Source organism: Molothrus aeneus, chromosome 3 (genome assembly GCF_037042795.1).
Source record: "Molothrus aeneus isolate 106 chromosome 3, BPBGC_Maene_1.0, whole genome shotgun sequence".
Classification (NCBI taxonomy): Eukaryota; Metazoa; Chordata; class Aves; order Passeriformes; family Icteridae; genus Molothrus; species Molothrus aeneus.
This window is the reverse complement of record NC_089648.1, coordinates 25,044,053-25,188,231: the sequence shown is the minus strand read 5'-3', so window position 1 is coordinate 25,188,231 and position 144,179 is coordinate 25,044,053. Positions and strand designations below refer to the sequence as shown.

Sequence of the window (144,179 nt, the reverse complement as noted above, 5' to 3'; positions counted from 1 at the left end):
AGTTATTGGAACAGAGTAACAGGGCTTCTGCTTGTCCAGCAGAAACCAACTGAAGGATTTTAATGGGACCTGGTGTTTCTGCTGAAGGAAGTATGAATTCTGGCAGTTAGAGCAGCAGACCCATATTATTTACAGTGTCAATAATTACAGTGTAAGTCAGCAACACTGGTGGAGTTACAGCAATTCGCACCAGCTGAGATTCTGACCTATTAGAGCAGATTTATACAACAGCTTCCTCCTTGTGCCACAGATTTCAGGATTCCAGAGGCTGCAATATTGTTGGCCTATCTATGGGCAAGAAAAGTGAGGAAGAGAAATGCAACAAAAAAGTTGTCCTGGAGGTCAGTTCTTGGAAAGGAAGCAAACTTGCTTTCAAAAGGAAATCAAAGGCACAGACCATAAAATAGATCTCTTCCTCTGAACTCTCTAACTTGCTTTTGGTTTTTCTTCAAAGGCAAACAAAATGTTAATGTAAAAGCCAATGTGTCATTTTCTGGTTTGCTCTGGCTCTTGCACCACACCCTTCATTAGCAGGATCAGATGCTTACCCAGTAGCACTTTCAGGCAATGTACCATGTGTGGTTCCTGCTCTCTTTCTCTCCCTAAGAAGTTGCGCACAGATTTGTGTCAAACCCCCTTTTTTGATGTTTTATTATGTGTTTAGTAGAGAAGTGAGGTTGGGGGAGTTTCTTTTGCACTTGGAAGAGAATTTAAAGAGGTATGTGGGATTTTTCTGGTGTAACAAGCATTCCTTCCAGTCTTAGACCAGCTTTCAAAAGATCAGTTCCCCATCAATGGGTTAATTCTTCTGTGGCTTCCTTTCAATACTGTCCAAAACCTAACAAAAAGATGAAGATTCAGCTAAGGCCTAAGGTATTCAAGATGCATGAACTCAGAAGAAGAAAGTCATCAGAAAAATGTCAGCTTTACAGGTATGGGTGACCTAAAGGCTGGATCTGCAAGGTGATAGTCCCATAAGGATCATCTTCACTGAAACTGGTGACAGCAGTTAGGTAGGCAATAAATCCACAAAACATCTTGAGGACAATCTTGCCACACTTGTGTGTAAGTCCTCAACACCTATGAATCTGCAGATGGCTGCATTTCTGAAATGAATCTTCCCCTAGAAGGCCAGAAAGACCAACCCAGAAGGATCCAGATCATGTTGGCACTAAGCAGGCTGACCCTTAAGACTAATCACTATTTACCTTAGGTTGCTGTTCTCAATACTAACAGACCAAGAACTCAAATCCATTCTCAAGTGCATTGAATAAGAGAGGTTCTCAAATAACAGGCAAGAAGACATTTTTGGATTCAAGGTCTCAGATACACGAAGACAGTGAAAAGCTACCTCACTTATTGGATAGGGTACTTTTCAATGTGGTAAGAGTACAAACAAGAGGAGCAGTTCCAATCCAGATTTTCTCACCTTCCCCAAGTGACTCAGGCACCAGACTGTTTTCAAAATTCCCAGAATAATGTCCACTTTCTTATTCATTGATATTTCATATTTTAGACAGATTGGCGAAGCCTTCTCCAGAAGAAATTCAAATATCCCACCTATGAGTACTTTACAGATCATACCAAGAACAGTCTACTGGGAGTGAACATCGTTTTAGGCAAGAGATGTAATCTAGGTGTCATGTGCCTCAAGGAAATGTTTAAGTTTCCTTTTAGGAAGGAAATGGGGGCTTGTTGCTATCCCTTCACCCAGCCACATTCAGGAAATGAGGGTCATTATGGACACCTCCCACCAGGGGAGGTTCGGGTTTGAGCAATCTCACCTGACCTGGGAGCCTTCACACCACAGACATCCTTGGTAGGAGTTTCAGCTCTCCACCAGGCTGTTCCCTACTAAAAAGGGTAGCTTTTGTGAAACCTGGTGTAAGCACCTGACTCCACCCAGCAATTGTTGAGTAATTTTGGCTCCTAATAGAGAAAATGCCACTTCCTAAGTAGCAAGATGCCTAAGCATATGGTTGTATCATGCTGAGAAAAATGTTGTGATTGTCTTTTTCCAGTAAGAGCATTATTTCATACTCTTCATTGCACAAACTATAAAAGCTATTTTTAAAGTAGCAAAACCAAGCTTATATCACTGAGATCACCCCCAAGTCATTGTTTTTCAGTGATGGAAAGAAGAACCTCAAATAAAATGCTCACATTCATTCCCCAGCAATACAAAATATCTAAAAAGTTTAGGGGATTTTTTTGTAAATTTTATTCAGCATTTTCTAGATTTTTTCCTATTCCTTTCTCAATTATTTGTAACATTCTGCTTGGTACTCTGTAGCTGCTGAGCACTGATCTGACATTTTCACTGAGCTACCCACAAGAACAAAACCTACCAGATCTCTTTTTCAGTGATAATAGCTTATCTGTAGTTCATAACTGAGTGTGTGCAATTCGGGTTCCTTGCCCCATGCATATTACTTTGTCATTCATCAGCACTACTATTACAGCACAATCATCTCTCAACCCTACAATTCTGTCTCAACCCTACAAATTCTCAACCCTCATCTCTCAACCCTACAAACTCTGTCTCTGACAGAATTTCTTTTAATGTGTTGGAAAAAAAAAATTATTGCTCTTTTTTATTCCCTTTCTATGCTGTTCCTTACAATCTTTTTGGTCAGCTTTATTAAGAATTGATATTTGACTTTTTATGGTTTATGTCCCTTGCTATTATCTTCATTGCTTCCCATGAGCTCCACTGTTTGAAGGATTTCTTCTTATCCCAATTAGCTGCCCTTGCTATATTATACACTCATGCTGCCTTTTTGTGTGGTCCTTTAAGGATTGGTTTCTGAGGGTTTTTTTAGATATGTAATATACAATTACTCTGAAACTATAATAGTGTGTGTAAATATAGGATCTACAATTTTTTTCTTCTTTTAAATTCCATTTTAACAGGATTTCTCACTTTTATGTATTTCTCCCTTCTGAAAATAGAATTTTGGCTGTTCACTGCTCCAGGAATGTTGATTTCAAGTGCTTTATGGTCAGAAAGAATGATCCTTCATTTTGAAGGAGGCCCCAGGTATTGTTTAGGACTAAATCAAAAATTGCTTCTCCCTCCATGGGAGGGAGCCTGCTAGTTGCTGCAGAGAACAGTCATTTATGTTAACTAAAACTTTAGTCTTCTGCCAAGGACTTTGCTGAGTATTTATCATATATGGGTGTCTGAAGTGTTTCTGAAGGGTTTTTGAGGAAATGGTGCACACTAAGGCTCTGTGGAGCCACAGGGAGAGACCTCCATGACATAAAAGGCTTTCCTTTGTGCATTTCCCACTTGTTGACAAGACTGCTGCAGTGGCAAATATCCTTTCCCTTGGGTTTGGGTTGCTACCTCACCTCTCACTTGATTTCACTAAAATCAGCAATGGCTGAATTGACAACACTTTATTTTATGAGTCTCTGAAAGCAGAGGAAAGACCCAGTACTTTATTTTCAACTTGTCTTGTTAGTTTTGACCAACTCTCTAGACCTACACTGTGACTTTCAGCTCAGATGGATGGATGGATGGATGGATGGATGGATGGATGGATGGATGGATGGATGGATGGATGGATGGATGGAGAGGTGGATAGATGGACAACATGTGATATGTTTCACTCTGAGTAGTTTCTGCACCTCACTGAATCCTACCTATGGATTAACCCAGACTATTCTCAAATCCCCATGGCTTCAGAAGAATGCCTTGGAAGTTCTTGAGGTAAAGAACAGTGTTTCTCTATTACCTTAAATAAATTCTTTTTTTTTCTGAAAAATTTATTTTAATCAAAATCAAAAGCATAGCAGGTTGCTTTTCCTGTCATACTATTTTCATCCCAAATATATGTACTAATACTGGAGCCAGAGAGAAGAATGTTTGTATTGCTTGATGCAGAGCAGATATCACATAAATTAGTCTAAACAAAAGTCCAGTGATGACATATTACTTCTTTTACTTATTTGCACTAACAGCAGTTATTAATTTTAGATCTAAGCATAAAATATGCATATCCTTGGAGTCTGCTTTCTGCAGGCCCTTTATTTGATACACACAACCATTAAATTTAAAATTGTTCAGAAACTACTGCCAAATAGCAATCAAGCAGTTGAAAGAACATAGCATATCCAATCGGGTGTCTGCAGCAAAAAGGATGAATGTGTTCTCTGCTCTGATATGTGCTTGAACTGTGAGGGTACCAGCACTGTACAAATTCTCCTGTGTCCTATTTGAAAAAGGGCTTGGAAAATAAGTCTTGAAATCTGGTGTCCGGGGACTGTAAAAAGTCAGCCTGGTTGATCCAATAGTTCTCCATATGAGGCTTTGATCTTTCAATGCATAAAACCCACAGAGTGCTTCCTCATAGCATAAGAATTACTGAGGGAAAGGTACAAGGAAGAAAGAGGGAAGAGCAGCTCCTCTGAAGGGGTGGTGCTACCATCTGTGGTTACAGTGTGTGGTTACATGCTGCGGTCACAGCAGCAGAAAAATGCCATTTACCTTCACTCAGCCAGGAGACCAAGGCGTCATGGATGGAACTCCCAGTGTGTCACTATTTGTCCCAGAATCTCAGGGAATTTTGGAAAGTGGCCTCATGCTTAGCCTCCTTGGTAGGCCTGTAACCAGCGTGCACTTCCTCTCCTAGTTGTCAATGACTCATTACAAGTGCTGGCTGAAGCCTGGAAAATTAGCTGGACACAAGCTGTAGTAATGAAATATTGACACTGATTTAAGCATCTTGATGACTTGTATTTTGCACAGTTCTCTGGTACTGCCCTCTAGATGTAAAGTTAGTCACAGAGCTATTGTTTCCCACTTTTTTAACAATAATCTCAAAGCTGTGACAACCTTCAAAGACAAAACAGGTTAGTGTGATGCAGCAGAACACAAGCATGATTCTGGCTTGATGTAGGCAGCCTCTTCCAGGCTGGTCATGTAGCTCCCTGACTTCCTGTCTAAAATAACTTGAAGTATCTGCTGTCCTCAGTTGGCTCTGCTGATACAGTCACAGAGGCAGAAATGACTGCAGGGAGTGACTGCCCAGGCAGCCTTCTACTTCAGCATGAATCCTTGTGTGAGGAAGTGAATGAAGTGGAAATGGAAAGGGAGAAGTGCTGATGAAGAGCAGGAGTCTGATGTGCTTTACTGCTCCCCTGAATAACCAGTAGTTTAGAACTGTGAGCTCATGGTTGGAGACTGGTTTATTAGTAATAACTTTTAGCTCTAGGGCTGAAATGGTTGTCCTGCTTTGAAGCAGGATGTGCAGACATTTCTTTCAAAAACTGGGGCTTATCAATAATACTGTACACACAAAGACACCCTAAAGGACTGCATCTTCCAGCACAGGCATAATTTGGAAACAGCTAGATGGGCTCATTTTGGATTTATTTTCTCATGATCAGTCTATAATTGTTCACCACAATGTCTAGGGAATTTTAGAGACTTAAATTGTGCCAAAAGTATAGAGAACTACCTGAAAACTATTAAAACTTCGCATATAATAAGTAATATTTTTTCTACAGCACCATGGCTTTTGGAACTAGATGTGATGATAAAAAAAACCCAAATCCTGTAAATTTCAGTTTTAAATGTATCTAGGATTTATCCTGCCCTATTAAATGTCTAGATCAAGACCCACATTGTTGAAATTAATCACAACTGGATTGTGATTTAAAACTGAATTAATCATAGCAATCAAATATTATTTTGACTTATTATTTGTTTTAAAACACAAAGTAGCTTGTTACAATTAAAATGCTAATACTTTTCCATAGGTGTGTGTCAAAGTATGGATATTAGGTAGGTTTTAATGGTTTTCTTCTCAATTAGGTTTTTATTAAGGCTGGTACTCAGGTTTGGTGGCTGCATTCATTTCTCAGTCATGGTCTTCAGAGTCCAGAGAGAAATCAGTGCAGATAGAAGAGCTGAATCTGAAGTGACTTGCCTGTGCTTTTACTGCAGGTCTGTGCTGACTCTCAGGTCAGCATCCAGCTCTCAGCATCCCTTTGCTGATTTTGTGTGTGGTTTAAGAGGACTCTAACTTTGAATTGGACTCAGAGGTTCAGTTCTGCAGATCTGGGTGGAGAGCTCTGAACAAGAAAGGGGGTTTGGGGGCCAGTGGCAGCAGTCAGAAGACAACCCAAGCACCCTGAATTGCTTACTTCACACTGGGTGGGTAATACATGAGAAGAGCACCAACACAGACCTACCAGAGAAGTTTTTTTCATTTTCTTTATAAAAATAGAGCACATTTTCCAGCAACTTTTACACATCCCTCAGTGAGACATTGAGGGAGTCTGAGGACTAGATGAGCTCAGCAGCCACAGTGAAGACTCCCACTAATGTGGGCAAAGAACAGACCTGACACTCTGTGATTGTTACCCTCTGCATCAGCTTAAGGTCTGCAGCACCTTGAACCCAGTGTGGGGCGCAGCAATTTAAGCCTTTGCTGAGCTAAAAGTTGCCTGGGCTCTGCCAGAAGACCAAACTGTACTCTCCAGTGGCACAGCATCTCAGCCACGCTCAGTTCCAAAAATCAGCAACATAAAAGATATTTTACTTCAGAATGTTAAAAATGAAGAAATATATACCAATAATGGCCCACAGCTATAGAGAGAAGAGGTGGGAGAACCAAGATTTAGGTCAGTAAAATAAATACTCTTGCCATGACAGATTAATCTCATCCAAGTACTCTGCTCTTTCTTTCCTGGCTGTCTGTAACAGTGAGGAAAAATGCTGACAGGTCTGCCTCACAGACTTTGCAAGTCCCTTCCCTTCTGAACCACCTCAACAAAGGAAAAAGAGGGCATTTCCTCACCTAATTTTGAGTAGCAGGGGTTTTTCTGGCAGTAGTCATTGTTTCTTCAGTGGAAATGAATATGGGTTTGGGCACACCCCTGAAGGCATGGTTTTGATCCCTGTGAAGCTCACAGTGAGCCAGGAACAAGGAGCAATCACAAGATGGAGAACATGAGCATCAGAAGAGCAGAGCTGAGTCATTAGAGATCTGTCTTGAAATCAGTAGCCACTAAGGAGGTCTGAGTGTCCTCAGCTTCTGATTCACCCTTTGCAGGATTAGTCTTATAATATTTTTAATGGGTATCCATTCTATTGCAATGTATAGGAGTGCAGTGACCCTTAAATGTCAGCATCTAACATTACATTAATTTGCTCTCTTAATGAAACTAAAGAGGACTCAGAGAGTTTTGTGACCAAAGACTATTCACTAGAATTGCACCTTTCATTAACTGACTTTGGAAGGATGAAATGAAATTAACTTTTTGAAATATTTTGATATTGGATACACTGATTTTCTGAGCAGCAAATCCCTCTGGTTCAGACCTCAAATAAAGGCTTCTGATGATTAGGATATAAAACGAACTGTGAAATTTTATATGCATAATATCCCTTTCCTAGTGCAAATCAAATTTGCTGCCCTGCCAAGCAGTTTGATCCTACACAACACAGAAAAAGCTCACATTTAAAAGATGAAATATTAGTGGTTATAGAGAATGGCCTTCCAAGGCTGATCACCCATGTATAAAAATGAATAGATACAAAATTACAACTTATAATTGTCTCATTGTTTTCAAAAGGCTAAAGAAAAATCCTTCAGTGACTAGGGCATGTTAGAAAACAAGACTGACACACACCTTTCCTTCCTGGACTGACTTTTGAATATAAGCCCTGGCTAAACTGGATTTGGAGGTCCAAATCTTGAAAATCTACCAGTACAGCATGTCAGGTCATCTGTAACCTGAATGGGTCTCTGGGGTTTAAAATATGTCTCTGTTTCTAGAGATATTCAAGTGCTGCCTGTGGTACTTGAACACTTAAGGTCCCCAGGGCAATAACTTACACAAGAACATTTAGGAAGCTTATCAATTGTCCTGCAGTTCTGCTTTACTCTTCAATTACCTGCAAGGGAAAAAACCCCAAAGTATAATATGAAACCCCACTGACTGTGTTTGTTGATAATAAAAATAAAATCCACTTTACCACTTTGTAGGAGATGGACATAAACTGTTACAAAGCACACAATATATTAAATGCATCACCATGACAATCAGATAAAATTAGTGAGGACATTTGTGCCTAATTCTAAAGAAGAGACTGTTCATGTTAATGGACTGGAGAAAGTGTACAAGAACAGTTTATTCATGTAAAAATTAGCCCACAGATCTCTTCCAAGGACTGCAAGACCTGTTTTGACCTGGTGTGTTAAGTCCTGTTAACATATGCAAAGGTTATCCTGGGGAAGCTCGAAGGTACATATCTAAGTTTTCATAATTAAAAACTGCCTGAAATTTGATGCTAAGAGCAGCATAATTTAGGCATAAGAACATTATTTTAGTGGCAGGGACTGCTTAGGAAATGGGCAAAGAGAAGAACAAACTATCAAGAAATACAATTTTAAAACTTACACAAAATAAAATTTACATAAATAGGAATTAATTATTGTAATTTTTTTTTAAATGGGGGTTGGGGAAATTGCTATATGGCACTTGTTTTTATCAATGACCTCGCTTGCTTGACACATTACAAATAGGGTTTCAGCACAGCACAAGCATTTCCATTCCCACTGTACTCCTTCATGAGCAAACATTTCTTTCTTCAAATTTCAGTCAAACACCTCCAGAGTAAGTTCTTGTCATCAGTAAGAAGCTGCTTTGTCCTTGTTTCCCAAATGTTCAATCAATGCAAAAAGAATATACAAAATGCCTTCTTGCCATTGGTATTTCTGTGTAAGCATTTGAGGTGGATGGCATGAATGCCTCCTCAGTGGGGAATTGGTTGCTGCTTTACAAGCAGAAAGGAAGTCTTTGGAGTGAGTCCTTGCTCCATCTCTCTAATTAACTGTAAATCAGATTTGCTTGTCTTGATCTTCCTTTTCATTGTTGACTGTCTGGGGGTACTTTTTGAAAAGAGAAGCATGTGAGAAAATGTTTGTGTGGACCCTACATAAGTCTCCATAGCCCCATCACTGGGAACTGTGCTGATGCTGTGGCTCAAAGGGCAACATCTCAACAACTCGTAAAAACCAAGCCAGAGGTGTAGGACATGGCAAGGGATTCCACATCTCTTCGCCACACTCAGTACCCTCACCTGGCCTCTCTCTCAGGTGTCAGGAGCAATACACTGTGCAATGTGTTCACCAAATATAATGAAAATGGGTTGGCTGTATTTTGGTGAACAAGTTGATGTCTTTGTCCTAAGTCAGTGCATAGAACAAAAAGCCATGGGTCTGCAGCAATAACATCTATCCTACTTTACTTTTGCTGAGCAGAATAAATAAGAAAATTGTTGTCTGTAAATACATTTTTTCTCCTCTTTGTCCTCTGCGTTGTTTATAAACCTGCCATATTTACTTGACTGAAATTACCAGGTAAATAATTCTCAGCAGCATTTAAAACTTGGAATTTTCTGGGTAAACACTATTCTTGGAATCATCTTTCCAGTCAAAATACTGAGAATTAAGAATTCAGGAATTAATCTCTGCTAATATCTTTTAAAATTGCTTGAGGTAAGAAGCGTCTGTTGGCCTTCTTTTCTGACAACAAACAGTTTGAAAAGAATCATAGCAGATGTGTTTAAAAACGTGAACAAGTATTCATAGATTTTTTCCCCTGGAGCTATTGCCTTGTGCTGCTTCCTTAGATGGTGGCTAGTTCTTCTTCCTTATGGAGAAAAAGCACCAGGAACCTGCTGATTCTCTTTTCACAGTTCTTGGATATGTAATTTCACACATTGAGAAGAAAAATTGTGTGAAATGTTGTAACTGACATTGTCAGTCAGCAGGAAACCTGAAGAGAGATATCGAGATGGAGCTGTGAAAAGTGACAGTAGCAGAGCAGTGCATTTTTATGTGATGGATAGAGCTGTAGGGCGCAGGTCACTGCAGCTGGCAAGGGGCAATCTTTGTGTTACTGATATCCCCAGGGCTGCAAATGCCCCGTGCCACGCTCACAGAACTGACGGGCAATTTGCTAATGCTGTCGTCTGAAGGCAAGAAGGGACAGCATAACCATGAGGGCCAAAAAGCACCTCCAGGCTTATACAGATATGTTGTCCTTCTCATTGTTTGTTCCAGTAGCTTAGAGTGGATATTTCTGAAAATCAGCTTTTTCCTGCACAAATTTAAAAAGCCAAAATGAGATTTTAAATTGGACAGTTTTACTGCTGAAAACTAACACAGTGTATGTTAAATTGCCCATTTGATCAACAGCACTGCATGAATTTGAGATCTGTATGCTTTCTCAGGTATTTTACAAGTATTAGAAATAAATTGTTAAAAACTGGAAGTAGAGAGTACAGTCTCCAAAAGCCTTTTCTAATTTCAAGAGAAACCATCAGAGACTTTCCTTTGTTTCCCTTGCTATATAATAACTTTACAAGTCTCAAAACAGGAGATACATTTCCTAAATTTCCCTGATGAGCATGTGGCTCACAAAGCTGGCTTAAAAAATAAATAAAATAAGGTACAATAAAATAAGGTAAAATAAATCATACACTGAATTTAAAAATAATGTTCTACTGAAAGTTGAAATTATTTTATGGTATCATGCTTTTGTATTCTTTTTAAATCTTCTTTTCATGTTTGAGCATATTCTGGACATATTCCATTTTGTCACCTTTAGGATAATTGTTTTGGTTTTTTTCTTTTCCACATCACTTTTCATTATAGCATAAAATAGGAAATAATTTCATTTTAAATACATTTTCTCAAACAGAAAACTTTCATTTAATGTGCCATTTTCGTAGCATTTTCCTCTGCAGAGAATGTAGACATTTTCTGATTTGACATGAAGCTAAATTTGGAAACCTCAGAAACATTTGGAGAATGAAATCAATTGTCCTCCAGCCAGTTCTGCAGTCCAGGCTAGTTCAATTTGTTTCCACAAATGGCGATGCCAAGAGGTTTTTTGACCTCTTGCTCTGAAACTTTTGTTTCTATGTTGTATTTCAGCGTGTAACCCTGGCATTGCCCATTTCAATTTCTTCCCTACTTAATGACCATATTAGTATAGAATTAAGATAATAAGAATAATTGCTCCCTCTTTATGGCAATTCATGTGTTCATGAACAGTCATACACACAAGTGTTATTTTCCAAATCATTTCTCATTTTTGTTGTTCTCTTCTTGAGTTCTCCAATTAGTACGTATTTCTTTCTTAATGTGGTGTTCACAACAGCATGCAGCGTTCCAACAGAGGCTTATCAAGTGAAGTAGAGCAGAATAATTACCTCATTTCTTTTATGCGTGACATTCTTATTAATGTGACTCAATGCTGAGTATTTGCCTTGCTTTGCCACAGCGTTGCATTGTTGATTCATATTCAAATAACTAGTCACCACAAATCCTCACTGCTGCTCTGTAAGTCCATGTGCTAACACAGGCTAAACCTCAGCTGCCAATGGGAGCAGGCAGGAGCTGCTCTGTACAAAAAAAAAAAGGTATACATTTCCCCCACCTAGCCAGACTGCCAGCTTCTGTACCCATATGGGATTACTGCTTCCTCAGATTTACAGGATTTTAAGTGTATCCCATCTGTGAGTCATTTCAAAATGACACCTCAACACTGGTCACATCTCCCAAAAATGAAGATTTGCCTTTCCCCTCTGCAAACATGGTCTTCAGGAGATATAGAATGAAGCATTCAAATGATGGAAATTATCCTTGTCCCAGGGAAAATATTACCTGAGCCATTGTAACGAGACAGGTTCCTGTCATGAAGATTTAAGGGATCATTGGCATTACTGTTAGAGTCCTGTTTGGACTTTGTTCTTCATGTCTGCATTCTGGCATTGTCTTCTTGAACCTTAAACAGGTATTTTCTGTTCCTATGAGGACCACAGGACATAATTTTTTTCAAACACTGGCATGAAATTGCTAAAGTCTCCCAGGAGAGCTTGTGGCTCTCACTGCATTGTGAAGCATTGCCAGGAGAGTGAGCCTTCTCCTGCCTGAGAGGATGCAAAGCCTTTGTTTCCCAAAAATGTGCCACATGTAAGAAGCAGAGTCCCACTGACATCTTGATCCATGCACTGTTGTATTCCAAAATGAGCCTGGGCCTTAAGGTCAGAGAATGAAAATTTCTGTCTGCGTGGCTTCTGGCAGGTGGCATCAAATTCACCTGGCTGCCCTGGCTGACTCCTCAGCAAGGTGATTCTGCTGCTCACCCATGTAAACAAGTTCCTAATTTTTGCCCTAGAGGTTCAGGTTTAATTGCTTGGAAAGGACACAAACACAGAGAACTTGGGACTGTGCTTAGTTGACCCTCCCAGGAAGCAGGCTGCTTCCCTGGAATGGAGGTGGCAGACAGACACAAAGGTTTGTCGTGCAGATTTACCTCCAAGAAAGGACATGAGCCAAAATAATTGATCACATTGCTGTTCAGTTTCTCACCTCCTTCCTGGGTGGTTTTATACACAGAAGAGGCAGGGACTGCAATCACTGTAGTCACTGAATCCTTATCCGAGTAGGCCTGTCCTGCAGATGCAAACTGCAGGAATTTGGCCCGCATGGTTTGAAGCAGTCAGTTGAACTTGGGTCTCCTGCACCCCAGGTGAGAGCCCTGATAAGAAGACTGCCACTGTCTCTCTCCCACTGGTCTGATAAATTATTTTGATAAGAGTGAAGCAAAATAAACAGAACCCAAAGGCCTAGAGTGCAGAAATCCATGAAGGGAAGCTTCTCCCAAGCAGGCATCACAGGAGCATGGTCTCACACACTTCCAAAGAGACCTGTACAGACATCAAATATTCTTGTTCTGTTTGAACTCTTTTTCTCTCTGTTTCTTGCAAAAACAAACAAAACCTTTTTTTCCCCAAGGAAAATTACTGTTTTTTCCAATAATCTTTCTAAGAACCCCAGTGAGACGTGTAATTATGGAGTTATTATTAGTAATCAAAGATATTTTAAAGAAGTTCAAACTCTTCCTTCAAATAAGAATTGTATTAAGAATGGAATCTGGGTGCAGCATAGTAGATTTTGTTGTCTGGAGAATCCTAAAGAATTTCTGGTTTTCTCTGCATTACCTTAAAGAAATTATAATTGAAGTATTTACAGTACTGTCTGATCCCAGGAAATAAAACTTGGTGAAAATGCAAACTATTGCACCACAATATCTTTGTGTGGCAATTACATAAACAAGGATTTTCAAAAACAGCTGAAGAAATACAGGGGCAATGTCTTTCAAGTCATATTTTAAAATACTAAGTACTTTTTTTAAAATACTAAGTACTAAGATTCCTTTCAAAATTCTGGACATGAATTATTTTACATCTGCAAAGGTAACTGATTTATTAAGAAATATAGTATCAGTTAGACCCTCTGCTAACTCTGGATCCTTAAAGTCTCAGAATGCAGGGTACAATATTAAGAGAAATGCCTCAGATTCATATCAAAAGAATTTGAGTTGTTATGAATTTGGGTCAGTAGCCACAATGTTTTTTATTATAGGAAAGAAAAATGGCTGACACTGGTTAAATACATTAGAAAGTGAGCTTGGATTCCTCTGAGATCATGAATCCCAGTGGGAACTCTGTTGATCTAAAGATCACAAAGAGATAGGACCAGGTCACGTGCTGATGCAAATGAGCATAGTTTTCTTGACATCAGTGGACCTGCTGTGATTGATTCCAGATGAAGCGATGAGATGATTTGGGTGTGCTGTGCCCTCCTGAAAAGCTGTTGAGAGATGCAATGAGATCAGTGCTGGGCCAGCCTTGCCAGAGGCAAATACACAGCCAACAGTGTTCCCTTTAAACAGACATGGAAGGGAAAAGAGCAGCAGCTTCTCTCACTGTGTTGGTGGAGAGACAGGATCTGGTGAAAGGACAAAAAACAGCAGTGTGCTTAGTGCTTGGGAGTTTGGAAGGGAGGAAATAAAGGAGTGTTAAGTGACAGAGATAGAAAGAACACCCCAAATTATCTCAGAGATTGTAGGGCTCCACTGCGCTCACTATCTTCAGAAAACCTTTGCTTTTGCACACCTTTAGATGGTGTTTGAGATTTGGCTCAACAAGAGCTCAGATGTGTTTGCCTGGAAGTAGAAAGGAGCAAAGATGAGGTCTGCTCTAAACGCACTCAAGCTACAGCAGTAGAACAACCAAGTCAACTTCAGTAACTAATAATGCCAGCACTGCCTACAATTTAGCAATAGCCTCTTGGAATCCAGCATGGGCTGCCACCCTGGCTTTCTGAGTAAAAATTCAGGCAGATGTTTTGATCTGGGCTTCATGCCCACCAGTTGTGGCTGGTGCAGTGTCTACGCTAATTCACTGATGACTTTTCAATTTTTTTTTTACCTTAACACTATAGATAGACCTAGGGATGACTAAAGATATTTATCAGTGGTTCCAGGACTACCTAAAATATTTAAAAGTCTGGTAATGTGCTCCCTCTGGAAATGAAATTGAAAGTCATTTATTTGCTTTGAAAGCCTCAAAGCATTGTAGTGAAGTAAATCACTCCTTATTTGAAATGGCAGTACCAAAATTCAGGATACAAGAAGTCTTCTTCATGGACTCAATAAAACCTGAACGTAGATTTTTTTTTTTTCCTAAGTTTTGTTTTTATTTTTTCTTAGAGCATTATTTGTACTATTTAAAGGCATTGCAGGGCTTTCCCAGTTGAATTCCTTATTTATAGGAAACTGCAAACTCTGTAGCTATTGCTCTAGCACTGTCCCACGTTTGCCCATCAAAAGAAAACTTAAAAAGCTCTATTCAGAGTAACTCATTTTTCTAATACTGAAACAATTTACCAGTAAACTACCCAATTAAAGCTATATTAACTTGGATATTTTATCTCACTCTTATTTTCAAAAGTCAACAACCCAAGTACAAGGAGACTAATGACTTAAAATTGAGCCTACTCTGTACAACTGATGGAGTTTTGTTCCTGGGCTATCTCCTCCTCGTTTCATTCAGCGTGAATGGCAGATTCCTACATCGTGTCAAGTTTCAGATCACCATAGAAACAAACTAGGAGGCAGTTTCATTAATCATTTAGAGCACAAGAAGTCTAGGTCAGTCTGATTGCAGCATATAGAGTATCATCCTAGCGCCACATGGGACTCAGTTGATTTGAATTAAAAAAGATTAAGCTGCCCCTAGGACGCTCAGCATCATCAGTTTAAGTTCTCATGTAACAGTGGTCTCTGGAGCCACATGGATTAGGAGACTGAAGCTATGCATTTATTTTTCAGGGCTCAGTGAAACATTAGATGAGTGCAGGTGTCTGAGGGGGAAAAAAGGACAAAGATCACATATAGTTTTTTAGACTTGTTGCTGTTCTTTTGAAACTGGAAACAATAACTCAGTTTTATTTCTCCAGTGACAGTTACCACTCTTTTTTGGCCATGCAATGGTACATCTGTTACCCAATGTTTACATTTTAGATTTATAAAAATTTCATACTCTGAAGCATAGTTTTAGCACAGAGCTGCAAGCTGGGCATAGAAGTTTACATGAATGCTGACTTTTTCTTCTCCTGATGGGGTAAAAAATGCATGAAATAAATACTGGTGACATTTTAGTTTTGCTTGAATGAAGATTTATTGCTCCCAGGAAACTGACATACAGGCAGCTACAAATCAACTTGACTATGAAATAGTTGTATATGTACACCACAAAATGAGCCCCCCCTTCCAAAGTACTCACCTTATTTATGGGTCTTCCAGTACTTCAAAGACCTTCAGTAACTTAGTCCAGACTGGTTTATTGCTTTGCAGAACTAAGACATTTCAAGGGGAAAGTTGTAGGTTACAGTATATTAGAACTCTTTCTCTTGGGGGTCTGAGAATCCCATGATGCTATATGAACTGTTGATCTAAAGCTTATTACAGCATGACTTCCTAGAGTATAATTCTTAAATCTTTTAAGTTACACTGTACTGTCTTTAATCCCAAGCACTAAACCTTAAAGCAGAATGAGCTTTCCAAAATTCAGAATGCCATCTGTGAGTTGATGTAATTACACTTTGTTAAAACACAGTTCACTTACTTGCCCAGACTGCATGTGACCTATTTAAAATTAAGTTGTTTTAATTTTCAACAAATGTTTTACATAAAACAATCATGGAACAAGATTCCACATCACAATATTTCTCCTGGAAGGAAAAGCATTTCTATAGACTGAGTTTCTCCAATTTACTCAATAACCAAAGAATTCCCCACCCTGTGTATTTTGTTCATTTGCCCTTGCTGTGCCAGTTACCTGGGCTGTGACAGTATCATCAGCAGTGAAGCCTCCTGTCACAGTACATCTGGGAGTACCCAGACCATGTCAGTACTCTTTTCCTGATGTACTGTCATCCAGGGGATTTCCAGGAAAAATAATGTCATTAAGCTCAAGAAGCAATTTTAGAATTTCCCAGCACTGTGCAAAAAGACAGATTACGGTAAGGGGGAAGTGAGTATGATTCCCACTTTCACCAGGGGAAGTTGATATGATGTCATGCTGAGGGAGTTGCCTTGGGCCACAACAGAGAGCATGGACCACCATGGAAGAGCCTGTTTTCCTGCCCGGTGCTCAGCCCAGATTCTCCTGTTTACAGCTTTCTGTCAATGTCCAGAAGATGGGAAAAGCAAGAACCCAAGTGTAGAGAAAGAGTCCTGATGGAAGGCCCAAAACAGCTCATGTTAGCTAAAGCTTATTGAGTTCCAGCCATGTGCTGGTTGCTATGAAGCAGAATGGAGCGCATGGCCTCTAGTAGCAGCATTTCTATGGTGTGCTTCAAGGGCTGCTACCCAGCCACTTCCAGCCAGGTTGGAGAGCTTTGCCATCACCTGCTTGCCTGTGATACAGCTGAATTTGCCAGTGTGAGGAGGGCAGCTGTGGCACACCCCACCTGCCAGCAGCGGCGATGGCAGCCAGGCTGTCGCACCCACAGCTCCCTGCTCCACTGCTCTGACCCACCAGGTGTCTTCCATCAGCCTGGACATCCACCTTCCACCACAGCCAAAGCCTGCCAGCAACTGTCCCTGCAAGTGTGCCTCTTGTTCAAAGCCACTGAGCCTGAAGAAGCACAAACAGCCCCTTCCCAGGGTAAAGCAATGCAGAGCCAGTGGTGTGAACTGGCCACCATCTCCTCCACCAGGAGCTGCTGTATTTTGGCTACTTATTTGTTTCCTTTGATTCAATCTGACTTTTCCTTAATTGCTCTTTTTCCTGACTTCAGAACAAACATCTCTCTCTGTAGTCACAGTTTCAGTTCCCAGTGCTCCACAACTAGAGGATGGAACAGGAGGTCCCCTACCTGCAGTTTTCATGAAGGGTGCCCAGTCCTGCAGCAAGGTTGCAGCTGCCACACATACCCCACTGTGCCCAGAAATGTGGAGCTAGCTCAAGCACATCAGAAGAAGGCTGTCTCTAAATGGAGAGGCAGCTGTGGGTTGTTGTGAATTGTCTTGGATGTGCCGCTTTACAGATATCTTACTTTTGGTCTTCATCTTGTGGCCAATGGTAATTTAAAGGCCAAAGCCTACATGCTCAGCTCTATCAACACTTTATTAAAATTACCATGAAGCTGAAAAGGACATAATTTCATTTTTCTACCAAACATCCATCCTTCTTCAGGGTCTAGACAGACCTGGGAAGCTGCTCTTGGGCTCCTGCCAGGTGGAGGGAGACCGGTCAGGTTTGCAATGACACAAAAGCCCAGGTGAAATGCCTGACTTCTGCTGCTGCCCACAGCCATCAGAAAGGAGACAGCTTCTGTACAGCCCTTCCTAGCCAAGCAATTGTGGCAGTATTGGTTTTTAATAACCATGTAGCAAAATCACTTTCCCTGGTATGTATTGACTGTACAGACAGTCTCCACAACACTTGTTGGCATAAAACATAAAGATTCACATTCACTCAGCTATGTAAAGCTAATAAAAACCATTTCTAACTCATTACACTGTCTGACTCTTGTCTTACTTTTCTACTTTAACTACAGTGACAAAAAAAAGTTATGTTCCTTTTTCATTTCACATAGAGTGGAACAGAGCTACCACAAGATTATCTGAATTCCTATACACAGATCATCATCTGAACCATGTGCTTGTTCCCAGCTTTTCAGTGTCAAGAATAACCAATGCCTGACATAAGCAGTAATTTGAAGATGCTGAGGTGTCAAAAAGGATCTGAATCATTCTGACAAACCTTTTCTCATTCAGCTATTGACCCATAGCTCTGTTTGAATTTGGGAAGCCTGAGGTCAGAATGAAAAACATCATTTTTCTTGAAAGCCAAACATATTTGACTGAGTAAAAGTAAGCTAATAAAGATGGAAAGGCAATTTTTAATGTCACTTTTTAGAGTACAGTAATTTGCCTAATCTTATTGCCTTGGAATATGAGTACACATAATACATTCACTTTACACAGGAGGGAATACTTTTGAGAGAGAAATTATGTTTCTCTTCCATGCCCAACACATGGAAACATGTATAAAATAAGAAGCTCTAAACTTTGCCAGTGTTCACACTCTCTTATCTGTGGAGGAATAATGGAATTGTTTGGAAATTTCTGGTGACAAGTGTACTGATTTGAACCTAGGTGAATACAGTTTACCCAGTTGAATAATTTTGGGTTATGGAAAACGTTGGCATCCAGCAAATCCCTCTGTCCATACACTAATCAGTGCAAAATTCTTGGCCACTTTTCCATAACCCTCTGGTTGTTGCTGATAGCAAGCAGAGATTTACTGTAGAAATTAAAGAAGCTTCATTCCTCCCACCACCAGCAGCTGTTTGTCCCTGCAGTCTTCCTGGGCAGGGCAGAGCTGCATCAATCCATGGTATGCATGACTCACAGGAAAGTAATAAAAACCTGGGGCTAGAAAAGGCCTCAGGAAGGCAACTAGCTCATAGTGCAAGAGCTAGAGCAGCTCATTTAAGATAGAAACCTAAGTAGTTGAAAAGCACATGCAGAGAAAGCAGCTGGGTGAGTCTTCTGGGATGCTGTAAGTACTGGGACGTCTGCCTGCACATCAATCTCCATGCACAGCCCCAAGAGCTGTGTAATGCCCATGACCACAGCTCTTTCCAAACAGATTTTGCAGGCAATGCATAAAAGCCCAATGCAAGAAATGCCCACCTCTAGACTTTTCAGTTAACCACAAGCACATCAAGCTGTTCAAGAAGCCTGTGGGCTCCACAGTTTCACCAGTGGCTAATTGTGTCATTCCTATATCACAATAGATACGGTCCGGCACCAAAATACAGAAGTCCTTTTTCACTCTGAATAACTCACAAAACTGAATTAATCCATTCTGGGATGCAGTCCATACCTTGGTTCCAAATTGTAGGTATCACATGTGCATTTCTGTTTCATTAAGGCAAAGTGTATTTGGGTAGCTGTCATGTAGTGCCTGGAATGTGATGGAAACAAGAAGTCCTGGCTGCCTGCTGCTGAGGAACTCCCAAGGCACTTCTCACAGGAGCAGCGGTGTTAACCCTGATATCCTGGTCAAATTCCAACATGGCTAATTATATCCCACTTACCTAAAGCCCTGCCATACTTTCTCTGCCTGCTGCAAGGACTTGCTGCATGCAGCAGGCTCTCTTCTGGTCCTCTTGAGGATTATTGCCTTTCACATCAGAGGCAGTGGTATTTATGGAGTAGCTGCAGTTAGTTATCAGTTTGTAAAATTTCCTAACCTGTACAGGACTGTTAAATTAAAACTGCAGTTATTACTATGTTGGGTCTGAGGCAAAAGAGGCCAAAAGCTCCTGCAAAATAATGAATAAATACAACCACAAGGCTGCAAATGAAATTCAGAGCAGTAACTCATGCACCATGGCAATGACCACAGTAGTGCTCCATTATCTGGCCATTGCATCCTGCTCCATTATCTGACCACTTGCCTGAAGAAAATTTAAAGGATAAATGTGGGTGGGGACAGAGCACTGAACAAAAGTGCAGGGGAAGAGCAGCACAGGTGAATATCCTTTGGAGATAATACCAAGGAGCCCAAGAGACAGAGAGAGAGGACTATGCATTCTGAATTCAAGACAGGATCACTTATATGGAATGATACCACCTACTGATGTTGCCTGTGAAAATATAGTAATTCAAGACTTTATAGTAAGTTAATCTTCCCCAGGCTTTCAGGTCTGTTTCTTTTGCATACTTATTAAAAGATTTCAAGAGATATTTGTAGCTATGTAAAGCTACAGTGAGGTTGAAGAGTGGGAAAGACCCCACATTTAAAATTTTGGCTATAAAATTCTGACTATGAAGTAGAATATCAAGGGTTACATTAAAATGGCAATATCACATCTTCCTGTTTGTTTGGAAAGACAGTGCAGGTGTGGTACAGAATACTATTGCAAATGACTGCATGATAACCCCAGTGAGTCTTTTTGCATCTTCCTTAAAAATAAATATTTCCTGCAGGAAAACAAATTTTGTATATGCATCCACATACCAGAATGTATCAATCTCATTATTTTCTCAGTATCAGCAGCCACCAAAATGTCATTGAAATTAACAGATGTGACAGGTTCACCAAGAGGAGCTGAAACCAAACCAAAGGATGGATTTCCATTCTCTGGAAATCATTCTCACCTCTCCCTGCTCTCTTTTCATGAAAATCCAAGCTGTTTATATGTCTGCAAAGTATCCTGCTATTTAGACAGTTCAGAGAGCAACAGAGAGCAACTGGTCATCTTGTGTGGTGGAACCTACTTTCAGGGCTCTCTTCTCTCTGATATACACATGCATACACACACACACTGATTAGATCACTGGTAACATGATGGTTCAGCTATTCAGCAGAATTATTTGCATTTGTCTCTAATATTTAGCTGAGGACATGGCAGTAGCATGTGCTGTTGATAAATTAAATGTGTGGGTGTGCACTCCAGTGCATGCGCATGAGGAGCTATTCTCATTCCTGTTTTTAGAAGACAGGTGCTTCTGTCACAGCCAGAAACCTTCACAAATGAGAATAAGGGTGAGAATAATTTAAGAATAAGGGAGAGAATAATTTAAGAACCTTAAGTGCCTCTTTCTGTCTTCTGTGTCTCCCTAAGCAGGATGAGGCCATGTTAATGGAATAGCACAAAGTGGACAAGATGACTACCAGGATGTACTGTATTTTTGTATGATAAATAAGGCCTGTCATCTTCAGAAGGATCTACAAATCCTACATATTCTTTAGAGCATAATAAGATAGTGTTAGAGAGCTCCAAATTGTTATGTAATTCCGTACTCTCTCCTGTGTCATTAGCTTTCCTTACTCTGTTTAATGTACATAAATATTAATTTTGTGAGTATGGGATAAAATATCCTTTTACAGAGCTGGTTTTCATTGTCATAAATAGGAGTTTAGGGAAAATTTAACATAAAAACTAAATTCTGAACTGTTACAGTTTAGGACTTCACATTTCATACTTTTAAACTGCTTTTATTCAGCAGCAGAATTTCACTGAATAACTCAAAATTCCCTTAAAAAACAGCAACAGCAACAACAAAACAAACAAAACCAGCCAAACAAAACACAACAACAACAAAACAAAACAACAAACAGTTCTTTTTCTTGTAAGGAGTCTTGGATTTTCATCTTAGAACTGTAACAGAACTGGGAAAACGGGACTCCCTCCTCATTGAAGATGATTGTAATATTCCTTTCTTGTTGTAAATGTATTTATACATCGCATAAATAAATCTCACAGTTTGTCTGAGAGAGAAAGCCATCCTCTATGGTAACAAGTGCAAATGTCCTCTTAAATTTTCTTAGATACGTGCAGCAGACAGATTTTGGGTCAAACCTATGATTTTATTTTATCCCAGCAGATCCAGTTTGGAGTCTCTCAGCCCTGTTGGTAAAGCAGAGTTTAGCCAGCCCTACAGAGAAATTATCTTTAAAACACAGTGTGTTTTGCAGTGTAAGATCACTTTGCTCAGTGTGAGCCTGAAGGACTGGCTCTCCCAGCCGTGTATAGCTTTTCTTGACCTTGAAACAGAAGTGTGGAGATAGCTGGAGAAGCTATCATCTCACGTCCTCTTCCACAGCCACAGCCAAATAAGTGATTTGCTGCTTCCTGCTACAGGCTGACACTTTCAGCATGGCTAATTTTTGTTCATGACCTGATGTGATGCAAAGTCCACTACCTTGTTTTTGGGCTTGACAAGATGTTGTAAGCCCAAGAAACATACATAATAGATTTTTATAGAAAAAAACATTCCAGACAAAGGTTTCTTCCCAGACCAAAGTTTGAGTGTGTCCTGCAAGGCCTGACCCACCCAGTGATGCCTGGAGCACCACTAAGCCACTGAGCCTAAGGAGGACTGCAGGCCAACACCGTTCATGGGTTTATACACGACTGCTCTTCCATCTATTTTTCATTCTGATCTGCCATAATTCTGCTACTATACTTATACATTTCTAATCCTTTTTGAGTCCTGCTATGTTCTTGATCATTCCTGAACTTGCCTTGAAAGTTGGTAAGTGTCACAGTTTGACTTACTAGCAAGACACTTATCTAGGCTTTTCCAATCATCACCAGATATTTCCCTTGTTTAATGGAAAATATGAATGTGTCTGATATTAGAGCTGGCTTACATGAAAACTGTAACAAATGTTATTAGCGACAAAGTTGGGATGCCTAGAAATCAGACTATAAGATATATTGCTGAGAGTTTAAAATAAGTGACTATGAAGAAACCTTCCACATCCCAAAATCTGGATCAGAGGTGTGCATGTGACATTTTAAGCACGAATTTCCACTGTGCATTATAGTTCTTCCATTCTGAAGCAAAATATTTCTAGGCCTCTATATAAGCTGCAAATCAGATTGGAACTACAGAGGTGTAATAGCAGACATCTAAAGTAGCATTGTAAGAGTGACATGTAAAAGACAGGTTAAGTTTTAGTTTTGTCATGTTACTTTTACACAGTTTGCGAGTTACTTCAATAATCAAAAATGTATTATCTTAACAGACTGCTTAAAAATTTATACATGGGACATACTGTTACAATGAACTTTAAGAGGTAAGTTTTGAAGATGGAAAGATGGAAAATTTGGACTCGGTTTTTAAAACAATTTCCTTGGAATAAACTCTATTGGTCTCTGGAGCCCTATCCCAAGTGGAATTGGTGAGCCATATCCTGGACAGGACGGTCAAAGTTAAACTTTTCAAAACACTTGAAAATATATCCCATTTATGTCTTCTTTACAGAGAGTGACGGACAGTCTTGCCTCCCATCATAATGGTCACATTTACTGTGCCTAGCTGGCAAACTGTTCTTTCTTGAAGCAGTACCAGTTGGTCTCACAAGTTAGCTCAAGACATGGGGAGTTTTACACTGGTGTTCATTCTTTGCTTCCTTGCATTTACGGCATCATCTTCATCATGCACTGGAATATGATGTGTCCTCTTTTCCATAGAGTCAGTGTTTGATGTGCAAAATAATTTAATGCAGTACATAATATCTATTACATCACATTGACTACCCTGCCAGAATTTTAACAAGACTCCCTGTTCTGTACGCAGCTCCAAGACAGGACTTTCATCAAGTTGTGTTGTTTTAAGGTGGAGAACATTGCTTCAGCCCTTCACAAGCAGCTGTCAGTAAAGTTAGCAAATTTCCCAAAACCTTGAATTGGATGTGGGATCTTGGACTGGCTTGGTATTATTTACAGTGTTTTTCTCTTTGTGATATACAGGGAGGCTGGCTGAGTTCTGATCTGGATTTCTCCAAAGCAGTCCAGCTCTGTGTTGGAGCACACTGAAGTCAGCAGTTGTTCCTATCAACATCTGTAACACATTTGGCATTACTTGAAAATATTACTCACAACTGTTAAACTAATAAAAGCCTGTCTTTCATATTTTAACTATAAGGTGATCATGTATGCTGGGCACTCATCATTGATTTAGATACTATCTATCTGCTAGTAATATTTTTGCTCTGCTTAATCCAAAGCCTGGATTTTTGACCTGGGAGCAATTCTCAGCTGAGAAAATTAGTCTGACTCAAGAGTTGTGCCAGAACCTGGAAGATTTGCGGTTGATTTACTTCCAGGTGCTCTGTACCAACTTGTACCAATTCTTGAGCCTCTCCAATAAATGTTGTGGTAGATATCCAGTGTGTCATAATTAGTAGAGCTTTCCTATAAAAAGGAGGCTTTTCAATGGACAACTGAGTCTATAATAATAAAGATTAGGATTTTATAAAAGTATTTTAAACACTCTAATGGAAAAATATTAGCAAAGTGTCAGGAAATAAGGACTTCCCAATGTAAATTGGTTACCTGTGAAAGACAGTCCTAGTTGGAAGAAATGGATTAAATTGTGACATGCTTTCCCTTGCATATATTTCCTGTTCCTTATGAGGAGAGGTTGAGGAATCTGGACCTGCTTAGCCTCAAGAAGAGACAACTGAGAGGGAACCTCATCAGTGTCTGTAGGTATCTGAAGGGAGGGCGTCAAGAGGAGTCAGGCTGTTCTTGGTAGTGCCAAGCAAAAGGACTAGAGGCAATGGGCAGAAACTGCTGCACAGGAAGTTCCACTTGAACATGAGGAAGAACTTCTTTACTGTGCAAGTGACTCAAGCACTGGAACAGATTGTGCAGGGAGGATGTAGAGTCTCTATCACTGGAGGTATTCAAAAGCCTTTGGTTCACAATCCTCAGTAACATGCTCTTGTGGGACCCTGCTTGAGCAGGGAGGTTTGACTAGGTGATATCCCATGTTCCCTTCCATCCTTAACCTTCTTGTGATTCTGTGATAGATTCATGAAATTATGTCAAAATGCAATACTGGCTGAGCAAATCCTGAATGCCATGTGGTAAAGTGTGCTTCTATTGTGGCATGAGCCCATGCTCTTGGAATTAAGATCTATTTCAAAAGGTAATTTGATGGGATCATACGAGATGCTTGTCAAATGTGTGCCAAATATACACTGCTTTCTGGGCCAGAAAAGCTTCAGAAATTGTGTGTGCACCAGCTTTCACTATGGACTAGATTAAGAAAAAACACTTCAGAGTTGTTTCAGTGACTGTCTCTGTGTGTGCCATTTTTCCTGAATAAATTAATCCAAAGATTTTCTGTGGCTTCAAATAGAGATTATGTTTCAGCAATTTGTTAGTCTGAAAAAACTCAGCCACATGTCTTAGGCCTGGGGCTGGGGATTTCCTGAGCCAAACACTACATAAGCTATCTAGCAATAAGGACACCTCAATTGCTTCAGGCTTAGAAGTCTTCCTTTCAATTTATATATGATAGTCCATTCTTCCCAGGAATTGCTGTGCTTGGCTCCCCCTTTGCAGTACTTGTTCCTTTGGCAGTTCTCACTGGGTAAAGCCAGAACAACAACATGAATGTGCGTGAAGTCTTCCAAAAATTGATTTGCATTGTCCTGTTTCTACTCCAGCAGAAGTGAGCAGGAATTGCCCCAAGGAACCAGGACTAATCTGATGCTGAAGGTCCTTGAAAATCCTGCTATACCCTTTAGCAATAGTGTATGGCTGCTCAGAGCTTCAGTGGCGGGGACTTTTCCCGTGTACAGATATGAAATCCTCACTTAGAAAATTATTTTCTAAGCTGCACACAACGTCATACGTACAAAATTAGTAATCGCATTTTTGGCTAGATAAAATTATACTATCTGCAATTTCCTCATTGCTGAATTAGGCCTAAATGAAATTTACTCTGTTCTGGAGATTAGTTTTCAATTCTGCTTTGACAGATCTTCAGTTTACACATTTATCTCCTAAGTGCCACTGTGTTGAGTCTCTCCTTCCATCTAAAAAAGGAAGCTCCTTCAAAGTCTCATTTGCTGGTCTTCATAAAATAAAATCTAGAGCTGCCTTAGATAATGACCATAAAGGATACATCCCAGATAGCAGGCATATTGCTAACAGGGTCTTCAGCAGTCTCTTTTGCTATTGTTCTGAACTGATGAGCCACCAATTGTAGAGACAGATTTTTTGCCTGTTGTTAATAGACACTCTGTCAGGATGCTTTGGGTTTGTCTGGGACTCTTTATCCCATCTGACCTTTACTGACTCTGCCCATTCATCCATGAACATGTACAAGCAGAAACACCAGCTGGTTCCCACTCACTCCTTTTCTGCACATCAAGGAGAAAAGACACAAGTGGGCTAAGAACAGTGAGTGGGCGCTGCTTCCCTGCCTTCCTGCTCACAGCGGAGCGGGATGGGGATGGGGAGCAGTTGGCACATGTTAATTATGACAGTGGTTTGAACATCAAAGGATCGAGATACAAGAAGCAAAGATGTGAGAACACAGGAAAAGAGAAAGAGGAAAAAGAATAGGTGTGATGTTACAAGAAGAGGTGTTCACTAGATCTAAGGGCTTATATTCCACGAGGTAATTATAGAAGTATAAACAATAAATCAGTCTTTATCTGGCAGACCTTTGACCATAAGAAAAAAAGAAGATACATCAATGGGATTATAGGATCTAGCTCTGTAGAGTATAGAGTATAGCTGTAATAGTTTGGGCTCTAAGTTTCCCTTTGAACAGCTTTAGAGCAAGGCATGCATCAAAACTGTCGCTGAGAACGTGCTGTGGGTTTCTTGTATCTTCCACTGAAGGGGAAAGCTGTTACTGATTACTGGCTACATTGGTTGTATTTCAAGGCTGGGTTCATGTGGCAGTTTTCTTTTTAGCTCTAAAGTTAGCTAACTGTATGACAACCTCTTTCTTTCCCTCCAGGAAAGACCTCCAAGAGTCCACTGCTATGGCTGGTTTATGCAGAGAGATCACTGAAGAGGGAGAGCAAGGTTCTTCTTCTAGAGAGAGTAGGAACTTTCTTTGCTCCAACCAATTTTTCCTCCATTTCTGCAGCAGCAGGACAAAAGCCAAACCCCCTTTCCCCTTTGTGCTTGCAGAAACCTTTATGCCACCATTGCCTGATTAACAAAATTATTTGTAAAGCCTTTGTTTTACATTTGATCTTGTTAAAAAGGGTAGCTTTAAACAAAGCCAGATACTTTAAAGATCACCACATGGTTTTAATCATGTTTTCTACTTTGTGTCATAACTTGAATGAACGAGATATGAACAGTATTCCTATTGTCACCACATTTCACTGTGTTATCGCATTTGCTAATATTTCCTAATATTTCCTAGTTAAAAAAATATTGGCAACTAGTATGAAGCTGATGTCATAACCATGTATCTTCTGCTTACTCCATTGTTAGAGCCTGTTCCCAAGCCTACTGAAACTGCTAGAAGGTCACTTTATGACTTCAGTCAGTGCTGGATCTGAAACACCAAAGGGAAAAGTTATGCTCTGAAGGTTTCCCACCTTCCAGATCCCATTCCTCTGCTCCTTCCAGCTATGCAAAGGCTCTCACTGTGCTGCAGAGCACAATGTGGCTTGGATGCTGTACACATATGTGGACATGATGAGTTTATGGGTGCATTTTTGCTGACAAACTGAAATTATGGGAGGAAGAGAGGGGAAGTACTTTGAGATTTGGAGTTAAATATTTGAATTGATCTTGTAAACAGAGTCGTTGAGAAATGACACAAAAAATAAAGATGTTTTCATTTCTCTGCAGCTGAAAAATATACATAAGGAAAACAGGGGAGAAGGTGGAGATAGCATGAAGTCACAGATACTTCAGTCTTCCTTTCTTCCCATTAGGGCCATGCTCTTTCTCTTACATTATGGGGTAGAGGCCGAGCTAGTGCACACATTCCTCTTCCACTTCATAGCCATGCAGCTGCATCCTGCCCTCACAGTTAATCTCATTTATGGCCTTTCCAGAAGGCAGCCTACCCTGGGTGACAATTACAGTTGGTTAATTTTGGCATGATGTGATTAAAAGCAGACTGATATAAATCACTGAACAGTGCAGATTATGAAAATGAAGTTGAGGTAGCATCCCAACCACAGCACTAGCATGAGAGAAGCTGAGAGCCAGATGTTTGGCTAATGAAGAACCAATCTAATAATGGACTTTGTATATTCTCTGGAGCTTGAAAGCCTTGCCTAATGCCAGATATCTCCATGTTGCAATACATATTGAACATTTTAGAGGTTTACACATTGGTTTAGTGGATTGTCTTGGCTTATAACTAATTACCCTAGGAGAAAGTTTGGGAGCAAGGTCTTCTGGAGCCCTGGAAGTGACAGCCCTAACAGAAGATATCTTAGGAAGGATATTCTGAATAGCCTGGATATCCAGGTGTCTTAAGCACTCTGAATCTTACCTTATGTTAAAGTGTAAAGTGGTCTGTTTGAGTAGACAATGTCATTTATGGACAAAAACAAGTGAGAAGCATCTGTGCAATGGGGGCAGATGGATGTCTATGTGGAAATCCACTCTCTAAGTCTGCAATCAGAGTCTTCCTGCCTCTCCTTGCATTCATCAGAGTCCATGTCCAGTGAAAAGAGGAATTGTAAGATAAAGCCTTTTGCTTTTTCATCACCTGAAATGTGATAGAACACTCTTAAGTCAAATGTGAGTTCCCTGATTACAAGGTCACTTTAGGTTCTGCATGGCTTGAAGTGTGCAGCTGTCCTGGCCAGTGTGAACCTGCAGACATCCTCTGCTGAGAGATGAGCTCAGTGCTCCTGAGCCAGCCTCCTGCCTGCCTCTTACATTCAACTGCTGCCATCTCCTCAGAAATGTCCTGCCTGGCACAGGAGTGACATAAGGTGCAGCTGGGGAGCAGTGGCACTCCGGTCCACAGAGTCAGTGCATTATAGCAGCTGCCCATTTGATACCTCTGTGGTTTATGATAGCACATTAGCCTTTGGCCTTTACAGTAAGAGAAATGACAGAAGTAAGAAAATGACAGAAAGGCATTAAATCACTTGGTGATTTGATTGAAAAAGAGAACATTTTAAAGATTCCTGTTCTATTAAACAGGCAGCATAAAAGCGCAAAGCTCAAAGACAGCCTATACTCAGAAAGGATATCTTTTATTCTTGGGATAAACCCTCCTGTTCTGTTGGAGTTACTTTGCACCTTGTATATGCAGACCAACTTTCGTAATTTTTTTTAACAAGCAAGGAGAGAGAACTATTTCTGTTCTTTACTTTTGACTCAGGCCAGACCAGTTACTAAGTGTTCTGATCAGAGGGAATTTGATCATGAGTAATGTTTCTATTAAATTATGCATTAATCTGCAAGCCACACATTCAGAAATGACAGCTTGAATGTGGAAAAAATCCATTAATGGAAAGAGGAAGAAGGGAAGAAGAAAGAAAGAGAAAGATTAGAAGAACGGGAGCTGATGAAAGCACAATTCCTTGGTTAGTTACTCTGCAAAGAGCACAGACTGAATGTCTCTACCTGAAGATTCAGTCTTTTTATTCATGACATGACTTTTCATGTCAGTAGAGTAAAATCTTCCTGAATCCATTTTCCTTTTCCCCCTAAACAGCATGTTCTGGAGAATCTGTGCTAGCTTCATTATATTGCTTTCACTGCCTAAAGATGGCAAAGCTTGTCAGAAAAAGAAAAAGTAAAAAAAACTTGAAGGGTTTTACATTAAAAGAAGGTTTCATTTTGCAAAATATGGGTTTTTCTCATTTATAACAAAGCTTAAAAAAGATTATAGGAAAATTCTTTTTCCCAGCCAGGCAAAAAACTGATTTTTTTGGCATAGTTTTTTCTCATTCAGATCATGCTCTGGCTTAGTGTTGAATCTGTTGAAGTAGGGAATTGTCCTAGGACCTGCTTCTGTTCAGCAGATGACTCAAAGCAGAACCTCACTGGTTCCTCAACCCAACCTTCACCTGCATTGGACTGCACACCATGTGCCATCCAAGCCCAACACAAGCACTTCAAGGGACAAGGCTTTATGAAGTCTGGACTATATCTTTCTTTGACAAATAGCACACAGTGCCAAGATTTGCCACATGTGAAGCAAAGGTTTAGAATTGACAATGTACTTCACAGAATCATGGAATTGCAGAATATGCTGACTTGGAAGGGACCACCCAGTCCACAAGGATCATCAAGTTGAGCTCCTGCCCTGCACAGGACACCCCAAGAGTGGCACAATGTGCCTGAGGGCATTGTCCAAACACTTCTTTAGTTCTATCAGGCTTGGTGCTGTGAGCGCTTCCCTAAGGAGCTGTTCCAGTGCTCAGCCACCCTCTGGATTAAGAACCTTTTCCTAATATCCAGCCTTCATCTTTAACACGTCCCTTGACAAATTACCCTGCAGTGTTCCATCAAGTCCATCAATTTCTCCACTGCAATGGAGGTTGGAGTCCCTGGAGAGCCTTGAGGCTGTAGCATCTCTGAAAACAATTGGTCTATGTCTTGCCCGTTTGCTTGAATACTACATAGCCTGTTCATTTCTCCCTGTAGCTCCTTCACCTCAGGCATTTGCTCCCCAGCTAGAGCACACCTTCTGCAAAAGAACTGTTTGCCAACCCCAGCCTTTTGAAAAACACTCAGGCACTCCTGTCTGAAGAGGTTTTCTCATGGAAGACAGTCTTCTGCATTCCAGTATCTCTAGGTTATATTCATCACCTTCACAGACATAAAAATTGTCATTTCCTTGCTGAAATTGCCATCAAAAGAACCAAATAGATAGTACCCAGTTCTTAGGGTATTGTGACAACCTTGTTCAAGCAGAGCAAGAAATACCACCTTATTTCAGTAGCTGTTTCTTAGGCTAAGACATGGAAAAATAGAGTGAGAAAGGCTAAAACTAGATGAACTGACCTCAAATTGTGACTATTTAACTAGTAATTTCATGTATAATGCTGTTGTGTTTGTCTTCATTCTGCAGTCAGGAAAGGAGTGCAGATTCCCTGAAATTCAGCAGCATGGCTTGCTTTTGGAGTATCACCTCAGTTGCAGTGCAGGACATTGCCCACCATGCCAGCCACATGTTGTGTGTCTGTTCAATACAAGCACTTGCAGGACAGCAAAATAGCTGCTAGATGATGCCACTTGGTTTTGCTTCTTAAAGGCTTGCCACTGCAAGTTATTCCAATTATTCCAGAAGTTACCTCAATTGTCTGAGTGTTGTCACTTTGGAAAAAGTATGCATCTGCAAGCCCACGTACGTGATACCAATTTTGAAAAAGCTGTGATCACTGCAACCAAAGCATTCACATCTGTTAAAAGCACAGCTTGTTCTTTCACTTGTGTCAAAGCTGTTGGCACAGAATTCAAAGCACTGGATTGGCAATTCTATCAGGAAGCAAGTGCCACATAAAGCTGTAATAGCTGCCTTCGTTAGCTTTTGTTGTCTGAAAAATGCCAAGTGCTTTGGATAACACAACGTGCCACATATCTGTAGAAGCTGTTGGGCAGCAGTGTGACAGCCATATGCTACATCTATAATGTGTGCTTGTCCTCATCTTTAACTAAATGTTTTCCTAAAGCAGCTGTGGCAACAGGAGTGAGCTCAACAATTCCCACACAAGTAAAATGCAGCTGAAGGCGGTGGGTTTTTTGACAAGGGGACTGAGGCCACAAGTGCTCCACGTACTCTGCAAAATTCTTCTCTAACTCTAACTGTGTTCCGTGGAGTCAGGCACAGTTGCTGGTGCAGTTGGAGAAGGATATGGCCTGGTTGCCCAGCATGGCGCTGAAGCAGGAATCTTGCCTCTGGTGCTGGCACTAGCTCATGTGTGTCACAAGGACTGTCTCTGCACTGCCCTTGGGTGTGAGCTGGCTTGTGTTTCTCTGCACCTGCAGCATGGATCTTCCACAACTTCTTCTGAAATCTCCCTTTTCACCTCCTCAGACATGGATGAACTGGGAGATTATGGGAGCAGCTGAAAAGGGAATGCAAGCAGAGTTAGGAGGAGGCACGTGTGGCTAACTGTGGCAGTGCGGGAAATTCAAAACACTTTGGTTTTGAAATTACAAGCAAAATCATTCCATGTCAGAGTGTATGAGGTTTGTTTTATATCCCAACTTACTGGACCCCATGAATAAAGAACAAAAATCCAGATATTATGTGTTGCCAAATATTTCACTCCTCTTTCTCACAACTCCTATTCAAAGTCTGACTGACTATTAGATGTTTCTGTGACAAACTCTATGTTCCAGCTTTTCTGACTGCAAACACAAGGTCTTGCATTAAAATAGACCTCTGTCCAATAGCTGAGGCATGATGAAGAGCCTGCCCATCCTTTCAGCCATGCTCCTGTACCAAGAAGGGCACATGGAATCCGTAAGCATCCTGAGGATTTCCTCTTCAAAACTGAGACTGCTTTGTCCTCCCTTTTGCTTTGGATTTGTTCACTCTTCCTAGGAAATAATTAGTGCTTCATTTTTCACTTTTTACAGACAATGTTTGGCATATCTTGGAGTTTGGAATTGAGAGAAAGACACCAAATATTGTCATCTTTCTGCTTTCATACAGTCCACAGGCTGAGAATGGCCTTGTGATAGTATGGAAGAGTATAGCAGCACACAGTGTAAAAGTCACTGCTGTTTATGCCATCCATGAGGACTATGCAGCTGCAGAGGAGTCTAGGAGGCAACACTGTGAGGTCCTCACTTCACCCTCCCCACCCGAAATACTTCGTAGCACATTTGGAATACAAATTTATGCTTTTGAAGTTTGCCCTTTTACAAATGGAACCTGTCCAGACAGTTTTTATTGCAGCAGCAGTGCTCCATTATTAATCTCTCTCCAGACATGTCAATTGTTGCTTTCCAGATATGATGATGGCCCTGCACATGGTGGGATAAGAAAGAGAATGGTGCACAACTCCAGCTGCCTCTCACAGCTTCCCACAGTGCCAACAGCTGTAGTGACTGTTTCTGAAAATGAGGAAAAGTACATTACTGCCATTTCAGTACTGCTTGAGAGGGGTCTGGCTCGGCCATTGGGATCCATTTCAGAGCCATGAACCAGGGACAGGAAGGCAGATTCCTGCAGTTTGGAATAAAGCATGTAAGTTCCTTAAAGAGTCCAGTTTAGACATGCCCCTTGCTTAGATATGGCTGCTTTAAGCATTGTAATCTTCCAGAGACAGCTTAGGACATCCCATTCCGTACAAGGGGATAGCTCACATGCACCTTTCCTTAAATGCCAGTCCTTCCTTGGGTTTTCTACATGATTGCTATAGAAACCATTTCGGTTTAGCTTACTTGCTTACATCACAGATATAATTACTTCTCACACATCACATGAAAATAGAAGACTTGAAAAAGTGTATTTTAATATTCGGGCTTGGGAAAAAAAACCTAAAACACACAGGGAAAAAAAATACACTGTAAATCTATCTAAAGCAATTCACAGTAGTTATGCAATGTAATTGTTTTCCAACTATTTGGAGGTTAAATTGGGCCTTTGGCAACCTGATAACTTGAGCAAACAACTCTAAACTAGTCTTAACCTCCCCCCTTCTTTAAATAAAGCTCAACTTGTAATATGGAATGTGAATTGTTTTGACTGTTAAACCATTCCAAACTGAAAACCCACTCATCATAAACGTGTTGAAAGAAGAATATATTTCAATAGTGCGGCAGACTCTTTGAGTACAGTAGAGCAGCAGTCTTCAATCAACTAGACTTTCTTTCCAGAAACAGAAAATGAAAGCCTAAGTGCCATACACATTTTTAAGTGATTTATCTAAATTGAAGGAACTAACTTTTTTGTGACTGATTATAGCTGCATATAGGAATGGCTATGGATAACAGGTTTCTTTTGCTTTTCAAAATGATATATAACAATGTTCCATGCAGAGACCTTCTATTTACACATCTGTTCAGCACCTGCCTATAATTACTTCGTTCATTTTTATTATTGGGCTTGTCACCATATTAATGTAGCTGTACATTCAAATTGATTGTAATTGCAAATTTCCTGAAAAAGCTTGGTTTCTGCAAGTATTTAATTAAGCTGATATCCTAAATTAAAAATAATTATGTAACTGTACTCCACTACAATAATACATACGTGTCTCCCTCTACATACAAAATGGATATTCCACATAATTCATACAATATGTGGATTAATATTGTATAATTAAAGGTCAGCCTTCAACTAGAAAAGGACAGATAATTAACTCCAGTATTTAGAAACCTGACAGATTTCAATTAAGAAAGCAATTTGTCATAAACTTCATAAATTAAGTTATCAAGGAACATGTTAGCAATGTTTTTAATAAATAGAGATGGTGAAAGTAAGCATATTCCTTCTTGTGACATAATTTTACTTGAGTAAATGGTTTACATAGAAAGCCTTCCATTTCTGCATAATGAGGTCACATCTAGTATGTCTCTGTAACTACCAATGTTTATTTCCATCTACTGGCTCTGGACGTAGTTGGTATCCTCTGCTGAGCTCTTCTCTCTGGTACACAAAAAAGCCCATGATGTTGCACTTGCAGGCTTCTTTGGGTTTAGGATAAATCAGGAGAGGAGTTAGTCCCAGACCAAGAACCTGAACAGCTGCACTCCCACCAGTGTGTTGTGGGAAGCTGGAGCACATGCTAGCCTCACATTGTCCAGTGAGTCTGATCCTGGTGGCAAAGACATCACAGACATCAGCAATCTGGGTGCAGCTTCTACATCCCTGAGTGGCTGCTGAGGCAGAACTCTGGTGGATTGGCATGATGACACAAAACTACGTGTTAAGAATTAATTTCCTCTCATGGGAGAAAGTGATATTTTTAGCTTTTCTTGTTGAAAGTGTAACCAAAATTCCTAGAGTACTCTACCTGACGGACAGTCAAGTATTGTCACTATAAAGGTTTCTGGAGCTGTAGTCGAAAATGTGCTCCCCAGAAACCCAAAGTTGCCTTTGATTTTTCCCTGTTCTTCTGTGGGGCTGTGTCAGCCCATGGAGTTTGGTGGAGCCTGGGAGGGAAAAGGAACGTAGGTGAACTGACTGAAAAACAGTCAAGTTTTGGTCACATGCATGCTGGACTGCTTTCAACAGACTCATCAAATTCACAACTTCTCTACAGAACATTTAGTTTCCATGAGCGAGCCTTTTCTCTTGGAAGGTATCCAAAATGTTTGCTCTAACACTGCTCATGCTTATCTTGAAGCAAACTGTAGGATCTGTATTCCACAATGGCTGAGTTAATCCATTCAGAAACACTAATGCCAATGAATATATATCCACTGAACAGCAGAACTGTGATCTGGAATTTGAACTCTCATAATTCAAAGAAAATGTGAAACAGGTTTTTGATTTGATCCACTGTCACCGTAAGAACTGAGAATGAAATACTGCTCCCAGCTCTGATCCAAACCATTCAAAGTCCAGTGGTTGCTCTTAGAATTTGATATGAACTCTTAGTAAAATTTTGTGAGGGATAAATTGTTCATATTTTTTGTGTGTGAGGTTGGGATATATAGCAATAGGTGATTATGTTCTCTATGCAGTACACATTCTGAATCTCAGCTCTGACCTCAGTCCGGCTTTCTGAGAATGCTACTGATATTACAATCAGAAGAAAAACAGTTGTAAATGTTATCTAAATGATCACCGTTCCATATGAAAGGAAATGGCTGCAGGAATTTGTTTCCTGTCATTTTTTGCCTCAATTCTTTGAGTATGTCCATAGAAAAGTTTCACTGAAATTGAAGGGCATCCATATATGAGGACAAGTTCATGCCCAGGTGTCTAGCCACTATCCTGAGTATTGTTGATGGGTTATTACGGTGAGGGACAGAAGAAAGGGAAACATGAGAATAGGGTTGTCTTTCCAGCTTGGAAGACCATACTCTTCCCCTCCATCATTGGCTCTCTTCAGTGTTTCTCCATGTGCAACATCAAGTTGAAAATGAGGAGCAGAATAATTTATTTGTCTTGGCAGTTTCCTGTCTTCTCTGTTACTTACTTCACGTAAGATGAACATTGTTTTGGGACCCTAATCCTAAAACAAGATGCTAAGGCTCTGAAAGCATACTGTGTCTCCAGTTTTCCTTGCTTACCTTAACTTTCTGAACATACACTTCTCCCTTTCCCATCAGGGTTTTTGTTGGGTAAATCTGGACCTGTTGGGAGGGGGAAAAAAGACAAGATGAAAGGAAAGGGAAAAGGAAACAGGAAAGAAAAAGAAAAAGAAAAAGAAAGAGAGAAAGAGAGAAAGAGAGAAAGAGAGAAAGAGAGAAAGAGAGAAAGAGAGAAAGAGAGAAAGAGAGAAAGAGAGAAAGAGAGAAAGAGAGAAAGAGAGAAAGAGAGAAAGAAAGAAAGAAAGAAAGAAAGAAAGAAAGAAAGAAAGAAAGAAAGAAAGAAAGAAAGAAAGAAAGAAAGAAAGAAAGAAAGAAAGAAAGAAAGAAAGAAAGAAAGAAAGAAAGAAAGAAAGAAAGAAAGAAAGAAAGAAAGAAAGAAAGAAAGAAAGAAAGGATGTAATTTTCTGGTAAATGTTCTCAGCTGGTTTTGCTACAAAATTACCAACTTGAACCAGAAGCTGATGTTTTCTTTGTCTGGATGGTGCATCTGAATCATGGGTGTCCTGAAATGAAATCAAATGGGAATTGTTGCATGTTCAGGGATGATATTTGTTCTGGCATTCTCTGTTGTCCACATATTCACATTAGGCTAATTTTTCCTATTTCTGCGTTGCCATATACTTGGCAGGTACAGCAAAATAAACAGTAGCATAGTTAATCAATCCAATCTTGTTGGAAAGAGACTGAAAGGAGACCTTCGTTGTTTTGGAAACCTAGCATGGACAGAAAACCCCACACCTCTCTTTGCCAACAAGAATTGGTTGGAAATTGAGTGAATTGGGAAATAATAGCTATAAATACACTTACGAATTACTCACTCACTCTCACAAAACATTTTTATTAACATCCAAAATTAAAAAGTGATAGAAGTTCAAGCACAAGCTTAAAATGAAGCATATGATTAAATGCATATTCTCTTTGGGAGGTATTAATAAAAGTCTGCTTTTTCGCTGTTATGCCTGTTATGCTGCCAGGGGAGCTTATGCTCTAAACCAAAAGGACAGAGGGCTTTCTGTAAGGCAAGAGGTTTACTTCACCTTTATCTACAGTAAAGATCATGGAGATATAAGATGGCTGCCTCCTGCAGATGGAAATTATGGATTGGCTTCTTATCTGCCATTCCAAGTTCATGCAATTGAGGACAATAGATCATTTCTCTTACAGCTTTTTCCTTCCACTCAGTGCTGCCAGAAAAGTGTGATAACTCATTGTGACCTATACTTCAGGCAGCTTTCAGATCAACCAAACACAGATCAGGTGATTCCAGATACTGAGAGGTAATGCAATGTCTTACAGAGTGTATGGCTCTATGTCTGTGGGAAGTAAATATTTGTCTGAGTAGAAGTGATCTTGAAGTAGACCCCAACTTGTAACCATGGCTCAGCCTCTCTCATGAGCCCACATCACCTGGATCCTATTCAAGGATGTTTGAGTAGTGGGGAATTGTGTGAGGTTGCATTTCTGTGTGGTAAACTTCTTCTCTAAGGTCTACCTAAGCGATAGAAAAGTTGTCAGCATCTGAGACAAGGGCATTCAGTACTCCTATAGCATTAAAAACAACTTCACCCAAAGGAGATGCCATTCCCTTACAGCAATTTGTACCAGGAAAAAGATTTGCCCCACTGCCCATGTCAGGTGTGCAGTCCCAACCACACTTTTGTGCCTCTGAGCCTGTGCCCCAGACTTGGCTGGGGAAGGGATCCTGCCAAGGAGCAGAGCTCCAATTGCTTTCCTTTCTCCCTGATCAGGTGGTGGGAAAAGATGAAGAAACAGACAAGGCTCTTGGTCGTTACATCTCCTCTCTCTCTTTTCATCTCCTCTCTTTCTCTTCCTCTCTTGGCTAGGTGTTACTGAAAGGGAGCAGAGGGGGAAATGCCCTGGAGCTCAGCCCTGGTCAGCAAAGAGGAGGGAAGTTCTCTGAGTGGGATTTCCATTGCAGAAAGCATGCTGTTGGGTAGTGAGGGGATGGAGAGGGGGCTACCCCACAAGAGCCAGGGGAGGGACAGGTACACAGCCAGGAGGAGCCACCTCCCTGTAACCCCCTCGACATGCTTATCCCCTCATGGTTGCTCTGGAAAGAAATTTAAAGTGCTACTCTGGACAACTCAGAGACTGTTCAGCTCAGCCTCATGAAGATGGCATTGTTCCAGTTCACCACAGCTTCAGGCAGAAAAGGGTTGCCTTGTCCCTTTAAATGACAGTCTAATGTGGCCATGATTTAAGCTGCAGGAAACAGAATCTCCTTACAACACTTCATGCAGAATAACATATTGTTAGTAATTAGAACAAATGTATAATTTTAAGGATCCACTGCTACCCCACATCACTGATAGAAACTGTATTTTTCAGGAATGCCCCAAGTATTTGCAATGGGATGCGACCAGTGGTTTGTCTGGCTATGGTGAGAACACCAAATGCTTGAAGGACTCATCCATGTTGATGAGCGTGAACCTGCTTAGTCCACAGCCAAGTCCATGGAGCACAAACACTGCACTATCACCTTCACTTTTCCCAAGCACTGTGGCCAGCAAATCTGGGGACAGTGCTACAAGAGCCACCTCAGAGATTCCCAGGCCCAGATTTTCCCAGAAACACACTTTGGTTCATGGAGACACACTCACTGGTTTGGAGGGCACTGCTTCCTCCACCAGCTGTTTCCAGGTGCCAGTGACACTGATTTAGTGCCCTTTTGTGTCACTCTCCCAGTGCTGAGAATCTGACACCACCAATATTTCTTAAATGGCACAATGCAACATATTAAGAGACAAGGGGAAATTTGAGTGCCTGTGTTGCAGTTTGATAAATAGCTATCTTACTAATATAAGAACTTGCCAACACACTACAGAGTCCACCAGTGTTTGAATCTGGGGCAAAGAAGCAGGAGAGGGACATGTGTTGGATTGAAAATATAAACCCTTGGACAAGAAGAGTGGGAGGATGTGGGACTATATCTCTGTGACATCTTGGTCAATCTTGGCAAGAAACCTTTCCCATTTCTGTACTTTTACTGTTCTTGAAATCCAGTGAGAACCTAATTAAAATTAATGGAGAAATAAAATGTTGGGGGAAAGCAAGGCAATGTAAAAATAGAAACATTAACACAAGAAAATATTAGGTCTCCATGAACTCTCTTAAAATGCATTTTTTTCAAATTAACATATCAAAATACTGCTCTGGGACTTTCAGAAGTCTTCAGAGTCTAATATATTTAAAAGACTGTGACAATGTTACAAAATAATGAATTTTATTTGACTTTTACCTCTCTGCAGAGCTGGAATCAGTAGCCAATACATAATCAGCTTCCCCATTAATCTCTTAACCCCAACAGTCTCTGAAGCAGGAAACGCTCTGGCCAATGTTCAGAGGATGTGATGATGGAGCAGAGGTCCTAAGTGTTTTGGTACCCACAAAAATCACTTTCCAAAGCTGTTCCACTTGGTGTGTTCATAGAGTCTAGTGCAGAGTGGGCAGCAGGAGCTGAGAGGATTTTTTCCATGTGGGATGTATCACACTCTGTAGCAGATCTGCTTGAAACTTGATTGTGCAATATGGCTCTAGTTGTCTTTTCATTCCACCCTGACTCATGACACCATTAGGAGGGGGAAAAGAAAAAAAAAAAAAGAAAAAAAAAAAAAGAAAGCTAAGCAGTTTTCAGTTTTTAAAAAAATAAGGTTTCAGACTCTGCTATGCACTCATCATAAATACATCATTATGTGATGGAGTCACTATTGGACAAGGTAAATTGAAGTGCATTAACCATGTTTTTCTATGGCTTAGCTTGTTCCTTTTTTCTTTTCCAATGTTTGTTTAGAAGATAATTGCGACCACTTGACACATTTGTACCCTTGAGTTATTGATACAGGTTTTTAAGCCATAGGAACATACTTGAGATCAGCAAATATTTAGTGAGATTCTTGTCAGAGAGGATTTTAAGCAAAAAGCTCATAGAAACTTTGTTGCTTTACACCAAAAATCTTTACAAAAATAGGTGGGTAGTTAATGAAATCCGTACAACCCATGGACAAGGGAGCAATGAACTGTCATTAAATTGCCCCTAATAGATGGATAGAAAAAAAAGTCCTGCAATGTTATTGTAAGAGTGTGTTGAGGGCACCAAGAGCATGGAAGAAGCTAATAGTTCCTATCCCAATACACCTCATGAGTCAAACTTAACCAATTGTTCACCTCCTCTGGAGTCACCTGGGGTGCCTGGTACCATCACGAGCTCCTGTATGCTACAGGTGCAACCCAGAGCATGGGTAACTGTCTTAGGCACACCGCTACCCTTGCTGGGACTCTTGTGCTCCCCAGATTCCTCCACAGATAGATTTTTCTCTTCATGACAGGCTGGGGACGCAACTTTGAAGAGTGCAGTGGAAGGCTTGTGCTTCCTGACCATAAACTTCAGCTATTGGTTACAATAAAGACAAAAAATGATCTTGTTTAACATGATTCAACTAAGATTAACATTTGATCAAACTATTTGCTGGAGGCTTGTGAATTCATGTAATTAACCATGTTTTGAAGATAACTGAAATGCATCTGTAAACTACTTAGAAACACTTCTGCATTTACATGAAGCAATCTATGAAAAGCTACAAGTTGATAGCTGTAGTTATGAACTTTGATTCCAACTGACAAACTATTTCAATCTTTGAAGTAACTGAGGCATAGACAAATAGTGGAATGGGTAACTTATTTATTTCTTAATCCAGAGAGATTTCAGAGGTCATCTGAAATGATACAGTTTTTGGAGATGAATCATGGGCAGATATAAAGACAGATTTGTCCATGAATCATGGACAAATATAAAGACTGTGCCACACCTGGTGCCAGCAAAAAATCCGCGTCTCAACCAGCACATCAGACTTGAACCTGAAGTGTGTCTTTAAATGTGAGAAAGTTCTATGATTGCTTTGGGCCACACTGCCCATCTCTGTCAGAGTTGGGGTCTGGGACTTGCTCTTCAGCAGGGGCGGGATCTGCTGCCATCAAACCAGCCACCATTAGAACAGCTAGGTGATGCCATTTGTCTGAAGATAAAATTCACCTGGAGTACAAGGTTTCTTTACCATGTATGCTGTCAAAGTATATATGCATGGACCTTTGAGTGAGAAAGACTTTTAGCCAAAACACTGCTTAAAGCAGCTGGGCAGTTTGAAAGACAGCTCAGAACGAAATATCTATTATACATTTTTGATTATTGTTAGCCTGGTGCCATGAAATTTTGTGAAGCTGATGCAAGAAAAGGGCCCTCTAGTGCTATTTCCAGAATCCCAGCAAAACTAACTTTGCTGCTGTCGTGTTTCTGTACATGCATTATTCTTAACATGGTTTGCTCTGCAGCCCACAAGCCTTGCTGGCACTTTGAAACATTATTTGGATGAGAAATGCCAGACCTGGCAATGCAGTGATATAATAAGCAAATTCTGAGCAATGTTAACAGGAAGCATTTTTTATTTTATGAAGAATTCTTATTTAATGTATTTTTTCTTAAAAGCAGTGATGCAATATCATCCATAATAAATCATTCTTGTGCTCATTAATGCCTTTTTTATCCATTTCTGCTTCTAAATTATGGAAACAAGTTTTGGAGTTCAGTGGGAGACAGATGAATGCTCCAACATTCTGCTGTGAATCCAGAGTATTTTGTTAAACTCCTTGCACTATTTCCAAAAATGTTAGAAATACTTTCATGGCAACGGACTACGAGGGGCTGTCTTTTTCTATAAAACTCAAAACACATACACACACACACAGACACACACATTTTCCTTCCTGATTTTCTCTGCATGTGTCAAATTTAGGCAGGAATTCTATAGCACTTAGTACTTGCTGATGTAGAAATGACTGCCAAATGAATGGTTTATACTGGAATATCTCATTATTTATATAAGTATGTTACAGTATGGACATTTAATTTAGTTCTCATTCCAAACCCATGACAAGTCACTTTGACACCTTTAAGAAATGTTTCACATATGGTAAGATAGAGCACTCAAAACTGTAAAAGGAAAAAAAATAGATGACTCAAATTAAAACAGAGATTTTTAAACAATCCAAGGAAATACTTCAAGCTTGTAATAACACATCTCAGCCATTTACTGTTTAATAATTTTAATGATGAATTAACATTTCTGGGGAACAAGGATGGTACAGTAGTTCTGGGGGCTGGCTATTTTCACTTCCAAAAGACGCAGGGCAAAATTTCACGGGCATTAATGGAAATGTCTTTTTAAATATGAGGAGTGAAAGCTTTCATGGAAGATTCTGATTTGTTGTGGTGCTGCTGTAGATCTGAGCATGAGAGAATTCAGGCACCAAGCCCAGGTACTGAGACAGCCAGGCAGGGATTTGAAACTGCACCTGCACTCCCTGTTACAATCTCATAGCCTTTCACTTTACAAATAAAATAGCCATGTTTATCCCCCACTCTGTGAAAAATCCCATTTTAGCTGAAATGCTTTTCTGCCATAAAGCTAAATCAGACTACTTGTGTAATGGAGCTGGATGGAAAGTAGCACCAACGCTTGATTTACCGTGCAAGCTAAGTGGGGAAGGGTTTGGCTTCAAAGCTGACAATTTATACAGGGCACTTTCTCTATGAGCTGTGAGTTTGAGCCATGAGGTCTGGCTTTGGAATGGCAGCTCTCTGGGTACTACCTGGATTAGGAAGGTGAGAGGCCCATTTGCCAGGATCCCGCACAGCAAGGAGCACACACTATGTGCTGTGGCTGTGAGGGCTAACAGGCTGAGTGTAAGACCAGTAACACTGGGTTTCTACCATGTGAAATCCTGCTGGGAACCCGTTCCATGCCTGCTTGCTCAGCTTCAAGATACCTGAGGTGTGGGGCTTGAAGGTGAGCATGGCCTCAGCAAGCAACCAAAGCACTTAATGACATGTTGCTCTCTTGCACCACAACATTGCACCAAAGTAGGAATGTTACAACATCTGGAGGGTGGAAAGCAGGCAAGCACACATGGGGAATGGCCTCAGTTACAGCCAGATGGCTCTTCCCACCTTGGGGCTTGCTTGCCACATCAGGCAAAGGCCTTTCAGGCATCTGCCACTGAGATGAAAATGAATGAAGGTGTCTGAGTTCTCACCTGGGCCAGCAATGGGCTGCTCTTGCTGTGCAGGATGGGAGTGGGCTCCAGGGTCCACTGGGTTCTGTACATTTATACAGATAACATATACAGAGAGAAATAGTTGGGTATCATATAGGTATCAATCAGAAGACAGAAGTATTTTCTGTCTACAAATACTTAGTGTATAATAAATAAGACAGCAAGAAATTACTGCTGACACAAAGACCTAAAAAACATGAAACACAAAGTGTTTAGTGCGTCTTTTGCTTATATTTTCATAAAATAAATCTTTGACAACTCTTTTGAAGAGCAAGGGCTTTTAGCCAACCTGAATGACATTACCCAGTGTTACCAAAACAAAGATAAAATACTCTCAGATGTAACTTCTGAAGCCTTTTTAATCCATTTCATTCTTTTTTTCTGCTTGATCTGGATCTCCCCTAACTCACAGGTGCTCACTCTCCAGCCCCATCTTCACCCCTCCATTATCACAACAAGCTGCTCCCTTGACACTAACTAAAAGGATCAAGATTTTCTTCCAAGAGTACCTAAGAGAGAGGAGGGGAAAGACAATGTCCAAATAGTTTTCCTAGGGATTTTTGTATTTTCCTCTGGAGAATATATTCTGTGTGCATGAGAGGGGTGGATGCACCTTTGCTGTGCCAAGTCTTTCCCTTTGGAGAAGCAGCCACCACCCTGGCCATCTGGAAAGGTTACTGCAGCACACCACAACACTTTGCAGCCATGAGACCTACTGGGGTACATGGGAATATCTCCAGGAAGGCCTGTGGGATAAGCTACCCCAGGCACTACATTTTAATGTAATCTAGAGTCTGTAATAAGGGAAGTCGTATTTTTTCCAAGGAAGCTCACGTGTGTCCCAAGCCAGTGAGTTTCTTATAAGGCTGATACTGTAATGGAGTACAAGTAGGTTCATGCTAAATGGAAAATGAAAGGGGACTACCCCACATTTAATGAAACAAAACACAAGTGAGTCAGTCTTTAAATCTTTCACCAGATAATTTCTCTCTCATAATGTGCTCTTTCTATCCACTAATTTGACAGTGTGTTCTTTTAAATTTAGGTATTTGATCAATGTCCCTGGGTAAGTTCATCTGGCTGATGAAATAAAACAGAAATATCTAATGACAACATCTGGCACAGGTACAAACACAATCAGTATCTCCAATTTATCTTGAGATTGCATGCAAAGTACTCTGAAACAAAAACACACTACAGTTCTTCTATTTTTGATGTTGAAAGATTTTAAAAATTGTAATCCACATGAAGCTTCTGCATTTCACCAGCCAAGGCTGACTGAAAAGTGTGTACTTTTAGAGGGTAACAGCACTATTTGTTGTTACTGCTAACTTTGTGCAGTTATGTAGGGATTGGGGTTTTTTTTACTCTTCCTTATGGAATTCCTGTAAGTGCTTTGCCAAATCCTATGTAATGCTTAATTCATACAGCTTCCCTTTTCTCCTGTTTCTTACATGAAGTCATTAAACTAAAACTTGAAATGGAAACTCATGTATCCACCTAGAAGGCAGAAGAATAAACCACAAAACAGACCTGAGCAAAGTAAAAACTGCATTTGAGGAATGCTAGGGTTATTCTGAATGTTTCCAAATCAGGCACAATGTTTCTAGTATTTACAACTGGATTTGTGTGCTGTTTTTAGAGAGCACCTAGTGGTTAATGATATGTGTTTTAAGTATTTAGTCAAGCACAAGCAATAATTAATCTTTGAAATTTGTTTCCATTAGTTCCACCAAATGGATAAAACTAGTAGTAATTTCTATGCCTGGAAGATTCCTACTGGGTAATGTTGTGAACTATCTTCTTGCAAGAAGCGCTTTCAGAATACAGGATGTGTGTCAATCATTTTTTCTTGGTTACTCTATTTTCAAGACAAAGACTTCTAGTAGTTACTAGGCAGACTGGTTGATCTCTAATCCCTGCTATCCAGCAAGCCAAATCATCTACCTCTAGTCTATCTGCCACTGTCCCTTCTACTGTCCAGCTAAGAGGAAAAAAATCTGGTGAACTTCTACATATAGCTCTAGATTCAGTCAAGAGTGAAGAAGAGATAACATACTCATAGGTTTCCTTGTAGGTTTACATCAGCAGAGGCTCTGATGTTATTAGGGAGTATCTAACTTAGACTGAACAGTGTTTTTGCTTGCTCTAGTATATCAGAGAGAACAAGATCACAGTCCTGTGTAAATGTGCTAGGGAATGTAGAAACACTGAATTAGACACGTGTTCCACTTTCTTTGTGCCTGAATCACCCTTGTCAAGAGCTTCTTTAGAGACATAATAGTGCAATCTGTCATTCACAGAAAGGAACACATGGAGTGTAAAATGCCGTTACTGGAATTTATCAAGAGCAGCTTCCATAACCTGCTACATTGTAAAAATGTTCACATTTTAGCATGCCAACAGAGCTTCAGCATTGATGCCTCCCACAAATAGGAAGCACATGGCATATTAAGCTCATTTCCTCTCAAATCCACAGTTCAGTTTTAGAGGATACACATGAAGAGAAAACCCAGTCACCAGCTGCCCAGGTTAGAGGCAAGGCCTTTTCCTGTGTGACTGAAGTGGGGAGTCACATACAGCAAATGGACTTGGCAACTTTCCCTTTTTGTTTCTGGGGTTGAGCAGCCATCAGAAGATACCCAGAAAGTACTGTGATCAGTCAATGACCATCTGTCCGTGAAAAGTACGCAGTGCCGGAGTGAGGCCAGAAATGGGAAATTTCATGGGCAGGGGTGTTCAGCCTTCCTCAAAAAAGACACCACTTCAGGTAATCAAGTTGGCTCTCTGAATCAGAGACAGATGGAACTGCACTAACATCATGCTGAATAGTCACATCATTAGAATGAAATAAACCTGCCCTGAACTCCAGGGTTTAGACTGGATTTTAAATCCTGCAGCTTTGCTTGTTTTGACCCTAATGTACCAATTCAAACTAAATTATATTTTTCATGTCCAAAAGGATGAATCTTCTCAATACAAAATTAATATCTGAGTTCATTTCTACAAGGAACTCAAAACTCAGACACAAAGGAATGGAGAAAACCAGTTCTCACTGGCTGTTGTAGGATTTGCTGGTGGTTCTCCTAATTTTTGGGGGCATATTATTTCTACAAGCAGAAAAGGAACTCTCCTTTCTGATGTAGGTGAGCATGAATGTGTAGTAGTTTGCATTTAGAAAGAGATAAATCACCCTGTATATGCCATAAATTTTTACTAATGAGAATCTTCTCACTTGTTATCTTTCCTAAGCTGACACTAGATTACTGTAATGCATGGCAGTAGAGAGCATTAAGAGAAGTGCAAAAAACTCCCATGCTACATATCCACATTTCAAATGTGTATTGCAATATATACAATGTATATTGCAATATATGCAATGTTTCCTGCTGATTTTTCTTCTTCTTCACTGGCCTTCCAGCTCAAATTGGTATTTTAATGAAGATATAACAGAAAAATCTATTCAGTACTAACTCACTTTTTCACCAATTTTTTCAACAAACAAGGTGGCAATGAAAGAATTTCACTTATACATCAATAAAGAGCATATTTTGATTGCTGGCTCCAAATGGCCAGTAGCTATACCACAACAGCATGATCTTGTCAACTCTACTACATGTTTCATCATTTGTGAAAGAAATAGATCTGATTAGAAACATATAGAAATAGAAATAAATAGATATTCAGAACACTTCGTTTCAGCAAACTTTCCACTGATTTAATGAGAGGATGCAGGGAAGACTCACACCATATTTATAAAAATATTAAGTCTGGATAATCAGGTGTGTGTGAAGGTGTGCATACATTATTTATGGACATGTACAACACATACAGGCACACAGAGAGAAATCTTTCCTTTATTTTCCTGGCTGACTAGTTATTGAATAAAATGGAAGTTTGTAAGATGTGAAGAATTTACCCTGGGTTTCAGTTCTGAGGTTTCTCTGATTTTGATCCCCTGTGGCTCCCAAATTTCAAATAGTCCCTTCTAATTTACTGGGGATATAAGGTGAATCAAGCTGAACAAGAGACAGGTCTCCTCAGATATTGGTATTTTCTCTCAATTTTCACTCTTTCCTATTTTTGTTATTAATCTAAATTGACACTCTAAATGGTCAAGTCAAGTACTGCTGGACTTTAGTATAGCAAATGTCTTTCTCAAAAAAGTTCTACCCAACATGCAAACTTGTTATTAATGATTATTACTAAATAGAATGTGTTTATTGTAAAGTTTATCATTAAAAGATAGGATTACTCAAGTCCTAACTTCTAATGGGAGTTTGGAGGGCAAGGGTTGACCTTTGGAAGTAAGGTTATATGGTTCTTTTGATTTGTTTACATGAAATGGGAAGGTTCTGCTGATTATTACAGAAATCTGCAGTCCCCTTTTTGTATGTTAATGGAAAGCTTTTAGAAGGAAATATTGAGAGTTTTGTACCTAAAACAGATTTCATAAAACTGTACATTCTTGGCAGACTAGTTAGACATATTTAACTTATGTGTGCCTAATCTGTATTTTTACAGGATTTCTCTATCCAACAGTTCTGCTAGTTGTACATTAATTCCATGCAGAAACACATACATCTGGGTGTTAACATTTGTACAAGATTTGATTGGTTGCATATTTGCCTGTGAATTTTCAGATGTGGGCAAAGAAAATATTATTTCTTGGGGACTATATAAGGAAATAGTTTAAGTCTTCACATGACATCATATTATTCAGCATCAGATTATCAACCTGTATCACCACACAGTAACTAGTTGATCATTTAACATATGGCAGGAAACATTTCTGCTTCATCAAATTCTACAGATCATGGTCATTTAAACTTTGTAGCTTCTATAGTACTTATAAAAGTGTCCTTTATGCTCAAAATGATTGAGAAAGAATCACATTTTGGGTCTCCAGAGATCAAATAAGATTTCTCAGAACCAAAATAAACACTGATGTTACTTAATTAATGAAGGCTACATAATATCAACAATATCTCAACACCTTCAGTGTCTTGAAAGACTAGCACAAAGGAAATATACACCAGGAACAAGATCTTGCACTTCTTGGCTGCTTTTAGTGTACTCTAACAGAGGTAACCAGAGACATAAATGCTCATCTTCTTGTCCCCAGGGAATAGAATTCATTTAAGAGGCATAATTTCATAATAATTAATAATAATGTGACTTCTCTTCTGAAAATGCTTGCCTGACACTGAAGAAAAAAAGTTTTGTGCATTTTTCAGAAACTGCTCCTCCTTATGACAGGGCTGGTCCCATAGTACTGCCAAGATCTGTGCCATCCTAGACTGTCTGCCACTCTGTGTGCCAGATGCATGATTGGCAGACGCCTGAGAGAGGTTCATCAACAAAATTTCAAACTTTTACTTTCATAAACCTCCTTCTGTTTCTTATCTCATGGCAAATCCTCTTTTCCTCCACTCTTTCAACCTCTTCCAGCCCTCCAATAATCTCTCACCTAGCTGAAGACCTCATCTTATTTAAGGCCAGAGATCACTGCACCCACCCTGGGCTAGCATCCAGCAATCCCTGGGTCATTTGTGATGCTACACCCTCATCTGGGATGTTGATGGGACCATGCTTGGACCTTTCAGTTTGCATTCTTTGTTCATTCTTTTTGCCCTAATCCTTTAAATTAATGGCCCCACCTTTGTCCTCTATATCCAAATAGCTCAAAGAACAGTTTGATGGATTAAGAAAATCATCCTCAGGCACATCCCTCTCCTTGATGTATTCATACCACTCATTCACCCCTGCCAGCCACAAATCCAGTTTGGCACTGAGAACATTTCCTTCCCTTACGTGCATTAAACCTGCTCACTACATTACAGCTTTCACGTTATAATTCACATAACTCACCCAATTACACTTCTTTTTTTCTCTCTTCTTGAAAGCTGAGCCTCACTTCATGATGACTGTAAGGCCCAGTTCTCAGACTTCTTGCATGCCAAATGCTGCTGCTAACCTCCTTCCACTTAAAAATAAACAGGAACATATCACCCTCACCCACAACTGTATTTGTTTTCACGATGCTGATTTAAGAAGAAAAATAAGTAAAAGAAAGAAAAAAATAATCTTGTTCTCTAAAATTCTTCCTAGACTTTGTCCAGCTTGTTTCAGGTTCTGTTCATTTCTTCCACCATTTGTCTTATATGATTGAAATGAAAAAGAGTTCAAAATTAAGGTAATGTTTGCCAGGTTATATCACTCTGATATGGTTACCTTACTGTTTAAGAAAAGTTTTGTATTAAAATAAATTACAATCTGTTTTTCGATGAATTAAAATTAAACAAAAGTTAATTAAACCAGCCAGACTATATAAATACACATAAATTTGTGTGTGTGTGTATGTGTGTGTGTATTTAATCACTTTAAAGAGTAATTTCCTTATTGTTTTCTGCCCAGAGCAGGTAGCAGACATAGAAAAATCGCAGTTGCACAAGAATCCCATGTTTTGCAGCTCAGTGTCACTCAATGAAATCTCCAGCCCTATGCCTAGTATCAGCTTCTTCAGCAAGCTATGGTGTGAATGAAACAACTAAAAATTACTGCAGCGATGACTATAAACTCTGTTAGAAGAACAAAGAATTTCTGTGCCTCAGTATGGTGGGAAGTTTAGTCCCATTTTGCAAAGGTGTTTGAACTATGTCTATTGCTAAGTAAAATAGGGCTGAGATCCCCTCTCTGTTCCTGAGGCTAAGTGGCATTTGTCACTAGGTCTTGGGGCCTTTTGGTGCCTCTGTGGTTCAAAATAAAAAAAAATATATATTTCTTGTGAGGTTCTAGTTCTGAGTATCAGAGATAATATAAATTGTAAATTGTTCAAGTGATATTTTCACAACAGGAAGCCAAAGGAGGGAGTGAACTGAGAGCATGGAAGGGATAGGAGAAACTTCTGGAAGAGTGTTGGAAGACTAGAATAGTGCAGGACAGAGGGAGTTGAATCAGGTGCCATCTGGTACAACCAAAGTTGTGCCTGGGTGCATGGTAGCAGCCAAATGGTGTGCTTAGCTCATGCCCCCTCCCAGCACTGTGTAACATCAGTGTGTGCTGCCATCAGCATCTGCTTCCAGGGGAGATTTTGTGCCCTTGTGCACCTTGTGCAGACATGCCTTGGCTGTTGGAGGAAATGTGATGGGGTGTGGTACCCCAGCAGCACACATCTCAGTCTGCCTGCTGAAGTGACTTAACTGACTGAAACCAATTCTGTGTTCACTGAGTTGGCCTTTTCTATATCTTAAATAAGCAACAAAGTCAATCTTAGTCTAGTAATAAAGTCCTTGTTTATATGGAGAATAAAACTGATGAAAAAAAAAAAAAAAAAGAAAGGAATGAAAAGGGATACCAGCTTTTTCTCTGGGAAGTAAAAGGTCCCCAGCGTATTTGAACTGATTCAAGAACCTATGAAATAAAGTGGAGAAGACATCAAAGGACAGAGTCAGAACTACCTCAGCAAAAGGGAGGCTGAAACAAACCATAGATGAAAATACAGAACATTGTCACACATTCAGAAGTACCAAATTTTCCACGGGAAAGTTGATCAGTTTTAAACTGAGGTTATATGAACTATCTAGTTTTCCACAAAGTTGTTCCTGTAGTTTTGATCTGTACACAAAACTTCTCAGAAAAATTGCAAGACATGACAAGCAACTAAATTGCACTTCCTAATTTCTGCAATTAAGGCAATTTACTTATTTATTATAAAAGCTATTTGGACTTGTAACAAGCTGAATGCATTCTGAAATTCTATGAATTTTCCCTTACAACAAATAATTGTTTTAGTTTTAATGATGCCATTTAGTTTTAATTGATGCCATCTCATTTGGTTTTATTTTTTTCCAATGGCAAATCACAGCACTTATTTAAAAGGGGAAAAAAATCCCAAAACTGAACAAACTGCAGTTAAATCCATCAGTATTTGACATAAATATCTGCGTGTTGCTTGCTAGCCCTACATTACATTTCAGCTTGCCTCAGTCTTGCAGAATTTAAAAGATAGATGTTTATGAGCGTATAAAATAGCACAGACCATGGAAGATCTTACACAAGCTCTTTCTACAGTGAAGGGGAAAAAATCTGCATATCTGTGTATAGTGCTTTGTCCCTAAATGTTGGCAAGGATACCTGACTCTAGGGTTTTAGAGGCTGTGCTTCCTTCCCTTGACATGGATACGGAAGAAGAAGGCCTCCCAAAATCCTCTTGTATCATTATGCACCAGGAAGGAGACACGAATTCCACTCACTTGCAGGTAAGCAGGATAGCTGGTGGCTGCTGCTGAGATAAGGGATTTCTTGTCATGGAGATGACATCGTGAATCACCTTTGACAGACTGAGGAAGACTTTACTGGGCTTAATCTATTTGGGAGACTCGAGGATGTTAAGGACGAGCCCTGTTTCCTCTCAGCAGCCATGGGAGCTGAGTATTAGAGCCCTCTAGTGAAGTTTCTCGGAGTAGATCCCCGCCTCCGGCCCGTGGAGCCGAAGGAGCCTCTTTCCATCCTCTGGGGGAACCGAAATTCCCTTTGGTGCCGCCGGACGTGGCAGGGTGTTTGCTCCCTTTGTGAAAAGGCCCGGCGGGAGCGCGGCTTCACCTGCCCGCCGCCACCTGAGCGCCCCAGGGACGCCGGCGGTGCCGCTGGCCCGGGACCCCCGGCACGAAGGGGGCCCGTGCTCGGTCCCCACGCACCCACGGAGCCACAGCACTGTGGCCGAGCCCCCGGGGCTCTCTGCTGCCTGGGGAGGGATGGCAGGAGGGAAGAGAGGGCAGCCTCTTCCTAAAAATACTCCCCTGTGAGCTGGGGATGGAGATGGTAACAAAAATGCTCTGCATCGGTAGGAACAGTGAACAATCTTCGTGCTTTCCTCATCATCTTGGAATAATCAGCGGAATTAACTGAGGTCGAGGAAACAGGCTCTTGGGTTAGTTGTGGGAGGTTGTGAGAATAGGGGGCAGCCATTAAAAGAAACATGATCGCTATTCATCAACTCGGAAGAGGGGAAAGGAGGAGGGAAAAAAAGAGACCTTCGTGGCTAGAGCTCATACCAACCTGGTCTATCTCTGATCAAGAAGATCCCTGGAAACAAGAAGTTTACAAATATTGTCAAATTGATGCTTGTAGTGTGATTTAAGTTGTCAATCCCGCAGAAGCCCACCAGAAGTTTAGATTCAATACCCTGCATTTCTGGCTAGTTATTGCCAATCCCCTAAGGCAGAAAGCTCTCGCTCGCTCTCTCTCTCTTTATTTTAACCATATGTGCCTTTTGTTGTTGTTGTTGTCTTGTCTGTGAGCTGTACACTGTGTGCCGAGAGAGTCCCCTCGTGCTGCGGAGCATCTGAGGCGGTCCCGCAGTCCGGAGTGGGGCGGGGGCTGGGTGGGCACAGGCCCGGGCCCCCCTTCTGTTCCCCCGGTCCTCCCCCAGCCGTCTATGGACTGCACGGGATCTGTGGGAACACTCCAAATAAATATCCATGCTAGCGGCCGGGAACACTCCAAATAAATATCCATGCTAGCGGCCGGGAGGGTGCTGGTGGCAGAATTGGGTGAAAACTCTCAGCCCCTCGCCCGAGATTGAGAAAGAATAATATAAAAGTAATCAGAACCGGCCGCATTAATCGGCTGGGGGGGCTATCGTGTTTCGTGGGGATCTCGGGAGGTTACAGCGCCTTGAGCTGGGCTCGCAGTGCCGCTCCCGGAGTCCCATTTCACGGGGGGGCGGCCGGGGGGCGGGAGCAGGAAGGTTCACGGAGGCCGACTCAGTCACGTCCCATCAGGCCCCCATCTCCTGATTATTAATACATCTTCGAAGGTGTTACTCGAGCATCTCAGGTCCAGCCGGCGGGGAAAGGGCTCCGCGCTGGAGAGGAGCGGCGGAGCTGCGTGCTCGGAGAACTCCGTGGGGCAGAGGCTCCGCTCTCCGTGGGGAGCTCCGTGGGGCAGAGGCTCCGCTCCATGGGGAGCTCCGTGGGGCAGAGGCTCCGCTCTCCGTGGGGCAGAGGCTCCGCTCCCCTGGGCTCCCAGCAGAGCCCCCCAGCCCCCCGCACCCCGCTCCACGCCCCGCACCCACCAGCGCTCTCTTCCAAGCGGAGTTTGTTAGCATAATCGAGTTACCCGCTACATATCTGAAATCCTTGACCCGTCCCCTTGAGGAACAGTGCATTGCGCGCAGCAAAAGCTTTGAATTATTCCTTTCTCCCCAAATCAGGGAACAACAAGCAACTTTTGTTTGTCTCAATTTAGTTGTGTGCAGTGATCCTCTGCCGGGCTTTCTTTTTTCGGTCGAGACAGGAGCTTAGTGCCATCTCTGATGGGATAGATTCGGGTTTTAAACAAAACTGAAAAATAAATAAAACCGTGAATAAATAACGTGAGGGCGGGGGGACCAACCCGCAGATCCGGGTTGCAAAATTGCCTCCGGGAATCCCGGGTGAGCTTTGCCGCCTGAAGAAGCCCTAGTCCCACCACAGAAAAACTTGTGACCCTGGGGAAACTGAGCTGAGCCCCAGGGTTGGATGGTATGGGGAAGGTAGGCCCGGTATCGCGGCAAAGGTCGCTATGATGCCTTTTAAAAAATAAATAAATAAAAGAAAAATCTAGTCGGAGTAGCAGCTTCATTGCAGCAGACTTTCGGTCTCAGTAAACCCCACAGGTTCTAAGGGGAAAGCACATTGCAGTTCCGCCAAAAGGAAAGAAAAAATTTAAAAAAATATTTTAAAATAAAGGAAGGAAAGAAAGAAATAAACGAAAACTTGGAGTAGTCTGTCATTTTGGTTCCTCTCCCTATAGCCCTCGCCACGGTAATGGACATATGCGGGGAAATGTGTTTCTTTCTGGCATGTGGAAGTTGTGGGGTTCATCATTTTTTGCTACCCGTGCCGATAAAAGCGCCCTTGGAGGCGGCCCTGTCTCCCTGCCGAGCCCTCGGCTGGCTGGCAGGAGCGGACGTGTCCACAGCCCTGTGACAGTGGGTGACAGGTTGTCCCGAGCCCAACTCGGTGCAAAGGATGAGGGGCTCCGCAAAAGCAGCCGTCGAAGAGGCCGGGGAAAGGCGTCGGGCAGCTTGGGTGAATCGGCTCCTGTGTTTAACAGGAACGATGCGGTCCTGCAGCCTCCCATACAGGCTCTTGTCTACAAAGGGATGGCGAAGGCAGAGCCGAAAAGGCGATTTTCAGATAACTGCAGCTCCACTTTGGCACCCACTTGGGGGCACGGAGCAGTTCCACGCAAGGAAAGGCTCCTCGGAAGAAAGCCGCCCGCTCACACCCCGTTCCTCAGCCAGACTGTCACAGCTAATGAAAGGAGCGTCGCAATAAAAACCACCTATTTATTTCACTCACGTTTCCCAAAGATTGTGTTGACACTGGTGGCCTCGCACGCTGCTGCGCCGGGGGATGAGGCGCTCGCTTAGCGGGCCCTCGGCAAAGCGACAGCCGGGCCCGGGCAGGGTGAAACCCCGGCCTTGGCCGCCCGGCGGCAGCGGAGCCGGGCGAAAGTTTGGGTCGGCTCAGCTAAAACTTTCCACCACAGCTAAACGGGAGACAGTTGGCAGTAGCCAGGCGAAACAATCTCGTCGGTCCAGGGGCAAATGTGAGCAGGCGATTCGCTCCTCCTGCTCTGAAATATATCGTCAGGGAACGAGAGCCTTCGCAAATGCCAAAAAAAGCTCCTCTCCCGGTCGCCTATTTCGCTCGCAAGGCGCTACCATGCGATTCGCCCCGCGCCGCGGCTGTGCAGCCAGTATCTGCTCTGACGTCTAGCACGTAGGAAAATTTTTCTCTTTCCCTAAAGATAAAAGCAGTTATGCAGAATTTGGATCCAGATGTCACTAATTTACGATTGCTCTAGGACGCAAGCTGATACAGGGTGCCCGGGAAGGGGGTAGCCCTGCCTCTGCCCAGCTCTCCGGGAAGTGAACTTAAGTTACATGCAAGCTGCAGTCTGGCTAAGGCAGCCTAAAGTGAAAGCGCCTACGGAGGAGCTGGAGTGTAAACACTGTACTCACATTTTAGGGTGCTAAGAAGACTCTTTTTCAAGTCTAAATCTATCCAACAGGTTTTGACATTTCCTTTCCAGCTAGGGCTAAGAGCTGCTCCCGTTCAGATTTAACCACTGTGGTTGTGAGATAGAAAGAGAGGAAGAGGAGTCAGGTATATCCCTAATAAACGTGGGGCAACCGAGCGTGGTAGCATGGAGGCGGGAGACACAGCTCAGACCTCGCTTGCATTTTTCATTATTTCCACGGTCCCCGTTGCGGGAGGGAGCGGAAGGCACACGGTGTGTGCGCGCAGAGGTCGGGGACGGGAGAGGCGATTTGTGGTTTTGTTGCCTTTTCTGCTCAGAGCAACCTCTGAAGTGGCGCGGTTGTGCCGTCCCGCCACTGTTGGCTACAGCTGCGGCTATGAACTATCCAGCCGCTTAGGTTGGCTAGGAAGCGCTGGGATCGGGATGCTTTCGTTTACAAACAAGAGCAGTTCGAATCCTGCAGAGACCGACCGGAATCGAGGCACTAAGCGATTGAGAGCTCATTTTGTAAAAGAACGGAGGGAGCATCATGCGAGGGGACTTTACCGACCCGTCACCAGCATGCCCGATTTTGTTTTAAACGAATTTGAGCTGTTCTTTTCTCCACCTGAAAAAGAAGCCTCTATTTTCCGTCCCCGGAGGATCCAGGGCGGGAACCGCCCGCTTGCCACTGCTTCCCTATGGCAGCCCTCGTGAAAAGGCCGGACGGACAGGTAGGAGGACAACGCAGCTTCCACAGCGGAGTGCACTCGAGAAAGTACGGGCGTACACCGCGGATATACACAGGCGTTCGGACATGCTGGGAGCTGGACACGGTTGATCCGCTGCCCCCCTACTCCGCCCTCTTCCTCCTCCTCCTCCTGCCTCCCTCCCCCGCCGCATTTCCCCCGGCCGCAGCCCTGGCGCGGCTCCTCGCCGGGAGCCGCCGCCGCCGGGAGCCGCCGGGCTGCGCGCCGCCGCCCCAGCCTCGCCTTCCCCCGGGACGGCCGCTGCGCCCGCCCGGGCCGGCACCGAGGCTCGCTCCGTCGGCCGCGGAGGCTCAGGCTGCGAGGCGGGGAGCCGCAGCCCGGTCTCTTGTGGCTTCGCTAAATCCCTGACGCGCCGTGGCGGCTAAAAAGGTACCGTGGCAGGAACCCACAGTTGCAGAGACCTCTCCTGTCAGGACTGCAAATACCGTAGAAGGAGCTTGTGGGATTAATTATTATTTCTCAGCAAAAGGGGAACATAACAGGCCATGGAAACTACCCCTAGTTTGTGGCCGGGAGGCTCCTCCCGAGTGCCCTCACCTGGGCGATCCCCGGCGCCAGCCTCCGCCCCGGCGGTCCCACTTGGCCGCCACCCCGTGCGCCGCTCCCGAGGAGGCACCGCGGCTCCCTTCACCCGCTCGTCGCACCCTCTCCCTCGACCTTGCAGCTTGCACCACCTCTCTCCCTCGCCTTCCACTTTGTGTAGACCGACAAAGGACGGGAAATGATGCGGGTCCGTGCCCCGCAGAGTCTGTAAACTTAAAACGCGGCGTGCAAAGGGCACGCGTGGGTGATAAGGGTCCGTTTAATCGAGCGAAGTGTTTCTGACTTTTACACTTTTACACGTGTTCCTCTCCTGGATGAAACACCCCGACACGCTCTGGAAATCGGGTATAAGTAAAAGTCCGACGTCCAGTGATCACAAACGCCAGCGCCCTTCCCACCAGAGCGCGGTGGGGCACGGCCGGCGATCCATGGAGAGGCAAACCCTCTCCGGCCCCGTATCATCGTGCCTTCTTCTCGCTCCCGGGCAGGTACGAGAAGCGTGTAATGGGATCCTAGGTCACGAACAGGGTCTCCATTGTACATGAGAGGCCCCTTCCTTATAAAACTCTCCAACAGTGGTTACTGGGCGCTGGGGAGAGGGGCTGTGAGGGAACGCTTTTAGAAAGAAATTTTCCTGCAAGGGCCGGAGACGGGCTTTTCCCCCACCGCAGCCGCGGCTGCCGGGGACAGCAGAGCCCGCTGTCCGTCCGGAGCGGCGGGGACGGGATGGGGCTGCGGGACCCAGACGGGACGGCGGGGCCTGGCCGAGACAGCGGCTCCGTCCCGCCGCGCCGCAGTGCCCTGCGGCGAGGAGCAGGGGCCCGGGCTCCGCGCTCCCCCTCTCCCCCGACGGGCGCCTGCAGCGTCAATCACGACGGAAATTTCTCCCTCGCTAGCTAATATCTCAGCTCTCAGGGCCGCCTCTGAGTGGATCTGAGCAATCTGTCAACCCAGCCGGGGAGCCACCTCAAAACAGATCGGGTTACCCCTGATTGACAGCGTCACCATGGCAAATAATTTGACTAAAACTATTGTCTTCTCCTGGCAGTCCCCGGGTCAGATAACCGGACCAATCACAGCGCGGATAATCACTTTTCATGCCAGCTTAGAATAATATTATTAAAAAAAAAAAAAAAAAAAAAAAGGGAGAGAGAGAAAGAAAGGGGGGAAAACTCCGAGAGGGAGAGAGGAGCGAGTGAGCAGGGCTTTACCACTATATTATGTGGGATCTGACGGTGGGGGGTGGGGGGGAAGCAGGGAGATCCCAAACCGGCGGCCGAGGGGGGTGGGGGTGTGAGAGCCGCGGCCGCTGCGAGCGCTGCAGATAGGAGACAAAAGAGGCACGAAGTTACTCTCGCAACTTGGACTTACAAAAAGGAGGCGGCGGCCGGGCGGAAAAGCCGCCCGCGCTCGGGCTCTCGAGACTTTTTTCGTCGCTCTTCGCATTTTTTCCCCGGCTCCCGCGACCGCCCCGGGGCCGGGCGCCGCCGATGGCCGCGGCCCCCCGCGCCCGGCCGTGACGCCCGAGCGGGCCCCGCCGGGCGCCGCCGCCCCGGGGCCGGCCCCGCATGCCGGGCGCTGCCCGCCGCCCCGCGCCGCTCCCCTCTATGCGGCCGTAGGGCGCGCGGCGCGGCAGGGCTCACCATGTCGATGCTCCCGACTTTTGGCTTCACCCAAGAGCAAGTGGCCTGCGTCTGCGAGGTGCTCCAGCAAGGCGGCAACATCGAGCGGCTGGGGCGGTTCCTCTGGTCCCTCCCTGCCTGCGAGCACCTCCACAAGAACGAGAGCGTCCTGAAGGCCAAGGCGGTGGTGGCCTTCCACCGGGGCAACTTCCGCGAGCTCTACAAGATCCTGGAGAGCCACCAGTTCTCGGCGCACAACCACCCCAAGCTGCAGCAGCTCTGGCTCAAGGCGCACTACATCGAGGCGGAGAAGCTGCGGGGGCGACCCCTAGGGGCAGTGGGCAAGTACCGGGTGCGCCGCAAGTTCCCGCTGCCCCGCTCCATCTGGGACGGCGAGGAGACCAGCTACTGCTTCAAGGAGAAGAGCCGCAGCGTCCTCCGAGAGTGGTACGCGCACAACCCCTACCCGTCCCCCCGCGAGAAGCGGGAGCTGGCCGAGGCCACCGGCCTCACCACCACCCAGGTCAGCAACTGGTTCAAGAACCGCCGGCAGCGGGACCGCGCCGCCGAGGCCAAGGAAAGGTACGGCTTCCCACGACTTCCCACGGCTTTCCCCGGCGCCCGCGGCTCCCCGACCCCGGTGCTCACCCCGGGTCTCTCTATCTGCCCCGGCCCCGGCTGCGGGAGGCCCGCCGGGAGGGGACGGGGGCTCTCCGCCTCGGGGGCGCCCAGAGAACGAGAGGCCACCGAGCTGGGGGCTCGGTGAAGGCGTCTGTGCGCCAAAAGTAGCCCCGGGAGAGGCGGCCGAGACCCGTTCCCCGCCGACTCCCCGCTCCCCGCACAGCCGGCGCAGCGGCCCCGGGGCAGCCCCGGCTGCCAGGGACGCTTCACACGGCCTGCGGCGAGTCCCGGTTAAGCAGCGCTGCCGCCTCCTCTCCGCCGCAGCCCGGCGAGGAGCCCGGCCAGGAGCCGCGGCCGGAGGTGCCCGTGAGGGTCCGCGGCCCGTCGGGAGAGGCCGAGGGCTCCGCGCCCCGCACAGCTCAGAGCGTGTCCGTGAGGGTACTCCGGGGCAGAAAGGGGCAGCCGGGGGGCAGCCGGCAACGCGTGGGTCTGAGTGTTGGTCTGAGCAAATACATCCTCTGTCCTGGGCTCCTGGAGACCTGGACAAGGTCTGTCTGAGGGGAGCGACTTCCTGCCTCGCTCATGACCTTGCAGTTCTTATTCACTGCCCAGCAAGGTGCTCATGAACGCACGTCAATAGGTGTGTGTCCGTAGGCCGAATATGATTCTGCAGCTGTGTTTTTCACGTTAAGTGGAGTGAAGGGACCATTAATCGCCGGGAAGAGGTTAATGCCTACATCCCTGGCTATTCGGGGTGATTTTTCCGTCAGCAGTTCCCTGTGCCTTAGGAAGACGGTTCGAAGAAGCAAAAAGGGTTCTCTTTCTGCGTTCACTAGCTCACTGAACTGCCCGGTCCGTACAGGCAATCGTATGATTCTATGATCTGTGGGTTAATTAGCGGATCAGAATCCTGTAGATCCGTGCCTCCGAGGAGAATTCTTTCTATCTTTGGTTTCTGCCAACCGTGTTTTGGAAACGGGCAGCGCCGCAGCCGCCCTGCTGTGCAGCCCGGCAGATTCGGGCACAGATTTGCTCTATTCATTTCCCGAAACTGTGCTAGCGCTTTAGTTTTCCTTCAAATCCTCACAAGTGTCGGTTTTACGAGATATTAGAGATCCTTTTTATTGCTGATAGCAAGGACTCACCTTCAAATATCCAAAGGAAATGAAGGTTACACTTATTCCATTCCTTTTTTTTTTCCGAGGAATCAAATTTTAAAGGTCTCCAGAGACAAATAATATTTTTGACATTGAAAAATACACTCAACCTAATATTACACTCCAGGCGTTGGAAAACAGACCGTTCATGGGATTGCCATCCACTCAAGGAAACCTGTTCAAACAGAGCTTTCTTGTCTATTTTTATTTTTTTGGCACTAAGTGTCTCCAGCCACATCATGCAGCCCTTAGTGAGGAAAACCCGTCCGTGCTATAGCTTAACTTCTCTCGACCAAATCCTGCAGGATAGGGCCTCTCTGCCAGAGAGCGTGTTACAAAACTTCCGCAGAAGCTTTTAAAAAGGCTTGCACTGCCGTCAGTAGTTCAGGCAGAACGGTGTCTAAAGTATTTCTACGAGGGCTATGTAGGCCGAGGAAGCCTTGCCTAGACGGCAGCCCCCACCCCTTCTTACCACTCACATTACCGAAAAAACCCCTCATATATAGATATATAAATATATAGATATATCTGCAAGGGCTTGGCCCGCCTCCAGCGATTTCTTGGTATTCACCCGGTGATGAATTTCGAAACTAAGTCCTGCCTTTCCGAGCCTTTGTGGGCAGCGCACCGGTGGTGCGGGCTGTCCCCGCCGGAGCCGTGCGAGGGCCGTCCCGGCTGCGCCCACGCCGCTCCGGGACGGGACGGAGGAGCAGCGGCGGGCGTGCCGAGCATTTCCCGAGAGGAAAGCAGCGGGTTAACTCTGTTCGCTTTCCTTATCGTCCATATTGGGCTATGTTCTGAGCTTGAAGCTCAGGGCGAGGGGGAAAAGAAACCATGTCCAGTTACTTAAGCAAAAGACTTTCCCTCCTGATGTGAGCCCGGGGCTGCACGGAGCCATCCTGCCTGCAGCTCGCCAGGCTTTGGCCTCCTCAGGAGAAATCATGGCTGAACATCTCTTCAGCTCCTAGGGCAGTTTTAAAGTTAAAAAGTTTTGGGGTTTTTTTATTTGTTTGTTTTTTAAATAAAGTCTTCCTCCCTTCCCTTCCACCCCCCTCCTCACGCTGTGCAAACTCTTTGAATGCAGAAAATTACGGTTTGGCAAAGTGACACTTTCCGCTGGGCTGGTGGGAGACTGTTTACAAGCTCAGCGGACCTTAGACCTAAGTGCCAGATGAAGAGGCCTCGGAGGTTGGCAGAGTTTTTAAACCTACAGTTTTTGCACTGCTCCCCTCTGCTCGCTGCTCCCCGGAGCCCGCTCCCCGCCGCCCCCGCTCCTGCGGTGCGCACCGCGACGGCCACATGGTGATTTCCCTCCCTCTTTTGTGTTTCCTATAGGGAAAACAACGAGAATTCCAACTCCAACAGCCACAACCCGCTCTCGGCGTCAATGAACGGGAATAAGACAGTTTTGGGGAGCTCAGAGGACGAGAAGACGCCGTCAGGGACCCCGGATCACACCTCCTCCAGCCCCGCGCTGCTGCTCAGCTCCAACCCCGGGCTGCAGCCCCTGCACGGCCTGGGCCACCCCCAGGGCCCCAGCGCCATCCCCGTGCCCAGCGCCGACCCCATGCACCACCACAGCTTGCAGGACTCCATTCTCAACCCCATGTCATCTAACTTGGTCGATCTGGGCTCTTAAAACCGTGTACACGCTCACTCCTTCGCGCCAGCCCTCCCTTCCTCAATTTTTCCTATTTTTTTTTTCCTTTAATCTTACCAGGGACTTTGAAAGCAATGACAAACACCTTAGTAGAAGTGTTGTGCCCTTTGGCAGCAGGCTGGCTGCAGGTTTGCAAGGTAGTGGACTCCGCTGTGGGTAGCTGATATTGTGAAAAGCCTTAAGGGTTGCTTACAGGCGTTTTCAGGCGTGTAAGGACTGTTGGACAGGAGCCGTGATTTTCACGGCAGGCTGTAAGGCTGATCGGTGTAGCAGCTCATTCCAGCCTTAACTTCACAAATCTCTCAGTGTTGTCACTCGATCGGGCCGGTCTGTGTGGGAAGAGGCACATCGTAATATTTTTATTTTTTTGGGGGGGTGGGGAAGAAAGGGGAACGCAAGGCTGCTCTTGCCATGCCTGTTTGAAAGTTACACATCGCTCCCGTTATTCTATTGTAGCTATGTATCCGTGGCAGGTGTACGATGTACAATTTCAACTAAGAATACAAAAGTTGTAGTCAAGATATAGCAGCAACACGCGCTCTAGGCAGACTCTGTAACCTTCTTGTAGCTGATGCTATGCAGAGAGACAGCTTCTTTGGCCTTGTCCATGTGGTGCTTTCGCCATTTGCTGGGTGGGAAAGGAAATGATGGCCCAGCTCCGGCCCGACGGAAGGCAGAGGTAGATTTTCCCTTCGGGGTGCAACGCGGGCTGGAGCGGGCTTTAAAAAGAAAACAGGAATTGCTGCTGAAGTTTAGACCCAAATGACAGTATCAACTGCAAGTCACTCACCTTAGTTTTGTTTATTGTTTATATTATGTGAATACATTCTTTGGAAAATATTTCTGCTTTTATTTTATAATAAAATTTAGAAATCTAGCTCGGCGTATGGCTGCTTCACTCGCCCGCGGGGTGTTTTCGGGCTCAGTCCTGAGCGGAGCAGAGCGGGCGCCCTGGCGGGGAAGCCGGGGCAGGCGGAATCGGCTGGCCAGAGCCCCGCCACCCTGCCCGGCTTGGCCCGGGCACGTCGGGGCCCTTACCGGCCCGGCCGGGGAAGCGCCGAACGCCACGGGCAGACGAAGTGGCCCTGCGGGAGCGGAGAGCCAAGGGCACGGGGAAGGACGGGCGGCGCGGGCCCTGAGGGAAGCGGAGAACTCGCCCACCTGCTCCCCGAGGGCACGGCCCCGCAGGCTGCAGGCTGTTCTGCCCCGGTGCCCGCCTGCCCCGGCAAAAAGCCGCCCCCTCTCCCCCCTCCTCGTCCCGAGGGCGGGTGGGCAAACCGAGGGTGGCCAGACCCCGCTCCGGGGTCCAGCACGGACACTGGGCTGCAAACGCCTTTCCGGCGCCTGCGGGATGCTGGGAGAGGGATTTCTCTATTCCTCTCCTTTTTCTTTCTTTCTTTTTAATTTCCTTTCCTGTAAGCACCGCGTGGCCAAAGAGACAGGCAAATTGCTTGCTAGTTTGCCCCATTAAAAAGCTCAGGACTCTTGCAGCTTGCACCCTCGCCGAACGTGTTCTTTGCTAGAAGCCGAGCGTGTTATGTGCTTAAAATGTTCTCAGAACTTGCAAACAGCTTTATAACTTCATTTTTGGTCTTTTTTAATCTTCTTTGGAATGATTTTCTTGTGAAAAATAAACCGAGAAAACGATTTGACTTCAAGCGGCATAGAAAAATGTGTAGATCAGCAAAGATCGTGTCCAGGTTTCAGATGCTGGCTGAAATTTCAATCAGTGGGAGTATTGTGCGGGCAGTGTCCTAATTTGATGTAATCTGGGTCTGGATTAGCGCCTCTGTGCGTTTGCGGGTGTCCGCTAAAAGCACATTTCTCTGAGGTCCCGTTAAAAGTCTGTAGAAGGGAATGTATGGATGTCGGCAATGGGGAGGCTCGGTCTCCGAAAAAAGCTCTCCCTCAGTCGCGGCTATAAATCCAGTTTTCTCTTTATACTGGGGTGCAGCGGGGTGCAATATTTTATGGGGGACAATGTGGTATATTCGGGTTTATGTTTCCCCCGCTCCTGCACTTAGGGGTGATTTTTTCAGCAGCAGAGATGATGCGGTTGATGCCTGTGCTGTAGGAGCATACCAGTGTGGTCTTACGTGCATTAGGGTCTAAACAGAGGATCCTGTTATTTCCGCTGAGGGGCATCTAATAATTTTAGCTATGGACTTTATTTCTTTGAAAATAAACACCTTGCAAGTAGAGGAAACAATGCTTTCTAGAGCTATAGAAAATCTCTGCTCCCTGTAAAATAATACACGCAGTGATGCGATATGGCAAAGAATTAATTTATTGGATAGTTAATTATTTTGTATTTTTGTAGATAGAAATAAGTTTGGGAAGGAAAACAGAATATCTGGGTTAATAAAACATGGCCTCAAAACCGAAATAAAACCTTAAGGCTTTGCCCGCTGGAGAAAGAAAAAATAAGAAAGAGTAAAGCCAAGATGTGAAATATTTAAAGAGGCAGTATGAAAACAGGATGGGGTTTACGTGATTAATAAAAGGTCATATTGCACAGAGGAGGCAGAATTCGATCGGGGAAAGTAAATGAAGAGCTGACACGGTGAGAAAGGCCCTTGAGAGAGTGGGATCTGTGAAAACTCATGTACGTTTCAGTGAGGATCACTTATATATGGATGAATTAAGAGACAGCGAGTCGCTGAAGCCACTTAAAGATGGCTAGAAACAGAAATCATGCAGTAAGAAAAAAAATCTGCAGGTCAATCTGGCATTAAGGATGCACACAGCTCAAAGCCCCTATGATGGGACGTGTGTAATGCAACCTGAAACCCCGAACATGTTAAGACTCATTTTATCAGACCGTACTTGCCTTAGTACTGATGTTTGGAAAATTAGCCCAAATCCCTCCAATTTTCCACGCACAAAAAAAATTCCCAATAGAGGAATATGCCGAAACTGACGTTACTAATCCTTGGTTTTAAACAGATTACTTATGATTCACTAGCATTAGGTTACATAGGACATATCTCAGGGTTGGTTGTTCCTGGGGTACCCGCATGGGTTTTGGGGAATAAATAAAAAGACACTTCGGTTCCAGCAGGTTTTATCCATGAAACTTCCCCTGGCTACTCTCGGACTGAGGCCAGGATGTGGCAGACAAACTGCACAGCAGATGCCCTATAGCTTGGACAATTTGGGAAGAGCCGTACTCTCTGTCTCATATAGGCACACACACATACCTATATGCACATACACACCCCTCTATATGTACGTATGTGTATATGTAATATATATGTATGCAGTGTTTGACCTCGACATATAATCTTACCAAATTACACAATGTCTTCAGCATTTGCGGCAAATGTAAATGGAGTCAGTCCTTTAGATAGCAGGGTGCTGAATATTCACGTGTACTAGGGAAGAGGGTTTTGGGGTTTTTTTCTCTGCTGTATTTTATTGTATGAGCGTTCACGGACATAAAACTGTGCTGAAGAGAGCCGGGAGAGAAATAGCTCATTTGAGACAGAAAACAGTTCTGTCTTTCCCGGCAAGGCGCAGCTTGTCACTCTGAAGGGGAAATACTGATGGATACAATGAGAGAGCATCCCGACAGGCTACTGGATATGTACAAATTCCGCCACTTTTCTGGGGACAGGTAGCAAGTTTATAGGACAAAGAGCCTTTCCTATGAATAGGAGACCGTATGCCAGAGCTTGCTGGTTGAACACCTTCCATCTGCAAGCCCTTCCAGGCTCTTGGGGGTAATCAGGACTCCCATCTACAAGGCAGGGTGGCTGCATTTTCCTTTGGATAACAGAAGCCATTTTTAGAGCCACTCGATGTGATCTACACGGGAGAAGCCGGCTGCTTGGCAAATTTTTGTGAGCTACCCTGGAGAAAGCTCCTTTGCCTCTTCTCCCCAGACCTGGCGCAGCAGTTTGGGCCTAACCAACATCTCAATGTGTTTGAGGGGGGCTGCTGCAGCCCCGGAACCAAAAGCCTTGGGAGTGCCCCTGCCTGCCCAGCAATGTTTGTGTAAGGCACCGGGGCTCCAGTTACCAGACCCGGAAACAAAATCTCTTGCCTTCTTTAGGAGAAACAAATGCAGCCCAGTATGAGCAAGCAGGCTTTTGCCTTGAACAAACCCTCACTTGAGCATGACAAATAATGTAGGGGGGTGGCGATGAAAACTCTGGGCACTGGCCCTAACTGCAGAGCTCTTCTGCTTAGTGAATCAAAACGCTGAGGCTCAGGCAGCCAAGAAAAATATACTGAAGGGAACTTTCAGTGCTTCAGTACACAAGGAAAAGGTGAGGGTTTTGTCTGAGGGAGAGTGGCTCTGGGATTTGGAAAAAATACATAAACGTCGGATCTGGGCTGCGGGATAACCTTCTTCCTATTTTGCTACGGGGAGCGGTGCTCAAAGCTTCCCTTCCATGCATCGAGGAGGCGCCTCCTTACTCGGGAAGAAGGTCCATCTCCTTACTATTAAAATAAACGGGAGGAGGGGATCATTTATTAACGGCTTTTTTTTTTTTTCTTTCTTTGGGTTTGGGTAAGAACGCTCCGTCTCCAGGTCTGAATATCGGATCCGCCTTTATCCGGAGTCTCGGTGTGCAGCTGGCCGGCAGATCACCTCCAGCCCAAGCCATGTAGGAAAAAATAATTAGTTTTAAACACCTGCCCCCCCAAAACAAACAAACAAATAAACAACAAAATCAAAACACAAACAAATAAACCCAAAAAGACCCAGTCAGACACACCGAAACAAATTGGAACCTCACCAAAAATCTGGGACGGAGAGGCTGATTTAGTAGAAATAAGGTGGACGAACAGGTAAAATGTCAAATCAGAATACAGTGCTGCTAAGGAAAGGACGGTAGGAGAGGAGAAATCACTTGGAAAGATGAAAATCGCACATGTGCTTCTGATGACCCCATCAGATGCGAAGTCCTCCAGGAAATACATATTTGAAACAGCCAGGAAAAACAAACATGCCTTTTATAGACTCACTTGTCCCGCCATGAAAAATGCAAACCTCGGTATGGTGCGTGTGTACCCAGGGGGTGGGAGGGAGGGAGAAAGGGGGAATAGATTTTGTAAGGAATCCGTTGAAAGCTACCTTCACAGGGAATATTCATTTGCTTTGCCCTGCTCTCCAAGAATAGGCTGCCGCGTGAAAACCGAGGCAGCATTTGGAGCTAACGCGTGTGAGACGAACATCTGAGTCTGAAAAGTGACTGTCAGGAGCTCGCCTGGGTGTCAGCCCAGGCAAGACTGACTGGCAACAGGGAGGAAGAGAAAAAACGGGTTGTGTGAAGAGTTATAAAGGGGGACTTTATCAAGTCTACAGTTTTTTTTGCAAAGTTGGAAAAATTCCAATGAGTGATATTGGAAGAGCGATTTCTAGTCGTGGAGGCGTTTGGGTCTGGGCAGAGGTACTCCCAGCCACGCCGTTCCAAAGCGATGTAGACGTGCTGGAGGTCGAGGGAGAGAGCAGGGAATTACATCAGAGAGCATTTTAGCAGTAAAGGTTTCACCGTTCCGAACCCCAACCACCCTGTCCAAGGAGCCAAACACGGCGCGGGCAGGCTCCGATGGGACATCTGATCCCGCTCCCCACTTTTCTTCCCTTTCTTTCCCACCTCCTCCGGAAGGTGAGCATCTGCTCTCCCCGCTGCGGGGCCCGGCTTTTGCCCGGTGCTTTGGAAACGTCGGCGGCAGGTGCCGGGGGGAAGTGACCCCCTCGGCAGCGGGTGGCCGAGGGGACGCGCTGTCCTTCTCAAGGACGTGGCCCGCTCCGCTTCGCCGCCCAAGCCAAAGCCGGGGGAGCGGGGAAGGGCACGGCCTCCCCCGGGCACAGGGGCTCCCGGAGCCCGTGAACGGCGCTCCCCGGCTGCTGCGGGGCCAGGCACGGCTGGGTTTCTCCCCGTTCTGTGACATACTCGGTTCCCCACGAGCCCAATGCTCGGGGCGAGCATCCGCAGCGCAGTGCACCACGCACCGAGAGAGGCCACGGCTGGGGTAAGGAGGGAACACTAAAAAATTAATAACAGTTTGGGACATCGCTCTTAAGAGCGTGTCAAGAGCACACCCAACAAAAATATCAGCAACTGGAAAGTCAGGGCGCTTAGGAAACCTCCTGATCCAAACGAAAGAAGACGTGGGCCAGAGACGCGTTGGCAGTGCTGAGCGGGGTGCGGAACCGGGCGGCGCGGGCCCCAAGGGTAGCCGTGGAGAGAGGGGCGTGGGACTGAGGTTTGTCCCTGAGCAGGTCACCTCGCTGCTTCCCCGAATTAGTGGATGATCCCACCTCACTGGCGCTTTTAGCAGAAACCAAGGCGGTCAGAGGGAAGAGGACTCGCTGACTGACGCGGGGCTCTGCTGCTGCTGTGGGTGTGGGCGGATCCGGCTCCGTCTCCCCGAGCGTGCCCAGAAAATGCTTTTTCCCCCATAGGTGCGGCAAATCCCCCCAGGTGTGGTGTCTCTACTGTATGGTTTCGGTGGGAGAAAAAGCCCCAGATCCCTTTTAGCTTAGAGGGGTCTTTTCTATTTTTCGGGCGAGACTGGCATAGCCAAAGCGACATGATTCCCACGTTATCGGGTGTTTGAGATCTGATGGCCGGTCTCCGCGATACCGTCCCCGTGGGGGATCTCCGTCGGTGGAGGGCGGCCAGTCGCTCTCTCGTAATTACCCTAAATCGAGTGTATTTATTACCTGGCCTAGTGTCAGTGGGAAGGGGTCTCTCCTTCCTCCGCATCGCCCCGCTGGGGCACAATGGGGAGTTCTGTCCTTGGGCTCTGCCTCGCCAGCCTGCCTTTGACCCCCGCCACCTGCGAGGACACAGAAAGTCCCAGCCATCGGCCCCGAGGGTTGAGTGGCGGGGGGATCGCAGCCCCCCAAGTGCCCAGCTCTCCCCGAGTCGCCCTCCCCGGGGCCGGCGCTGCTCGAATGGGCTCGCTGGAGCCGGGGCAGCCCGGAGAGACGCAGAGAGCGGCTGCAGAGTTAGAGCGAGGGAAGGCTTGAGCCTGCTGCCTACACGCTCGCTTGGCGTGCGTTGCCATTTCGATGGTATCTGCTTTTGGAATCATTTTATGGCTGGGGGAAATCTAATCCAGTGAAGAGAAAGGAAGAGAATACTGTTGGCATTGAATGAACTCCGTGTGGTAATTTTCGGGCAAATGTGCGAGTTTCCATGTCAAAGCAAAGTGTTTTCTAGTCGGGTCTGCTCATACTCTGAAGGGAGGCGAAGACACTATTTAAGAAGTCCAGCTGTTGCAAACCATACATTTAATCTCTCAGCTGGAATGATTTAATGGCTCAGTATCGAGTAACAGCCCTGGAAAAGTAGCCTCCTAAAAAAACAGAGATAAATCCTGATTGAATAATAGTAAATGAAAACCGTGGATTACAGAGACTGCAAGACAGTATTTTCTTTGCTGTTCTCCAAAGATGCCCCCTCAGAGGGGCCAATCGAGCCGACAAAGCCCCGCGTGCCGGTTTGGTGTTGGCGGGGGCAGGTCCCGGCCGCTGCCGCGCCCCCGCTTAACCCGCCCGGGTGCGGGTTCCCCGCTCGCTCCTCAAGCCCTGGGCACCTTCCGAAACAGCTCGTGTGCCGCGCAAGCAGCAGGGTCCAGCTCTAGCTCTAGCGAACATGCCCGGGCCAGGGGCGGGTCTGAGGCAGGGGACATCGGCGGGGACACCGCGGGGCTCCTCCTGAGGGCACCGCCAGCCCCGAGCCGCGGCGGCGGCCTTGCCATAACCCACCCGCCTGCCGCGGGCCGGACCGGGCGCCTCGCCGGGATTCTTCTTTTTCCATCAGAGAAGACGGAGAAGCGGGGGAAGGAACTGCTAACGCCGGGAAAAGTGGATTTTTTCCTTGAAATGCGAAAACAAGAGAACAAACCTGTTGCCCCTCTCTGTCATTTTGTGTGGTGTGAGAGACGTGAGAGACAGGAGGGGGATCCGAGCCCTGAAGCGGTATCGGGGTGACAGGGAAAGACGTGGGGCACAAGGGCCCGACCGTCTCCCGCTCTGCCGCAGCCCGCTGCCGGTGGGACCATCGGGGGTCGGTGACACGGCGGGGTCCCCTCCGGCCACCGGGGCTCCGGGGGCTTTTTTAACCCTTCTGTTGCCGCAACTTTAAGAGTAGTTCGTGCAAAGCCTTCATCGAAGGCAGGATAACGGCCGTGAGTGCAAAAGCACTTGACTCGCCTCTCCTGGCCGAGGAGAAGGTCATTACTGCGCCTAATTAAAAGCAGCTCCTCGGTAGGCGGGTGCTTCCCATCTGCACTAACCCGGGAGCTGGACGGGAGGGCCCTCACCAGCCCTTCCGTGCCGCCGCTCGGGCCTCGGGGTGAGGGCTGCCGAGCGGGACCACCGCTTCTGACCCCAAAGCCCCCCGGGAGGCCACCCCGCACCTCGCTCTGCCCTGCGAGCTGGGCCAGGGAGGGACAGGACCGAGGCGGTCGCACGCCCGTGGGCGCTGCCCGAGCTGCCCTTCTCGGTCCTGCGGCGGCGAGGGCCGGTATTTCTATTTTATAATTATTATTAATTTTTCCCCAAAAACATTTTATTATTTCTTCGCAGCTCGGAGGAGTAAGAGCCTTAAGGCGAGAGGTGGATTTGCTCTCACTTTTCCGGGTGTTTCGTGTTGCCGACCGTGAGGCACCGTCGGTGAGCGTCCCAGCAGGGCGCTGGGAGGGGGTGCCCTCGGAGGGTGGGGGCACACACCTTTGCCTTAGGTTACTTCATTGCGGACAAAGATGAGAGGATGGACACGGTAGTGCGGCAGGGGCCGCCCCGCAGCCCGCCCGGCCCGGCCGAGCAGCGTCGCCCTTATAAGGAATGTAATTCCAGGGCCAATGTCGTTAGCGCGGCATTAGCACATTTTTGTCATTAAATGTACTCCAGTAGTAATAGTTGTTTATATTTACAGGGCATTCTTGAACGCAAACCGCATGCTCAGATCATCCCGAGATGAATGTGGAGCCGGTGAAAGTCAGTGCTTTCCGAGGACGGTTTTGGTGGCAAGGGCAGCTGGGGTCAAAGCCAGCTTAGTTTGGTGTCACCTATTTTTAGGTATGGAAAATGTAAAAGAAGTTAAAGAAACGGGACATAGGGAAAAATCTCAGAAAGTGTTGCAAATCTTAGTCTGTTTTTTCTTTGTTTGCATAATCATGAACACAATCTCAGCTTCTTTCTAAAAATCTTTCTGTGTGTATGCACTGTATATTAATCTGAATCTAAATTTAGAACCACTACTTCATTTCAAAAGACCTCTCCAAAACTTTTCTACCATTTCAATGTCTTATGAGGATTTTACATAGAAAGCTTGTTAAAATTCTAATTTCTTTTTCTGCAGGACTTTGACAAATGGATATTTTATATTTCCTATTCATACTTTTCACTTTGTCATCAATTTATTAGTATAAGCTTTTGAAAAAAAATCTCCACCTACCTGGTCTGCTGAAATCATAGCTACTGTCACCCAGCTCATTTCTGTAAGAGAAGTTAAGTAAAACAGCTATTCTGAAAAGCAGTCATTTGCACTAACCAGAAAAGAGTTGATACTAAATCTGAAGGACTCAAAGGTGCTACTTAACATGTTACTTTCAGTCTATACAATCTCTATAGCTACTTTTTCTATTAAGTGACTCATAGCCTACAAACATCTAAGCAGATATGTGTACAACTTCTATTTAGGCACAATATGCTTTAAAACATAGATTCATGGGTGTTTAATGTTATTAGAAACAGTATAGCTACAGAAATTCAAATAATAAATTCTTTCTAAAGTGTTTGACAAGGATTTGTGTCTTTTCCTTGATTTGTTTTTCAGCCAAGGGCTAAAGCCCTGTTCTTTTTGAAGACAGTGGCAAAGTTCCCACCTACACCCCAAGGAGCTGTGAAGTCAGTCAGAGTTTTTCCATGGACTTTGGATCAAGCCCATAGCATGAGTCAATTTAAGAAGTGATTAATTCTCCCTCATAGAAATGCACATTGCCTTTGCTTAGATAACTGCATCTCGAGGATTTTTCTACCCCCATATTCTAGGGTCCTAGATGAAGAAATTATTTAGTAAAAATTTCCCTGAAATGGGTCCAGCCCTCTCTACTCTGCCCCCCCTCAGGTACTCACCTCCAGTTTCGGACTTGCTCTAGGTGGCACCACTCTTACACAAACCCATTATTTTTGCCCTCTGACCTGGCTTCCCTGTAATCCTTCAGCAAATGTATAAGGAGATGCAGGGAGTGACTGGACCCCCAACAGCAGTACCAGGCACAATGACATGAAAAGAAAGACCCATGCTCCTCATTCTTCATTTCTGCCATTAACTCCCCTACTTTCTTTACTCTGCAATCTCCCCACCTCCCTTCCATGAATATGCCCCAGGACAAGTGGTTTTACATGAGTTGGAATGGCTTTAATGCTCTCTGCAAGTTGGAGAAAACTCATCCACCCCTTGCCACTCACCATCAAATAAAAGGAAAGAGTCAGGGTCTCTTTGGATGCAGTCCCTTTGGAAGACCAGGCTGTTTGGGTAGACTCTGGTGATAAAAACAGCTGACTTTGACAAAGTCATCTACTACCAAATTCTCCAAGGACAGCAATGCATCCAGCACCGGGCAGGGGTAGGCACTACTGGAGGATGAGGGGTCCCTCCTGCAGCCTGGCCTCCCCCAGATGTCCCCCAGCAGCTGGTGCATGTTCATATCTGCCATACCTATCTCTGTCTGCTCGGCCAGCTTCAGCAGGGGGGAAAGGTGAGCCCCTTGCTGCATTTTCAGCTTGCTGTCAGTCTGTGCTCCATATAGTTTGGCTGGACCTCAGAGCCCGCCTGGGATTCCTCAGATCACATCTGTGTTTGATTACATCTGTTTGGAGCATCTGTTTAGGTCTATCTTTTCCACTATAAAGGAATCTCTGAGGCCTGTTCTGTTGTGTCATGCAGAAATGAAACGGCGTCAGCGAGTCAGCGCTGCAGCACCGTCAGGGACCCAGCAGCCAGAGCAGAGCCCAGGGAAGGGAGGAGAGGAGGCCACAGGGAGGAACACATGGGTGGTTGGGTTTTAACCACCAACACCAGCACATGTACCCACTGCCACCAGCACTCACTGACATTTCATCTGCAAAATCTGCTTGTGTTCATGTATGTCCAGAACAGACATTGTCATAGTTATAATTAATGTTTCCTCATTTCTTGCAAATCCCTGCTGTCCAAGGAGTGAATAAAGCTGGGTAGGTGGGGAGAGTTTGTACCTTTGTGTGTAATTCCCAAATAATGATTTGGAAACCTGTATTTGCTGGTCCCAGTGCTTCCTGCTCCGGTTTCCATCACTGGCATCTCCAGCTGGTGCAGCAGTACTGGCTGGGGAAGACCAGAGGGGAAGAAGTGAGGACAGAAGCCAGACAGAGCTTATAGAATTCAGCATTTATTTATGGCATAATAGCAATTAATCTCACCTTTTAACTTTGTGGCAACAGTATCTAGTCCCCGGTTACATTCAACCAGAAACAAAATCACAAGCAGGTCAGTGACACTGATATTTCATAAATCTTCTCTCATTTACAAACAGGTAAGTTTTATCCAGTTGAAATAGGTGGTGGAAGGCAGTGCTGCCTTTCGTCTATGGTTGTGTTGAAATGGCAGATTTGCAAATGCAGTGCGTTGGTTTTTTTAACTAGATGTGGAGACCTAATTGACAATGCTTAAAAAAAAGGGGGGGGACAAAATATTTCTGAGAACCCACACTCAACTCTTCAAATCAGGCAAGACTGCAAATCTGACTGTCCATTACAGAGTGAAGGTCAGCAAGAAGAACACCCGGTGTGACCTGTGTGCTTCAGGATATTGGTACGGCTACAGGCACCTGTAAGCAAAAGCAGCAAAGCATTTTACAGCTGAGCAATCTGGGACAGGGAACTGGCTAGCAAGCCTGGAATTCCAAACTCCTGATAGCCCACTGTTATCTCAAACACCTTTTAAGACTCACTTGTAGATGAAAACTCTCAGCCAAAGAGCCTTATAAATTCCCTGAGCATCTGAGAAAGACAGGTGGAAGTGTCACTGACACATTTTTCCACGTGCTTCATCAAGTCTTGCCCCCTCTGCCCACCAAGTTTAGCATTGTCCATTGGGGCTGGCACTGCTGTGACCTCTGAGGAATGCTGCTATTAATTACACAGCTTTATTCTCTCACAATGCAAAGCCAAAAACCTGTATTTTACCTTTCACTAACATCAGCATTCTCTACAATACAGTAATAGTGCAAGTTTTGTGATCTGATAGGACATAGCACAGTGTACAGTTAACATTTCATCAGAGCCTGTTCTCCCAGAATTTCCCACCATTTCCAAAGAAGCGGTGATTTGGGCAGAGTTTCACTGGCAAAGTGCTGTAAGTCATTGTTTCTGTGATGAAAAAATCTTGCAGTTGATGCACATGGTGCTCATTTCCTTTTATTTATTGATGGAATTATTCCTTCTGGAAACAAATATGGGTTTGAGGAGAAATTGTTTAGCCACTTTCATTTTATTGTGTAGAATTCACAGAATGAAGTCCCCTGTTGTAAGCTTATACTTTACCTTTCAGTGTCATCAGTGATGGAACTGTCCACCTCCAAAATTAAACAGGAGGCACCCATAAACATAAGATATAATGAGCTCTAGAAGGAATACTGTCCAGTGCTTGGATTGTGAGTCTTGTTGGCACAGCCTTGAAAACTATCTCGGTATCTGTTCTATGCATATGGGATATTTTACAATTCTCTGTCTTTACTAGGAAAAAGACACACATCCTGATTTGACCCTGAAGAATAAATCCCCTTAAATATGTCTTACATTTTATGTAGTGGTGTACAGATTCATACCCATCTATTTGCTGCATGTCAGACTGCTTCTGTTGATTTTCCCCAAAGTTTTGCCAGTTTGTCCCTACTGTTCAAATAATACTGTCCTGAATTTAACATTGTTATGTTAAACAATGACAGTGGAGTGGGATCACTTGAGAGCTACTGCAACTGTTTTATGAGATAAACAAACATCTAAATCAGTTACCACAGCTTGGACTGGTGCAGCAATGAAATGAAGGGGGATATCCACCCTGACATTCAATAGCTTGCCTTATTTTTACTACCTATTAATTACTTTTCATAGACATCTTTATGCTGTGTCTTTTTTCCTCAGACAAATTTCATATAGTTAATTTTTATCCACAGTTTTTTCTTTCTGGATTTCTTTGCTTCATTCTCAATTCAGCAACATTTCCTAACCCAGTGTCATTTCAAAGTGTTAGTGATATGCATTGTGTTCCCTCTGATTGTTAATGAATACGTCAAAGATGATGTCAAATACTGCTCTCACTAAATACTCCTTTCTTTATTTGATACACTACCATCAACCCAGATGATTTTTTTTTTTTAGAGCCATTCAGGCACCTTTGCAACTTCATGCATTCTCTCAGGAATTCAAGATTAATTTCCAGGTAAGCTTTTACTATGCAACTGTCTAATAAAATGCACATATTGTATCTCTTTCAACATCCAGTTTTGTGATTAGATAGGAAAATGAATGATTAGTTTTCTATGTCAGGATTCTTTCTTGACAACACTGTTGTAATCAGTTTCCACATGTAAAAGAGGTCCAGTGCTTCCCTGAAGTCATGAATTTATCGCACATGTGGTATAAAACAAGGACTAACTTAAGCCCCAGGTGTGAGGAGGATTTAGTTTTTTTCTTCCTGGAACAGTTTGAGCTCAAGGAAGGAGCAGCCTGTTGGCTGAATGAATTATTTTAACATGGGCCACTTCTTGTCATTGTTTTTCCTAGAGGATTTCAGCATTTTCCCCTCACATGACTAATGTCATATTGAGGATAAGACCCTTGGAGCTTCCAGGACAAGGTTTGGGTTGGATGTACCTCCATGGCAGGTTGCATATAGTCAGCAAGGAAACCTCAGAGGGGAAAACTTTGTGGTCAAAACTAAGAGGAATTCACAATAAAAATATTTTGCTATCTGAAAGTACAGAATCATTTCATCAAGAAAGGCCAACTTCCTGGGGAAAGAAGGGGAACAAATTCTTGATGAGACATGTATTAATTTTTTTTTTTTTTTGTGAATATCTCATCCTGTTCCTCCCAACACCACATAACTATCTCTTCATGTACTGATTTCAAAATATCATTACTCTAAACATCTCCCATTTATAATGGGCTGGGAGAAGCCTCCTGGAGTAACCAGAAATCATAGGTTAGAAAGAAGGGAGAAGTGTTGATGATAAGCAGGGTACATGCAGAAGATTTGAATGGACCTCTGAGGCTATGAAATATAGGCATCAAAAGCAAAGTAAGCCAAATCTTTAATTTGGTTTGGCCTGTGTGTCAGTGGAGACATCAGTTCTGCACCAAACAACTGCGTTTTACCAAAAAAACGGTCTTTACTAGTACCAAAAACTAATCTCTTCTCCTCTAGCACCTTCACTTTTTATAATTTGACAAAAAAGATATTTAATTTCTTCAGCTGCCATAACATTTGGCAGTCCACTTGCCACAGTTACAGGTCAGACTGGTCAGCAGGCCTCCTGCGTGCCTCTTCTGCTTGCCTCTTGTGCACTGCTCTGGCTTCCCAGCACACCATCAGGGGTCTGGGTCACCCAGGCCAGATTTGGGCCCTTTCTCCACTTCCGCAGGCACGCTAGCAAGGGCCATCAGTCTCCAAGCCGACTTTAGCCTTGGAGCCTGCAGCTGTGGGGCTGTTCCCCAGACCATTCCCTGCCAGCAGGGCTCCTGCCTGCCCCCGCTGCCTCACGCTCAGCTCGCTGTAGGCTGGGCTCCCTCCTGTCGGGAGCTACCCACAGTTTCCAGCTGTAGCTTTGTGAAGAGAGAACCAGTGCCAGGATTCTGGCGCTGACTGGAGCCGTAGCATGGCCTCCTGCAGAGGACACCTTCACTCCACGGCGTTCCGCTCCTCCTCAGCTCCTTCAACACCGGCTGCCACAGCCCCTGACACGGAGCAACACGGCCGTGATTATCCTTCATGCAAAACCCGCACCTCAGGCGCTTCTCAGTCACCTGTTTTGCCCCGCGGAGTCAGCCCGTGTCCCCACCGGCGGTGGCAGGCAGAGTGGCGGTGGCAGGCAGTGTGGCGGTGGCAGGCAGTGTGGCGGTGGCCCGGCAGAGTGGCGGTGGCAGGCAGTGTGGCGGTGGCAGGCAGTGTGGCGGTGGCAGGCAGAGTGGCGGTGGCAGGCAGTGTGGCGGTGGCAGGCAGTGTGGCGGTGGCCCGGCGGGGCGGCGGTGGCCCGGCAGAGTGGCGGTGACCCGGGAGAGGTGGCGGTGACCCGGCAGTGTCTCCCCCTCCCCGCGCCGTCCCCGCCGCTGCCGTTCCGCGCTCCCGCCGCGGGCGCTCCCTGCGGGCGGCGGGGCCAGGCCGGGCCCGCAGCGCCACCTGCTGGTCGCGGGCGGGCACGGCGGCGGCGCGGCCCCGCGGGCTGCCGGCGCGGCCCCGGGCGCGGCCCCGCGCTGCTCCGGGCACCGCGGGGCAGCGAGAGGTGCTTCTGCTCCCCTGGCAAGGGCTGTCAGAGCCGCTAATCAGCTAACGAGGGTGTTCCACCCTTACAGACAGACAGCTGGGAACTGATTATTAGTGAGATCCTAAAGAAGAAAAACTTTGCGATTCCCATTCTCCTGGTGTATTAATAAACCCCAAATTTCATGATACGATGATACTTTAGGAGACGTGAGGATCCATTAAAGCATAACGAAGGTGTCACATTCCAGACAGTTCATCCCTGTGTGGCTTAGACACCTCAGATTAATAACTGCAGGAGGGCCCACCCATGATGGCCTCAGGCTCACACATTGCTCATGCCCTTTGCATCTTCAGTGTGTCTCAGTAGCACCAGCGAGAAGCAAAACAACTACAAAAGAAGATGAGAGGGCTCCAGTTCTCGTTTCGACTCCTCCAATTCTCATTTCACCTTCTCCAATTCTGAGTTTCTCAACTGAATCAACTCCAGCAGAGTTGCTCATCATTTAAACCAGGGTGAGAGCAAAGCCACGGGTTTTTCTGGTCCAGAGGTAAGACATGAGATGGTTGTAACAGAGGGAGTGGGGAGTCCTGATGAAAAAGGTCTGTTGCTGACACTGCTGCCATGGGGACTGGAGACTGGACAGGGAAGACTGGGGCAGCCTTGGGATGGGGAGTGAAGCAGGGATCAGGAGCCAATTGCAGGGCAGTGCAGAATATTGCCTGTTTATTCAGGTGAGAAGGGTCAGGAGCTCCAGTCCAGCTGGGTGGTGATTCTCAGGGCTGTTTTCTAAAGCAACTTTTTCATAGGATCACAGGAATAGGCGCACTGTATCAGGCTTAGCCATCCAATGCACTGGCCTGACACTGACCCATTGCACATGCTGCAGAGAGAGGCATGGGAACCCTCTTGTGTCAGTGCCATGCAAATACCTGCTTCATTTCTGTGCCCTAAGCAGGGACTAGACCCCCAAGGCAAGGGGTTTGTCCTAATCCATTTCAGTAACTGCATGTGTAGGAGAGTTATCCAGTTCCTGTCTGAGATTGCTAGCTATGGTTCTAACTTCTCTAGGTAATTCATAAGGGCCTAAGGATGCTCAAGTTCAGGTCATTTGTGTACACTCCTTCCAGCCTCTTTCCCTAGCGTCCCACACATGATAGCAAATTCTTCCTCTGTTGCTCATTAAAGTGCTGGATTCTCATCCTATCACCCAGTTTCTATCCAGTGGGTGATGGTTCACATTGCACACTGTGTTCTTAAATGCAGAAACAGATGCTGTTATGTATATTTCATTGAGCCGACCTGTTATGCAAACCCAGGCAGTGACTATTGATAAGGCTGGCAAATTCCTTTGTCCATGAATTCGTGACGTGCCCTACATTCTGCCGCCATGCTGCCGTACACATCCCAGCCCTTGTGGTTAAAGCAGCTTTTCCTTGAACCCGGCAAATGTGACAACTGTTACAATATGTTACATTATCTGTAGAAGTCACGTGTTCCCTCTTTCTAAATGAGTTAATGCAGCTACAGTTTAAATTTTTTTAAATAATCCATTACCTGCTTAACTGATTAGGTGTTGACATTGATTTCATTTGAGCACGTTGAGGAGGTCTTGTCAGACCTTGTTAAGCTAGAAATGCTTCTGCCACCACTCATACATGACAGCAGCCTCATTTTCTAACTTAATGGCATTGGCTTTATTAGGAGTGCATTTGCCATCATTCATCTGTCCAATCAGAGCTCTACAGCACTTGGCAGGAGCTGCAGCAGGGAACATTTCTCTTCTGTAATGATATGTAGGTCAGTCATCCAACACAGTATTTAGCCTCCACTGGGACAGGTATGATGGCATGAAGCCAGCCACAGGAATTTGCTCTTACAGGCAATTTAAACAGAGTTGAGTGCCCTCTAGCTCAGCCATCCAGAACTCTTAGGACCTTAGGTCCACAGTCACGAAGGTCATGAGTGTCTAACACCATCCTTGTTTCATTAAAGATAGATGCATCAAAATTGAATATCTATGCTGTTGGACCATAGGAACTATCAGGGATTGCTTTCTCTTTTAAAAAACAACCTTTTAACAGGAAAGCTCACAAAAGATTTGCGTAGCTCTTATGAGATCAGAGTTTAGTCCAGCATGGAGGATCTGTTGTTCTTTCCCATCTCTCATGCTCCCTGCCCTCACTCCATGCTCTGAGCTCACCCCAGTCCAGAGGAAAGAGTGGTAATGTAGCTGTGCAACATTATTTAAATATATGCCAATATAGTCACTCTTAGCATATGGCTCCAAATGCCCTCATGTCCAATGACAGAAGGAACAGATTTACTTTTCATGCTCAAAGCTTGACTTAGCATCCTTAACAGACAAATGACAGCTGACCAAAAAATATCTATGCGGTATTGGACACCTTATTAGTATCTACACAGGAATGAGATTAAATGTAACCCATTTAGCAGCTCTCAGGTCACCAAATCCCCTCAATATTTACAAAAACCTAGACAGTACAGTCCATTGGTCAAGACTTGGTCCAGGAGGGTGGAGAACTGGAACATTCACAGTTCTTGCTAGATTCAGGTAAGACCACGTAAGACAAAGGGTCACAATGTGAAAATTCAAAACTGCTGCAGTCTCAACTGATGTTGAGGCATGATGCTAGACTGAAAAATCTTGAACTTCCATTGCCACAAAAGGAAAAGACAGACCATACTTTCATGTGGAATTAGTATCTCCAAGACATGTTTTGTCCTGCATACTGTCAAAGCCTGAATAGGGATGCAGAGTGGAGTAAATATTTTCTACCTCCCTTTCAGTAGTCAGCCTTTTTTCTTTTATCATGTGGCCAATAGTTCTGTATGTTCATTATAGCTGTGAGGATGTCTCTTCAGAGCTGATGCCTGAATTGGATCATGCATTGATTAGTGAAGCGTTTGAGTAGGAAACAGGTAGAACTTTGTAACTCAATGGCAATCTAAATCCAAGAAGAAGGAACCAGACAACACTGTGGGTAGTCACATGCTACAGAGAAGAAGTTCAGAAAGCCCAAGGCACAGGACATATAAACCCTACTGCAGTATAAATAATACTGTTACTTTGACTACGAGAAATATTATAAGTCTAGATTGTCTGAACTGGACCATGACAACCTGGCTCAGGGGTGCATTTAAGTTGCCCAGTTTTTAACACCACCAGACTCTCAGGGCACCTCCATGCTGTGCATCAAAGCACCCTGTCAGGCTCTGTCTATGCTAGCAGAGCAGAAAAAGGGCAACAAACAAAGGGACAGGCAGGAGCTAAGGGCAGGCTGGGGCTCTGCCCTCCCAGCTGCACATTCTGCCCTTAGTGCAGGATTGTCCTTGCTCTTACCCTCCTTCCTGACCTTGTGACTTTGCATTCCCAGCTATGCAACAAGCCAACCTCAGCAAAAGGGAGGAATGTGGCACTGACACAAGTGCCTGAGAGACTGGAGGAAGCTTCTGTGGTGTAGACTCACAATGTTTCAATGCAGTGATATCCTATATTCTAATATTCTAATATTCTAATTCTCAGGTGACTGAAAGCATCTGATGTTATGAAGCAGAAAGAGTTTTCAGATATTCTGCTTCCCTTCATCTAGCATGTTTTGTCTCTTCACATTTTCCCACACAAACACACCAGCTTTTTGGATTCCCTTTCAGAGACTCCATTTATTAACTGTGCATTTGGTCTATCTGACTCATTTAGATGCTCTAGGTCTTCTTCCTGGAGCTAAAGGGACTTGTAGTTAAGTGTTGCTGTACCTAAATTAGGTGATTTGAGTCTGTTTATATGTAAAAAATTACTGGATAAATTTACCTTCATTAGGATCAACTACTATGTTGCTGCCTTCTGGGAGAAAAATGCTCAACCTGTCTGAGCAAAGATGTTTCAAATTGCTTATGGTTTCTAGCTCCATATATGAATTCTAAATCATGGTCCAAATTTACCCTGAGTTCAGTTTTGTAGTACTGCTCTCTTCAATAACATTGCACAGTGGAATTTTCATAGGAAGTCCATGAAAACCTACTTTAGGTGAGGGGCTAAAGGTCTGGAAACCCACCCTCTCAGAAATATGTTCATAAATCCTACATGATGAAAAGTCTTTCAGAAATATGAACTCCTTACAAAGAAGATGAAAGTTTGCCAGCCAATGTTTTTCTCATTTTCAGGTGGCTATGACCAACAAACAGTAAGGTGGCGGAGAGCCTTGGGATTAACACTCAGCAGACCCTGTTCACATCCCAGCTCTGTCTCTTATTCCCATACCTCTTGGCCAGTCCAAAGGAAGTAACTGGATGTGTCTGGGAGGTGCTGATCTGCACAACAGCCTTTTTGTCTGGGTGTTCATGACAGCTGCCAGACAGCCAGAAATCCAGTAGATTCCTGGTGGAATCTAGGTAGGGCTGTGGGTTGTCTCTAAAAACAATATAGTCCTAGCCAAAATGACAGACCTGGCAGGTCTGTGTTCCTCAACTGACTGCTGTGCATCTTACTGTATACATAATTCATACAATAGGGTCAGAATTTGTGAGATAGGGACAGTAATTATTTCTTTTTCTCTGATCCCCTTAGGTTGTATACTTTTTCTCCTAGAAGACAACTGCAGGCTACACTGACTATGAATGGCCCTGATCCCATTTGGGACCTCTAGATGGTACTGTAATATAATAATATCATAAACTAACAGATGGGTACTTCTAAAAAAAATGGTCATTTTGCAGGAAAATGCCACAAAAGGAATAAACGGGTTAGCCAAGTTCTAGTTTCCATAGCTGGACTGTTTAAAATATATGTGAACAAGCATAGCCAAGAGGAGGATTTTTGATAAGATGTACCTGATGCAAAGGCTAAACTATTGCTAACCCTTTCATGTTGTACAATTCCACTCTCTGTATCCATCCTTAAATACCTTCCAGCTTAAAAAAAGCCAAGCATAGAAAATGACCTCTTGTTACAGAAGCCAATGCATCCTCCATGGGTGACACAAAAGTCAGTTTTCTCTGCTTTGCAAGGGGCTTTCTTTGGCAGTCCCTTTGAACACAGGTAACTGTCAGCAGGAGGCTATCACACCCTGCTCCAGAATTTCTGGAGAAAGAATTTCAGAGATTCAAAATCCCTGAAAAGGGAACACCCCTGTCAAGGGAAGTCTTTGAAGTGACACTAAACATATATTTATAATTACAGATGAGGCGATATAGTATGCACACTGCAGAATAAAGACACGCAGCGTGTCCTAGGGGCATGGCAGGAGAGGTGACATGCATCATGAAGCCTTGTTAAACTGCTCACTGGGGCTGAGGAAACCTGAGGCTGGTGTCTCCTATCACTTTGCATGTCACAATGCAATCCTTTTCTTTGCAGGAGTGTGCACACCTCGCATGCACTATTGATATCCCTTAAGCCCATGACAGAACTCTAAGGGCTACCTCAAGAAGGGAATGAAATCTTGTTCACAGACCCAGCACAGATGCCAGAAAGGATGCAGGGCAGATTTTTAGGTAGCTCAGCTCAGTGTGCTCCCTGTGAGAGGCCTGAACTCAGGCAAACAAGCCCCAGGAGGATCACTTGGAAAGACTTAGAGACTTGCTGCCATTTGCCTGGAAGGCTTGGAGGGAAAAGCAAAGCCAAAAACAGCCAGAACGTGTACGTTTCTATTTAGAGATCTAGTTGTCTCCATCTCTTTGTGTATGTGCACATATGCATGCAAGAGTGATTATGATCTCAGAATGAAAGCAGTTTATTAAAGCAGTCAGTTGTTTTCATAGTAGGAAAACGTTTGTACACACACACACACACACACACACACACACATATATATATATTTCCTCACAAATATATATTTGTACATGGACATTTTCCACGTATGGAAGTCTGCAGCACTGACTCCCCCATTCAGGAAAATGCATGGCTGTTATCTTTTATTGCACAAAATGCCTGAGTGAGCATCCCTAGAGAGTCAGAGCCCCTGATACCTATTGGAGAGCAATGACTTACCCTTACTACAAGTACTAGGCACTTGGTTCCAAACCCAAAGGATCAATAGCTTCCTACCTATACTCTCAAAGATGATTTGAAGACATGTGTGTATGTGTACAGATGTCCAGATGAAAACTTCCTTCCATCTCACCTCATAACTGTAAGAAAAAGTCTGAGTTACAGCTTTTAGCCAAACTGAGCTGAGGGCATAGTGAGTAAACATTCCTGTAGATTGCATTAAAATCACAGCATTTGCCTCACTGAGGGATCTGCCTGTGGCACCTTCAGCGATTTTCCTTTCCTAGGAATGAAGAAGGCTACAAATAGCAAGGTTTGTCTTCAGCAAGTGACATCCATGATTACTTAAACCATGCTTTCCCAGAGTGCTTTATCCCAAGGGAGGGCACACATGATGCCTGCAAGTGATGCATTTCCTGTGCAAATCTGATTAGAGGATCACTTCATGGATGAAGTGTCCATCTGAACTACACATCAACAACTGCTAAACAATAGATGGCATGAATCCCTGACATACTGGTACTTCTCATTTCTGTTTCATGCATTCCTCTTTACCCATACAGTTTAACTGACACTGCTCTTTGTGTTTTGCCTGCCAGTTTTGAACAAGCCCATATAAAGAAGGATGCATGTTTAAACTCCCACAGCAGGAGTAATTTGAATCAAATACAGGTTTGCAGGAAAGCTTTGGTGTGTTATTTGATGGTAAATTTATTTTAAATCTTCAGGACTGCCATTATGAGATAGGATGCCACATACTGTTTGGAACAGTAATTGAATCTGAGTGCAAATCATCCTTTATATAGCAATGTTTTTCTCTCCTCCTCTGTGCATATGGAATATGTTTGTTTTATTTTGGGACTCAAGATTTTCTAGTCAATACTTTGCAGTCAGATATGATTGTCTCCCAAAAAATTCAGGCCAAACCATGGTCTTCTTCCTCACTTTCCTTGTCTTACACAGCAGCCACCCTGAGTATCTCTGCACAGTTTTCCAAGTGGTATTTTGACAGGACATCCACTCAGAAAAGTATCCCATCTGCACAGGTTATTCTCAGGAGCAGCTAGGGTTGATGAACAGCTCATGTGAAACTTAAACCCCTTTCTCTTGAAGGTAGTAGCCTGTTCTTCCCTAAGGGATGGTTAAACCTGGTCTAATTTGCAGCACAGCTTGTCCTGCAGACTCAATAGAGGTCATCTCCAAGGCCTTTTGAAAATATTAAGTGGTAGACACTGGACAAAGATTGTCAGTGTGCTCCCCAAAGAGACCTCTCTGGTACCTGTCTAGAAGGCAGAAAGAATTTAAAGGCACCTGTGTCCACAGAGCAACTATATAGGTAGGAAGTGAGGAGCAATATGAACTCTGAGACTTTTGTGGGCCTGCACAGCTGATGCATAGAGCACACACAGCCCCTGGAGCCATGCAGATCTGTAGAGGCCCAGGGCAATGATGTCATCCTCAATGTTTCCACACACCAGCCTCTATCACAGCACAAAGCAAACTACCAGGTAGTGAGTCCACACTGCTCTGCTCCCCTGCCATGTTAGCACCAGAGCCTCCTGGGGAAATCTGGAGAGCTCCCTTTATGCTCTTCCCCAGAGGATATCCACACATACTATTTACAGACAATTTTTATCTGGGATGCTTTGCTCCATTTGGGACAGCTAGAGAAGAGAAGGAGATTGCAATCCAGATTTGCTATCAACTAGAAAATTGGTGTAGAACTGACATGACCTAGAGGCTTAGCCCCTCAGGAACACAAATGTTCCTAAAGAGTTTTCCCAAACAGTTTCTCTGATGTAAGTGTCCGTATGAAAATTTGATTTTTATAAGGAGCTCATCACATATGATGAATGTCCCATCCTTTTTTGAGAATATTTTTCTCTTTTTTATGTAGTCTATGTCCTGCATGAGCCTTAGTGAGGGAAAACAAATCCTATTAACAAAGACATAAGATGATTTTGTAACATGATTTTTTTATAAATCCTCTGTTAAGGTATCATGGTGGCAGTTTTGTTGCACAGTAGTTTTTAAGAAACTTTGTCATAGATCTAGACTGAACCAGTGAGGTCAGCTACAAATATTAAATAAATCTATAATTCCTTCCTAAAAGATTTACAAGAAGTACTTAAAGACTACAGGCTGTAGGCAAGAAAGTGAAAGTCATAGTGGGTGCAATCTACCAGAAATTAGCATTTTTAAACTTCCTAATTGGTTAGTGAAGCCTGAACCATTTCCAGCAAGCCTAGCATTTTTAGCAATTGTTTAGTGAAACATGAGCTGGGTTTAAAGCCATTTTTTCTAAAGCATCATATTATATATACTTTCTTACTATATAATCACATTTTATAGTATTTATTTTAACAGATTGAAAGCTTATTACAAATATTGTTCTTTCTAACATACTGGTATTTATTCATTTTGGAAAAAAGCCTCTAATCCCAATTTTAAACAAGCACAGCTAACTTCTATTAATGTAAGTTTTATGTTTTGACCAGTTATAACAAAACTGCCTTCACAGTATGTGGAATAAAAGTCCTATACATGAAGATTTGCTCTGCTGTCCTTCACTGCAGTCCTAACACATCTGACATAGCTGATGTCCAACTGAAAGCAAACATCTACTTCTCCTAATTGGGATAATGCAGATATGATGTGACATTATCATGTTACTTTGATTGTACCTTAAGAACATTTGTTTTGATCTTCTCTTGTGGTTGCTTTCTTGCTAAAAGAAGCCAAGAAAACATCTATCCATATATCCATAGCACTGTCTCTCCAACTACCGAGTATTGGAAGGCCCTTATACTATTGGTCTAGCTGTGGTCTGCTTTCATCTGTCATTGTTTCCAGGTGTTCCACCTACCTTCTCATATCAGCATTACTGGTTTTGGGTCACCCAGGATGTCTGATGCTTCACTGAAACTGACCCTGTAAAAAGCAATAAAATATTTTTATGATGAGTGAAGCTGTACACCAAAAAGAAAAAGGAAGAGGAGAGGCATAGAAGTAGCCAGTAATTAAATTATGCCAATAAAATCACAGAACTGACTTGTTGTAGTCTTTTCTCTGAAAGTGAGTAAGATATATCAAGCAATAGCTACTGGGAATCTGGCCCTGTATACATATATGAAACACTTTCTCTGCTTAATTCCTGTAATCACATTTCCTCATGAGCTTCCTGCTTCATTTTGGCTGGTATCTAAATGGTATCTCCTTTATTTTTTCTGAAATCCTTATTTTTCTTTGTCGGATGTCTGTGCATCTCGTTACTGGCTGTATTTCTCTAATATGAAAATGTTGCATTCCCATAAGTAAAACTAGGGGAGTGATTTATGCATTTTTCTGCATGAAAAGGCCCCTTGTGTGCTTCACATGTAAAGGCAGAACAAAGCAGATCTCTACGAACATTTGTTTTCCTTTTAGCAGTTATTGCCATAAAAAGAGGTCAGAATGAAATGAAACAACTTAATGTTTTGTCCCCCGTCCAGCTCTGGTGCCTGATCTGGTTTCAGCTGTTGTAATTACAGGTCTCTTTCTGAATACATGAGAACGGACTCTGGCCCCTGAAGGATTACAGCTCGTTCAGTGGTTCCCACAACTTTGGACCAACTGGTCACAGTCCATCAAGCCAGCCATGTGTGTGCTTCATCTCTTAATACTTTCTGCAGCCCCAGGTGCAGAGCACTCACGATGGCCTTGAGGACCACCCAGTTCTTCTGCACTGCAACAGCGGAGCCACTGAAACAAGTAACTTGACAATCACACCCTACCATAAATTAGATCTCTTTGGCCAGGAGTTCCAGTGCAGCTGAGCTAGTCGGATGTGCTCACCCTTAGGCATTTCAGGAGCAGTCTGAGGGGAGCTGTGGTTGGCTTCACTTCTGGTTTTGTTCTTAGGTGTAAAACAAAGCCAAAAAGCAGATAGTTCTTCTAAATAATATTATACAATTTCTGAAAATTAAAATGGCAATTCAGAATCCATTCATAAGTGGTAAGTGGACTTGAACTGTGCACTTGAACATTTAGTCTGCAAGGAACATAGTGACTGGTAAAATTTCCACCTGAAACTCTCTCTTTGGACAGAGGGCAAGCGTCACAGGAAGCATCTCTCTGCCCTATCAGTGTGTTCCCAGGCCACCTGAAGAATCCATAGGTGGGAACCTGATGTCAGTCATGCTTTCTGCTTTTTGCAGCCCTCATTACTCAGGTAGAATTGACAGGCACAGAGGTGTTGGATGAAGCAATAGTTTGACCAGGAAACAACTTTTCCAGTGCTGAAGGACTGCTGACGTGTATTACACAACCTTGGAATGCTTCAGTTCAGCTGTGCTCCATCCCACACAGCCAAGTGTGTCCAGCTAAATCCCACAACAGGAACTCAAATGAGTACTTCAGAGTGTAGGAATTCCAGCAGGTACATATTGCCCTTCTCCATGGCTTATCTAGCCAGCTCTGGATGTGGGAATTTTTGAGCTCAATGTTGCATCCAGATCATAATTTTTAAAGCCTACCAATGGACCTATCATCCATGAGGACATATAATCCTTTTTGGACTTCCTTTACGCTTTTGCCATATATCATATTCTGTATCAGTGAGTTCCTCAGTTTAATTTTGTGGTTTCTGAGGAAAAGGGTTTCTTTCACTGGGTCTTATATTTGGCAATAATTTTCATTGGGGGTCTCTTTGTGATGTTAGAAATAATGACTATATCCACACTTTTCATCTTTTTTATGCCCTCCATCCTTTTCAAGTCCTTAGTGCAACCTAAGGGTCTTCTCAATTTCTCCTTAAACAGAAACCATTTCCTACTTCTCATCAGTCTCATGAGACTTTTTATCCTCTCTACATTTTTTTTTCATAAACTACATTGGGTTTCTTAGTATGAAATGCCAGAAATGCATGAGATATTTGAGGTGAATTCAAACACAGACATAATTTTATTTTCTACTTTCATCTGTCTGTATTCTTTCCCTAGTAACTCAGTTCCTAGTTTTGGTATTGTCAGTTGTAAGAATGTCTTTTGCTTTTTCTGATGCTGATAGTGAAAATTCTGATCTGATTTCCATGATGACAGGTTGGACCTCTAGCCCAGAGCTCCTCCATCGGCCCTGCACTAATCTCCTGGGTTATCAGCCCACCTATCAGTACTCTGTTGTTCAGCCTTTTGTTCATCTGAGGAGTAGGTCTGCATGGATTCCATGACAGATCAATGATTCTGGGCTTCTCTTGAGAGAAAGGGAATAATTTATCATTGCTAATGGTTTGTTTTGTGTATCAATCTTCTTACCTCCTTCTGACATGTGGCTGTACTTATGAGGGACTCAGAAATATCCCCCATAAAAAACACTTTATTTTTGGATAGAACTCAATATGTTGGATTTAACAGTTTTAGATCCTTCTAGTCAGGTGGGATTATTTTTAGCTATGCCCTGATTTAACGACCAACTAAAAACCTGCCAGCTGATGTTAGTGTAATTCTTACAGACACAAGGGTGTAAGGTCAGAACATTCATCCTGTCTTCCACAGCCAGGTGTCATTGCCTACTCCAGCACTCTTGAAATTAGTAATAACTGAACTCCAAAGCCTGACACTCACACAGTGATGTGAGAATTGCCGGGTTCATTTTAAAATAATTTTCTTTTTCCCATCACACTAGGAATTATAAAGAAAATCTTCCCACAAACACATTTTTATATCCCAGAAAAACACAAGGAATAAAGTGAACAGCTTTCCTATTGGTAGGTTTAGCCTCCAAAGCAGGTGTGTATTGAGCTTTTGGGATCTACAGGAAGGTGATGCTGGGAATGGCAAGCTAGCTCTGCTACACTCAGTGACACAGTTCCTAGTAGCTTCATTGTGAATATGGTTGTACCCAAGGGCTTTACCAGCTAACAACTGTTACTCTATGTACACTTAGAGAGTGCAGGATGTCAAGTGACAAGCTTTTCAGGTAATTTCTGTTCAGCATCTGCACAGACAGGCATAGAAAATGTCACAGTTAAGGCACCACCTTTGATTGTTGTCCTTGGGTTAGCTGTTTTGTTTACAAAGATAGAAGGTAGGATGAATAGGTTTCTTCTAGTTTCTAACTTTATTCCCAAGAGAAGTAGATTTCAAGGGGATTGGTTTGATGTGCAAATGCATACATCTTCACAGGATCAGCACCTAAATTCCTGCAATTCTTCTAACAGTGCAATTACTTTTCACATTTGATTTTAATAATGTTAGTTCCCAATTCAATTAACATTGCCACTATTTTCTCTTGACAATTTCATGGCAAGCCTATAGGGATCCCATTAAAATGTCATTATATTGCTGCTGTGTTGTAAGACTTCAGTGGGAAAACAATTTCAGTGCAAGTCTACAGAGATCTTGTTATGAAGCTGTTAGAATGTAAAATGCAAATAGCGTCAATTATTTCAGTGTGAGCCTGTGGAGTCCCAATCCTGATGTCATCATGACATGAAGTTGAAAAGAAAAACTCTTCTAATCTTCATGTATGAAGACACCAGAATGATGTGAGAATTAAGGGAGAAAAAGAAAGACAGAAAGGGACAAAATGCTTTTAATGCATTGCTATAGTGATGTGAGACAAAAAGAGAATTTATAGGTCACATATAATAATTACTGTGTGACCGTGGCAACTCTAGTCCTGAGCCTTCCATATATACAGTCCTCTAATCCTATAAGCAGAGGGTTTACACAACTACAGTATAGTAACAGAGAGTATTTTTAGATCCCTTCAAGGAAAGGATCCGTTCCTGCTGCACATATTTTGAGCAGAATGTAGTTTCCCACAGCTTCCCCATGAAACACATAAGTACTCCTTAAATCCCTGGTAAGTCTTATCACGCCTGTACAATTCATCTGTGTAATTCTCTAGAAATAATTAGAAGAGAAGGATCACCAAGCCCTGAGGCTGGACCCCCACTGTGTGCTACAGGCAGCTCCAAAGCTGCCCTGATACCAGGCGCATCAGTCACGCAGACAACAAACCCGTGAAAGGAGGCTCAGATGTAGCTCAAATGTGCCCTGTGGAGCTCATCTGACATTGGTCCTCCCAGCACATGGACACAGGGGGGCTTGGCTCCCTCGATGCTGCCTGCATGGAAGTTGCCTGGATGGTCACTTGGCTGGCCTAAACCCTGCAGTTCCCTGGTGTGGCAGAGACAGCCATGGGGCCTCCCTGAGCAAGGCTGGGAGATGGCTGAGCATACAGAGCTGGGTCATCCCAGTCTGGGTGAGTGAAGGCAGCAGGATTAGCCCCAAAGACAAGAGTTTGGTGTGGTTGTTTGGGGGGGGGGGGATGCAGTCACTGTGGGAACAGATAGAATAGCACAGAAAATTATATGAATAAGTGTGAGATGTGACTGAGTAGAGTATCTAAAATGCATCTTTCCATGCTGCGCCAAGCACAGATTTTTTTGCTTGTAGAGCCTGCATCCCCATATTCTTGTGCGCATATACTCACCTCCATTTGCCAAAGGTCTACAAGAAGCAGAACTAAAGTAAAGGTCTTGTAGTCAACTCCAAAAAAGTGATCCAGGTTTTCGGTCAAGCTCTTTGGATTATGAACCAAACTCATCTGGTCAATGATAGCCTACAAAAAATACTCATTTTGCTGATATGGGCCAAGGATGTTGATGACTGCAACCAACTCTTCTGCCACAAAAAATATGACTCTGAAAGGACAACCCCCATTTTAAATTAATGATTGCTTTTCCAGAAAATTGTCATCATTGTCACCATCACCCCTGACCGGACCCAGAACCATCAAAGGTTTCAGTACACACCCAGGAATCCAGAACTGAGGGAGAAATGGGATGTCCTCTTTTCCTTCTTCTTCTTTTTCTTTCCTAAAGACAGATTTGACTGTTCACAACTGTGGATCAAATGAGCTCTATGAAGCTCTTCAGAAACACAGGACTCCAGAATGGCAAAGTGCTATCTTAGAAAATATCTCATAGCTACCCTAGGAGAGTTGATCTGACCATACCCAATGTGTCATTCTGTGTGCCTCTATGCACTCAGGATGGCATTTCCCAGAAGACACAGCAGCAGCAGTGTATGCTGCTATGGCATTGCACCTGCAGAAGTCCATAATAAATAATTCTGTAGATCTACAGTGCTTTCAACACAGAAAGGCTGAATTAAAGGAGCTGTAATTGCCTTATGCTTCTTAACATCTGTGCAGTGTATCAAGCCTCCCACTTTGTTTGTTCTTGCTCTGAAGCCAGGTATATTCTTTGCAAGCAGAATTTTTTTTTTTTGTAAGAATGCACAGTTACCAGAAATGTTTCTACCTCACCTGAACATGATACTGGTATCATCTATCTACAGAATCACTGCCAGAAGTCTCAGAAAGGAATGACAGTATGGAGACTGGGTGGTTAAATACTCTTTTTAACTACTTATTGAAGCGTGAAAAGGAAAGTATTACGGTAACACTTCAGCATCTTTCTGCTGGTATTGCCAAATCATGGCAAGGCTGTGGTATGTTATGCAGGCTGCTACAGTTCATCGATGCTCAGAAATCTTTATTTGCGGCTCATCCACATGGGTAGCACTGGACTAGAGTACCTGTTGGGGGTTTTGTCCTCACTCTGCTAAGATGCACTGAAGATAGCTAGTGGCTTGACAGCAAGATTAGAAGATTTTACATTCTCTTTTCTGAGCCATATATGAGGCAACAAATGCATGATATCCACTGGTTTTAGAGTTGTGGAATTCCTCCCCAAGGATCCCCCTGATGGGGAGAGCCGTAAAAAGTCCTGTGTCAGTATTGAGAGATGAACAGGAATTTTGGTTTTTTGGTCTTCAGGTTGTTTATTTTTCTCTTATCAGAAGTTCAGCACACCGTCTACATCTCAGACTTAGCGTACAAAGAGAAGGCACCAAAAGTCACGAGACACACAGATTCAAGGTCTTTTAAAGCTAATTTATCCAATTAACTCTTAGAACATACTTTATTTCTACCTTTCTACCAATAATTAATTATTTGTCTGTCCACACAACATCTGCATTGTGTCTCTATCTAACCAATCACTCCAACCATGCCACCAACCCTGCAGAAAATGGAGCAGATGAAGAACAAGAAGGAGATCAGACAACACCCAAAATCCTCCATCTTGTCTTCTATCTACCTCCATACTAAAACCCTAAAACTCTGAGTTTTTCACCCTGTGATAAACTATACTATTATCTATTTCACACATTCATAGATTCCAATTCATCCCAAAGCCTTGGAAGCTTTCTCTATGGATGAAAGTTAAAAGCAGTGCTCCCCTGGGGATCAGGACTTCTCAGGACAGGCAGAGAAATATTCCCTGTGCCCTGGGTTCCAACAAAGAGTGTTATCATAGTCTCCCCAGGTGAGCAGCCCCTGCAGTTGGTGTCAGCTGCCATAGCTGTGAGTTGCTCCCAAGAGTCACATCCTATGGGCAGACTGTTACTTACATTTTCTCCAGCCTTTGTGGATAGACAGAGCTCAGGAGGGTCTACATCCTGGCTGACTTCTTTCTGTACTGCAAATAATACGGGCTTATTGAAACATTCTTAATCTGAGTAATCAGGACAGAAGATTAATATGAACAGATTTACTCATAAAATTTCTCTCTCTCCTACTTCTGTACTCCCAGACCTCCTCTGTGAACAGCCTCTTCTGCAAAGTATTTTGCTATTTCTGGGTCTGTTCCAAGACAGAAAGCAGAAGAGCACCAACACTGGTCAGGATTAGCTGAGTTTAAAAGCAAATACATGAAAAACAAAACTCAGACAACCTATATTGTATCTGAAAACAGTTTCGTTTGCTAGAGGTTATTTAACCTAAATTGGTTCACCTGTCTCCTCCCTCTTTTAGTTCCAATGTTTATTTTCCACAGAAATTAATAGAGATGGTAAGTGATAACTCTTTGCAAGACCTTTACAAATGAACCAACAGCCCAAATTTACTGCCCAGGGATGGTATTGCAAGTTCAGCTTTCATGAAAATGCCTGCAGAGCAGGGTGACTTGTGGAGCCCATGTGAAATTCATCAGGCTGAAACAGGTCTAATGAGAATCAGATAAAGGACCAGCTAAGAGGTGCCCTGGCTCTGGATAGCTGGCTGCCAACAGCCACTTTTGCTACAGAATAGAAGAAATAAGGCTAGAGGGATGGCCAGAGGGCACAGAGGGAAGGCAGCAGGAGAAGAAAGTTGGAGGTGGATGCTAAGGTACAATGTGGAACAAATCCACTGAGTGATACACTTCCTCCTCCTGTCGAGCAGAAAACGATAATATCCCAGATGCTTCCCTTCCCACAGGGGTGGTTATCCCTGTTGTCTACTCCTAGAAACCTCCTTCCTCTCTCCCCCTTTCCCTGTCATCAAGAAGTTCTCAGTCTGTTGGCTAGGACATGATGCAGCCCCACCCATACCCACGCAGACTTGGAGAGGGGTGAAGGGGAAAGGGACACTCTCGGACTGGATGCCCTGCCCCAGGGCTGCACCAGACTCTTGGGTACAATCCCAGCACAGCCTGGTTCCTCCCCAGGTCAGAAAACCATAACAGATTCAGTGTGGGCCTGCTGGGACTAGATGGCAGGTCCTGTGCTCTCCTGTCTTACTACAGGGCTCAAATTTACATCAAGTGATTTGTCAGTATTTTCCTGCTAGCATTTGGCTTTTCTCTTGGCTTTGCTTCCCACTCTGTTAACTGTCCTGACAAATGAAAGTCATTCTGAAACTATGTGGCTTTGTAATTATTATCTTTGGTAAATGTTTTGAAAGCTGAAGAGTTGCTGTTTGCTCCCTCACAAGCTGCAAATGCCTGCCAGAAGTTCAATTTAACTGTCAACACCTCTGCTCATGAACTTAAATATTTTGGAGTCTGTCTTTATGGTTACATATATTAGCATGTTCTGCTTTCTGTAGGACAGACAACTGCTTGCTAATAAGAATGTGCTCCTGTTTAGTCATGTTTCTTTATTTAAGGCTGCTGTTGAACCAGTCTTTATCTCTTTGTGCTAGAATTCATGTCAGAAATAGGCTTTCTGAGTTCCTCTTCCTTTAAGTACTGGTACCTTAAAAAAAATCCAGATGCTGGAAAACCTCACGACTGACATTGCAACCAGTTTTTTGAAGTTGGAATGGCAATGCCTGGAAAAATATGTGATAGGTCTCTGCCATTTCCATGAGTACTTTCATGCGCAGACACAAGCATGTTTGGTAACTGCAGGGTAAGAACTTGTGAGCACTGTATTAGGCACAATGACATCCAGGTGGAGAAACAGATTGAGAATGGAGGTTTAATATATATATTCAGCCTGTAACAAATGAATCAACCCCCGTGTTTCACTGCAGTAGATGGCAAACTCCGTGTTCTCTTCTTTGGAAATCAGCAGGTTATATACAGTATTGACGGGAAATTGGTACCTTGGGTGCTTTTGAAAATTCTCCCTAAGATTTAGGTCTTCAGACTGATGGTCAACTCCATTGACTTTAGATGGAATTAGAAACCTGTGTGATCTTGAGATTTGGGGCCACAGAAAGATTTCAAAAAATGCTGATGCACCTAGCTGCCTTTAATTCCACATGAGAAATTGCATCTGCATCTCTAAGTTCCAGAAAACCAAAGAAACTCAATCCATCCTCATTCCTATGCATCCTCTGTCCTTATAAGGAGTTGGAATAGAAATTATTTGTGGTGGCATATACTCAGAACTCACTGGGTTTGTCAGGGTTATTAAAGGAGGCTAAAAGGATTCAGAGCACATTAACCTCCAAAATATAATGGGAGATGGGTATGACCCTTATTGGATATCCCAGAAACTGCCTGTAAACTCTGTATTAAGCTCCTCTTCATTAGGACCCCTGTACACTCCCAAATGACTATTCTTTCAGCCTGGCTGGACAATGGTCCAGCTACAGCCTACTCCCCATAGGAAGAAGAAGGAGTTTCTCAGTAATAGAAGAATACAGAGAATATGCCCTACATTCTAAAGCATGCCTTACATGCTTTAGAATGATTTGGCATGATCATGGTTTCTTTTGGGGGGACAGGTAGAGTGGGCAACTCTCTCTTCCAGATTTCCTGAGCTTTAATGGCCCTCTTTCATACTGTAGCCCATAAGGAAATGACCTGAATTTCAGGGTTGCAATTACACTCCTCTGAAAGTAATTTCTCCTAAAACTAAGTCTCTCCCTTTGGTGTCTGGGCAAGAATTCAGTTAAAAAGTAGAATGTTCATTGTTCAAGATGTTTCTGTGATCAGCAAATTCCTTAATAAATGCCACAGAAAATAAATTAAGAAATCTCTGGAAAGATGAGCCATTAATTAGGCCATTTGTCTCATATGTCACCACCTAATCTGTTATATTACATCCCTCTACATTTTCCAACAAAAATACAGCTGCTTTCATATTAAAGACCAAATTTTGATCTTTGTCATAGAAGGAATTGGGTTTGCATTCTTTGCTGGGATTTTGTGTGTGCTTGTGTCAGGAACAAATACATTAATGAGCCCTTAAGAGCAAAATACTCTTTAACATGGAAGAGAAATAATCTCCAAAGCAGTACAGAGCACACTGAAGCATAAATAGGGCAGACTGGATGACAGTAAATACAAGCAGCTGGCCAGCACAGATTCACAGACAGAGTGTGTGGAGCTATATGGTGATAAGGGATTCATTTAGCTTTAAAAAGTGCCTAATGTGCCAAAACAGCCCAAAGGATAGGGTTTCCCTAATCACCATGGATAAATTTCATGCCATGCCTGAGAGTCTCATTGCATTAGCACCTTTAACTCATTCAGTTGTGGTCCTGTGAAAGTTCAGAGAGCTTGGACTTCTGACACTGCCTTTGTGCATCCCCTCCTAATCAGTGAAGATTTCATCTCACAGCCATTCACATGCGGTGTTGTAAAAATAAAGTGAGACCTAAAGTCTTCAGCAAGGTACTTGAAATGTGAATTGTTGGTCAATAGGGAATATAATCCCACAGTTCAGATGGACAGTTGGGATATGCTTATGAATGTTCTTGGAACTTGATTTCTCAGAAAGCACTTACACCTGAAGCTGAGTTTTAGAGCAGTCAGGAAATGTCAATATTGCCACTAGGACAGTCCAAGAGAGTATAGAATCACATGAAGCTGTTAGATATTTATTAAGAATATAAGCATAAGAATGGCATTGACCACAAGGGAACATTCTGGAGGAATCAGCAAAAAATCTTTCAAAGGAGGAGGTTGACCTGGAAAGTGCTATAAAGAACCTTTTCTTTCTATGAGAAAGAATAGCAGCAAATGAGCAGAAAGACTGGGAGAACTGGCAACTGAAATGTAGTTTCTCAGCATCTATGAACAAAGGTAGCAAACTAAATGAGTTGAGTGTAAAGTAAATGAAAGCTCCATGAAATTATATTTAAAGAGAGTTTAAACACCTTATAGATAGTAGTGAAGGAGGAATCAACTATTGAGAACAAGAGAGGTATTTCTGGTGATTAAATCAGGATTGATGGTTTGTATTTTGGCTCCCTAAATAGCCCTGGGCACTTTGGTGCTCATGCTGTGTCAAGCCTCAAAATCCATCCCCGGTCCCCAGGAGGGGGACAAGCAAACCCTGAAATGCAGCAGACTCTACACAGGTGTGATGTGAAAAGACTGAGCCAGCTGGGGATGAGGCTACCTTAGCAAGCTGTGCCTTGGGGACACTGCCTGCCTGTGTGCCTGTGTGCAGCCTCCTCGTGCCCCAGCACACCTAGGTGCAGTCCTTGTCACCAGCATTGCTCCTCTTTGCAGGGGCAAGAATGGCGAGAGCTGTCTTCAGACCATAAGATCTGTTTTAAGATTTTAATCTGTCATTTGCAGCTTGTATTCCCAATTGAGGGAAGAGAGATGAAAAACTACTCCAAAATCTTTTTGTAACTGAAGTTGTACAGCCAGGTGCCTCCATACATGGCTTCCTCTGTGTTGCAAGGCCAAGAGAGGTGTACTGCAATGGAATATACCAACAATGGAGGGATGGTGCTTCCCTGGCCCAGTTCTCTGCTGATACTTGCTCTCTTCCAGTAGAAAATCTGTACCCATATTTATATCTGAAGTAGAGAAATCTTAATATATGCAAGCATCTTCTCAGGAGTGAAAATAATGGATATTTATACTTAACAACACTCACATCCTTTGCAATTTTACCTAATGCGAGTGCACATGTGCGTGGTTTGGGCCAATTTTTCCGTTCAATAAGCAAAAGATAGCGGGGAATACTTCAGCTTTGGAAAGTTTCTCATTAAATGCCTTGGGACTGTGATGCATATACACACACATCCTGTCCCAGAAAATGCTCAAGGTTGTGTGCAACCACCTGAAAGGCATCAGAGAAGTGCCAAAATGACTGTCATGCTTGCTCCTGAGGACAGCTGTGGAAGATCCCTTCCTCATTTCATGCTGCCATGATAAGCCTTTGTTTTTCACACACACATGCACCACTCTGACTCCTGCTTTGTTTTTCACACACACATGCACCACTCTGACTTCTGCTTGGCTCTCCAGGGGAGAGAGAAGCTGAAGTGCCATGTTCCAGATGCACGTTTTTGTACAGTGTGTTTAGCAATGCTCATTCATCAACAGAACCTGTAATGTCACCTTCCAAGCAGCAAGAGAGAAATGTGTTAGTGAGTCAAAGTCTTCAGTGCTGTGCAGTTTCCCCTCCACCTCCCTCAACCTGCAGCCTAAGTAAAGTGGCCAGAATAAATATTATTGTATTAAAGGAGGCAAGAATATGTCTTTTGGAGAGAATTCTCTTATCATGTGACCCAAGGAAGTATCACCAGTTCCTGGGCCTACTTTCCATCAGAAAGGCAAATAATTCTTTCCTGTTCTCCTCCTGAGCCCTGAGGATTACACAATGCCTGCACACCTTGCTTCCTTAGTAGGTCTATCAACATAGCAGGACACAGTGGCTGCTCTGGAAGCACCCACCTGCCTTGAAACCCTGCAGAGACATGTTCAGATCTACCCTGGTTTTTGCTGGTAGCCTCATTGCTACGCTGGGAATAGCCTCAAGCCTGAGTGCTCTCAGACCAGAAAGTTTCTGAAGGCAAGGAACTGTCCATCTCCATCTCTTCCCTCCTTCCATCTTAAAACAAAAAATAATATATATTTCAGAGTCTCTTTAGGATTTCTTTCAATCTCTTACCTTGTCACAGGAGCCAAACTGTCACAAAAAGTGTGGGCACTTAACATCAGATGTCCAACAGGTGACAAGATTGCCCTATAAACCAAGCTTAACAGCAGTTCCCAAATGCAGCTTAACAATCTTATATCATAGTCCCAAATTCTAAATTTTGCTTGATGGGCTTTGTGTTTCCTTCCACCTCAGCAATGTGACAATACAGGTATTGCCTTAAGGAGGTGCAGTAACAAATATTCAGTTTAGGCAGTGACAGGGCCACATCTGAACTCAAACAAATCCTCAGTACCTTGAGGCCTCATGCTGGCCTCCACACCAACCAAAATTTCCTGAATATTGGTATCTCTATTCAGCCTCAGTAACATGATGTGGTTGAGATGGGGTCCAGTGCCAGTAAATGGATTGGATTCAGTGTTAGTGAGCGTTTATATCAATATATTGCACTGTTTCTGCAACCCACAGACTCCAGGACAATTGCTCTACCTGAACACTCAGTAGCCACATGACTGCCCATAGCTGGACTTCTCTGCAGCTTTTTCACTGCTGGGGAATTACTTCTTATTGTGCCCAGAAGCTCAGCTCCCAAATGAAGTCAAGATTTTTGATGTATGAATCCACAGGAACTGTCTTGTTTCCAAATAACTCACAATTATTCTTCAAAATATTCACTCAGAATTCAGATTAGAGTGCAATAATTAAATCCCAAACTCATGGATAGCAGAAAAATTCATAGTCTTTGGATCTTTTGGCAGTAAGGCAAGCATGAAACAGCATGAATTATGACATTGCCTGAGTGCTGCAGTTCATGTCTCAGGTAACCATTTGCCTTCAGACAGCAGAGGAGGAGGAAGAAGAACTGCTGTGCTGTTGAATTGTTTAACAGTAGCTGTAAGCACTGTCTATATCCACACCCTGGTGCAGTCTCCTCACTTTCTGGCTCCTGCTGACCATGATACCACGGCAGCTTGTCTCTTGAGGGAATTGATTTTCAGTCTGGTGATGTTCTCAGGTATTAATGCATTTAGAGAGACCTCTAATCCATCCCAAACTGAAACTGTGATTCAATCCAAAAGGTTAATACATTGCTTTTACATAGTATTGTGAATAAGTTGAACTTGTGTGCTATCACTCATTGTTTAAACACTGTAACACCTCACAAATGCTCAATGTGTTTCAGATAGGAACTTCAAAGCATTTTTTCAATCCCCAATTTAATTCCACAGTGCACCAGCCAAGTCAGCTGGCAGATACAACTCTTATCTTTTTAGGTAGGTAAACTGAGGCAGCGAAAACTCAAACATATATGTCCAATATGACTCATTTTCAAAGACACCAGATCCTTGCATCTGCAACTTATTTGGGATTCCTACATATTTCTGAACTTCAGATAATGTTTCTTGAAATAAATAATGAAGTGAACAATGAAGTGAACAAAACACAAATAAAGATGACAGATTATGGATGTATTTTCCTGTCCTTTTTGTGATCCTTTAGACATCATAACTTGTTTTATAGATCCAAAGAAGATGAATGGAAGGCCAGGGGCTTGGAGGTTATTTTGCCAGAAGGAATGGTTTGTGTTCCTGAACAAAGACACCTAATTTTTAGTGAAAGCTGAAAAGAGGAAGAAAATTCCATACTACTGGTATTATATATTCCTTTGTTTATACACACTGGCCTGTGTCCAAAGCAGAGCGTGTGGAAACCATATGACTACTATTGAATATGTGCCTAAATTAAATTTGCAGTGTTTTTCCTCTGCTTGCCAAGCACAAGCCTCCAGTGGGGTTAGATACCATATGTTAGGTAGAAAACAGGTTGCAAGTTTTATTGCCTACCTTTCCAGGTACAGGACAACCTTGCCAAACTAAGTGACATCCAACTGTATAGAAACTCCATAAATGCCTTGTTTAGTCTGGGTCCCAAAGCCCATCCCAATTTCTCCAAAATGGTTGACCAAAGCAGACACCTACTCCTTCAAAATCTGTGTCTAAGCAGAGAGGGCAATGAAGAAAGTGAGGCTTTGGGTCTTTCTTCCATCTGATCTTGGGGAAAACACATTTCCAGGTAAGATTGTTAGACAAGTCATCAGGAAGCTACATGCGCCATGCACTGTTGTACTCTGCAGCAACACTAAAATTTTCAGAATGTGTTTTTGCTCCTTGTTGGCACAAACCCAAATCTTTTAGAGCAGAGTCTGTGCTGTAGATTTGTTTTGCTGCTCATAACTCCAGGCACAAATGGAAGAGCCTGGCCCAGCTGCCAGTTTCAAAGGGAAGGAGCTCAAACATGGCTTTCCACTTTTGGCCAGGAAATACAGTGGAAGACTAGCCACTGGCCAGCTGTCATTTTGTTCAGAGATATGGAGTCTTCTAAGATAAATGCTAAGAGTGGCCATAGTGAATCAAGTCAATGATCCATCCAGCACAGCAACCTGTTTCTGAGAGACACCAAACTCACATAACCACATTGCAACAGCTTGCTGCTCAGGGACTTCCAGATCCAAAATAATTTTATTTATTGGGTCTTTCTCTTATGCTAATTTTCCCTATCTCTCCCTGAATCAAGGTCAGCTTTCACCATTTGCAGCATCCCACAGCAGAGCATTCCTATGGTTTCAGACATGTTGTATAAACGAATATACTTTCTTCTGTTTGTTTTGAACATTTCCTTTTTTTTCTCGTAAAGTATAATTCCATATACTTGGCCGCCTTTTCATCCTTCTCTGAACCTTTTCCAGCTTTGTTATACTTTCTTAGAGATGAAGGGCTCAGAACAACATACAAAACAATAACTTGGCAAGGGTATGCTGTAGATTTGAGCCATCACTTTAAATGGGTCACCTTTTCTCCACACGCATTTGCATTTATTTACATTGAATGTCATCTGACATCTCAGGGCATAATTACTTCACTTTTAGTACATTCTAGAGCATGACATTAGTCAGTTTATGGAGGTTCACATAAAAGAATGTCCCGAGCAAGGAAACATGGCATACCTACCACACAAAGTACACTTTAAAAAAGTGTATCCCACCTGTATGGGAGGACATACACTTCTGAAAATTCTGCAGGATTTACAGATCAAAAATTTAATAAAAGGATGAAGGTAGGAATGCATCCTGTATAGTGAGCTAAGCATAAAGTATAATTATATAAGGATGTGAAGATTTTTTAAATATTCTTCTCAGGAGGAAAATTTCAAAAGTCCATCTAAAATACTGCATGACCATATTGTTGTAATAGAATGTCTACTGACTAATTTCTTTTATCATTTACTTACCTAACAAAGATGATAACTGGCATCCACACATAAATTTGGAAGCAGCACTCAACTGTGGGGCACATAACAAACAGAAGCCAGGGTCACCATGTCTCAAACATGGAACACTTGGCATTGACATTGGCATTACACACCTCAGCTGGCGTTATCTCTGTGCCCTACTTCATTGAAGATAGTCAGAAGTGGATATCCAAACACAAAGCTCTGCTCCAGTCTTGGTTAAAATAATTCACTATTTACAGTCCAAAGTTGATCAAAAACTGATTTTGCTGTTGAGCTAGAGTTGCCTGATCATCTAGATCACAAATCCTAGGCCCCATTTCTTTTTTGAAAAGGCCCTATGATCTCCATGCTTAACTTCAGTCCTCTTGGAACTCAAATGCATGATTCTGAGATTTATGTACTGGCGATCTGTGCAAGAGCTTGAAAAATCAAAATCTCTCACAAAGTCACAATGTCTCCAACCCCAAACTGCCTACTGAGCTGCTGGATATGGAATAATTTTCCCTGGTTGATCACAGTAACCACATGAGGCATTACAGGGTTCCCAGAGCTGTTGTCTCATGTCCAGACACTGCTGCCATTTCCTGTCACCATGCCTGTGCTGCCTGGGACTCTCCACTGCAGCTCAGAGAAAAGAATGCAAAGAGACACCAGTCTGAAGCAACTAACCCAAACTGTGAGAACAGATCAGCTGCTGGGGAAAGGGTTTCAGTACTGACAGAGAACAGCACTTCTCAAGCACTCTAGCTCAAAACAAGTAGGAAGCCAGGCAGACAGACAAATGGAAAATGCAGATGTCAGGGTTCAATGGAAAAAAAGAAGGGGAAATGTTCAGCTTACAATCAATCATGGGTACAGCGGAACATTACAAAAAGACTCATGTTACATTCCAGCACCATGATTATCCCATGGCAGTGGGGAGTTGACCTAGGATTGGTCTTCTGATGAAGCAGCAGCATCTGCTGTATAATTTTACCAGCTCTGAAGGTGCTCTAGATGCATGCATTGTAGAAGAAAAGTATTGACTAAAAGATTGCAGCCCTTCTACTGGATGCACTTACAGACACTTACAGGCTAATGGATCAAGTTGCTTCTAGGTGGATGGAAAGCCCTCTGAAATCCATTCCAAGAAACACTGCTAAACAATAGTAATGGACTGTCTGTAGCTATCCTCACATGGAGAATTAAAAATATAAAGCAGAGTCAGTGAAGTCTTGGGAAGAATATGTGATTGGTGCAGTGATTGTGCAGTGATTGGTTATATTAAGTGAAAAAAATGTAAGGCCAGTGTGAGAAGCTGGGAAACCTGTGAAAACAGAGAATCTTTCTCACTGGACACAGGCATAACTGGCATTTTGGAGTCCTGGCCATTGCTGATGAGCAGGCCACTACAAAGCATGGACCTGACTGGCACATGAAGGGACCAAGTGCCCAAGTAATGACAGTTTTCTGTGTCATTTTTCTGTATACCTCAGCTCTCTCTTTGGCTCATTGATGCACCTGAACACCTACAGGAAGACATCAGATCAGATGGGAAGGAAGTCCAGACCTGCAATAATGCAATTTAAAAATTCATCCTCTCAATAGCACAGGTGGCTACTGTGCAGGAAGTGGGCAGGAGAAGACAAAGTCTGCTTCACTTGGTGTTACAGCCTGTAACTAGACAGAGAAACATGGGAGCTAAATGAGCAGCCCCTGAAGGACTGGAGAAAAGCACTTGAAGCAGCCCCACGATTAAGCAGCTTCGATAGTCTTCAAATTCTTTTCTAAAGCAGCAGCAAACAGCAGCAGTCCAGGCTTCAGTAGGAAAGAGATCATACAAGAAGCACAGACACACGACCATGGAGAGAGAACACTTCAGATAGCTCCAAGAAATAAAAGAGTACATGGCTCGTTGATAGAAGCCAAGGCCTTGGGTAGATAAGTCAGGAGAAACAAGGAGATTGTGAAACAAAGCAAACCAATATGCAAGCCAAGAAAAAATTCAGTGACCAGATAGAAGGCTCACAATGTCAGATACAACATAAGCAACAGGAGACAGGTTCATGGAAGGGGGTTCACAGAAGGAGTATCACCCATTTAATCTGTGATGGGTTGCTGGTAGAAGAACTTGTCAGGGTGCAGACTCTCAGTGACACTCAGTAATACAGTTAACATCTGACATGTGTGTCACACTCTTGTGCTGTCACACCTGTGTCACACCCATCTGCAGGGCAGTGATCCTCCTCCTGGGGTGAAGCCAGGCGGCTGGTCTAGTATTTGACAGGCCATCCAGTTGTGCCTGCTGCTGGTGGCTCTGGGACCACGGCGTGTGGGGCTCAGGCTGCAGGTCTGGGACTGGAGCTGTCTTCCCAGAGGTTTCAGAGAAATCCCACTGAAATATGCAACCTTTGGCAGCAACCTCCATCTCTTCTCTTTACTGCCCACCAGTAGAACATTTTTCCATTGGACACAAGCTCTCAGAATCACTCGTGGGAGAAGTATATTTGTGTTCTAGCCAATCTCAGGGTGATTGTTTTTGTACCAATACCCATTTTCACACAAAATGCACAGAAAAATTTAACACTGAGGCAAGGGTAACAGAAAATTAACTACTAATTTTTGTAGCAATTTCCAAGAATTTGTTTTCTCTGGATTTAAGGCAGATCGGGTTAAAACTCCTTAAATGCTATAAACATTAATTTTAAAAGACAGTCTTCCTTTGGGCACCATCAGAGCAATGGAAACAACCACAGAAAATACAGAGGAATCAGGTATCACTTGTAAGAAAGTAACTGGGGATGTAGTATTCCATTACACAGGATGCATTTGTACCATTTTAGCTTGCACAGATGGAAATATAGTTCAATGTTTCAACATCATTTGACTTTCACGTGTTAAAATATTGATAAGTGCTGCACAGGATAATGCCCCTATGGTTTCAAGTAGTAACTGGAGCATGATGTTTATTGAAGTGAAATACAGCAAAGCCTTTAACAAGTATTTAAAATTCTGAGAATCGTTCTCAACACTGTCATAGATTATTTCTTTATTTTTCTTCAGCTAATCTTTGTTGATATCTTCCAGTTTCTGGATCTTAAAATAGAATTCATCTTCTGATCACCTCAACGCTTCTGTGTTACAAGAAATCTTAAAAAAAAAAATCCTATTTGAAAACTACAATGCTGCTGTCATACACAAAATAACAAGCTCCAATAAAGAAAAATAATGCCACATAAAATAGGCATAAATGGACCACATACTCTCTGTTCTAAATATTTATGGACTTTTACGCTGCAGCAAGAACATCTGAAAGCCATAAAACACATGATTATCCAAATTGCTCAACGAGGTCTAACTTGTATCATGTCAAAGCTTCAGTTCTAAAATGCACAGTATTTCCTACAACACTTATGATTGCTAAGACCAAATTAGTCCAGCCAGAAGTCAGCAGAGACCAGAAAAGATGTCACTTCAATATTTTTGAAGGGAAGATGAGCCATGAAGAATATTCTGAAAGTGCATATCACAAGGGTAAGACCATCATTCATTCAGAATTCATCTATCCAGTCTGCAGCATCAGATTTAGCACAGAGATGCTTTGGTCCCCTGTGAAAGCAAGGCTTCATTTTATACTTCCAATTGGCACAAACATAGAAAAAAATCAAAAAGGAAGGCAGTTCACCAGATATAGTTCAGTTGAACAGACTGGAAATTGTTTAATGTTTTCTGAATGTAATTTGGAAGAAAAAGAAATGTTTTCAAGTGTAGGAGCAGCCATTCATTGGGGTACACACGTCTGCAAGGAATTTAGGGACTTGACTCTCAAACAGGTAATTCTTAGAATGTACTCAATAACCACATCATCTAATGTGTACATTGAGTAGCCCAGATCTACATGGGGAGCCTGAGTAATTCCCAAATGAATGTTCAGTACCAGGAGCTGTGTTTGCAATTCATGTGTAAAGGTGCACAGCAAATGTTCTCCTCTCCACTTAACCTCACAGTAGTTCTGAAGACCAAAGAGCACTCATTGCTAGACTGTAAAGAGAATATTTTTTTCCTCTTCTTAAAATAAAATAAGAAAAAGAAATCCTATTTATCCTATTGTGCTTTGTCTGACTGTAGGAATATCAGCTTACACGGAGTATTGCTTAAGGCATTCATATCTCAATGGTTGTCTCCTGAATAGTATTTAAATTAAATGTAAGTTCCCTTGTTTCCCAATGCATACACATATTTTAGCACATAAATCATAGCACTAAGAGTTATCAGTTTCAGTGTAAATTATTATTTTGCAGAGCAAACACTTCCTGTCCTTCTAGTCACTTCATTATCTGATAATTAGAACTTGTTATAAAAGTCCTAAGTTACCAATTTCAATACTGGTTGATGAAAGTTCTGTGAATGTTCTTTGCAAAGAATACTGGAGCATCTAATTTCTAAGTTGTTGAAGTGATTCCCTTTGTTTTTATAATTTATATTAAGAGAATAGAAAAGTTCATATTATTAAGTCAAAAGAAATCCATACTAGCATGGAGTGTTGCAAACTTACTGAAATAGAAAATTCTGGTTGTTCATGTAGATATTCAGGAGTAACTAAAATGTCAAAATTTTGCCTCTTTGTTGTCTTAAAAGTTTGAAATGTTAACCTTTGCATGGAATAAATTCCCTCCATTTTGAAATCTGCTGAAGATGTTGAATAATAGGCATCGATTGACTTCAAAGTACCACTTACAAGTGGTACAAGAAGTAGTACAAATCATCTCAGAAAAAAGAATTGTATTACTATGAATTAGTGATGCAGCAAGATGTTCAGGCTACTCATTATGTTTCACAGTGTCATATGTTGAACACTATTTAAAACAACAATAACATAATTTTTCCACTGGGCTTTGCAGAATCTGCCTTGATGTCTTCCTTTCTACAAGAATCTGGGCCATTCCCTGGAATAAATTAATCTCTGGTTTAATAAAAGCTAGCCAACAGCCTCAAAACAAAGCACATTGCCATGATCCCTGAATCATTTGGAATGTGTAAAATGACACAAATCTTTCTCCTGCACCACAACTCAGCTGAGAACACGCCTCAGCTGTGTCCTCAGTGTGCTTGCAGCTCAGTCACAGAGGACCCATATGATCATATGCTATACTGCCCAAAAAATAATTTTCTCATGTGCAGAGAGGCATTTAACCAGAGATACCGTGTGTAACATCTTCTGTGGCCATCTGTTCAACCTCAGGAGCACAGGTATTTTAGAGCAGCACACAGGTTAAATGCACACAGCCAGGATGTGCCTCGACACAGCCCTGTACTGCAGTGATCAGTGCATTGGACAAGTGGAAGTGAAAGTGGCTAGCAGATTAAAAAATGGGTGATCATGGACCATAAGCTGTCATGTGGATGTCACACAGGCAAAGCAGAACATGATATCAATATGTCCTGCTAAAAAAATGGCTAAAAGTGTTTAAAGATAATGTTCTGTTTGATGTTCATATATGCTGAGGCAGAATCTCTTTGAACAGGCAAACCCAGACTAATAGCAGTAAGAGAAAAGCAGGTAGCTGGTAACTTCCCTGGATGGCTAGCTAGTCACTCAGGAGTCAAAAGCTGTCACATCTGCTTTCTACAGGTGTGACTGTCACAGTATAGCTTATTCAGAAACAAGCCACAATTAAAGACAGAGTAGCCCCTCAGAGATCTCATGGAGAGGAGTGTGACACTCTACCATTGTGTGAAGGCCTCATGCTGTTGGTTGATAGCTCAGGTACTTCATACCAGACTGTGCCTCTGCTCAGACCTCATGGAAAATGCCAAAATGCACAGAGAATGTAGAGAGGGTGGGAGGGAATGACCAGAATATGCCTGTTTCATGATACATTATAAATGTCTTTGGTCTTACTTTAAAAACCTACAGTCTCAAAATACATATTATAATTCTTTGCATATCCTTAAAGAAAACCTGTATGCTTTGTTTGATACTGAAGTTGAGGCCAGATGGGAATCTGTGGGTTGTGCTTTATTCATTGATTGACTCATTGATATTTATTGATTCATTTATTCATTGATCCTTCATTGAAGGAAAGCATGGTGTGTCCTGAGTCTGTTTCCTTGTGTCCGGACCATGCTTTTCAGATGTTTTTCATGCTGTTCAGCTGGCTTTTCAGAATGAGGCAGAAACAACTCTGCACTGCATCACGTGCATTGTTGGTGTTCTCCTGCCAACTGAGTTTTAAACTCTGTGTTCTTGACCTCATTTGGGTGAAGATCCCTGTTGCCAAAGTCAGGTGTCCCAGAAGCTGTGACATGGAGCCAGGGGATGGTTGAAATAGTCAGGCAGATTTATGGATCAAGAAATGCAACTCAGAAAGACTACCTCAGAAACCTATTTCCTAAAAATTAAACCTAAGGCATTAAAGGAATTAGGACTTAGACAAGCCACTGCCCTGGAGGAATGTGGACCATCCAGTCAGAACTCCTTTCCTTAAGTTGGAAACATGGAAGTAGACAGGTTTTCTATGGTTAGCTGTGGTTATACCCTGCCTTGTTTGGAGTAAAAATCAACACTGAAGTTTCTCACATCGTAGGGGACAATGGAGGCAGCAGTATTTTTAAGATGGTAAATTGCTGACCCTTGAGTGAGGCCCCACAGACGGGCTCTGTCAAGGGGCGTTTGACCTAAGATGGCTGATGGGTCCAAGGCCTAAAACTTCTCATTGCCCTCAGAGTGCCCTAGAGCTGCTTGATGCCTTCAGAAAATTCCTGAACACTCTGTCTCTGAAGTGTGGACTTTGTGAAGGCTTTACTGGAGGGATCACAGGAACCTGGGAGGCTTAGCTCATAATTGAGTGACAAGCCCTCAGTGGATCTGGCCCAGACAATCTACAGGTGGAAATGGAACACATTTCTCTAGAAATTTCTCCTAACCATACATTCCTCCAAGAAGTTTTTTATGCATGTTATGATTTTCATGGGATAAGAGTATTAGATGGTGTCATTATTTCAAATCAGCAGTCATTTGGAAATAAACAGAAAATAACATGAGGTGATACCTCAGGAAAAAATGCTGCTGCTATGAAAAAACAGTACTTTCTAGAGAAAGTGCTTGCAAAAGGCAGACAAAGACAAACTGATATTACTTATGTAGTATGACACACCTCTTCTGTCAAGGTTTGGGGGTGGAGTTCAGGTAGACACTGAAGAGGGAAAAGGGAGTAGGGAAAACTTTGGCACTGGTTGCCTTTAAATCTGACACTGGTAATGACACAGAATATCTAAAATTGGGTTTTTTTTCTGCAAAAGGAATGGTTTTTTTCTTCAAAAATATATTTTAAAAAGCTCTTAGCACCAAAAATGTGAAATAACTACCTTATTTTTATACCTTACATAACTATATATATAACTACACCTTAAATAACTACCTTATTTGTATAAAATCAGCTTACACCTAGAGCTGGATAAAGATTCATGCTCATATTTAGTTCTAAGTAGTGAATACACCTCCACTAACTAAAAGCATCGTCTTCCCCTACGCTTAAAATGAAGGGCGTGGTGACCTCGCAGTGCCACTGGCGACATTATCACGCCTTCTCTCATTAGGTGCATTTCCCACCGCTTGCCATAGACCTTTCCCTTCTCGGCTGTGAAAACGGAGGGAAGTTTCACAGACGAAGGGCTGCGGCCGTGGGACCAGTAGATGGCAGCAAGAACACGCAGAAAAGGCTTCCCTGCCCAGCCGGGCAGCCTGGAAAGCGGCGCAACTTTAAACGGATTCAGTATTTGTCTTCCATATTTGGAGAGTGAAAAGTATATGTGACAATTAGAGGGTAATGCAATATTACAGTGCAAATAGGAGAGAGAAATTACTGTGTAACCGCTGAATAGCTCCCTGATTTAATTTGTTTGTACTGACCTAACTTCTCTGCAATTGCAAGTTCGCCTCTGAGGGACCTGGAAAGAGGGATGGAGATCTGACTGCTGCCAGTCACTAGGAACTTCCCCGGCCCTCCTTCTCTGTTATACTTTATGTGCAGGGTAAAGGTGATTAACACTGCTTTTAGACTCAAAATCGCAGAAATCTTCAAATGAAAGAAATATCTCCCTTTACACTTGGCCATCGTGATTTTTTTTTCTTCGTGGAGGATTCTGCTCTCTATTACAGATACTTCTTAAAAAAAACCAAACCAAACCAAACCAAAACAAAACAAAACAAAAAAAAAAAAAACCAAAACAAAAAACAAAATGGTTAAAGCATGAACACAAGCCCCAAATATGCACAAGTATGTGTTGTTTTTTTTTCCCCTGAAGAGACCTGGGGTCTGAACTGACTCACCATGTATTGCAGTAATTGCAAAGATGGAATGCAACAGCTCCAGAAAACTGCCAAGGAGCAGGGATAAAATCTAGGCATCCGGGAGGCAGCTGGGCTTCCTAATTATTGGCAAATATATTTATGTATAAATATTTTGCCAAGCGTGATTTGGGTTAAGAGTTCCTGTGAAGTGACCTTTTGCTTTCCTTTGTTTTATGTCTGTACACATGTCCTAGATAGATACATGGGGAGAGAGAGACAGACACACAGACCCAGATAAATGAACGGATTTCACACAGCCCTCCAAAATCCCAAACGATGCCTAAATTAAATGAAGAGGGATATGAAGCGAGGCATAAGTGCAAGCACAGATTTCAGAACTGTGAAAATATGTCAGCAGAGCATCATTTTTTTGTTCAGGCTGATAATCACTCCCTGCTCTCATTATAAGATCAGAAGGGCCATCTGTCCTCTCTGGATAATTTGGAGCTCAGATACAGTGAGCACCCTTGTTAGAAAATGACCCTCCTACTCTGTGTAATCACAAGCACTTGCAGCCCTGGATCCGCACGAAGCTGGGGAGGAACAGATTGGTTCCAGATCAGTATTGATTATGTACAGATTTGTGGTTTATTTGGCGCTATATTTGGGTGAAGAGGTTTTTATTTTGGAAGGGTGGTGGGGTTTGTTTCCTGCCTCCGTTTTTCAACCTGTCACCTTCACTTCTCCAGACTTTCCTCTCCCCTCTCGAGATGTAACACTGGGATGTTGCATGAGACAGAAGAGTCTCCTGATTTTGTAATGAGACAAGTAAGCATCAGTCTGAACAATACAGCTCGGAAAGCTGCTTCCTAAGACACGATCCCCGTCTGCAGTGAGCAGTTTCCCCTCTGATACACGGTTATTCTCGAGTGACTGACTCACTCATTCACAGCCGCAGCAGAGAAGTGTAGAATTCGAGGATTCTTCAACGTTTGCTCTGGACCTGCAGACACAAACAAGCCTTAGTGACTTCACTGACATAGGACAAAGTCATAAGCCAAAGGGAAAAACCTTTGGAACATAAGCTGCCTTCCTCTTCTGACCCAGATTCAATGACAAAGTCCCACGTCCCCCCCGTGTTTCCAGTCAAGAAGACAACTTGATCATCAGAAGGGGAGGACCGGAGTGAAAGTGCCCCTTTTTGGAGAAAGGTTGCAGGAATTCACACGGGATTAAATCATCCCATCATTCTTGTGGGGACCGGTGTGTATCGCTAATAGCAGAACAAACATGAGAAACAAGACGGACAGTTTCAGGACATGAGGACACGGGGAAGTCGCAGGTGGGAGGAATCCGATTTTAGCACTAAGAGCTTCGTCGTCTCTAACGCCCCGCTGTAAGAGACTTAGGGTTTCAAGAGGTAGTTTATTATTATTCTGACGGTAGCGGTTTCTCCTCATTTGTAAGACAATGATGTTTAATATTCACCGAGGAGTAGTGAGGTGGCATTTGAACAGCCCCAGCCCCGCTTTGGGGCCAGGGTTCCCGTTGCACAGAGGCTGCGCAGAGCCCGCAGGCACCGCTCCCGGCACGGTCGCCGGGCCGGGCCGGGCAGGGCCCACCGAGACTCAGCAGCAGCCGTGGGATTGGGCAGGCCCGAGCCGGGCATCTTCCCAAGCGGCTGCAAAGCCATCCCATCCGCGGAGGTGGGCAGGTACTGAAGGACCCTTGCAAACTCGGCCGAGTTCAGCCCACGGTGTGTGCGCAGCCGGCGGGGACGGGCGCTGCCCCACCGTGCCCGGCTTTCTGGGGAATGGGGGGGCGAGCATCCCGGACTGGGGCGGGCAGAGGCTAGGCGCACTCCGAGCAACATTCAGCAGGCATCCCAAGATCGCTTTTTTTGCGATTGGCATCCATAAAACATGTCTGTTAAAAATCAGAACAAAGCCGTGCCCAGGTAACTTCGCTGTAGATACTGGCTGGCCTTAAGGACAGGCACATTTTGGGCAATGAAAATAATATCTCGGTTAACTTCAGATAGGTCTCTTTGTCCAGCAGATAAGTAATTTCAAGTGCGGTCTTGCTGATTGGGGTGAGGGGGAGAGTTGTGTTTGGTTTGTTTTTTTTAAAGACTCCGAATCCACCCAATCTTTAGCCTCCCTCTCCCTCTTTCCGTAATTTACCTCACTAGGAAAGCTTGTACATGTTTGTACAAACAAAACTCGAGCACACTGTGGAGAAAGAGAGGGAGAGAAAGTGGGTGCAGGACATAAAAATTCTAACAACAAGTAGCCCCGAATATGTGAGTGATACGTGTATTTTTATTCTCGCTGAACACTTCTGTATCTGCTAGGCAGGGCGTGGGCTCTCTATCTGTTCAGTCCTGTGTACTCCTGTGCAAGAAAACGCAGTGAAATCGCTTTACGTGCTTATATATATGCGTGTGGGACTATACAGACAGATAGGTAGATAGACTGCGCTCGCATAATCTGCCCGTGTCTATCTATCTGGGAGGATTAGTTATCTCTGCATCTATTGAGAATTAACAAGGGCGAGAGATTATGTATCAACGTACAGACAACGGCTATGAATATGAAACCTTACGTACATAGGTAAGACGGATTCAGTCAGCCACTCAGCTGCAAAGCTCCTCTTTAAGGCTGCTCTGTCTTATCCTCTCAAAGCCCTCTGACAGCTTCCTCCCAGTACCTTCACCAGGGAATAAGGAGAAGGCTCGGCACTGCACATCCCTGCTTTTCACATCCGAAAATGACAGACATATGTCACCGCCGTGCCTGGACTTTGCTGGAAACGGGCCGCCTCCCCCGACCCCGCCACACACACCTTTTGTTCCAGGCAAAATAAACAACTCGGAGGAGCTGGGAAAGGGTGTTACGCCAGAAGGGGAGAGACGGCGGGAGGGCCGCGCTTCCCCCCGGCCCCGGCCCCGCGGGCGCGGATCTCTGCGGGAGCCCGGCGGGAAGGGAGCGGGGGCGCTGCGGGGCCGGGGGGTCCCTGCGGCGGCGGGAGCGGCGGCCGAGGCAGGGCAGGGCAGCCGGGCTGCCGGGCCGGGCCTGCCGCTCCTCCAGGTGCGGGCAAGTGGCCGGGGCTCCAGCCGGGGGGTGGCTGAGGCAGACGGGGGCTGAGGGGAGCAAGAAGGGTGGCTGTACGACCGAGGGGGCCGGGGCGAGGGGCCGGGGCCGGGGCAGGGGTCGGGGAGGCGCACGGCAAGGTCTCTCCGCGGCGCAGGACTGTATTTTGCGGCAGAAACTCTCTAGAGCGCAGACAATGGAGCGGGATGTTTACTGCGGGCGGGAAGACAATTAGCAATTCATCGGGAGAGATGTGTCACCCAAATGTCACGGGGAAGCTAACATGACATCTGTTTTAATGGCTCCGTGCTAATAAACTCCTCTCGAAGGGCGGCTTTGTGGGGACGTCAAAGATTATTTACAGAATGAGTCAGTTTCCAAACGGGCTGAGGCGCCGTCGGTGGCGGCGGGACCGCGGCGCGGCGGGGACACGGCGCCCGGGACGCCGGGCGGGAAGGACCCGCAAGGAAGGGGCAGCTGCAGGCACCGCTTCGGCCCGGCCCGGCCCGGCTCGGCTCAGCTCGGCACGGCATGGTCCCGGCAGGGCCCGCCTGCCGGGGGGCGGTCAGAGCGCCGAGGGCAGGTGCAGCCCCGGGCGGGTGTCCCTCCTTCCTTCCTTCCTTCCTTCCCCCCGCGATGGCTGCGCCGCGACGGCAGCGGGACGCGCTCCGAGGGGATGCACGCCCGTCTCCGTGGCTTGCCTTCTGCTCTGCTTTGCCAGGAGGATGGGGGAACCCCAGCCCCGGGAGAAACCGCGCCGTGCGGAGGGCCCCGAAGCAGCAGGGACAGGGTGCCCATCCTGGGCCGCAGACGCCGGGTGCGGAGCGGCCCGGCCTCGGGGATGGAAGTTCCTCGGCACCGGGAAGCAGCGGGGCCCCAAAAAAGCGGCCGGGTTTTCACCGAGTGCCACATCCTGCGTTATTGAACAAGACACGCTGCAGTAAAACACATAAGTAGACAAACTGAGAGAATCCATTTAGAAGTTAACACAGTGGGGGGAGACAATTTAATTTCCCTCTGATCCATTCGAAGATTTTTATGTTTAGATTGTTGTTTAGATGTCATTAAAAGGTTCTTTAAAATAGGGGAGGGGGAAACCTAGCGAGCCTCTGGCCACTGGCTTGTATTCCTGTGCCTCCTCAATTTTCGTCCTCTGTAAGGACAGGTTGGAGAGGGGATGTGTGGAATATATCCAGCTGTTCTTGCAGATACGTATGTGTTTAAAGAGAAGATGTGTTTCTGTGCTCCTGTCTCTCTATATACGCATATATGTGCATCTCATCTATACAGAGAATGGATACTGCACCTTTTTAAGACAAACAGAGCGAGCCAATCCCAAAAGTCTTTACTCGGGCAGAATTGACGCTGAACGTAATAGCAGGTTATTGCAAACCTGTCCTCCGTACTTATTAATCGTCCAGATCAAATACATTAATGGATAGCGAGAATGAAAATAGGCTGAGAACCGTCTGTCGTCCTTTCAAGGGCAACGAAAACCTGGTACTGACACCGGGACTGAACGGAGCGGCGTGCTCCGTAACCTGGAGCGGGGAAGGAGGTGGGCCAGGAAGTGGGTGGGTAAGAGGAAAATTGCCATTGTCAGGAAAACTAAATGCAGTTTTAGGTGGCCCACAGCTGAGATGAGTAAATAAGCCTCAGATCTACTTTTCTTCCTGTCTCCAAAGGTATCTCTAAAGGTGTCTCAAAGACAGCAAGGACAGGCAAGCCCTGGCCCCGCAGGTGTGGGATTGCCCAGGGGACAGAGCCGCGGGGAGCAGGGACTCCTCCTGACAGGTACCCCGGTGTCCTACTTCCCCCGCTCCCACCGGGTCATTCTCTCCCAGCCCTGAACACATCTTCCCATTTTAATACAGACCTCGCGGCGGGGATCTGCTTCCCCGGGCTTCGAGGGGAGCGTGGTCCGGGCCTCCGGGGAAAACGCGCCGGCCGCTGCCCGCGACGTGGGCCCCGGGGAGCAGAGGAGTGAGGGATGGTGAGGACACCAAAATTGTTCCTACACGCCCTTCACTTCCTTGACTGTTTGTACCCATCCCCGCACACGGTTCCGCAGCGGGGCGGCCCCGGCGGGGCGGGAGCGGCGGGGAGCCGGCCCCGGGGAGCGCTGGGTGGAGGGGGCGGCCCTCTCGCACAGCTCCCCCGGCCCCCAGACCTCTGAGAGTAGGGGGAGGCAGATCCCGCTCTCCATTCCAGCTATTTTCAGAGCTTGGGAGCAGGGTAAACAAAACGCTCTTGCTATCTCTTCGCGCAGATAAGGCAAGAAGTGGCTTTCTTTAATAATATGATTGAAATGTTAGGGGTATGATGCCTCCTCGTTAGTAATATTGGCTTTGCATGCAGAGCACAATCCCATCCCTCTAGACTGCTTAGCCAAAACAGAGCGTAAACTCTGTAATTAGTAACGTGTTCCATCATTAAAGAGCCCTGCTGAGAATTTCTATTTAATAATGGTCTTAAATTAGTTATGATGGTAAATACTCATCTGGAAATTCAACATCTAAAACCATCTACAATCTGGAAATGCTCCAGTGTTGCTGTAATCTCCTGTAACACAGAAATGACTATCACATTCAACCATCGCATTAGAAATTCTTCGTACCGTTTGGTCCACTAATATACAGTATGGATGTGTTAATTAGGTTAACCCATAGACTGTCTGCTTCACAAATATTTAGAAATAAACAATGAAAGCTCCTTTCTAATACGATACAGACAGGGAAGAGAGGAGGAGGGGCGGATTTGACTCTTTCAGTTGGAAATTCTTTTGTTTTCTGATAAGGTGGAACTGCAACGTCGGGCCTAAGAGTTCGCCAGCACAGAGCCACGGACACACACACACGGGCATGGGCCCACGGACACGCACCCACGGGCATGGACCCACGGGCACACATCCACGGACACGCACCCACGAGCATGGACCCACGAGCATGGGCCCACGGACACGCACCCACGGGCATGGACCCACGGGCACACATCCACGGACACGCACCCACGGGCATGGGCCCACGGGCACACACCCACGGGCACACATCCACGGACACGCACCCACGGGCATGGGCCCACGGGCACACACCCACGGGCACACACCCACGGACACGCAACCACGGGCATGGACCCACGGGCACACACCCACGGACACGCACCCACGGGCACGCACCCACGGGCATGGACCCACGGGCACGCACCCACGGGCACACACCCACGGGCATGGACCCACGGGCATGGGCCCACGGACACGCAACCACGGGCATGGACCCACGGGCACACACCCACGGGCACACACCCACGGACACGCAGCCACGGGCATGGACCCACGGGCACACACCCACGGGCACACACCCACGGGCACGCACCCACGGGCATGGACCCACGGGCACACACCCACGGGCACACACCCACGGGCATGGACCCACGGGCACACACCCACGGGCACACACCCACGGGCATGGGCCCACGGGCATGGACCCACGGGCACACACCCACGCCACCTCGGCCACGATCAGCAGCTCCCCACCACAGGCAGCAGCAGCACCCACGGCTCCTTCTGCAGAATGTGGCTGTTACCATTTGCCTCCCGGCCGAGGCAAATCAATCCATACCACACCTTTTCTCTTTGGGGTTTATTGGGTTTTTTAAATTTAATTTGTCCATTTTAGGAAAGAATTTATCCCTTCTCTGCCGTGTCCTCTATACAGAGGGGCTTGGCTCCAGCAATCTTTTAAAAAAGAGCTTTAAAAGGATCCAAGGAGGAACAAGGAAGAGGCAGCAAAAGAGTAAATAAATAAATAAACAAATAAATCTGGCTTCCCCCCTGGCTGCAAGCGGAATTAAAGTTTCACAGACAGACTGTGATGCAGGTATAAATAAGTCATTCAGGTACGCTTATCCCCACTGGGGATATAAAGAAAACTTATTTGTAATAACAATAGAAAATCAGTAACTAAGATAGCTGGGGGTAATGGTAGGAGCAAGGGAGGGAAGTGAAGTATATTTTTGTATTTACCTAGACGTCTAAACGTTTATCCTCTCTAGCACTAACCTTTCATGTTTAATGAATGAATCTGCATTGCAGGTTTTTTTCCCCCTCCATGTGCCGGCTAGTTTTAAATCTGCAAGCACCACAAAGAGGCCGTGATCCCATCTGCCTATGATTCCAAATTAAAGTTCAAACGGATGGCTTACACACTGCTGATCCTGTATCATAGCCTCTCGCGCCCCTTCAATTACTATTTAATAGAATTACAGTGTAAAATCCCAATAGTCTTAAAGAATGTTTTATCACAGACTGAAGAGAGAGAATATACAGACACCTCCAATGTTATTGAACTGTATTACTGACCTATTTAGATATTAAAAGGGAATATTCAGTGTTCTACAAGATATTACAAGAGCTCCTTTAATCTGAAAACACGCATATGTGTGTACACATATATATTCCTCTCTGTGTGTGGACATTGTACACATCAGCTCCACCCCATCGGCGAGTGCCCACATCCAGCCACACTCTGTGGGTGTGTGGGCTCACCCTTGTCCACACGGACACACACCCACGCAATAACACATGCTCCTCCAGGTCCTGTCGAAATTCGTGAGTTTTGGTAAACTGCAGCATAACTTTATTGTTGCCAGATATTGCTAGAGAGGTTAATCCAGTAGGGAAGCAGTTCTGGAAAACACTCTGTAAGTGACCTTATTTTTAAATGAACTTCCCGTGATGATGTTTCTATGGTGACAAAAAAAAATCCCCCCCCCAAAAAAAAAATCATAAAAACCAAACAGCAAACCCCAAAACAACAAACCCAACCAAATATTTGCAGTATAGCTAAATTGCCCTCTAATAACTAGAACTGGAATTAAAATCAGTCGCAGTCTGGATTTAGCTGTTGTAAATCTTGACTTCTAGTGTAGTTCTCGTCTTACTTTTTCTACTTGTTCAGCAAAGGTCCTGTCTGCCTCAGGGAGAAACGATTCTGCCACTTCACCTGAGCGAGGTGATTCTAACCATGCACTTGGAGGTATTTACACCTACACTTTATTCAATACTCTTTAACATCTTCCTTCTCTTGCAGATCGCGAGGTACCAAGCCACTTCGAAGCCTCCTGGTCTGAAACCGCCTTACTTTCAAAATAAAAAAGAACAGCGTCGAAAACAAAACCTCACAGCCGTCCTTCCCCCAGACACAGCAACACAAATCCCTTTCGTATCATTTAATCACAGCTATAACCCGACAGCCCTTGCCTTTTGTCATTACCGTGCCAGAAGATAATATTTACTATGATTGTCGGTAATATCCTTAGTGCTTTCCCTTCCCAATTCCTTCTTGCACGTACAGAGGCACACAAACACCCGCCTCCCTGCCTTTGCCATCCCTTGGTCAGTTTGCAACTGGATGGTTTGGTTCATTTCCTCCTTTTTTATACACCATTTGCAAACTTCTGTGTCTCTGGGCTCTCTGCGGGGTGGTGATGTGGCTACAGACCCTCTGCATTTTGTACTCCTGTGTGTGTGTGTGTGTGTGTGTGTGTGTGTGTGTGTGTGTGTGTGTGTGTGTGTGTGTGTGTGTGTTGGTGTGTGTCAGTCTGCACACCCGTGTGCGTGTGTGCGCTCCAGAAAAAGGCGATGTTTGTCTGTCCTCTCCCCACACGCGGAATCCAGGCCAGTGCGATGCGGAGCTCAATAAGAAACTGCATGAATAAACACGAATAGAAAGTTGTGCTCAGCTAACCGAGGAAATCAGAGCAATACCAGGGCACCAACGTCCACATTTCTTTTCACTTCGGGCCGGGGCAGTAACCTCATCTGGGTATGCTAAAAATTAAGGGCAACGGGCAAGCAGATTCAAGTCCCTCGAAAAGGCTGCTGTAATTGATCAGACAGAGAGAGATGGGGTGACCGAAGCCCACGCCTGACCGTGGAGGGCCAGCAGCAGCCGCGGCCCAGCAGGCACACAAAGGACCCCCAGCCATGCTAAAGGGCTCGGGCAGCCACCACGGAGAGAGAGGGAGGAAGAGAGGGAGGCAGGTGGCGTCGGTGATCCCCAGACCTCCGCGCCGGGTGGCACGCGCGCCGGTGGACCCGCAAATCGGAGCTAGCTGGGAACGAAGGCAGTGTTATAGCAGTGTTATAGGCGAGGGGTGGGTGGTGAGGGGGTTAACCATCGTCTCCAAACTGCTCCGGAACCGGCTGGTCTCGGCCCGACTTCCGACGGGCGGGGCGGGGCAATGCCCCCGCGGCGGAGGGCGAGGGGCGGCGGTGCGGGACGGCGCGGGCCGGGGAGGCAGCTCGCTGGGCTGCCGGGCTCCGGCCATCTGCCTCCTGTCCTCCGGCTTTCTCTTAAATATTGATCAGACGCTCTTCAGCTTCTGAGTAATTTCATCTTAATCAGAGGCCGGGCTCGGCGCGGATAACAAACTAATGCTGGAGAGGGCCTGTGGATAATGCCGGGCCAGGGGCAGGGAGGAGGCAGCCCTCGGGTTTGGTGGGGCTCGATAGGCCCTATCTTCCCGGGGCAGATGGACTTAGTGGGTGAGAAGGCTTAAACGCAGCTTTTCATAGATTTACACCTCAATCAGCCATTCAGGTTTTTTATGCAAATCCTAAAACAACATCATTTATCCATTACGAAGCCCGGCTTTGAAACGGCATATCATTAGCTGCGCCCTTGGCACCCCCAAACCATGCAGGCACCGACGCCCCCTGGATGAGGTGTGTCCTGATCCCCCACAAACCCCGCCGGCTCCAGGGAGGGGCGGACACCCCCAGCCCGGCTGGGGCGGCTCCTCCTTCGGGTTTGGGCTGGGGGTCCGACCAAAGGAGCAACTTTTGGGGATGGGGGTGACAAATGGCGCGGGAGAGTAAAGGCCCTGCCCTTCAGCTTAAGCTGTGCTGGAGCCTAAGGCCAGGTACCGGTGGGGCGAGGCTAAGGGCGATCTCTGGCCTCCCCTAGCAGTCACGGCACGACGGGGTGATATTCGGGAGGCTTAATCAGAGGGAAGAAGAATCCAAACCTATCAGTGTAAGGCTGACCTGAGGTAGATTATTGCTGCCGGCTTGACGCCTTCTAGCTGCAGCTTCGAGACGCGAAAATGAAAAGAATGGAAAAAAGTACGTCCCAAACTTTCACGCCTCTGAATCCTTTCAGGTATTAAATTCCGTTAAAAACGACGCTGCTATCAGAGAGGAACAGAAATACTGCCCTTAAAAACAATGTACAGACACCAAAGATCTTCCCACCCAGAACTGGGGGTGACTGGAAAGCCAGTTTGTTCTTCTAAAGGCCTCTCCGCTGCCTCTCTGCCGGCGGGGAGAGAAAAAGCAGCCCAAGCTCTAGCGAGAGACCCGATGAGGGTGTCGGCCACTGGGGAACCTTTTATCCCCTCCCGGGTAATATTTTTCCCTTCAAAAAGCCGTGTGGGGGAGGGGAAGAACTAGGTCCATCACACCACCCACGCGGAACACGGTAGCCCCATTGTGCACCTGCCCCCAGGCAACTCCCGTCCATTTCAGTTTCGTACGACGGGAATTTATTTTCTATTAGCTCCCCACTCGTGTTGGCGGCGGGCCAGCGGCACGGCCGGGGCTGCCCGTGGGGAGGGCCCCGGAGCGGAGCCGCGCGTGGGGCGGGCGCTGCCCGGGGCCGTGCGTGTCCTTGGGCGCGGTGGGACGCGCTCCCCACGGGCTCACTGCGCCCACACGCGCCGCTCCTCCTCAGGGGAGCCTCAGGTGTGCGAGCGTGTCCACACACCAGTTCGTCCTTTAAAATTACCCATTGGTGGCTTGGTCTAAAATCTCGCACCCTATGGCAGTTCTCCCAAATCCACAGGTAGCCTCGTGAGGCGTGGGGGGGAGGGAGGAGGGGGGAAGATCCCATGCGCTTTCTATGTCTCTCTGCAGACCTAGCTCGGACTTCACTAAAAAAAAAGAATAGGGAAGAGGGAGAGAGGATTCGGGCAACACAAAGGTAGATCGGAAGACCATACTAGTTTGGAAATGGTCAAGAAATTCCAGGCACATTTCTCTTTAAATCCCTGGTAATATTCAAAATTGTATTTTCAAGTAAAAACAAGTTTAAAATTCACCTCTTGCTAATTCACGGCTGAAAAATCTGCCCAGGGCAAAGCAAAACTTTAAGGAAAAGGAAAAAAAGAAAAAGGGGAAAGGAAAGAAAGAAAGATGCTGAAATACTGTTAGTCATGCAAATAAAGGCTTCTTTCAGCACATTACAATATACTCCGGATTCGAGGGGAGGAGCTGCAACCCGTTAAGGGCGAGGAGTTTTTGTTTTTGTTTTCATTTAAAGCTACAAAACAAATCCCGAAATGTCTTAACCGCTCTCTGGAGACACCCATCCTTGCAGGCAGGCAGTCGGGGAAAGCTTTTTAGCTCGCAGTGCCCAAAAAAAATGACCGGGGTGAGGGGAAACGATGGAGCCCGCCGTGGCGGAGGGGACACGAAGGGACACGGCCGTGCCTGGCGCCGCCGCCGCTATCGCAGCACTGTGTCCCCGTTGCCGCCCGCAGCCTCCTCGCAGGGTCGCTCCGTCCCTGTACAATCCCTCCGGGCTGTCCCGCCGAGCCGGGGAAGGCAGGGCCCGGAGGGGCGCAGGGGCCGCGCAGCGCTGCGCGCCCCGCCGCGGGACAGAGAGCGGGGCCAGGAGCCCACGGGGAAGGAGTGATTTTCCGTGGCGGACAGAAACACCGACATCGCTGGGTAGATAAGAAAATGGAATACTGTATTTGATTTAGAAAGTTTGTACATATAGATAAACACGCAGTTAAGGAAACAATAGTTTAAGCGTCCTACGTGGAGTTTAAGAAGAGACCCCCCAAAGCTGCTATGAAATACTCAAAATAGCTTTTGCATAAGATAACTACAGTTGCACCCTAAGCTTTTTTTTTTTCTTTTTCTTTTTTTTTTCTATCGCTGAGGTCCCTTTTGGAAACCAAGCACGTCAGATTTTGACGGCTAAGTTTGTGCAAGGAACACCGAGTCAAGGAAAATAAAAAGGAGAGAGAGAGAAAGGGTTGGAGGGAGATAGAGAGAGGGGAGGAAGAAAGAGGAGAGCAAATATCATATACAAGCATTTCTACACATATATTACAAACTGGGAAAATGACCGCATCATTAAGATATACATAATTCATATAAAATTTTGAAATAAAAATAAAAATCTGTTACAGTCATAACTATTCTTTTTCCACATTTATAACCAGTACCCACACAGGCAGTGACAGAAGTGTAGAAAAAAAGGTGCTTACGAATAAAATGATTGTCTGCGGAACAAAAAAACAGAAAATTGCATCTTGGCTGGACCATCACTCGGACTAAAAAAAAACAAAACAAAAAACAAAAAAGAGAGAAAGAGAGAGGAAGAGAGAAAGAGAAATAGGACCAACAAAAAGGCGATAAACATTTGTTATTTCCCTCTTCAAGGAGTTCCTTTTAAATTTTTTTTTATTTTTGATTTTTGTACAAATTCGATCGGAGTTTGCATTTGTTTGTCTGGTTTCTGTTTGTTTTCCTTTACTATAGAGAATATTTTTTCCCAGATACAAATTTAATCATCATCATCATGCAAGTGGGTGAAATGCGTCCATGGAAAAGCGCAAAGGAGAAATCGTGCTTGTCCTAAAAAGAATACAATTGTCACTTTTGCTTTGTTTTTGTTTTTTTTTTCCTTTCTTTTTATATATATAATAATTATTATTTCCCGCCCTCCCCCCCACCCTTCCCGCTGCAGCACCAGCGTTTGTGACTGTTGAAGTTTTAGCTCCATCTCTTGGTGGTGGTGTTGGCTGACGGTGGTGGTGGTGGTGGTGGATTCTCTGATCCCTGTCTGTTTGTTTGCTATTATGTTTGGGTCGGGTTTGGCCTTTTCTTTCCTCCCGGCTGTGTGTGTGCGTGCATGCGTGTGTGTGTCCTGATTCTAGGTTGCCTCGGTTTGTTTTGCTCGGGACGGGGAGAGGGTGCTTGGCTGTTTGGATTTGGATTTTTTGTTTGTTTGTTTGTTTGTTTTCCGATATCATACATCACATTCCGAGTCGCTGGAGGTTACCGAGAGGATGGAGGTGCCCGTCTCGGCTCTTTCTGTCAAACTGGAGACGCTGGTGGTCGGGCTGGCCGCCGTGGACGGAGACTCGGCCGAGCTGTGTGTCGGGCAGCCGGGCTCTGCCAGCGACCGCATGCCGCTCTGTCCTATCGCCTGGTGCTGGAGCCTGCATCGCGCCGGGAGACAAAACAACAGCACAGCCCCGCTCAGACACCGGGCGCGGCCGAAGGCACGGCGCCCGCCCGGCCCTGCGCCCTCCCGGGGCCGGCCCGGAGCGGGAGCGGCCCTGGGCCGTGGGGCGCGGCCCCGGGCCGGCCGCTCTCCCGCAGCGCCCCGCGCAGCTCCGAGCGGCGGCAGGGCCGGCAGGGCAGGGCCGGGCCGGGCCGCGCTGCCCCCGCTGCCGGGCAGGCCAGGCCGCCGCAGGGGGACGCGCCCGGAGCGCACACGGCCACGGGGGCCGCGGTCTGACACGGGACGGGGAGCGCGGGGACATCGCTTCCCCGTGCCCGCGTTTGGAAAACACGAGCAGCGCCTTCTCCTTCCCGGATAAAGTGCCATTCATTCGTGCCCGCAGCGCGGCGGGCCTAGGAGAAAGCGTGCGGGGCTGAGCCCCTGCAGCACTCGGACACCGCTAAAAGCTTCGAGGAGCGGTCCGTAGCGGGCAAGAATCGTACTGGAACCCCGTTTTGTGCTCTAGCCAACACCTGCCTAAATATTTCCCAGTGCACAGACACTGTGAGTCTGCGGTAGGGAAGGAGGGAGGTCCTGTCCCAGGGGCGCAGCGCAATGAATAAAATAAAGGAAGGAGAATGTGGAACGCAGAGCTACTCTCCCTCGAAATTTAAGTCCTTTTTTCATCTGAAAGCCATAATCAGCTTTTAAGTGCTTTTTCTTTAATTTCTTTCATTGTTAACGCTTAAGGGAATATTACCTTTGATTTTTTTTTTAAGAGACAATAAATATTTTTAGGTACCCTAGCATATTGCAAATATTCCTCTGGCCCCGTTTATACCACTCGAAACCCAAAGAAAGCCGAATTCAGGGATAAGAGCTAAAAGTCCTGGACTGAGTAACCAGACTCAACCTCTAGCGCCCAGGATTGCCTGTGTGAATCAAAACACACTCTTCGCTCAAATGTTTCTCACCGGGGTATTTTTTTTATTTAACTTCCTGCAAAGAACAGAAAAAAATGTAGCCAGTTTATTCTACATTTCTCATTATTTTAAGCTGTCTAATTTCAGGGTCTTTGATTTTTCTCCCATTTACAAATCCTGGTGCATTCATCTGCTGTCAACAGCATTGAGTCAACAAAAGCATCCGTAGGCAACTTCTGTTTATTTACAGTCCTAAGCTGATCTGTTTTCCATTTAATGGAAATTAAATAGCGAGGCACTTTTAGGTTGCTTTTCTCCTACAGAATCTTTAATCAGTAGCACCACTGCTGTACTTAGCAGGAATTTAAGAGACAGCATTTATAAGAAGAAGTTTTTGTTTACACGCTTACAGCGGTAGCAAAACTTAAATTAAAATAAAACCAATGTGTCAAACTAAATTAAGGGTCCATTTTCATTTGCAAAATAACTTTTACGACAGTAATGAGAAAGAAAGAAAAAAAGCAAAAGAAAGGAAGAAGGGTGCCTCGCTTTTATCATGGCAAAGCGGAAAAGAAAAAAAAAAAAGAAAAAAGACACGGAGAGACAAGCAAATAAATGCAAGTGTAAATGCACAGGAAACACACGACCAGGAGGCCAGGTCGCCATGTGGTGTAAACACAGAAATGGAGATGCAGGGGGAAAAAAGATTCCCGGTCTCTTAAATGTTGTTTTCTTTTTGGTTTAGGTGTGGGTTGTTTTTTTGGGTTTTTTTTTTCCTCCATGAACTAAAGAGCTCTGGGGTATGCCAGTGCTGGTCCCGCTGCGCACGCAGAGCAGTACGAACAATTGGAGCGGTGCCGCCGGCTCCGCCGAAACCCGCTCTGAACCGCACAGCTTGTCTCGGCCCTTCGGCCGGGGAACCGCGCCTGAGAGCGGCCAGGCACGAATCCCGGCCAGCCCAAAGCCGAACCGAAGCCCATCGACCCGGAGCCGTGGGGTTTCCCGTCCCCCGCGCCAGCCGCCGGAGCAGGGAGGGAGGGAGGCCGGGAGAGCCGGGCGCTGCCCCCGCGGCAGCCGAGGTGCTCCGCGCGTATCTGCACACAGGCGCGCCCGCGGAGCTGCCCACTCCCGCCGGGAGCCCCAGCCCTGCCCGCACCCCGAGAGCCCGCAGGGAGCCGGGGCAGGGCTGGAGGCACATCAGGCAACTTTGAGCCGTGCCTATCCCCGTCGCATCCCCGCGGCTGCCGGGAGAAGACCTACCCGCCCGGCGGGGGGACCGATTTCTCCCCGGTGGAGAGGAGGAGGAGGAGGAAAGGAGAGGCGGAGGCGCGCTGTCGGCCAGGCGGCTGCCAAGCAGCGGAGCGCGGCCGCCCGCCCGCACGGTCCCGCCGCCCACCTCGCCCCCCGGCCCGGAAAGTGGCACGGCAGCCCCACTGACCTGTTTTTAGCCGCCGCCGCTCTGTCTCTTTGCCTTCGGTTTTTGAACCAGTTGCCTACTTGCGTGGGGGTGAGCCCCGTGGCCTGAGCCAGTTCCCTTTTCTTGCTGGGGTTGGGGTAAGGGTCCTGCAGGTACCACTCCCTCAGGAGGCTGCGAGTCCTCTCCTTGAAGCAGTGCGTCTTCTGCTCGCCATCCCAAATGGTCCTGGGCAGCGGAAACTTCTTCCTCACCCTGTATTTATCAACCGGCCCCAGCGGGCGACCCCTTAGCTTCTCGGCCTCCTGGTAGTGCGCTTCGAGCCACATGGCCTGCAACTTGCCGTGGGACTCCTTGGTGAATTTGTGGTTCTCCAGGATGTGGTAGAGGTCTCGGAAGTTGCCCGTGTGGAAGGCCACCACCGCCCGGGCGCGGAGGATGGACTCGTGCTTGTTGATGGCCTCGCATGCCCCCGGCGCCACCGGCAGCGACCAGAGGAACCTCCCCAGCCTTTCTATGTCTCCAGTCTCCTCCAGCGTCTCGCAGACGCTGGCCACTTGCTCCGGGGAGAAGTTGAGTGTGGGCAGCTGAAACATTGACAACTCTTCGTGGGGTGCCCGGGAGCTGCCGCCTCCACCGCCGCCGGCACCGGGGCTGCAGCCCGAGCCGCTGCCGCTGCCGCCGCCGCCGCCGCCGCTGGCGAGAAGGAGGGAGCGGTGGTGCGGATCGGCGGCGAAGTTTGGCAAGAAGAAATGGGTGGGATAAAGCTCTAGCGGGGACCTGAACACCATGGGATGACCGGGGAGAGGGGGAGATAAATCAAGGAGAAAAGAAAGAAAGGGAGGAAGAAGGGAGGAAAGGGCACACGCACCGCGCACGCATCCACACCCGCACACGCACACACAGCCACATAGAGGCACGGGGGCACACACACTTACACGCACACGCGGGCACACGCACACGCGCGCTCACACGCACCCCACACGCACACGCACTCACACACACCCGGCCCCGCGCCGCCGCCGAGTCAGGATTCAGTGATTCAACAGCGATCGCCCTAATGACAACAGCCTCATAATATCTCCCCTAAATCCACAGTGAGTGCAGCGCTGAAACATTTTGTTTCGCTTTTCTATTGGTCTTCTGAGTGTCGTTGTGGCGTTGCCATGGCAGCCGCTGCCAATCACTGTCAGCCCTGCCAATCATTACGGAGTACGTAAGGGAGGTTTTTACCACTTCGCCCAAATGCACGGGGGGGAGGGAAGCCGGGCGGTTGGTGGAAAAGCCTGGTTTGTTGTTTGGATTTTTTTTTTCCTCCTTAATCTTTGCAACTCCTAATCTCAGCACTTCCCCTTCTCTCTGTCTCTCCCCCCTCCTTCTCCACACCCCTCCTAAATAAGGGATCAAATAATGCGAAAAGCAGTGTGCACATATTTGTTGAATGGGATGAGCAATTAGAGGGTGGAATATTATTGTGATCTTAACGAGCCTCGTTAAAGCTAAAGGAGATATGGGGGAAAAGTAAATGGGCCAGGCTGGGATACGCGTTCGGATAAAGGGCTCCTAACTGAGACAATTTACACATGATTTGCACGTAGTTTCACTTCATTCTGCCTATCTGAGCACTAATAGTGCCGGGGAAGAAAAGAAAGATGAGATCATTAGACCCATCCTCGCGCCGGTGACCCTCCCAGAAGCAGGCACATACAGTACAGGCTGGGTTTAGCCCTGGTTCACCCAAGAGTCTCTCCTCCCCTCTCCCGCTCCCTGCCCCTCTCCGCAGAAGAAGGGATCCGCTGTGCGCGGAGTTCCGCGGCCGCTCCGCCGGGAGCCGCCCAGGGCGCCCAGCCCGGATCCGCTCCGGTCGCCCGGCTCCGCCACCGACCCCAGCTCGCTGCCTCCCCCGTCCCACTCCTCGCTTCCCCGCCCTCCTGCTCCTTCTCGTCTTCCCTTTCCCTCTCCTTTCTCTTCCTTCTCCCCACTTTGTTTTTCTTGTATTCTGGCTTTCCTCCTCCCACTCGCCTCACCTCCCCTCGCCCCTTCCTTTCTCCGGAGCCCAGCGACCTTGCGAGGTTGTTCCTCACCCCGAAATCCGCCGGGGCTTTACACCTTACCTCTCCTTTTCCCCGCTAACTCTGCCCCCCGACTTGCAAGGCTCTTGTGCGGGGAAGAGGAAAGGGATGCGAACCAAAGTGGTTTTGAGCTTTAAAAAAAAAAAAATTATTCATTTATTTATTTTTTTATTATGAAATTGAGAGCAGGGAAAATATCCGTAGTGGTGGTTTGAGTTCATTCCTGAGTAAAACACAGCTGGGTCGTCAGACCTTGCTACCATGCAACTATATTTATTATTAGGTATGTTGCTTTTAAGAAGATTTAATCAGCATCTTGAGCTGGTAACTCTTTTGTTTGGTTTCTGTAGCTATGGAAGTGTGATTTACAGAGATTTGTACGGGTCATGGACATCTTTCCAGACTTACTGTGTATATTTAGACAGGACTTTGCTTGGTGTTAAAAAGTGTATATTTTGAATAGGTTCACACACAGTAGCAAACAATACCGACATTGTAAAGGCATGTACAACGAGTATTGAAACGCAGCATCCAGACTTCAACTAATCTGCCCTCAATAAAGCTGAAATAATTATCCTAAGCCGCCTTTCTAGAAGAAAAATCATTCAGGAATTCAAAACTTTTTTAAAGATCTTTTCTGCATTCCGATGGAGATCGAGGGGTGAGGCTTGGAGCCCAAACTACTTTCAGACATCAATGGAGGGAAGGAGGGGGGGAAGTGAGATATTACAATTAAAATGTGAAAACATAGCGTGACTTGCCCTATCCGAAGGATAATAATAATACTGCTATGGGTGGTAGAAGTTCTTTAGCTGCGCTCCAAACTGGTTGTGATCCTTTCATAGCGCACTCCTCGTGAAATAATTCTAAGTGGCAGATGAATAGGTCCAGTTGGAAGAGCTGCTGGACTGGAAGAAGCTCGCTGTATGACACATTCATCTGATTTCCACTAAACTGTCATCGGTGTGCTACATGGCTTCACAGTCCTAATGGAAATAATTCGCCCTCTTAATTTTTAGTGATCTGCTTAAGCACTTCTGTTAACAGACTTGGGAAAAACTTCTTTTTACCCTCCCATCTTCCCTGGCTCATATTTCCAGTCGTACAGCTAAGGAGGGAAAGAGACTTCTCAGCCCCTCTACAAATCGACTTGGAGGTATTAATTGGACAACAATATGTTTAGCCAAAGATTTTAATACACACACATACACACAGAATCTTTTTTCTTTGTAATCCTTTCCTTTTATGTAAAGGATTATAGAGGGGAGAGTGGGGGGAATTCCTGCGGGAGTTTCTTAATATTTGATTCCATTTTTCTTCGAGCTGCAAATTAAACTACCTTAAAATGTATTTCCAGAATAACATCCAAACCGTCTCTGTTGTTTTGGGTTGGTGTTTTTTTTTTTTTTTTTTTTTTAATCCCAAGGACTATCATACACTGGTCGTTCAGCTTCAGGTTGCAACCTCTTTATTAGTATTCCTGATGAATCTCTGAAAGCTTCTACATATATTATTTCTTTCTCTCTCTCTCTTTTCCTTCAGCTCCCTCCCCCTTTTTTTTTACCTTTCTCCCCACCAGACATACGAAACATGTAACAACTGCATTTCTGGCGAAAATCTTTCTTCCACAATATCCTTCCTTGGGGTATTTTAATGCATGTATTCTGTGCGTGTGTGTGTGTGTTTACAACCAAACAAACCCACAACCCTGCCTATCAGCTAACACCAAGGTCTGCTGAAGCCCAGTCTCCTCTCTGTGCCGCACGGTCCAGCACGGGAGCTCTGCTGGCCAGAGGCTCTTACGAGGACGGAGCCGGCATCCTCAGCCGTTCCCGCCGGCTCCCGCGGCTGGAGACGCGGCTCACCGAGGCTCGGTGGTCGCTAGCCAGACCTCGGGGAGCAGATCCTGCGCTTGCCCAGCGCGGCCGGGGATTCAGCGCTCCCCTAAGCCTGTTAGGGACACACTCTCATGTCCTGAAATGTGCAAGCAGATAATTGTTGGCGCTCCAGCTTTGTGTGAGGAGGCCAGGGTGTAAATGGCTTTTAATGACTGCAGCTGCTGGCTGCAAACTGTCAATGGGATCGGCTAATACCGAGCCCGGACGCGCCGGGTGCCCAGCCGCAGCCGCCGCCGCCGGGCGGGCGCGGGCGCGGAGCGGAGGAGCGGCGCGGAGCGGAGCGGAGCGGAGGAGCGGCGGCGCAGCGGGGCGCCCCGGCGGGCGCGGAGCCGGGCGCGGTCGGCGGCGGCGGCGGGAGCGCGGCGGAGGCGGCGGCGGCGGCGGACGGGGCTGGGCAGAGGCTGCCCTCTCGGCCGGGGAAATCCTTTCCGGATCCTGTAAGTTTGTTACGGGCAGGCGGAGGTCCCGCGGGGGAGCGCCCAGGGGGTGCGCGGCCTCCCCCCATTTCCCCCCGGCCCTTCCCCACCCCCGCGCTGGGGCCCGGGGTCCGCGGCCGCGCAAGGCGGGGTCCCTCTGCTCTGACGATGGCCGTCTTCTCCAGGCCGGGGAACCTGCCGTCCGTTTCCAGTCAATCTTACTTGGTCCCGCATGATTTATTGTTTCAGCTGCTAGAATGACATGTGGCTCTGCAGGGCAGGGGAGCAACCACCCCCCACCCCCCTTCTCCCCAAAAACCTCCCCCTAAACAAACCCGGGCGAGCCGGTGCGCTGTCCTGGAGGGAGCCCTACGAAGTTGTGTGCGTGTGTGTGTGTCGGGCTGCCAACCTGAAGGACTTTTCTGGGGAGAGGAAGGGAAGCAGAGAGAGAAGCTCTTTTATTTCACTGCTTGTTTTGATGGTCGCTCCCAGGAGGCTGCGATTTTCTGCTGCCTAGTTAGTGCCCCTTAATCCTGACTCGGGAGTGACTCAGTCGACGCTTGCGAGCTCTGATTATTTTTTTTTTTTTATCGGGGGAGGCAGTGGTTCAGACGGGGCTGGGGCGTAGCGTCGAGGTACCGGCGAGAGGAAAATGCAGCACTGCGGCCGCGGCGAGGGGGAAGCCAAGGGGGGGGAGAAAGGGAGAGCCAGGGGCAGGTAAAGAAGAACCCATCGCGTTGGTCTTGTTAGGCTTTTTATGTTATTAATACAACGATTTAATTGGATTTTTGTCAGTCTTCAAGGACAAGCGCTGACAAATTTGCACGGATGCTATCTTTAAAAACACATCTATCTTCCTCCTTCCTTCCTTTCCTCTTTCTTTCTTCCTCTCTTTCTTTAGTCACGATTTCCCGGGATAAATGAATGTGCATTTGATGGGTGTGTAAGATGTGGCCCATCCGGCTGGCGTAACAGAGCTATGTGGATGCGGTGTGTGCTGTACCGGTGGTGATAACAAACAAGTGGCAAGTGGTGTTTTTTTTAGTTGCTTGGATTGTCTTAAGAGGTCGAGGGGGTATTTAATTAGTGGTCCAAAATACTGCTTCAGCTTCCAAGTTAAACTTCCGGGGACCCCTCTCACGCTTTATTTGCATAAACACCGAGGCTGGATGAGGGAAACGTGAAACACCAACAATTTTTAAATTACTTAAAAAAAAAAAAAGTGAGAAAAGGAATGCAGCTCGCCTCCGCGGTGAGGTGACGGCTTGGGAAGCAGAAAACTTTCCCGAGGAGGTGAGGAAGCCGCAGCCACCTCCCGTCTGGGCTGGGCTGCTTTCCCTCATCCCTCTGGATCTGCTGGCAGCTCCCGCCAGTCGAAAGTTACCTGCTCTGCAGCAGAAGCAGCCGTACAGTCGCTTGCTCCTGAATTAAACACAACTCTTAATGATGTAGCATTATCAACAAGGGACACTTGATTGACTGATCTAGGTATGATATATGTGCTTGGCGTCTAAATTAAATATTAAGTGAAATACTTAGCTCTAATTAGAAATCGTAACCTAGCGATGAAAACTTGAAGAAACAAATTGCGGGGGGAGGAGGGGACAGGCTTTAAACGCTACGAAGAGGAAAGTAGCGGTGATGTGTACAGAGTCTGACATATTAGCAACAAGCAGCAACTTTGAAATGATTGACGTGTCATTAAAGCCATCAGGCTGATTTTAATAAATCTTCAAGGAAAAAAAAGGAAAGAAAAGCGAAGAAAAATATGGAACCTCCCAGACAGGTTATTTATTAATCAGCGCATTAAATCCGAGAGAAACACAATTACAATGGGGGAGAAGGAGAGAAGGCGGGAGAAAATCTGTTGACGAATTTAGCAAATAAACGTCCGTAAAAGAGCGACTATCCAGCTCGGGGCTTCTCTGGGAGATGGAGATGTCAGAGCCAGATGCCTTCTCCCCCGAGTGTGCCTTCCCAAGGTAAACAAGCACACAGTTGTCTCAACTTTCTCCTTTAGTACAAAGTTCCTGGTGCGACGGAAAATTTGAATATTTTATCAGTCTCTTGTAGTGACCCTCATTAGGTGGGCATCCTGCTAAGGCCTTGGCGTTACAAGAAAGCTGCCCAATCAGAGCATTTGCACGCCTTGTTAGCGATGGTTAATGAAGCTTCCCCATGCACTCAAAGAAAGGCCCCCTCGATGTAGATTTACCTTATGTCAACTCGTTACTTCTAATGAATCGCATCAAAATTCTTCCCTGAATGGGGCCGAGGCGCCCGGACCGGGATCCCCTCCCCGCCCGGCCGAGCCCACCCCTGCCACCGCCGGCACTTTAGCGGAGAACCCGGGACCGAGGTGACCAGGCGCAGTTTGGCGGTGGGGAGGGGGACAAGAGGCCGAGGGAGGGCACGGAGCGGAGAGCGCGGCCGGCGGCGGCGGGGGCACCGCAGCCTGCGGGGGGGCTCAGCCCGGCAGCGGCTGCGGCGGGGGCAGCGGCTGCGGAGGCTTCGCTGCTGGCAGGTAGACGTTCGCTCTTCGCCTCTAATTTCCAGGCTCCCCCCCACCCCAACCCCCCACCTCCCCGTCCCTCCGGGCTGGCATTTTAAAATCAATTAGTATTTTCAATTCTTGAGGTGAATTATTCAAACAAATGTTTGGGAGACCCTGAGGGAGAATTTGGCCGTGACAAAAGGTTTGATTAGCTTTATTTCCCCCCAAAAGCAACAAAGGCGTAGGGCTGCGAGAACAATCCGCTACATCAGGGCATGTTCAATTAAATGAAAGTCATTAGCTTCGCCGTGAAAGCACTACCTTTAAAATCAGATGGGGCGGGCGGGAAGGGGGGAGTGGGTGTACTCTGATAATTGTGGCTGGAGGATTTAACACTCCCCCTCCCCCTATACACACAAAGCCCTCCAAAAAGAAGAAGAAGTGGGGGGGGGACGGGGACGGACCCAAACCCAACACTTCACCCTTTGGAAATTTGTGCTCAGTCTAAACAATAGGAAGCCCATAATGCAGATTATAACACTCACTGACTCGAATCCATTATCTGCCCTCCACACTGTCTATATATTGATTTCCATATACTTTCTATTGCTCTCAATGACTGAGCAAAGCTCCAGTTAAGAGCCCGCGACACACAGGAGCGCTGCTTGAACTACATCTCACCAATACAAGCCGGAGCCGGTTGTAAACACGAAATGCTCCCACTTTCCCGGTGTAGCTGCGAACAAGCACACTACCACCCCTCCACCCCCGCAAAGAAGCCGGGCAGAGCCGGTGCGCTGCCCCGGGGCCCCCTCCCGCCGCGGGGAGCGTGCGGGTCCCCCTCGGAGCCACGGCCAGGCGCGCACGCCCGTGCCCACGGGAGAAATCCCGGGGCGCCCCGTCCCGAGGGCGCCGGGGCCGCATGCGGGCAAGGGGGTCTGGGTCCCCGCGGGGCGCGGAGCCGGCATCGCCGGGCGGGCAGAGCTGGGGAGCTCAGCTCCCCGCCCGTGGCCCTCCGCCAGCAGCCCCTCTCCCCGAGACCTGAGCTCTTAATGAGGGATGGCCGTGGTTTCCTTAACTTTGAGACCCAACAGAGCAGAACTTTCCCAAGGCAGGATGCTCCGGACGGTAAGTTTGATATTTAGATTAAGATCACCTCCTCACGGGCTCCTGTGGTGTGCGTGCGAGTATGTGAATGCGAGGAAGAGGAGGAGAGGGAGCAAGTTCAGCTCCAAGTGACCATAAATGAGAGAGAAGAAACCACCAAGAGCACGACTTGATTTTTTTTGGGGGAAGTGCTCTTAAAGGGAGGTGGGCTGGGAGCAGGAGGCCGCCGAGGCTGAGACGGGGAGCGCAGTCGAGCTGCCCCTGTCTCTTCTCAACCTTCCTCTGAGGGGCATTGCTCCAGGCGGAGGGCAAGAAGGTATCGAGAGGGTTAAAGTGCCGGGAGAGAAGTAGAAATTTGGAAGCGAATATGTGTTGGGGGGAGGGGGAGTAAAGCGGTTATTCTGCTGCTGTAAAGACCCCAAATAATCCACTTGGAACCTGTATAGATCGGAGAGATCCGGGACAGCGTCTTAAATGGTCACATCTCCTCTCCCCCTCACCGCCCCCCCCCTTTACTTTAATGAAGATTGTTAATTTGCTTCGAGGCAGTGCTCTGGGTTGATAAGTCCTCCCCAGCTAATATGTTAAAGTTTAAATATCAGCAGGTGCAAATTCACTCTACTTAAGGCTATAAAAATAATGCCGAAATTCAAGAGCACAAGAAGTCAGCCTTTGTATTGTGATTTATAAAAGGGAAATTGCGCTATACATAGCCAACTATTTACCAAAAAACCCAACCCCCAAAGCCCTGAAAGTGCTAAACTCTTCTTAATGATGCCGAAGGTGAAGTTGTTTCATATTGGACAAAATGGGAATTATTCTTTGTCATGTAAATCACCCTTCACTTGACCTCAGGTTAGAGGATAATGTTCATTCTTAGTTCACACTAAAACTTATTTAAATTAGAGAGCCTGAAGAATCATTTCACCAAATCCGTGTAATAAAGTGAAGAGGACTTAGGGATCTTCATTCAAAAAACCCATAGGTTAGGAACGTGTACTTTAAAAATTGGTATTTGCCGCAAACCTCGAGGATTAGGGGGTTTTTATTTAATCAAGTTATGCTCCTTGGATTTCCTGAGAAATGTGTATATAATTTTGCGTAACAAGATTAAAAGAAAGGAAAAGATATGAATCAAAGGAGCTATAGATACACAAAAGACCTCCAAGTAACAATTACTGTAATACATATTTTAAAATAGGAAAAGAAATGAAAAGATATTTTACAATTGGGTAAAACAGAAATGAAGGTTTGATAAAGAAAATGCAGCTTGCGGTGCTATTTCATTCGATAAATATACTTTTGGTGTGGAGTGACAGGATGTGTTATTTTGACACAAAATGAAAGCGTTACTGCAGATACAGAGACACAGATATACACGAAGACAGCTGTATACACTTATTTATAAATTAGTGGGTGCACGTGGAAGGAAATCTGAGCGTCTCTACTTTCCAAAGCAGCACTGAAAAATATCCCATAGGTGAGGTACTGGGCTGAGGTAGGTTTAATATTGAAGCGCTAGAGATTATTGGAAATCAAATAAAAATTCGAGACGCACAGACCCATTAGAGGATTTAGTGGTGAGGAGGGAGAGATTTTCCAGGGCTTTTGTTGCTAATGTTTCAATGCTAGGCGCTAACTTTAAGAAAAGTGTCAGTAGAATAACAAATTGAGGGCATGAAAGGCCACGGAGAGAAAGCAAGCAAGGATGCTCTTGACTTCTTAGCAGTTGCTTAGAAAGGATCTCGAGCTTAATATGGGGACTCAATCAGCGGCGAGCACAAAGCTGGGCAGAGGGAAGTTGGGCTCAGCACGTGCACTTTGGTCAAGTCGCTCGAGTGAGCACCGGAGGGGGGTGGCCGCGGGCGCGGAGCCCCCCGGGCTGCACCCCCGGCCCCCCGCGCCCGGCACCGGCGGCCGCGGGCACCGCCCTCCCGCACCCCGGCCCGGGGCTGCCGCCGCGGGTGGGCACCGGCGTGGGCACACGCACGCCAGGGGCTGCTGCGCTGAACCCGTGCCCCTCTTTCGCCTCCGCGGCAGGGCAGGGAAAAGCCGCCTGCCCGGGACAGGCGCGGGGGCCGAGATGGGGGACTGGATAGAGCGCAACTTGTCCCTTTCCTGGAGCCCCAGCAGTGGGTTTTGTTAAAAGACTCTGTCATCAAATTCGGTCTTTCTGCGAGAAACAGCCGATTTTAAAGCCCGTCTGTAAAGATTTTTAACAGCTTAACGAAATATCAGAGATAAGGGAAACCTGGAAGATGCTCCCAGGACATCAGACCTTAATGTGCTCCTTCAGCGGAGGAGGGAGCTCCATTCTGTTCCCTGTACGTATTATAGTGCAGACAGGGTTCGATATATACTCTATTTAATCTTGCTCTGTGACAGAGCTGTTTAAGTGTATACCATGCCTACGTTCTTTGTATCAAGACCAAAAGGATGCATTGTTGAAAGAAAACTATTCAAAATCTTTCATCTGATAGAAACGATCCAGCAACTGTGAGGCAGCTACAGCACAATGGTTCTGTCTGCATAATAGGTATCTCATAAAAATACAGCATGTCATTGCAACAAAAAGTTAAAAGTCTTAAATGCATCCATCTTATATATTGCATGAAGTCAATAATATTCTAACCTCTCCTGCACCCCGCCATTAAATGGTACACGGCACTTTAAAATCGAGGGCATTGTGATTGAAATCCCAGTCTCTAGCAGAGAAAGAGGGGAACAAGGTAAGTTAGCAAGGACCATTACGGATGTAATGACCTCAGGGTAAATATTCATTAGGAAAAGGGGATTCCTCTTCTAATACCCAGTCTATTTTCTTTGGAATGCAATATCACGGAGAATAATGTGGTAGCAAGTCCCAAGATTTAAAAGGAGATTATTACCAAGTGTGTTGGGAAGAGTTTGGGAGATCCTTTTTTTTGTTTCCCCCCAGACACTTTTCTCAAGTGGGACGCAAATGCCAAGAATAGCGATTTTTAAAATCATCTTTCTAATTTTATTCGGAAAGCTAGAGAAGCTTGCTCCTTGCTTAGCCCCCGGCAGCAGAAAGAAGGGAACATTTAAGCAGCTCGGTGAGCAGCCCTGCCTCTCTTTTCCCTTGGTAGGTGCACTTAGACGGCGGCAAGAGAGCCTGCACACCCCCCGGGGACAGAGTTTGCCTCCTGAACTACACTTCTCTTACTGAAGAACAGTAGCTCCGACCTCCAAACCAACTGGGACTGGCGCTTTGAAGTAGCTGCGAACAGTGCTCCCGCGTCTCAACATGGTCACGTAGGAGATTTGAGCCTTTTAATTTTCAGACACAAGGAATAGCTCCCTCGGAGCGCCGGGCTGGTTTAGGTGGTCTATTGCTGGGTGTTTTGGTCAGAGTTTTTGATTTTTTTTTTTATTTCCTAATAAGAGAGAGAGGGAAGATGGGGTACGGTTCCCTTGTAGACACAGAAGCATAAAGGGGAAGAGAAAGCCTAGCCGGGGCATATTTGGCTGCGGGGACCTGCCCGAGCCGCTCTGTTGTCCCCGGCAGGATGGCGGTCGGGCGCTGCCGCCGGCCCGGCCCAGCCCTCGCCCCGGCCCTGCGCGGCAGCCAACGGGCGCGTCGCCTGGTGTGACCTTCAGGGAGCACATTTCCACTGCTAAACACCGAGAAAAGTGCTTCTCTCTCTCGCAGGCGCCATATTACCGCCGGGAGCCGGGGCTGGGGCGGGGGGAGGGCGGGTGCGCGGTTAGTCTAGTTTTACGCAGTTGTTAATTCAGACTGGACGAGCACTCGATGGCTCCATAAAAAGAAGGAAAAAAAAAAAAGTACTTTGGGATTATTCTTTTCTTCTTAGCCCCCTCCCCCCCCCGCCCCCCCCCCCGCTATCCTCCCTATCGTCCTTTTCCTCCCTTTTCCAACTCCCCTCGAGGGGATGCGCTTTGTAACACTGATGCCTGCTCTGGGACCCTACGGAGCATCCTCCCCCTCCCGCCCGCTGGAAAGGGGGTGATCCCCGAGAGCACGGGATGTCACGGAGGCCCTGTCCAAGGCCCTGACACTCGCCTTGCCGGGGGCCCCATGCAGCGCCGGGCAGCGCCCGAGAGCGCCCAGCTTCCCCCATCCTGCTGCTAGCCGGGGAGGGACTGGGAAAACTCCCGAAGCCTCGCTCCCTGTTTGCGCTGGGAAGGCTATGAGGCTCAAAATCAGAAAACACTCCCAACACCTCTTACCCCCATGGAAAATGTTTTCCTAAGCTGTGGGTCTGCACTTTGCTGAGCTCTCTGCTCCCTCACTTCTCACAGAGACCTGCTCCTTAGTCAAGGCGCTCTTTTGTCTTTCCGCCTGCTTTTTTTTTTCTTCTTATTGTGAAAAAAACTAACCAACCCCACCCAAAGCCCGACAACAACAACTTCTGTAGCTGTGCAGAAGTGGAGGAAGCAACACCGCGATCGCGGCAGGGACACAGAGAAGCCGGACAGAGCCGCTCCTCCCCTGGGCCGCAGGGCCGGTGCCGTCCTAAGGATTCAAGTCCTCTCAGGATTTCGGAACAAAGGCGGCCCAGCCCAGCTCCGCCACGCACGAATCTCCATTGTAATCCTGGGCTTATCCTTTCCCCCCTCCCTTTCTTCATTTGCCCCGTTTTCCAGCCTGCAGTTCCTGAAGGTCAGATGGAGAAGTCATAGCTCTGCATCCCCTATAAATAGATTTTGATATTTAGACAGCTATTGCTACTCGATATTAACTTACAAGATAATGGCGAGAGATACCGTATGCGCTGAACCTGTTATTCACGAGTGAGCAGCATCTGTCGAATACAATTCTCGTCTTTTTGCCCTGTTTGGCTGTAGCACACATCAATAGGGCAAAGGACGTCTTGAGGCTGGGCTAGGGACGGGGAGCAGGACGGCTCTGCGGGGGCAAAGTTGCAAGTATAGTGTTGAAACTCTACGAGGACTTAGAGAGCTGAAGTCAGGAGCCAGGTCGGCGCAGACCGGCTCTGAGCAAGTGCAGGACCCATTCAAGAGCGGCAAAGATTCCAGCGGGCTTTTGACACTTCACATTAAAATATAATGAATGTTGCTGAGCTGGAAGGGTCTCACCTCCGCACATTCACAGCCCGATTTCCCCTATTTCTGACTTTTAAAATCATGGGTTCCAGGTGGATCTGAACCAGAGGCTCAGAGCTCACCACTAACCCTTTTGCTGCTTACAGAGCATTCAAGACAAGGCAAGGTCTTCAAATGTGGGCTATACTTTGAAGGGAGCACTAAGAGTTCTCGTTTCCTTTTCACAGAGCATCCCCTCTTCTGGCTGTTCCCAAATCCTTCTCTGCCTTTCGCCACCTGCGAGGCAGAAAGGCCTTTACACTTCTAGGTCGTCCGTTCTGGGCGCCGGCACTTTACTTGGCAGTGTGATTAAAATGAAATTCACGGCCGGGACTCTGGCTGAGGCTTCAGAGCAAGCCCACCCGCAGCCGGGTGCCCGCCGGGATGGGCCGATCGGGGACGGCCAGCACTTTGGGAACTGGTGGAACTGGCGGGCAGCGGCCGTGGCCGTGCCCCCACGGGACGGGGAGAGGAGTCTGGCCAAGCTAAAAATACCATTTCTCCCTCGTTGTGCTGGCTCACGCGTGGGTCCTGCTCCTTCTGCAAAAACGATTCCCCTTATCGCTGTCGAGACCGCAGCTCTAGAAACTAGTTGTGATCAGATCTTATGTAGCAGGACAGGGAAGTACGCAAGCGTTTCCATCTGCTTACCTGGGCATGGAGGGAAGGGGGAGCAGGGTCGTGAAAGGCGCCGATTGTGTGTGGATTTTGAGGTTAAAAAGAGGTAACCTGAGGAAGGGGAGGGAGGAAAGGCGCTGAGCGGCTTAATTTAATCAATAAAATGTCTGAAATAGTTGTCGAGATTTGATTCTCGCGTTTGCTAGTTTAACTTGCCCTTTAATGCTCATGTGTAACATCTGGTACTGCGCGTGTCCAGCTGCGCCTTGCGGGTGTATTTTGAGAAAAGGGATAATTGCCAAGGAAGAGAAAAAGAGACAGTTTTAAGATGCTGCGTCTTCCTAGAGCCTTGCGGGTTTACAACCAGCTCAGCAGCAGTGAAACAAACTTGCTGTCAGAAGTTTACCGACGCTCAGCGAGGAGGAGCGCATCTCGCTGCACGGCCGGGGACCCGCGGGCTTTGTTCCGCGGGGAACGAAGCCACGGGAGCTGCCACGGCTCCTTGCTGTCCCCGGCCGGCAGGCACGCTGGCCGGAGGGCTGGCGGAGCGCTGTCCCGGCGGGGCAGTGTCCGGTGTCCTCTCCCGGGCCGGCCCGGGGCAGCCGAACCGCGCTCCGCCCGCCGGGAGAGCCGGCAGCGCTTGTGCCCACAGCCCGACGGAAGGGGCAGACGCGACTTTTCTGGGTGTTTTGTGGGTCGCCGGCGAGGGAAGGTGCCGTCTCTTCCGCCCCCTCGGCCTCCTCCGCCCATCTCTTCTCCCGGGAGCTCCGGAGGGAGCCGGGGGGGCCCGGCGCTGCGCAGCCCCGGCATACAGGGACGGCGCGGGGGGACGGCACAGCCCCCCCCGAGCGGCACCCCCAGGGCTGCAGGGCAAAGATCTTGTGCTCCCTCCATCTCGGGGCTCTCTTTGACCCGATGAGCTGCTTAGGGCGAGCTCTTACGATAGTTTTTCCGTAAGAAAAATCCGAGTTATTGTGAGGTGCCGTCCCCATGCATTTTTAACCATAGTGATTACTAAATTAATAGCAGGCCCTAAGACAGATGTCAAAACGTCTTGAAAATGTTTATCTGTGAATAATTGAGAAGGTGGTAAGACGCATTATCTGATTGTATAATGAAATATGTATGAGGAACAGCTGTTTGCAATAGTCACCTCCCGTTGTTTCATTAGCCTAGAGCCTCCTCTTTAAAGAAGCGCTTCCCTGAAGTTGGCCATTCAGCCTCCGCCGCTTCCACCGGCGCCGGCGGCCGAGCCGGAGCCACAGCGGGGAAAGGCGAACCCGGGGCTGTCCCCAGGCCGATCCACGGGCTCTCCCCGCGGCATTTCTCACTGCTGCTCTACTTCTAGGGCGGGAGGGAAGAGGCGCGGATGGGGTCCGAAGATGTCTTTGCCGGGCAATCTCCGCCTGAAGAGGACGCCCTGAGAGGAAGGATCCTAGATGCTCATCTCGGAAGCACAGCAAACAGCCATTTATTAAGATTTCATGCCAAGCAGCGATGCCTCGACTGCTTAGCGTTGACATAAACTTCCAGACGTCGAGCATATGCTATTGCACAGCATTGTTTATGTGTGGTACCAGATGTTGCTTTGCATCCTATTGTCTAGAGACAATGTTTAGTTCAGGTTAAAATATCTTTACTTAAACTGCTCAGTTGGCCATTGTGTGAGCATTAGTGAAGTGTCATGGAGAGGTAATGGGAAGTCCGGGGAGGTTAGCTCTCCGAGCATGGCCAGAAGGTCCCTGGTTCATGGTGGGGTTACAGCCACCACTGTCATCTTTTGTTTTCCCTCCTCAGAGAACCCTTGTCCTTCCTCTAAAAGGATGTGCCCCGCTCTCATTCCCTTCGGAGTTTTCTCCACCGTTTCATGAAACGGCCCGATGTTTGTTTTTCTAGTTCCCCTAAATCGCCCGAAAGAGGAAAGCAAAGCGCGGTCCTGCGTCACCGCCACCCCAGGCCGGGCCGGGCCGGGCGGAGTGGGGCGGCCCCACGCCCCCGCCCGGGGACGCTGGCGCCGGGGGGAATCGGTCCCGGGAGCAGAGTTCACGCTCGAGCCAAGCCGGCGGCTCCCTCCCCCCAAAATGCCCGGCCGAGCCTCCTTCCCTCCTTCCCTCCTTCCCTCCCTCCGTCCGGGCCGGGGCAGCCCCCTCCCGCCTGGAGCCTTTTCTTCCCTTTAACCCCGCAGTTTGGGCCGGCCGCGGCAGCTGACCTGTGGCAAGACTTTTGCTCCGGGAGAGAGGGGAAAAAAGCTATAGACTTTAATCGGATTTCTCCCCAAACACTTCTGGTATGTTGTTGTTATGCATCTATATGGAGATCATTATTTATAAATGAGCGAGTACGATCAGTCGCAAAGACTTTAAGAGCCCGGATTTGTGTCACTAAGTTGCGGGCGGGGTGGTGTGGCTTGGCGGGATGGTGGCCGGGGGCCGAGCGGGATGTCACCTGCCGCCCCGCTTTCCCTGAAGCCACCCCGGCACCCCGGGCGAGTTCCCCCCGCCGGAGGCGGTGCGGGCCCGGGGCTGCCCCCGCCTGCTCCGTGTTCTCTCCCTGCAGTCCTGCTCAACACAACGCAGGCAGGCTTCCCCGTGTACCAGGTGCCCCCCGAAGAGTGAAGAAGAGGTGAGAACATTTTCCAGCAGCAGCAGGAGTAGCAGGTTTTGTTGGTCACTGTAGTCCCTACCTCTTCTGCTCCCCGATATTTGTGAAGTCGCTTCAGGGCACAGTTAACATCTCTCTAAATGCTCGAATTAAACAAAAAGTCGCATTGTGTATTTCAGCATCGAAAGCGGAGGTTCGCAAAGCGATGCACCGAATAATGTAGATGTGTTTGTGCGATTTTCAGCATTTTTGCCTGTGCATAATCCCTTATGCCTTTTATTATAGCCCTACACATTACAGTTCATCTGTAAAGATACTGCTTCAGAGGGACCTGTTGCACACAGTGATGGTAATTAGTAACCTTGGTAACAGTTTTAAATAAAGGTTATAACAATGATGTCAACTGTTTTTATTCATCATACCGTAAATGGGGTCTCAATATTATTGTGCCTGTAGAGGACAGTGTTTAAGAAACTGTTACGAGGTTCCACTTTACTTATTATAGTGCGAGTTATCACTTTTTACCTTGTCCTTAAGTAAACATGATCGTGGTTCTAAATAGTATAAAGATTTTCAGACTGCTGAGGACTCTGTAAACTTTAATCTTCTGAATGAGGTAGATGTTATTATGAATTAGACTTTTCAGGCTCCAAGTACCCTTATGAAGAACACTGTAGTCTTCCAGAGAAATACCTCAGAATTAGCACTGCTTAGAAACCGTAATGAGCAATGTTAGCAGTGGCTATACCATTAGCCTTCTGCACAGGCTATCTCCTCTATTAAAGCTTACAGAAAATGCTCACAAGCTGAAAGCTAAATTGAATATAATTGCTTTTATTTACCTATTGCTTTCATATAATTAAAATATTTTTAGTTACATTTATCAAACAGCATCCACTTCGAGTATTACCTGCCACATCTATTAATCCATTTTTCTGTATTAACTACACCACCATTAGCTATTGAAATATGTATATATACACATATGTATTACCTATATTGTCTTTGTCAAGATATGTTTTAGTTCTCATTAACAAAAAATATTCTTGTGGAAGAATCTCTGAAGCATGTTTTTCATGCACATTTATTAGTAATCACAGTTGTCAAGAATTAGATATGCACAGATTGAAAACGGAAGGGAAATATTATATGCAAAATGAAATATAGAGTAGAATTGAGTATAACTATTTTTCCTCCTTAAAATAAAAAATTTACAGAGTGAAAAACTGAGCTATTAAGCTTACTTAAAAGATGGCTTTGTTGGTTTAATTATACTGTAGTTATTTTATAAATATGTTTCAAAGGAAGCTTGCCATATTGAATGTCAATGAAGCCTGTAAAGAAAAGACTTACAAAAGCTAATGCATACCAAATACCAAATTTTAGTCATTAGCATTCCTATTTATTACAAACTAGAGGAACCTATTAACAGACAAGAATTTGTGTTTAGCTAGCATTACAATGTTTAGCCATTAAAATAAAAAAGGGTAAAAACTTACAATCTTCTTCCCCTGCCCTTTAGAATTATATGTTCCTTTTACTCAGACAAATGCATCAAAAAACCTGATAACAGAAACTGTGATTCTTCATTATTACCATCTGTACCGGAGCAAAACCTGTATTGTTTTATTCAGGCAAAATTTCTGCTTTTTTCAAAGGACCAAGGCTGTCTGATCAAGCAATTCAAACATTTTGCACGTACCTTAACATCTGCTTTGGAGGGACTTCTGGCCAAGGGGATGCACAGGCTGGCTTTGGGCTCATTCAGGCCTACAGGGTCAAGCCTGGAGGCTGCCAGGCCTGATCCAGCATCAGTAGGCACTTCTCTATCACATTCAGTAGTTTAGGTCAAGTCTGGGGTGTGGATAGCAGCTTTCATGCTTAGGATGGAGGAAGGAAGGACTAAACCATTCATGAGGTTAAGCAGGCTGCTAACCAGAAGTTTCTTTCCAGTGCTTGTCACAAAATCAGCATATTTATTCATGTGCTGCCTATTTATTCAAGATTTTATTTAAAATCTCTAGGCCAAGCATTTCTACTTTTCAAATACCCTTTAAGAAATTGTATTTTTGTCTCTTTTGAAGACAAGTGTGTGAAAATGTACTACCCCTCAGAATTTCTGAAAACCAGTTAGGTATATTATTATGTAACATATTAAATTTCAACTATAAATTATAAATAAGCTTACTTGTGCTTTCCACCAAACTGCACACTTTTGTGTAAAAAGAGAAGTTTTTGGGGATATTAATGATGAAGTAACAAACTGATAGATTTTTTCCCTTTTTTTGCATCCCACATGGTCCTTGCCTTCTTAGCTTGTGGGTGAGCATCACTCCTAGAGACTCTGTTGCGTGTGTTCAAATTGACAGAGAGGTGCAAAACAAGACCAAAGAAGCAGCAAAACATCTACAGAACTTCTGTATGACAGATGCTGTCAAAACGCCTGTTTTGCCTCAAAGATTACTTCAGTTTTCAAAGAACGGGGGGGAGAGGGGTGGAGAGCGGTTCAGGAAAGTTCAACCCATCTGTTTAATCTTTGTTTTCCAATTTTCATTGTTAATTTCTAAACCAGGCTTTACACTTAATTTAATAAAGTGTTTGGTTTGACTAATAAGGAT

The 144,179-nt window shown here is 45.4% G+C and overlaps 2 protein-coding genes and 2 long non-coding RNA genes across 5 annotated transcripts; 1 reads left to right on the top strand and 3 right to left on the bottom strand.

The window, feature by feature from the left end:
* The first annotated feature begins 57,958 nt into the window (after positions 1–57,958).
* Positions 57,959–62,251, top strand: SIX2 (SIX homeobox 2). Its single transcript, XM_066547867.1, has 2 exons — positions 57,959–58,518; positions 61,050–62,251. Exons 1-2 carry the CDS (start codon positions 57,959–57,961, stop codon positions 61,351–61,353), a joined length of 864 nt encoding a protein of 287 aa, XP_066403964.1. The 3' UTR covers positions 61,354–62,251.
* A 7,998-nt stretch (positions 62,252–70,249) lies between these two features.
* Positions 70,250–72,667, bottom strand: LOC136554666 (uncharacterized). Its single transcript, XR_010783360.1, has 3 exons — positions 72,599–72,667; positions 70,797–70,837; positions 70,250–70,407 (listed from the first exon to the last, which is right to left on the bottom strand). It is a non-coding gene; the product is annotated as an uncharacterized lncRNA (long non-coding RNA).
* Positions 72,668–72,755: 88 nt separating this feature from the next.
* Positions 72,756–110,606, bottom strand: LOC136554500 (uncharacterized). Its single transcript, XR_010783342.1, has 3 exons — positions 110,543–110,606; positions 85,740–85,804; positions 72,756–73,209 (listed from the first exon to the last, which is right to left on the bottom strand). It is a non-coding gene; the product is annotated as an uncharacterized lncRNA (long non-coding RNA).
* A 10,815-nt stretch (positions 110,607–121,421) lies between these two features.
* Positions 121,422–126,388, bottom strand: SIX3 (SIX homeobox 3). 2 transcript variants are annotated; one of them, XM_066546509.1, is made up of 3 exons: positions 125,292–126,388; positions 122,766–122,925; positions 121,422–122,338 (listed from the first exon to the last, which is right to left on the bottom strand). In XM_066546509.1, the coding sequence occupies exons 1-3, from the start codon at positions 126,056–126,058 to the stop codon at positions 122,237–122,239; spliced, it is 1,029 nt and encodes a 342-aa protein (XP_066402606.1). In that variant the 5' UTR covers positions 126,059–126,388; the 3' UTR covers positions 121,422–122,236. The 2 variants fall into 2 exon arrangements, with proteins under 2 accessions (XP_066402606.1, XP_066402605.1); XM_066546508.1 differs by having other exon boundaries at positions 121,422–122,925; positions 125,292–126,385.
* Between the last annotated feature and the right edge of the window lie 17,791 nt (positions 126,389–144,179).

Coding starts and splice junctions, on each gene's coding strand:
- SIX2 (XM_066547867.1), top strand. CDS start 57,959: ATGTCGATGCTCCCGACTTTTGGCTTCACCCAAGAGCAAGTGGCCTGC. Junction 58,519..61,049: donor GCCGCCGAGGCCAAGGAAAG/GTACGGCTTCCC, acceptor TGTTTCCTATAG/GGAAAACAACGAGAATTCCA.
- SIX3 (XM_066546509.1), bottom strand. CDS start 126,058: ATGGTGTTCAGGTCCCCGCTAGAGCTTTATCCCACCCATTTCTTCTTG. Junction 122,926..125,291: donor GCGGCGGCGGCTAAAAACAG/GTCAGTGGGGCT, acceptor GGCGCGATGCAG/GCTCCAGCACCAGGCGATAG. Junction 122,339..122,765: donor CGGGCACCTCCATCCTCTCG/GTAACCTCCAGC, acceptor TATTCTTTTTAG/GACAAGCACGATTTCTCCTT.